This window comes from Salminus brasiliensis, chromosome 11 (genome assembly GCF_030463535.1).
Source record: "Salminus brasiliensis chromosome 11, fSalBra1.hap2, whole genome shotgun sequence".
In the NCBI taxonomy this organism is placed as follows: domain Eukaryota; kingdom Metazoa; phylum Chordata; class Actinopteri; order Characiformes; family Bryconidae; genus Salminus; species Salminus brasiliensis.
This window is the reverse complement of record NC_132888.1, coordinates 12,630,761-12,740,197: the sequence shown is the minus strand read 5'-3', so window position 1 is coordinate 12,740,197 and position 109,437 is coordinate 12,630,761. Positions and strand designations below refer to the sequence as shown.

The following is a 109,437-nucleotide window of genomic DNA, read 5'->3' as shown; positions in this document are numbered from 1 at the left end:
AGCTATCCACTCAAATGTCCTGCTTCATCTTGCATATACTTCCTTTAGCACACATGAGGGGAAAAAACAAAACCTAAGAGACTTGTGAATGAATCCTATTCCAAGGCATCACCTCACAGACTGCTTTAAAGCTTTCATTTTTTAAGTCCTTACCAAACATATTGTTCCGAGAGTGCAGCTGAAAATATTTATTCAGGCCAGTTCAAGGGCAAGAATGCCCTCATTTCTCATGGAACAGACAGGACAGTACTTCTTTGATCGAGACTCAAACAGTCACTTATGTGCAAATTCTCCCTTTCCTCACTCCAAAAACATGTAAGAAAGGTATAGATGCTGGAAAGCCCACATCACGGGCAGGCATTGGCTACTGATTAGCATAGCGGCAGCGTTGAAGTCATAAAAAGACATTTAAGAATTATAAATTTTTTTTTATTGTGCATGGATCTTTCTGTAGATATCATGACTTTACAGATACACTTTAGATACATATTTATGATTATACATTTCTGATCTCATAACGAACATTTTTAAGTGATATGTATGTGTAGTATAAATTTTTCATTTTGGAATGTACGGTGTATGAGGTAACTGCAAACATTAAAATTACATAAAATGGTCATGTTTTTGTGCATATTTTATTTATTTTAATTTTTGTCATTTTTTTCCCCTTCTCCCATGAACCAAATGTAGAAGCCTACTATGGTGGGGGAGATGTTAAAATGGCACACTTTGCAATTACAGTTGTTTTATCACTATCAAAAATAGGTATTTAGATTTCATTTTTTCAATCAGTGACAAAGAGAAGACTATCTAATAGACCAAATCATAGAATTCACCCAAGACTTCTTGCAAGGTACCTGTAGTTCTTAATGGTAGCGACAGCACCGTTGCCATAACCAAGCACGACACTAGACCCCACGGCCAGATTGTCACACTGCCATCATGCAGCGCTGGCAATCGGTCACAATGACTTAACACAGAGAAAAGGCAAATAATTTTGATTCACAGGAAGTACATGTAGAATAACCACATTGTGTCACTGCTTTTTGCGTTTTCTTTAACATGTTTTCTTACTTTCCCTGGAGATGGTTAACTCTGATGCTTTACTTAAAAAAATAAACTTACGAATATGCAATTTGATCAAGGAAATTAAAGATAAAAAAAACCCCCCCAAAAAAACAAACCAAAAAAAACCCCCAGTAAATTTTCAGTACTCATGATTAAGCAAATTTTCTAGGCGTCTAAATCAATATTGCTAAAAGTAAACACAATATCATTTGTTACCAAACCTAAAACAAACAAAACAATAATAAACTCAGAGAAATTAAGAAAATACTAGGCAGAACAAATTCAAATGATTCGAATCACAAGTCTGAAATCAGCATCATTTTGAAATAAAACGCTTTCAATAACACTAATTTTTGTGGTACTACAATTTAACATCCAAAACACAAGAAGGGCTTGCACAATCAGAGAATGTGTTCCATAAAACGTATCACAAGACGCATTCAGTATTGTTTTTTTTTCTTCTTCTCACTAAGGTGCAAAAATAACGACTCAAGGAAAGATTCAGATAAGCATACATTTTTTTTGTGCTGAACAATATTTTGGAGCAAAGCAGCTGTATGATTGTAAAATCAAGCTACAGTATACTTACATAATAGTAAAAATAACTTTTAAACTGTGTTAGGTTTCTGCTTTTTTTTTTTTTTTTTTTTTTAATACCCCCTCCCCCCAACCCCACAGTCACCGTCCTAACCCTATACCAATCCATACTTCAAATGAACAGGTCCTTGCATCATACTGTACAAAAATATACTACCATTTCTCTAGTCATTTTTGCATCCCTACACATTCTGCACATCAAAAAGGTTTTGATGAAAGTGCTAAATGAATGTTCTATAACGTGAACAAGCGTTTTCACCTCCCGCCTCCTCCTCCTCATAGACTAAACCTCCCAGGGAAAACTCGGTCCCTTTGGGGCTTCAAGGCTTCATGTGGCCCTTCAGCCTTCACCCATGTGCTCGTGGGAGAGGGTTGACCCAACCCACCCACCCACCCACCGTATTCACTGGCCTTCTGAGTCCCAGGCCCAAACCAGCAAACCAGTGAACACTGCCACCACAAAGCTAGCTTTGGAACACAGATCAAGTGTCGCATATCGGACAAATTATCATCAAACTGAAAATATAAATAAGAAAGACTTCAGCTACACATGTAATAAAGGGTAAAAGGGAGTATGTGATTAGCAGTAAGCTTCATTCCTAATCCTTCAATTATCACCTCACAGCTAACATAAGAGGAATACCGCTCTTTTCGGCAGCGCTGCAGAGAGAAAGAATGGATCGACAGCAGAGAAACAGAGAAGAGAGTCAGAAAGATCAGTCGGCAAAATAAAACCATCAGCCTCGGCTTCCTTTCATCATCAATTTTTCCCTCCAACACGTCTCCCTCAATCCACGCTGGTGCCAAGAAAGAAACTTAACGGAAACATACAGGAAAACAAATCGAACCAAAAATGTCAGGATCCTGCCTCGTGTTTTTAGGAGGCTCACTCAATGACAAAGTACTGGATGGCGACAGCGATGAGGATGGAAGTGACAGCCAGGAGGGCGATGATGAGAAAAGAGAACTGTTCGTCCGTCAGGCTTCGTCTGGGCCGTTGGGTCTCGGTCGCTTTGGGCCCCGTGGAGCTGGAGGCGCTGGGGGATTCGGTGCGAGGGGGCAGCAGAGTGACTGTGGAGCTGTAGGGCCCAATGATCTCTGGGGCATCCTGGCACTGGCGAATGCCGCAGACACGGAAGCGGTACTCAGCAGATGAGCTCAGACTGGGCAGCTGAAATACAGTGGCTGAGCCCTTATAGATCTAAAAGAACAGGGACAAGACTAATAAGCAAAATGACTCATAGGAGACGTGAACAAACAAATCTACATTTATGGGCTATTTTAAGCTAGAAAATTAAAACATTGGTGTTTTGTTTTTACTGTCGATATTCCAGTTACATTAATGTATATTTCTTAACATCTAAAAAAAAAATCTAAATGATTGTGAAATATGATTTTGCAGTATTCACTGAACAACTGAAGGGTCGTGAGATTAGAGATTAACACACTGGACAGACACTGAGGCAGTCTGGTACCTGTTTGAACTCAGAGTTTCCCTGCATGCACTGCAGGCAGTAGATAACTGGATCTCCCTTCATTGGTGGCAGGGTCTCCCAACTGATCTCACAGGACTCATCCAGTCGCTCCACACGTGGTGCTACAAAGCGATAGACACAAAGATGCAACACAAAATCAGACGAAATGAAAAAGAAGCCAGTAGTGATGACCAGTTGTATAAGGTTAGAGGCAGTACCTTTGAGTGGAGCTGGAGGTGAGCGAGGGGTGGTAAAGGTGTAAACAGAGGAAAAAGGCCCTTCGCCTGCTTCATTAAAGGCCTGGATGCGAAACGTGTATGAGGTAGACTCATTCAGCCTCTGCACTTTGTGAGTGTGGCAGGGTCCTTTATACAAGGATATAAATCTAGGAAATGAGGAAAAAGAGAGGACAAACTGCATCTGACATCTGTTGTCTTTCCTCAAATTATAGCACAAAGATAGGCCATGCTTCTTCATAGCTACAGAACATGAATGGTTTCCAGCAATTAATTATTACACAGAGCATTGGGCCTCCTTCACCAATATCTTCTTAAGAATTTTCGGAGAAAAGTCCTAACAAATACTTTACATCAGATTTATGACGTGTTATTAAACTACGGATTTTTTTGCAGCTGTGCTCTTATAATGAGGGATCCTTTGTCCTCATAAATTGAACAAATCCTAAATAACAAAACACTGGTCAATGTCAAAATCTTTGTAAACACTGCATAAGTGGGGTTTATGGAGACATTTCTTCCAAGAATGGTTAATTAAAAAGACCCAATGTTCTTTTTCCATGTGAGCATCTCAAACCCACGACCTAATAAAACTATTATAGCTGAAAATAACATGTTACAGAATGTAAATCAAACATAAGTGGTAATAATAGCCCAGTTACATATTTAGTATGTAACGACATTTAAACACTAAAGCAATATGATGACAATAAGGTTGGAGTAGCCACCTGTGCTACTGCCTTTTAGAGAAACCCCTATACCAACTCGGAGTAAGGAGGGTCTCACCTGCCATTCTTGTCCTCCATTTGGAGGTGGTACTGCAGAGAGTCAGTGGGGGTGCCCTTGGTTGGGCCCTCCCCCCACTTGAGCCTGAGGGTCTGGTGACTGAATGCAGTGCACTCCAGGCGTGGAGGCAGGGGGGGCAGGGGCTTGGTCTTCAGCTTAAAGGTGTGGCTAAAGGGGCCGGCACCCAGGCTGTTCAGGGCCTGAATTCTTATCCTGCAATGCAAGCCAGACATTAGATTTCACATTGCTTAGTTGATATTTAAACAGGCACCTACATATAGGTTGACATGGATGTGTCTGAAGATGGTAAATGATGCTTGGTCTACAGGTTCTACATATACCATTAACCCAGCCTAGCACTGTAATTCTTGAATGTTCATTTACCTGTAGCTGGTATCGGGCTGCAGGTTCTGTATAATGTATTTGGTTACGGGGCCTGTGAGAATCGGCTGTCTCTCTCCAATGTCGATCAGGTAAGATGTAATCTCTGCTCCGTGATCACACGGTGCCTCCCAGCGCAACCCTAGGCAGGTGGACGGAGAGTAGAGTAGAGGAGAGGGTGCGTCACCCTCTTCCTCACCGTCCTCTTCTTCCTCCTCCTCCTCCTCCTCTTCTTCTTCTTCTCCTCTGTCAGAGCTCCTGTCCTCCACCCGCATCTCAGACTCGCGGAGAGCGTGAACGCTGCTGACCGCAGCCGGAACAGAGCACGGCGTCTGGCACAGAACTACGTCACTGAAGGGTCCAACACCTGCTACGTTCACTGCCTGAGGACAGATCAGCAAATTAATGCACGTTAATACATAGACTGGAGCTCTTGTGACACTTATAAGAACAGAAAGCCTACAGATGACGTTCTGTGCATAACAATTAAGTGATAAGTTTTATGTTTATAGTTCTATGGCTTACAATGTATGCTAAAAGGGGTTTGGTTAGCCAGCTCTGATAATGCCAACATCCTTTTGCTAGATGCTGGTCCTTAGTTTGTCAAATGTCAAATTCAAAACAAAAACAAAACAATTAACTGTAGTAAGCTTATGTAACCACTTGGTGGAGCTAAGAGCATGATATTCACTTTTATTCAGCCATCATTTATTTATCACTTCCTCCAGAGGACAACAAATTTGATGACCAGTTGTAAACATCCAACAGTGGATGGTGGGTTGTGCCAACAGTGAAGCAAGCCTCGGGTGAGTTCTTATAAGTCTGATCAAAAGTAGTCTATGGCTCAGGTTAAATCTTGTGTAGATCTAAAAAATTTCACTTAATTGATTTTCTCTTCTATTTAATATAAGCACAGATACATACAAGTGTTCAACCTGAATGCTGTTTAGCTCAAATTTGGTTCTGGATAGAACCACAGTGATACCAGAAATACCTGGTCATTACCTACAATACCTGCAAACTCCAAAACATTTGTTGTGCAAGAGCAAGTCTGGTTTGCATTTTGGGATCCAACACTGCTTTCTTTTTCTCCTCCTCACCTGCACTCTGCAGAAGTAGTTGGTAGCAGGTAGCAAGCCCTTCAGGTCGTGGCTTGTTCCAGGTCCGGTGAAGCACACCTGCATGCTGCCCTCCGCTGCCCCCCACTCTAATCGGAACTCAGTCACTGCTGCTCCATTACATGGCGGAGCCTGAAGCGGAGCAGAGCAGAACAGGAGGGGTATTAGCGCATTAGCATTTGCACGAATGCAAGCTACGGCTATAAAATTTGTACTAATTACTGGAAATGCTTGATAAATAAAGCTTTTAAAACACGGTTATAATAAGAGTTTCATAATATGACGGTGCATAGGACCAAGAAAGCATAAGAAAAGAGCATAAGAAAAACTTACTTCCCAGCTGACCACAGCACATGAAGGCGATTTGCACACAATATGAGGAGGTCGACAAGGCTCTGGGGCTCCTGGTCCTGTGGTCACCTCGGTGCGCTCAGAGTATGGCCCATACTGTTAATCAAACCAATAACATAGCTTATGTGAGATTCAGCTTGAAATGAGATAAATCAAGTCAAATACAAGTACATAAAGCAATCTTCTCATTACAGCAGCATTATGTGGGAACTCTTATTTCTTACTCCCGCACTGCAGCAAGCAGAACAGGAGAATGTTTCACTTGCTTCATTAGCTTATGTCTTTTCTCCTTAATCAGGAGTCTGATGCTATGCTGCGGTCTCTTGCTCCCTGATCATGAACTTTATTCCTTTACAGCAAAACTGCAAACAAGGCTTGTTTTCAAAGAAACTAGAATGTGTTTTTTCCTCACTTAAGTAGCAAAACAATAACCATCAATACAAATAATCACATTTTATTTGAACTGAGTTATATATATATATATAAGCTACATCAACCTAACCATTAATCTTGTGTCTGCAAGAACACCAATCTAGCCACCAAACATATCTTGGCTGATAGACTACATTTGGGATAAGGTAATAATAATAAAAAAATTGTAACCATTTTTTAACCATTTTCGTCATAGTATAAATTTGATGAGTTTTTGATTTTAAAATCTCTCACTGTGGAGGGCTAAATTATTTTCTGGTGTGAGACTACTACATACCCCAGCTTTATTAGCTGCTCTTAAGCGGAAGCCATATGATCTGCCAGGCAGAAGACTACACACAGTGCAGTCAAGGTCAGAGCCTTGGTACACCTCCTTGGCCTCCTCAGCCTGGGGGGCAAACACCTCAACGCTGTAACTACATACAGCACTCCCGCCATCCACCTGCGGAGGAGCTAAGACAACAGAAGGAGAAGAGCAGGAGTTTGAATTATGAATGCAAAAAATAGGCACACTATTATTACCATAATCATCATCATGATCACTACTACTACTTCCAAAAATATATTAAATAAATAAATAAAAAACTGAAAATAAAGCTTTTTCCACTGTCTATATTCCAGAACTGCTTTAACTTGCTCAGGACACTTATACACATGTACTAACACATTGTAAGCTTACCCCAGCGAAGCTGAACTTCTCTGGCTTTGGGTTTGCCCACAACCCTAAGCGGCTGACAAGGGCCAGGAGGAACAGCCGGCATCTGGACCTGCAGGGTTTCAGACATCTGAAAGACACACAAACACAAAAATGTTAGTTAATTAAAACACACCTAAACAGGTTTCTAACTGCAGTAAGAATTCACATCTCTCTGACTAAAAGACTGTGCTGTTACTGTTGGATCAAAACCTTGTATCTCCAAAAAAGTAACTTTGAAGTCAATGGGAAAAAACAAACTAGCAGCTTTATGCGAGAATTGCTTTTTTATTTATTTTTTTTCTCGTTCCTGGGCTCCCTTTACTGTTGAAGAGGGTGCTTCACATTTATACCACCACTATAAAAACTAATTCCACTTTGAGCTCAAATATACACACGCATTTGTGGTCAAGCTAAAAGATACCGAACCAGTATCTGAAGTGAAAGAAGCCTATGGACTGACGCAGAGGCGTAATATTACAGGACTGCTCACAAATATTATGCAGCATTACGTAGTTCTCATGAGTGACGCTGAGCAGCTTCACCAAAGTTACTTAGCGCAGTAGCAGAGTACCAGACTGGAGTGGCAATGACAGAAACGACATTCTCACAATTACTCCCTGTTGCTCTGCTGTCATGACATTTTTTCCAGCTAAATTCTGACCATTTTATTGGTACAATCAATATGATATAATCAGATGATGTGAAGAGCGACTGCCGTACTCAAGCAGGAACAAAGAGACAAAATATGGACCTTTAGCTTAATGGCTATTGGTACATTTAACCAACAATGAGTTTTTTTAAAGGCCAACTACTACAGTACTCTTTCTCTAGAACATGATTAAACAAATACAAATAAATTCTGCATTGTATTAGCCTTTAAATATTTTAAATGCTCATTGCTTTATAGGCTCTCACCAATGTGTGGAAAATATACTTTCTGAGATCATCTTTTTAAAAGGACCAACAGTTCAAGAGTGAATGAAAATCAGAATGGAGAATGTCTGAATGAACTAATGAAAATATCCATGAACACAGCTCCTATTGATATAAAGCTGTGTGTACACCAGAACCAGTGACTGATATCTGAAGCCATGCTCACTTTCAGGGCTGTGGAAAACAACGCCTACCAGCATGAGTCACTGCTCAGTTCTGGCAAGCCCCACACATGGAGGGGTGAGGGGAGCCTCAGAGAAGCCTGGACAAAGCCATTACAGCTGGGATTAGGATATGAAGCTGAGAAATGAATATGGGCAGCACAGCAAAAGCTTTCAATTGACAAAGCCAACTGAGAAACCAGTTAAGTATATTATATAGAAAAAGGTATCTGAAAATGACACAGATTACATGTAGAGAAATAGTGGAAAATGTGAAACTGGAGATTTTGTAATGTTTTTGTTTGTTTCACGGATGCAATGAATGCTGGCTTCATCAAAATGTATGTGTGTGCATAATAAACATGTGTTTTACCAGGCTCTGGCCTCCTTCGCTGAAGCAGTGGACTCTAGCTTGGTATGACAAGCCTGGCTTCAACCCGTCACACACACACTCCGTCGCTGAACCTCTGTACATTTGCTCCCAAGAGGACCCTAAAATTTTAAACCCAAATACAGAATTGTTGCATTATCACCACATTTCCAGCTTAAAGCTGTAATGTAAACAACATTATTATAAGCAATCTCACTGGAACATACCACTTAGGACTTCAGACAGTTCCACCACATATTCAGTCACATCTGATCCACCATTATCTTTCGGGGGGTCTGTGAGGAAAACACATTTTGTGTAATTAGACAATACACAGCATACAGCATACACCCTAATACGGTCATCTGCAGCTAGTGTTTAAACTTACCCCAGGTCATGCGGAAGCTGGTGGGATGTGGTTTACCCTTGACGGAAGGTCTACATGGGCAACTGGGTCTGTCTGGGGCTGTAGTGAACTCAGATATGGGGCTGGGGTTACTCTTCCCTTCTGTATTGTATGCAGCAACCTGAAACAACACAGAACAGAACGTAAGCCACAGCTTGGCAGCTAATTTGGAAAGAAACAATTGGCATCATTTGTGATGCAGCGAAAACTTTAATTACTGTTCCTAACAACATGGCAGCAACCAAATAAATGGCATCATAACTTTCCCTGTTACATTTACGACATTTAGCAGATGCTCTTATCCAGAGGGACTTACAAAAGATTGTTTGTGGAAACCCCTTATAATGAATGCATTCAGCTACTTTAAGGTGCAAATGCGCGCACACACACACACACACACACACACACACACACACACACACACACACACACACACACACACACACAGCTTGTCAAGTCCATGTACTTGTCTAAGTACTGATTATAGAATAGGTCTCTCTGGAGCAGATAAACATGAACCTATTGGCAGGCGTAGGCTAGAGGGGTAGGGGAGCAGTTAAGAAGTAAAGTTTAAAAATGACAAGGAACTGAACAAGCACCTGGGTGGCCTCTCTAGCGATAAAGGGTCAAATTCTCGAAAGGAGAAATCTGCTTGAACAATTCAGATTTGAAACAGGAGTTGGGAACTATAAATGGTCATCCAAAACTATAAGGTTTCAGGTTTCTACAGCGGGAGTGACCTGTGAGTTCTCAAATGAGATTTTGGACAGGACCTGTAGTTCCAGGGACGCACAGCAGCTTGGTCTTGCTGGGGTTGAAGCTACCAGTATGATGGTAGCAGTCCTACCATCATTGTAATGCTGTAGCTGCATTGCATATGAACTGGCCAAGGCTACACCTGTATCCCACATGCATTTTCTTTCATGAATGCATTTAAAACAGTAAGCTCTTCTTTTTGGCCAATAGAGTTTGCTTAAGAACCCATCCAAAAAAGTGCAAACAGATTGTGACAAATCATCTATCTGCTCATGTTGCTTCATTAGTATAATCAGTCAGTGGAGCTCTTTGTTCATTTATGATGAAGGAATATAATGTATCTGTAAGAGGGCAAAGTTAACCCAGCAGGTGACAAGAGTCTCATCAGCTTCCACCCAGGAGCTCTGATCACATTAGTACGCTTTTGTTTTTGGAAACATAATTGCAATCAGGCCTTTCTCTGACACCTAAGGGTTGAGGCAGTGCTCCACCTTGTCTTCTGTCATCAACCAGCAACACAATATGGAGGGAGAAGGAAAGTAAGAAGAAGAAGGGGAGGGGAAAAAAACAAAATAAAAAATAAACAAAACGGATGCAGCAGCACAGCATCTGGTCTCTAAAGTGCTGATTCAATCCAGCAGTAGTGTTTAAGGAACACTTCTTCCAAAAACGCTAATGAAGCCAATAATGAATGGAAGCTCACTGAGGCCAGTTCTAGGCACAAGCTCCAATGGCAGTGTTGTGCTGGCCACTGGAGTCTAATGGCACCAGCTCAGCAGACAAATGTCTCACTTACACCCACATAAAATGTTAATCATTCACTGAGTATGCACAAAGCAAAGAGGAAGTCACTCTCACCCTGAACTTGTACTTGGTGCTCCTGTGTAGATTCCTCACTGTGCATGACAGCTCATCACCATCGAAGCTGGGCTGGAACCCGTAACCCTGCACATAAAAAAAAACAAACAAAAAAAAAAACGCACAGTCAATCAGCAGTTTGTAGCATATTACGCAGTCCTAATATGTGTAGGTGCATTCTGAGTGAGAGGCTAATATATTTCTTAAACACAACCGAGAAGAGGTGGGAAATATGATGTGCTATTCGTTAATGCAATAATTCAAGCTGTCAGTGTCAGAACTGCACCGACACTAATCTGTATGCATGGCAAAATAGATGTGGACCAATTGTAGAGAGTCTTTAAACAACAAGAACCAGTGTATAACTGCAGTGATCGCACAGTAATTCCAAAAATAGTCACTGAATTTCATCCTTTTAAAAGTGGTACTACTATTTTGATGGTGAATTCCAATTGCAAACCTAAGTCATTATGAAAGTGCCTTTAAGTACAAAGGCATTTTGCCAGGCTGCCCACCTATGAGTCTGTGTATGCCTCATATGTGTTTGTGTGTGTGTTGTGAGAGAACTCTGCAAATGTCTGACCGAGCCCTCTTCCTCCATTTCCAGCACATAGCCAATTTCGTCTTCTTTTGGTGATCCGACTGGCCTGTTCCATCGCAGACAGATCCAGGTGACTCCAGCCTGGACCAACTCTGGGCTCAGTGGGGGTGCAGGAACACTGCATGAGGTCATCATATCTACAGCTTCACTGAACTCACTACACAAACAGAGAGAGTGGACTGTATTAATAAACACAAACAAACCCTGTCCAAGCAACTACCTTATATAAAATATCCTAAAATGTGGACTAAACAAGACCTCCCACATGTAAAGGTATATCCAATGCAGATATCATTATATCATACCTGACACCCATATCATTTTTGGCTGCAAGGCGGAATGAGTATTTGGATGCTGGCGAGAGCTTGGTCACCCTGTACTGCTTCTGGGGGCCGTAATAGCACTGCTCAAACACTCCTGTGCCCTTGCCCTGTTCACAGAGGAGAACACACTGTCACAACTTTGCACAAAGCATGGATCAGATTCACAACAGGATAAAAGCAGAAAGAGGAGAAAAGTCAAATTCTAAAACATAATTCAGGAGGAGCAAATAGGGAGCAAAGATACATCCAAATCAGTCTGAACTTTAATGCAATCAACATTTGAGAAAACCATGATAAAACAACAACAACAATAATAATAATAATGATCAAGTGACCATTAGAGGAGATTGAAACAGTTTTATGAGGGTTATGAGGACTTACCTCGTCCCACTGTAGGATGTAGTTTTGAATTTTGGAACCGTTGTCACATGGAGCCTAGGAAGGAATAAAACAACCACAGCCAACAGTGTTTACTACAACTTTACCTATTAACCATTAAAAGAACAACAATGATGGTTAAAGTTAACATCAAGTGCATCATTCTTCAGTCAATTAGGATTCAAATATCTACATGTTATTAAACTCATATGGACAGAGTTCAACAAAAGTCTTTAGTCTACAATATTTGCCCAAAACCACAGACCACTGTCTTCATTTTGTAGTTGGTTCCATGTTGTTATGCCTATATTTGGCACTCCTGGTCTTTTAATGGCAGAAATAAATGGGGTTTTCAGAAAATTGCCTCCATCACGTTCTGTGGTAAATAAATGTGGTCAGAACCCTACATGTTTCTCTCCTGTTCCTCACTAGATCCTCTAATTTTTTTAAAGGGCTGTAATACAAATATTGCTACAGGCAAGCTAGTGCTGCTGCACAGCAGTTTGACGTCAATATGTGGGCTATAGCGGTCGTACCATATTGTGGTTTGTCATCTTTCTTCAAGAATGACCACAGAAGTATTAAAAGAAGTGAAAACTACAGTCTGGTCATGTTGAGCAGTGTAGCCTGAGTGCAGATCAACTTGTAGGGGCTGTCAAAGCAAGCTAAGAAGGGAAAGCTCTAGTGTTTCAGTGAGCTTTAGATGAAAAACAGAGAACTGCATTGCAACCTACATTACTGTGCTTCGAAAAATATTTTAAAACGGATTTTAGATGATCTACGCTGATCCTTGATAGTCAAGGTAGTTGAAAAACTGGTCATCCAAAGAAAAACTTAGCCTATGCTTGTTCACAAACGGTCTGAACAGCTCAGCTCTTGGCTAACACAGCATATGATTTCAATTGAGTTTAAGGGGTTTAGCTGGTCTATCAGTGTGACTAAGGTGGTTGTTTGATGGTGCAGTCGATGTCAATTCAGTGCGCAGTAGCATTTAGCTTACATATTTTGACTCTAACAACCTTGTTAATCAAAGAATCCAGTGATGTAGGAGAACAATGTACACAGAGCTAAACAGGCTAAGATGAGATTCTGAACATTCTGATTTATCAAAGAATGTAATGGATGATGCATAACTTCAGCGGCCTATTTCTGCAAAAAATTGAATGTCCAACTTGCATATTCATGTGTATGAGGGACTGAGGGGACAGTGTTTACAAAACAAATATGATACAGAATAACTCGGAGATAACTCTGTATTGTTGCCGACACAAAAAACTTCAAATTGGCAACTTTACCAGGGGGGACCGGGATTTCCTTTTCTATTGGCCCGTTCTTTATTAAATTTCTATGTAAAGAACAACTGCCAGTGTGAACCTGTGACAAAAAATGCAAGGTATTTCTGTGTGACAGCAAAGATCTGTGGAGCATATGTGGAAATGTGTATGCACGTAAATATTTTATTTCTTTTTGTATATTGCATATTTGCATCACATTTGAGAGAAGACAATATGTGTGTGTGTGTGTGTGTGTGTGTGTGTGTGTGTGTGTGTGTGTGTGTGTGTGTGTGTGTACCTTCCACTGCAGGACAAGGTTGCTTTTTGTGCCGCTGGCTTTGCGAGGTGGACTGGGTGTGTCAGGCTCACAGCTCAGAGTAGTGAAACTTGCAGGCTCAGAGGGGCTTCCGTGTAAACAGTTATACATGGCCTGAAGCCTGCAGGTGCAAGCATGCACGCATGAAGACACAAATGCACAGACAAACATGATTCAAATGCCCTTTCAGTCATCTGAACTATCATAAGTAAACTGAACTGCATTCAAGCTCTAATACAAACCTGACATGGTAGTCTGTTGCTGGTCTTAGGTCTTCTATGGTTGCACTCAGTTCCTTACCACTAAAAAAAAAAAGGAAAGAGAGAAATAAACATATTTCTGACTGAAGAATCTCCATTTTAAAAGAATGGTTTACAGAGAATCCAGGATCATACGTCTCCACATCATTGAAAGTAAATAATATTAGATAATATTAAACTGAAGACAAAAGAAGCCACAGACCAGACCACAAACTACATATTCATAGGTTTAGCTACGCTAAACACCACATGATTAAACCTGGGACCAGAGGAGGTCCATCTTGTCCTATCTTGCTCTACTGTACAATTTATGTCAAACAGTAACAGAAAACTGTGCTTTTCATTATGCTCTATCAAACAGCCATAACATTAAAAACACCTGCCTAATATTGTGTAGGTGCCCCTTGCTAAAGTCAATCTATTTATATACATCTATTTGGATTTATCTGCATCCAGATGTTAACACGCATGCAAAACTTTGAAACAGCTTATTGATCCCCTCCCTGTTTCCAGCTACCTGTAGGCAGTGTTATATTTCCCATCTTTGCCGCTGTAAGAGACAGACACTTCATAGATGAAGCAGGGATCTTCAGAATTCTCCTCTCCCTCCTTCGGCTCTTCATCCGTCACAGTCCTCACTGGGGCCACCCAGCACAGACACGCTCCTCTGGCCTGGATGTCCATCACCTAAAGAGGAAGGAAACATTAACAAACGCTACTGGGTGAATTTAGTTCCTTCTTTACAATTCTGATGGTCCTGAAGCACTGAATTCTGAATGGGTTGATATGGCCATAAACATATTGCTGTTTACAGCCATATTAACCCATTCCGAATTCAACAATGCCCAGTTGCTTAAGTGTCTCTGAAGCGTGTCATGTAAGAGCAGTTTAGGTAACTTACTACTCCCATAAAACCAAAGGCAACTCTTATTATGCAAGCAAGGGGGCGAAGGGGGAATATTCTTTATTTTTAGCCTTGTTCCACTTGAGAAGAACCTCTATCCCTTTAGTTACAGCTGCAAGCCTGTGGAGCTTTTCCTGATTCTTTGATAAAAATAACCAAAGGGACTGAGTATCAGCAGGGCACAGATGCACACTTAAAAGCCACAAGGAAACGAGTCTAATCCTGTTCTGTCTTTTTCAAGTTTCGTCTCGTTTCTTTGTTATTTGTCTTCTGCTTTCTCTACTCACTTCCCTGTGCTCATCATGGTGGAAATAATCCATTCATCCAAGAAGGCCTTCACCAGAGCCCTCGCTCCACTGCTCATTGAATTTCCTAGTGTTTTTATTTAGTCTCTCTGGACTCTTGAGAGGAGAATGACGACAAAGCTTGTCTCACTAGTCACTACACAAGGACAGTCAGATGATTGCTAATGAAAACCCATGTGGGAAAGCATTCAGACCATCAGGAATTCTCTAACTGACCAGGCCGAGGCTCATGAAGGAAGAAAGTCAACCTTAAGGCAAGGTATGATTTATGACTTGTCAAGCTGCGTTCCTTTGTGGATAGACTATTAACTTGGAAAAAACCTGTCTGAACTCTGTGATGGAGGAAAAAATCATCTGAATACTAATTTGACAATTTCCTTCATCTTCCATCCCAAGCTTTGAACACTAATAGAAGTGACACATGATCATTACTAAGCTATCTGTCAACTGTTTACACTTTAAATTCAAATCACTGGAGCAAAATACATTAGTAGTTATATGGTTGTTGTTATTCATTAAGTTACATACAGCTTCAATGATCCTCTACCGTCAGCTATTAAGTCAGATCCTTTGGGGACAGCACTCGTGCATGCATGCATAATTGTTCCAATGTGTAAACGGCAGACATTATGAAAGCACAGTCAAAGCTTATTTTGTCAGGTGTTCGTTATCGAGGACAATGTGAGATTTTCAGTTTCAGCAACATTTGAATGACCTCTTACATTCATGAAACTCCAACCCTGTTTATATGCTGCTTGAAGCTTGCAGATAAATCCACATACTCACCACAGGCTTGCTGATGTTGTTTAACCTTTCTTGAAGAGCCTGCATCTTTTCATTCATTTCTGAGAACAGAGACAATGTGGATTTTATGAAAATGAGAAGAAAATTTTTTTTTCCAAGATTTCCAATGCATTCCAGTGGATATAGCTTTTCTTTTAGTATATATATATTTTTTAATCTTGATTTCACCCGCACTCATACATCAATTGTGGTATTTTATTAAAAATAACTAAAAATAACTAAAAAAAAACAAAACACAGCAACAACGAAAATAACAGCTCTTGGCAGAATCCTGGCATTTATTATAATAATTATTCTAATATTCTATAACACCTATAAAAGGTACATAAGGTGTTTCCACATGTTTCCACTGCTCAGGCAGGAAAAAAAAGCTTATTCGTGAAATACATGCATCTAATGCACATAATATGCATAGATCATATATAAGGAGGTCTAATCAGTCTTGTTGCTGATAAATTTAGCCAAAGTAAGCAGCTACAACATCAGCAGAAAAACAATGAAATGTAACTTCCAAGGGTAACTCAAACTCAGCTCTGCTTGTATGTCACATTCATAGTCCTTCAGACTGAACTGTAGACTGGTTCTCTAGTATCATCTGGAAATTTCAGGTTTCAATGATTGGATACTACTTTGTCAAACATCAACTGTCATTTGCTAAGTAATGGCAGGTAACAGCCCTAGTTCACAGCATCCGGTAGGCGCTGTTTACATGAACAGTGTATAATTAAAAAAACACTGCAAAACAAACTGACTGAGCACTTTAGCAGGACCAGCATTTCATCCTCACAGGTAAACACACATCTCTGATGTGCTTGACTGTTACCCAAGTGTCTAAGTAGGTGACATTGGCCGCATTGCATTGTGGATTTGTGTAGTATCCTTAGAAAACAATGTGTTGAGGTCATTTAAAACACTTGGATTTCTTAAAAATTTAATATATTATAACTTCCCCTTTACACTGTGGCTGTATAATACAGTATGTGATTGCCTATATTGTGCAGGCCTGCTGTACTGTACATTAAAATGAGTAGCTCCACACACTACAGAGAAGCTTGTGTGGTAGGTTTGACATGGCTACAGGAGGCCACAAGTCAGTCAGTCAGTCTGGGTTAATTATGGCTGTTAGCTCCATTAGCTGTTGGAGCTAATGAGGCCACTGATGCACCACTCAGCCTGGCTACACTCAGGTCAGTGAGTGTGTCTGCTCCTAAAACCCATTCACACCACTCAGCAGCTCCAGCACTATTTTCCACGCTAGAGTGGAGATTTGACAGGACTATCATTTGTGCCATTTCGATAGCTTCAGGAATAGAAACAAAACTGTTCAAATGGATTACAGTTTAAAAGTAAAAAATGATCATACCTAGTGATCTCGACTCAAACTCAGGATGTATTGGTCGTGTAGAGTAACTAGCAAAGTAATTGGTAACAATCTACATACCAACAGTCTGGTGATGACCAGATTTTGATTCAACAGTTTTGAAGAGTGAAATGGTATTGATAATATTAACAGTAAACTACAGCAAACTAAATAACAATGATCCAAAACAGGTGCAGTTTCTCATCCATTAAAACATTACCAGAAGGAAACTTACAGTATATTATTACACTGTAAATATTACAGTGTAAAATCGCTTATAGGCTCAAGGCTGTTCCCTCCTCATATTGCATGTGTGAGTGTCTGCTGAATAAGACTTCTCAGTCACTAGGCTTTATACAGTTAGGAACTGTGTAGGCTTTTCCTGAAGGCCCTAGCAATTATTATTAAATTACAATTCATTTATTCTTCCTATTCCCTTATGTGTTATTATAGATGCTCAACCTCTTGTAATTGAATCGGTTTAAGAAAATAAAAGATCTTTTGTCATTTTTAGGGCAGACTAAAGGGACACCCTTGGTTAAATGCTATAACTATACAATATTAGCTTGTATCTTGATCAGTTTTTGGAAGACTGAAGAGCGCTGAAGTGATAATATGGGGCATAAAATGAAGCTATGGAAAATGTTCCTTTTTAACTATTGATACTAATTGTTTGCCATTTTCATGGATTAATCTTTGGTTTCCAGTGTTCTTTAGTAAGGTCTCTGGGTCCTCATTTCTTTTGCAGATGGTCTTTTAACATGAAGGGTTACATTTTTGTTATACTGTCGTTATCAAAGAACCAGTACTGTATTGAACCCTTTTGTTTTGCGTATACCTAAACAAGATATTTCAAATGTATTTTACTTAATCTAATATTGTACACCTCTGGCAACCAGTTAGTCATCTTGCAGAAATATAAGTTTCTTAATTATGTATAAAGATATTTTTACATTTTAAATGCAAACTGTTAAATAAGGATTAAAAAATGTCAAATAAGGATTTATATCTAATAGTTTTAGGTCTAAGACCTATATCTCATGTATGTTAATAAAGTCCAAGAAAGCTTGGTGAGACCAAGAAAGCTAGAATATCAGTCTAGTTTGGTTCATCTCCCAGTGATATTTTCATTCTTTCTTTATTTATTTACTATGTGAGGAACTGCATGGATATCATAGCAAGAAGCACTACTACGTCCAGAAAACATGCACACCAACAACAAAGCAGTCATACCCTCAGCATTTGCCTACCTCCAGGCTCCATATCTCTTCCTCTCCCTTGACTTTCCATGCCCAGGCTGGTGACTGCTGCACTGGCCTGGCCCTGCTCCTCCGCCCCCTTGAGCCCGAGGCCATTCTGCAGATCCCCTCCTGCTGGTGGGGTTCCACGGTTCTTTTGTGGGGAAAGAGGAGGACTATCTTTGGAAGGAACCAGACCGCCCCCTCCTCCTGCTTGCCCACCTTGCCGCTCTTTCAACTTCTTCTGCAGTCTCTCGTAGGTTTTGTTAGCCCTTTCATCCCTGTGAACAAACAGTGTTCGTCCATGTGGCGGGTGTGTGTCTGTTGAAACTGGAAACACACAAACGGCGAGATTTGAACATCGATGTGGAATAGATTACAAAAACAAAAATTTACGTAAAATCTACTTCACAAAGTTCTTTATAATGTTAATATTACACACACGGTCATTCCAACAATCTGCAGTACATTACAGAAGATGTTTAGTTGCTCCAGACAACAAGTGGACATAATTGATGTTGTACAGAGAGAACAATAGAGCTGGAAGGGTAGGGGAATGAGGAAAGCATTATTTAACAAGATACATAATAGTCAATAGCAATAACGGTTAGTTCTAATCAATTACAAAAATAATTGTTAACCACAGCCTCTAATCTGTGCAATTCTGAACATTCATCCTTTTGACAGTCAGATCAGGATGTATGCTGAGTGTGTGTATGTGTGCGTGACGGTATACTCACCCTGCTCTGAGTAAATGTGAGCTGGGTGGTACTGAGAGATGTACTGGGGATTCATGTCTCCCGTTCCGCCGGCCATGCCTGAGTACAGGTGAGGAGGAGGAGGCATGATGGGATGATGAGGGTGGGGGATGAAGGCCTGCAGGTGGGCGTGGGGGGGCGGAGGGGGCGGGTGGTGCAGCGGAGAATGGCCCCCCGGGTGGAACTCCGCCTGAGGTAAGACCAAAACCCGCCTCACTCCATTCTCCTCAATGATCTTGGCAAGAATGACGAACAGAAAAGAGCAGGAATTAAGAATACAGGCAGACAGAAACACAGCAAAGCTCTTCAAAGTAAAATCAAAAGAAAGAGGAGAAAAGCGTTAGAAAGAAGGCAAACGCTACAAAAGACTCTATGTGCACTCACTTGCTGAACGTATCCAGGAGGCACATAGATTGGAGGCACTGAACCATTTGGGGACATCATGGGAACCTGAGCAGGACCTGGAAACACATCATTATAACACGGTGAGATGTAACATACCATTACTATACTGGACTCTACTGGGTTCTGGAGCAGGTCACGGAGTTAAAAGTAATTCCAAAAACAACAAACTCACATCAATCAACATCACAGTGACGTCTTCAGTAGTCCACACAGTTGACGATGCCACAATATGCTTTTTTTTTTTTAAGAGCTCATCAAATGTTTAGGTCATTTGTACATAATATTTGATGGCGCTCCATTCAGAGCGTATGCAAGGAGTTGGAGAATTGGGGATGAGGTGTGGTGGTGATTATCCAACATGCTGACCTCGCTAAAGCTCTTGTTGCTAAATGCAACAGAAACCTCATATCAATGCTCCAAAATCCAGTAAAAGGCCTTCTCTGGACAAGGGAGACAGTTACTCAAAACAAGTGTCTTGTTTTTTTTCTGAAATCAAGGGTTTAAAAAAAAACTGATGAACAGGTGCACCAATACTTTAATCTATAATGTGTATCTCTGAAATATCATTCATCCCTATAAAGGTATTTATCCCAACATCTGATCATTAATTACTAGACAGAGCACAAAAATATAGGCTATATTTGATGCTGGTGATTCTTGAGTACTACTACTCGAGGCAAGAGTATTCTACTGAAATCACTATTACTCATTACGTTACATTATGTACAGCATGGAGCGTCAGATTACATGCAGACTACCAATTAAATACGATGAACTGTATGCTTTAGCAAGTCTTACTTATATTTGCAAGTACTTTAATTGTAATTGTACTACACTTCATTTTGGGCGTTTAATGAATTAGTTCATTCAAATTGGTCAGAATGGACATCACTAGTCTCTACAAGGACAAAGATCATCCTATATCACTCATGTATTTTGCCTTCAAATCTATAGATTCTAATCCATGCACTAAATGTTGAAATAAAGTGACACTATAGACCTGACATCATAATAATAAGATTTCAAATAACGTGAAAATCCGGCATCTTTGGTGTCATTTTCGGTTCGAGTAGGTATTCAGCTGCATATTTGTATAGACTATAACCATCCCTGTTCAGTAAATAGATGTGCTTTGCTGCAAACACCAACTACTGCTGACACTGCAGCCTTGCTGAGGGGGTGGGGGGAGACAACAGATGCTGTGTAGGATATTTCTGCTGTGTAAAATATCCTGTCACAGACAGAGGAAGTTCAGACATTACAGTCTGTAAAACTTGCCTGAGGCTGGATAGATTTCCTCCACACATACACACAGAGCCAAAGTTGACACTCTTATTTTCAGCACAGCGGAAGCTCCATGTTATCAAGAACACACACTTGTTCCTTCTTGCCAAATAGTACCACCACTCAGGATAGTGCAACAAATGACAAATTTGCAAGGTCCCACCTCTGCTCTCTCCTCAGGTGGTAGAGAATCAAACACTACCTGTCCACCTTAACACAACTGCCTGTGAACAGCCTCTAGGGTACAGCACTACAAACACAAAAGGATAATCCTTGTTATGTTACAGAAGAAGTACAAGGTCAGCAGAAGATACAGAAAAGGGGGAAAAGCTTTTACTGGAGCGAAAGGAAAGGATAAGGAGGGGATTGGAGACTAAATGTAAGAATTACTAGAATGTAAGCATTCTAGGCCTAAGTGTCAAAGCTCACTGATAAACCTTAGAAAAGGCATTGGCCCTCATTCACCAACCACTCGTAAGAAGAAATCTCTACTTAAAATCCCACACATGCAGTTTCCATGTATCTGACATTCACCAATGTTTTCTTATTTGGAATTTGTTAAAATTTTCAGGGGCAATGGGATCAGTCTTTCAATTCTAAAAATGTACCTGGTCACTTCATCCATCTTGGGTATCTGGATTATATCTGGACTTTTAGGCCAAGACCTTTTTAAAAACACATTTAAGGCCCCATTATAGCAGTGTATATGCAGCAGTCTCTCCAATATGCATCCAGCAACCAAAACCCCTCCCAGTACAACTGAAACACCAGTAATAATTGCTGCACCACAAATTGATTTGCATATTCTGTGCCACACATGAACTGAATTCCAGTCTAACCAACTGAAAACCCATTTGACCACAGAGTGTACATGCATGTGGCTAAAACCTTATCAGAATACCACCAAGATACTGGTCACATGAGGTTTAAATGACCAGGTTTAAACATGGTCTTTGTTAGGACATTTATAAAAAAAAAACTAATTGAAGATAATTATTAGGATTATTAAATTAAATTTTAGCAAAATCATTTTAAACTTACAGGGCAAATTAAAGTGGGACCTTTTTCTCACCACCAGCCTGCTGTTTGTGAACAATTCTGCTAAAAGCAGTGCAAAATGAAAACTTGCAAACCTCAGAGCAAGAACTAATTGTAACAGACAGGGGTTAGTTGTAACAGTTTCTTAAAAGTGTGTCAAATTCATGAGAACACAATTCAACAGATTTCAAAGCTGTTTAAACTAGATAGGATTTCCGCATGCATAACAGTATCCACTTCAAAGTAAATATGATTGGTCGCAAAAAGCCATCTCAATCATGGTAAATTAACTTTTAACAACAACAACAACATAGATCAATATCATAAAACGTGCTGCCCTATGAATACGGAACAGATATGGACTTCTCTCGATGTTTTGTTTGGGAAGCATAGATGTAACAAAGCATTTATTAACTGTACTTGGGTTTACAGGAGGATCAGAGTCCCCATTCTTCCATTACTAATGATACTCTCACATGTTGCCATGTTTTCCCATCAATGCACTACTCAATGCTAACATTATGGACAACTGGAGACGAGAACTAACTGCCATTGGCAATGAAGAACCAGTCACCCACTGTGCACTCAGAGCGTGACTGTGGGAAACCCATATTTTGCTCATCCACAGGTTTAAAATCATAAGTGAAAGAGCTCAGGCTCCACCAGAAATCTACACATGCATGTCATTTACAGCTGGAAGGTGGTATGACGTAAGCGATAGTGGCAGCACACTCACAAACATCAGAGCTCTCAGAACTGTAAAATCATTCAGGCCACTCTGCCTCTACAGATCGATGGGCTGAGTTACAACTGGCAGGCATGATTTAAAGACATGCTGTGACTCAAAAGATCAGTTAAAGGTTTTGAGACTTTCCATAATGAGTCCATAATGTATATATTTTGCAACATGCCTTGTATAGATCTGCCAGTGCAAGTGACTCCTGCGAGAGGAATTTCAGACCACCACCGATGTCGACTTTTGAGAAGGAGTTTTAAGAAAGGGTTTGTAGAAAACATGCCCTGTGATACCTAATGAGTCCGTAAAAAGTCTTTACCATTACATCTGACACACATCCAGAGGTTTGTAGACACCAGTTCATCTAAAGCGTCCTTTAAAACCAAACATGGAGTCTGCCCCCCATTGCTGCAGTACAGCCTCTTGGGGCAGTAGTGGCTCAGTGATTAGAGCACTGGACTATTGATGACCGTGTTGAGGGTTAGAAACCTAGGGTCATCAAGTTGTCACTGATGGGCCCTTGAGCTGGGCTCTTAACCCTCTTTGCCCCCTGGGCACGATGCAGCAAAGGCTGCCCACCACTCCTAGCACATATGCTTACAGTTCACTGTGTGTGTTTACTCACTGGTGTGTGTGTTCATTGCATGTCCAACAAAAATTCTCCAGGAAAATACTATCCTGGAAGGACTTTACACTTGATGTTTGAATACTGCGGTGATAATCTGGTTGCATTAAGCCAGTACAACAGAAGCCTTCAAATCTGGACCTTGAGTGCAGTTTCCAGATTTTTTTTTTCTCGCTGGAAGTTAAAGAAAGAGTTAGTGTAATTGATTGGACACACAGTCTCCCAACCTACCAAAGATTACAAAGTCCAGGACTGGATTCAAGGTCTGAATTTGATTTGATTAGTCATTGACCACAAACGTCAGGGGGAGGACGTTTGTGATATATATATATATATATATATATATATATATATATATATATATATATATATATATATATATATATATATATTTATTTATTTATTATTATTATTTTTTTTTATTTTACCAGAGGTCAATGATCCAACATGTCATTATATCAATGATGCATCCTGACAGACGTGCAACAGTGTGTATCAAGCAGAAAAAAAAAGTTAATTAAAAAAACACCCTGTGATGTGACTATTGCGACATATTGCGATGACTATGCTGGAATGATGTATTGCACAGCCCTAGTACATATGGAAATAGTTATTTATGGATCCATTTATGGATCAATCAAATCCCCTGCAAATTTTCTTTAAGTTTATTACTTTGATAAGTGCTTTTTTCCCCCCCACTTGTACTCGAGTGTGATGCAAAACACTGAACCATTTATGATGGTCTTCAGCAAAACAATGGCACACATCAGAGCTTATGCTTCTCTTGGTCCGACAAGTCTCGACTCTTGGTGGTTGGGTTTGTTGGTGGAAAGACATTTTTATGATGGTCTTCAGCAAAACAATGGCACTCATCAGAGCATATGCTTCTCTTAATGACAGTCGAGCAATAAAAGACTGGTAGGACAACGCATTTGGAGCCTGATTTACTCAATTTACAACTCAGTTCACCTTTTGGGAGTAATGGAGACAAACATGATAAAAAAAAAATGGGCGGTTGCATAACCATCAAATTACTGACCAATAAATAAACACCCACATGTTCAATACTCTTAAACCACTGCAGCGTGTAAAGAATTGTGCTAAATGAGCAAGACACACAGTGGTGAGTAACTGGATTTGAAATACCTGAATATAAAAATTAATAATAATAATAATAATAATAATAATAAAATAATAATACAAAATTGCATGCTTAATTACGAGCCTTGTAGTTCCCTCAAAAGTAAAGATTTTGCTCGCCTGTTAGAAACACTGACAAACCATTATCTCTTTACTTTGATGTGGATTGCTGTGGGACCTTTGAAGCCTGATTTGGAGAGACCGAAGCTGCTTAACTGATGTGCAATGAGTCAGCCTGATGTAACAGCTAAGTGGACCTGAAGAAAAGGCTGAATTAAAGACTTCTGTTTTTTGTCCCCTCAATCAGAGTACCTTAATGCTGAGTGCTGGCCGTTACTGATCTGATTTTAGCATTTTTAAAGAGAATACAGCCAAACAATTTGGGTAAGCTCAGCGGCTGGTTAATGCAGAAGCAAGTTTTTGTAGCAAACTTTAAGTGATCTTTTTAAAGTATGGTTAATCTTTTATAATACAGTCTGACTGACGTCTCTGATTATTTAGCGCAGAATTACTGATTTCAGATTTACAGCACTGCTCCATGTGGGAGATGGAGCAGCCGCAGCCCTGCCTGTCCGTTTATAGGGAAGTTAAACAGAGAGAGTCAACATGTGGTTCTATGAAGCTCTATTCGCAGGCAGTACGGAAAGAGGAATTTCAGCTGCGGCGAAGGGAAGGAAAGGCAGGGGAAAAGGTTGAGAGATGAACAGAAGCAAGAAGCAAGAGGTGTAGACACAAAAAGTCAGTCTAGGCCAAAGTTAAAAAATAAATAAATGAATGAATAAAAGGCATGAAGACAGGAGGCGAGGCAAGCAACAGTAAAAAGTCACATGAATTTGGCAGTGGGAAACAGAGAGGCAGACAGACAGACAGAAAGATGGACAGAGACATGGAACAGGGTGAGAATGAAAACAAAGGAAAGGAATAGTTTTTTATATAAATAAAGGGGAAAAAAAAACCCACCCACACTTTTACATCAGACTGACGCACGAGCGCTGACAGATCAGACATAAAAGGCCACATCCCCCTCCCTCCCTCTTCTCCCTCACACCCCTCCCCTCACACACACACACAGCCAGGCTGCTGCTCTGCTGACGTGGAGCACAGTGCCAGCCTTCCAGAGGAGGCATCAACAAACACAGAGCGAGACAAACACAAACACACACACCCTCTCTCTCCCAGACACACACAGTCACACAGACAAAAACAGCAGTAGAGCCAAGAATAAGCTCCAACTCCAAATAAACTCCAAAACAGCCAAGCTCTCACACACCGAGACAGAGAGAGAGATGGAGAGTAAGAGAGTGAGAGAGAGAAAGAAAGGGGGCAATGAAAATAGATAGAGGAGGAAAAAGGAGGAAAGGAAGAAAAAGAAAAAAAGACAAGCAATAGAGTGAGACTGAAACAATGAGCACAGATAAGAGAAAAAGAGAGAAAAAAAAAACAAAGAATAGAAGAAAAAAGGGGGGAAAGAAAAAAAGAAAACAAGAAGACAATAAACGAGAGGTAAACTAAGAGGAAAAAAAGAAAGTAAAAATTAAAAAAAAAATAAAGATTCAAAAATAAGAAAGAAAAAGAAATGGGGTGAGTAAGAGAAAGAGGAGAGAGAAGAGAAATGACAGGAGAGAAACAGAAAAAAGAGAAAGGGTATGAAGACGTGTTTAAGGGAGTGAGGGAGAATAAAAACAGTGAGGAGAGAAAGCAGGAAAGGAGAGAGAGAGAGAGAGAGAGAGAGAGAGAGAGAGAGAGAGAGAGAGAGAGATATGAAAGAACAAGCTCGCCTCTTGGAGACGTCGTTTGACTGTGTCCCTGGAAGCCGTCTGACACGGCTCTTAATTACAGCTAATCCAGAGTAAAACACTGCAGGAGAAGGCCCCCCTGTAGGACTCCAATTACAAATGCCCTCAAATCATTAAAGCAAACAATCTCACCAATCGCTCCTCTAGAGCAAATGCTAATACCACAACACCACCAACGCGCGACCACCTCCAACTTAACCCGTCTTCTAAACAGTCAGAAACGGAGTCTAGCATTCTTTTATTTTTAGGGGTCCAAGCACCTGCTGCCAGAACCACTTGACCTGTTCCTATTATTTCCTGAAGTGAGTCGTGTAGACCGAACTGCATGTAGAACATTTCAGAATCATGGTGAATTATAGGCAGCGCTTCCTCCTGCTATAAAGAGCAGGAGCAGCGGGCAGTCACCTTAGCACCCACGGGGGGACGGGGACATCTCAGCCATGAATGTTTAGAGAGGTGAAAGTGCTGTTCCTTCACTTCCTTCACTCCTTCACTTCCCCATTCCCACAACCTTCTGGTCCCAAAGCCCATTTCTGATTCCTGAATTACCACAGTATTCTTTCGGGCATGTGTGCTCACTGCCACTGTGTGCGTTTGATCGCTGCACAGATGGTTAAAAGGTGGAGGCCAAATTCCATCTGCGTCCAACACAAATGGTAAATATGGGCTGTCTTATCTTTTGTCTTTTAGGAGCGTATTGCTGACGATCCCTCCTAACACTGACCAGTTGCACAGGATTTACTGCAGAACTAAAACAATAAAAATCCCTGTGCTCTCTTTGATAGCTTTCGATAATAACACCTTCCACTCTTACCTGAAACTGACAACAGGATGATTAGAGCTCCAGAACAGCGTAACCAGCGTTCTGTGATGCAGCTAGCAGAAGAGATGGCCCCAATGAAGAACACTGTATGTTTATGCAATTTTGAACCTGGATGCTGAATAATTCATCGCATCCGCCGTAGCACCACGGCGAGTGCCCCGGTGACATCTCGCGAGTCCGGTGACGTCTGTCACTGACCCCAAGAGGAAGGGAAGGAAGGAGGGCACATGTTTACGAAACAAAGCCAAAACTACTTTACTTCTGGCCCTTTGTTTTCATGAAACCAAAAGATAAAAATAAAAGGGGGAAAATGAGGAAAACAGAAGGCAGAGACTCTTGAGGATAATTTATCCAATTCCCTGGACTGTATTCAACGGGGGAATGTGGTGAGGCTAATTCATTCATCGAGCCCATGCGGATTTATTAGTGATGTGCACAACACCCCCAAACCCCCCTCCAAGCAAGCAGTTACACAAAGCCAATCTACATAAAAGAGAGGTGATGTAACACATGGAATTGTCTTGGAAAGAAGCTTAGACACAAACTTCTCCTAGAAGTACTACCACCGCCACATAAACAACCGCCACATGGATCTACACCTCTCTCGCACTGTTCTAGTTCAGTCTCTTTCTTTCTTTTCCCCAATTCTCTCTCTCTCTCTCCCTCTCTCTCCCTCCCTCCTTCAATTCCTCCAGGCAGCAACAGCAGAGAGGGATGAGTCACCGACTAGTTTATTCTCAAAGCTACGGACTGCAGATGCTGTGAATGAACTCGGTGTGCGTGTGTGTATGTGTGTGTCTCTGAGATTTAAAGGGTACGGAGTCGAGTTAGCAGCGGCGCAAAAGGCTGAATGTAATCACAAGTCACATGGCCCTGATTTGACTACACACACACACACACACACACACACACACACCATTCTGATTTGCACACCACTGTGGCCCAGTCCATGTGTTCGTTTGTTTCAGCGACGGCTAATTTGTTAATCCACTGTTCTCAAACTGAGCTAAAGCAGAACCCCTGCACTCCGTCGTGTCAGTTATTGGTGTTCAGAGCAGGAGTGCGTGCACATTAGCCCCGTGGCTCAGGTCTAAAGCAAAAACTTCACTGCCGGTCTAGACGTGGTGACCTCTGCAAAGGACAGCGCAGATGGATGAGTGGCTAATGCTAGAGTGCTGAGAGCTGGACGCTTGCTTTAGTCATAACCAGAACACTCCAGTGAGAAGGCCTTATAAAAACACCCACATAGAGTCCACTCAAAGGGCATGCTCTGGCTTTGAGCCGGGAGTCGTGTATGCTTGCGTATACACGCAACCACACACACACACACACACGCACGCAACCACACACACACACACACACACACACACACACACACACACAAGCCAGTCAACAGTGCCCAACTTCAAAAACCTCTTATGTTCTTTCCAGCTTCTCATTTGCATAGCTCCTGCTGCGGCACACTAAACTAGTAGATGTCCAGACTTAATAAACATACTGGTGGAGGCCAGGTAAAGAACTTGCAAGTAGTCCAACATAAAAAAGAGCTTAATATGAAAAGTGCTTTACAGTATCACCCCTTCACGGTGACAGTACGGACTTTCAGCAGGATAATGTGCCCTACCACACCTCAAAGAACATTGAGATCGCTCATGTTCCTCAAGCCATTCCTAAAAGTGTTGACCAGGCCTCCACATTCCCCAGATCTCAATCTGACTGAGCATCTGTGAGCTGTGCTAACCCTGACCCAGTTCCACTTTTTCCTGCTCTTAAGAATGAATATTAAATGAAAAAACACAAATATACTGAACCTACACTAAATAGCTTTTTAAAACCTAATACCTAATCCATTAAAAGATCCACTAAATCATCCCTAGATGATGACAAATATCCTCCAAAAGCACATAAAGACAGAATAAGATGAAATGAATGGCTTTAATTCAAGATGATAATGTGCGAGGCACACATTATTCACCTGCATCAAGTACAAAAGTATGCAGATCACAGACGACTATAGTTTAACAGCAGAGATTTAGAGTTTGGTTTCTGGAATGCTTGATTTTACAGACAAATGGCTAACATCCACTCTGCATGTGTGTGGCTGCATCAGTATGAAAGCATTACAGCATGGCTGACCAAGCAAAACGTCCGCATGGTGCTTATTTCTACAGACAAATGAGAGGAAAGACGACTCCAGGGAGTGCCTACAGCAGATCATCCAGAAATTGTGGAATGCCGGCTCTTTTTATTGTGAATATATTTTTATTGTTTTTCAAAAACAAGACACTGAATAAGCAAATGAAGAACTCGTTCGTAATAAGGAACTCACCACCTGTTAATCACAAGTTGATGAAGGTCATTTTACTTGCGATGCTCCATTGTATTGTTTTTTTTCACATACCACTTAAAAAAAAAAAAATAAATAGTACTGTTGGGGGACTGAAGTAAAGTTTGATTCTTCTGTTCTTATAGACCTACAAAAATCTGACTATTAACTGATTAATTAAATCAGGAAAAATGACCAAACCAGAGATTTCTCCTAAAGACTTTAGCCTCTTTCTCCAGGGCTCCTGTAGCTAGTTTTAAGTTGTAACCACAGTTTAAACACACATTTTCCTAAACAGGCAAAATGATAAAAAAAATAAAAAAAAAAAAATAAAAAAAATATATATATATAAAATACCTTAAACCAACATTTTAAAAGCTGAGAGATCTGTCAAAACTGAAAAGTGAAGCAGAAGCATGTGGGCTGAGGTGGCAGAGTAATATTATACAATTGTACATTAATATCACTTGGATTAGGCACGATTATGCAGTTTCTGGCATGCCGAGCCTGAAGTAGCAACAACAGTGACGCTATAGATTAGTAAACTGATTAGTATAAAATGTTCTTCATATTCTCAAATCTTTCACAAACTTGGTTCTTTATGGAACTTAAAGTGGTTCCTCTACAATGTTGTTCAAATAACCCACTGTAGCATCTTTAATTTTAGTTTAATTAAAGTTATATTAATGTGAGAATTGGGGTTTCCTGTTCCTGGGCCTCCACTACAGTCTGGAAGTTTAAATTGGAGCTTTGTGATGCCTCTAAAGGACACACTTTTCACATTTTACAAGCTGAAAGATCCGTCAAAACTGGTATCTGAAAGAGAAACAGAAGCACGTGGACTGAGGTGGTCGAGTAATTTTATAGTATTGTACAGTAATATCACTCATGAGCATTACTTTGCAGTTTCTGGTGTAGATAGTGATTCAGATAGTGATGCTATTCTCCCTATTACAGGTCAGAATTTTAAACTGCCATTTTAAGGTAAAAATGTTGCTTTAATAAGATTGCAATGATTTTTTTCTCGCCCAGCGCAGCTCTGGATTACATTTACAAACTCTTGCTTTACCGGACATTGTGCCTGGTGGGAATTTGCCAGTCTCGCAGAGATTGTATCAGTCAAATACCGGTATTTACCGGCTAATGGAAACCCTGGTTTAATTTTTTTTTGGTGGTTAATGTGTGGTCAGTGTTGTGCTGGAAAGTCCTGTGAGTAAGCTTCCAGGCAAAGCTAAAAATCACAAGCAAGCAAAACATGCCGCCCCTGTAGGGTACACTTAGGGTGAGGCAGTGTTGAGCTGAATGTGATTGCTCTGTTTGGTTTGAGTGGTCCGTCGCTCACCAACCTGGTACAAAGGTTGCATTAAAAGCCACAGACCCCTCCACCTTTTTCCACCTTATCGTCTTTCCACAATCCCGCCTCTTCTTAATAAGCACAAAGATATGCAGCTTTTGGCCCGCACATGGCATTTACGCACTTCCCTCCACTTAAAATACATGAATGAATCCAAAAATAAACCTGGGATGGAAACGAGGGGGTGATGCAGATTTCACTGCTGCCTCTGGCTGATTCTGAGGTTAAGGGTTAAATACAACACACACCCCTCCCTCTGCTCTCCACACCATGAGCGGTGAGTCATCAATCCGCCGGCGTCACTGACAGACAAGCGCTCCCAACACCACGCCAGTTCGCACCAGCTCCACTCTTCTTCACTCTGCTCCTCGCCACTCGCTCCACCCCAAAAGGGCAAGGCACGTGGAGCACCCTCACCATTTTAGTCAGGAAAGGATGTGCTATCCACACTAAGTGCTTACTGGAAAAGTCAGAGGTTATCCGCCATGGGGAAGTGATCTCTCCACAAAACATTACACCACATCCTCATCTTTAGAGAGCCCTGCATGACAGCCTGCAAGTGTGAAAAAAGCCTGAGAAATATCTGAGGTATGCTTCTGGCGTTTCATCGTGAGTATGTGGTCAAGCCACAGAGTGCGTTAGGACAGAATCAGAATCAGATTTATTGGCCAAGTATGTTCAGCTACAGCTACTCAACATAAGTTACAGACAATACACAATATACACAGAACAATAGTATACACAATATACACAGACTGTATGAGGACATTTCTATACAGTGTGCTCAAGTAAAGTCAAAGCACAGACTTATCAGATCACAGGTTATGACATGCCATACTGGAGCACATTTGGTTGCAAAAAGCTGTAGCAGCCCTTTGTATTTTCAGTGGTGCAGTGGTGGCTCAGCGGTTACAGCACCAGGCTATCGATGAAAGGGTTGTGGGCTCGATACCCCGGGCTCAGCAAGCTGCCACTGTTCAGAGAGCCCTGCATGTCAGCCTGCAAGTGAGCCTGAGCAAGGCTGCTCATCGCTGAAGGCACGTGTGCTCACGGGTCGCTGTGCGCGTTTGCTCACTAGTGTTTGTGTGTGTGTGTTCACTGCACGGTAGGGGTGTGTGATATGTATTTGTAATTGTTGTTTTAACGATGTGCATGAAGACATTATCGAGTATGTCACTCACTCTGTGGAAAGCACTTAAAAACACGCCTTCACGTATTCACTGCGCCCTGTTGCCTAATAAAATGGACTACTGCCCAAGGACCAAGCCAAGGACCTGTTGGACCAAAATCGGTGACCATCGAATTCTGTGACCTCAGTGGGTAGTTTCTGAGATGTGTAACGGATGGGGTGCCTGCATCTGAAGGCGAACGCGGAGGCAGCTCTAGGTGGTTCCTTCTCTTTCTTTTCTTTTTGCTCTATGCATACAGACAACACCTTTCAGTGCTGCGATAAGTTTTTAGCAGCTGAAGTTTCTCTCTGTCTCTGGCAAAGCATTCATAAAACTTTCCAGAGTATGGAAGCCACAAGTACCAAAGAGCACAGAACCACAGCTGCATCGTATGAAGTTGAAATTGAATAAAAACAGGAAATTAATGAACGTTAACCAATAATGTTAAATATTAATAAAAGTTAATTATTTAGAAAAGACGATAGTTATTATATTATCTAATTATTATCCACATATATTATCTAATAGTTATTACATGAGTAGTGTTATTATTATTATTATAGAACGAATATTATAATTATTGGTCACCAGAAACTTCTGTGTACCGCTATAAGAAATAAGTGCAGTCAATTAATTTACAGTTTAAGTGAAATAGATTCTTAATTTGTTCAGATGTTTAAGCATACACAAAGTAAAAACTTACAACTTTTGAAAATGACATGCTTCGGTTTTAAGTAAATAAATAAGTAGAACAAGCTAGCGAGCTCCTTCAACACATTTGAAGAATGCAAAGTATCGTCCAATTACAATTATCGGCAGAATCCCAGAAAATATCGAGACATCATTGGTTTTGCACCTGCAACCATAGCTGATTTCCTAAGTCACCTCACTGTTATGGTAGAAACAGTTTTTGTTTAGAAATGTGAACTTGACAATTCCAATGAAATAACAGCTTCAACATCACTGTGCCGCTCTACTGAAAGTAATAGAGAGAAAAGAGTCTTTGTTGTTGCTACTCCTGGCTCGGCACCCTGCTAACTACGCTATGCAACTTTGGAGAAGCAGGCAGGACAACGCTTGCAGGAACTGCGTAATGTTACATAACTATATTCAAATCCGGTTATATTGCTATACCACATCAGTCCACATGATTCTTTCACTTTTAGTGCTGGTTCTCTTTCTCTCAGCTCAACCAAAAAAAAAAAAAAAAAAACGTGTCCCAGGGGTGTCTAAAAGTGTGAATTACACTTACCGACTGTAGGGGGGGCCTAGGAGCAAGAAATATTACTTTTACATAGTATTGCCTATAACACTTATTTGCCTGAAAGATCCCTGAAACATTATCATTATGTATATTCTGTGTACTTATCCAACTGTTCAACACCACAGAACTGAGAGAAAACTGAAGAGGGTAATGTAATATTACTTTGTAAAGGCTTACCAAATGATAAGAATTATATACTATTCTAATACTGACTGATATTTTACTACCTTTTACAGTTAAGACAGACGATTACTACAAGGCATTAATGAGCCATAACAGCTGTGGAGATCTGCCAGCGTCTCTGCAGGGCAGTGCAAACTCCGAGGTAAATTCTCAGCATTTTCTGCACGCAAGTGCCCAGACAGTTTTGTATGACAAATGGTTTTGCACCTGCAACCATAGCATTAGTTTTTGTTTAGAAATATATGTGAAATTCAACAAGTGGAAATTTACTACTCAGCAGTGCAGTACGTTTCTTCAACCATGTAAAGCAGCATGATGCAAATTGGTGTTTCTGTATCTCCTGGGCTCCCCCTATACATGAGGAGTGTAACTCCCTTCTACACCACTGCAGTAATTACAAATTACGCTACGAGCGCCCACCTATTGACTAGGTTGAGCAATATTAGGACACAAAAATGACTTGGGTTTAGGAGCTTTTTGCAGTTTTGGTGAAAGTTCTTGTGCAGCTCCACCCAAGTTCTACTCCAGCCTGGAGTAGCAATGACAGAGACACTATTCTCCCCATAAAGACGAGAAGTGGAGCATCAAAGTGGAGCATCAAAATGATTCTGAAGCTGTTTAAGATTAACATTACTACATAAGGTGGCAAAAAAATGATCAAGAGCCCAGAATAGGAAGGTGCCAGGTGCCAATTAACCAGATTGGCAATATTTTGGTTTCTGACATGGAGAACACCAAACATGGATGGTAACACGTGTGTGACGTTGACACTCATGGAATATATTTTTTCTTGGGAACTTATGAAAGGCTTTGTGATTGAAGGAGTTTGTGTCCAATACTTTTAATCAGTAACTACTGGGAATGTTTTGTGAATCAAAACCCTTTATTTTTAAACATATTTTATTTCCCTACAATTAACATTTGCTATCCTTGGTTCTCCCACTGAGAAACAGCCGATTAATAAAGTGGTGGCATGTCACGTGACTGTAACAATCACACAGGAAACTTCATAACTAAATCAGCATTGTGATATTGTTTATTCTGCAGATGATACACATCTCTCTACATTTGTTCTCGCTTGAATCTACCCCACCAATATACGATTTCAATGAACAACAATAAAGTTGTCTTCATATTTCCACTAAAGAGTTGTGCACAATAGAAGTCCCAACATCCCAGTCACTACAGCTGTAGGGTACGAATGGCTCTTAAGGAGCACAATAAGAGAAACCTGTTTTTTCCCCCTCCTCTCTAATCAATAGCTTTCCAGGGCACTGTAATCTTTCAATTACAGTCACACTACACTTCCTACTGTGGCTCCAACTGCCAATCAGAGACACTAGCAGAGCAAGTCTTCCTCGAGCTAGTCACAGTTCTCAGTGTTTTCACACGTCCCACACAATGGCTGAACACAAAAGAGCCGTTCAGAGGCAGGGAACGTGTAAGACATCTCATTGCAATCCCACAGAGACCCGACAACACTGTCTGACTGTTGTGACTGAGCTTCCAACACGTATAGCAATTAGGCCCAACAGTGACTGATGATGGGGTTCTTGATCAGAACGATCTGAAGGAACCAATGCCAAGTCATACAGTACCGGTGGCATGAGCATGTCCTCCTCAAAGCACTTAAAGAGGACGTTCTGAAGACATTCAGGTGGTGCAACAGTGTCACAAGAGAAACTACAGCAAACTTGCATTACTGTGAGAATAACCACAAGCTAACGCATCTGTTAGAACACTGGTGTAGAAGTAGAAGTTTCTCTTGAATGTATGAATGAATGAATGAATTCATCCAGAGAGAAGAATAAGGCAAAGACTTTGGGTATATCTTCTCTCAGTCTCTGCTTTCTGCCTTTATACAATACCCTTACTTCACTGATTAGGGAATATAAAAACTAATCACTTCAATTAATCAAACTACACTATGGACAAAAGTACTGGGACACCTTCATTCTCATCGTTTCTTCCAAAATCAAGGATATTGAGAAAAAAAGCATTTATCCTGCCTTCGTTGGTGTAGCAGTCTCTGGCTTTCTACTACATTCTGAAGCACTGCAATGAGAATTGATTGCATTCAGTAACAAGAGCGCAAGTGAGGTCAGGATGTTGGATGATCACCACCCAACCTCACCCCCAACTCATGCCAAAAGAATTGGATGGAGCACCATCACTCCAGAGTACAGAGTTCCACTGCTTCACAACTCAATGCTGAGGGGCTTTATACCCCTCTAGCTCACACACAGCATTAGGCATTGTGCCAACTGCTACAGAGAGTGCTATTCTATTGGTAATACTTCTATACAGGGACTAGACAAGCAGTGCTTGTGCATAGCAATGGGTACAACCTAAAGTAGCTGAATGCATTCATTAGAAGGGGCGTACACAAATGTACTACCACACAACATAACTGAAAGATTAGTGGGTTAATAATGAGCATGGATGAAAATCTAGCATTGGGTTTGATAGTCAATGGTCATTTGCAGCTTAAAAATCTCTTTTCGATGAGATCAGTCAATCTGTGTCAGGAAACAGATCTTACAAAGAGTAGAAAAAAATAAGATAACATTCACCACTGTTTGCTTTAGAAAAGGGCCCAATATAAAATAATTCCTGCATTGCTTGTAGCTGAAGAGAGCAGCTGAAATGCAGCAAGGCGACTAATGATTAGAGTTTAGATGTGGTTATCCCTGCAAAAAGATACTCTATAGACCTGACAATTTCCAACAGCAGATTCTCCTTTTCCTTTACAGTAGTACATCAAGTCAATACAACCCTGTGGCTCAAACCATTTTATTTAATAATTTGTTCTAAGTGTAAAAAAGAGTATTAGTTAGGTAGGTAGGATTAAAATATGTCTACCATCCATGGCAGGTCTTTTTTTTTTTTTTTTTTTACTGTTGACACAAATTAAATAGAAAGCTGTATAAAAGCACACAAACTATTTCTGCCTCTTTATTTAAAAAAAAGGCATGCTACACTGCAGCAGGATACAGACCAATCAATTTGGTGTCATATCAGTAATGGAAGTTGGCTCTACAGAGGACATAGTGAGCTAAACTCAGTTAACCGGTGCAAATATTAAATGCTGATGAAGACTCACCATTTTCGTTCACGGAGGACAAAAGATGAGTCAATGATGAGCAAGTTGAGAAAATACAATTGCTTAAATTCCTGGACCTAGATAACACCAGCTAGCACAGCTAGCAATGGAAGCACATAAATTGAAGTAGTCATGTTTTACTTGTTTGATCAAATTAAACATATACCTGAGTACTAATTTATAAATTTCAGTATCTGATTACCGACATACTGAATGCTTAAGAGCATGCCCTGGATTTCCCACCAAAAAAACCGTTAAATTGTGATCTTGTTTGAAGCATGTCCACTCAAACGTTTGACTATTACAGCTACAGCACAGACACATCCCAAAATATTCTTTCTCACCTACTGATCAAGCTCCAGACAAGTGACAATAGACATATTTTAAGGAACTACTGAATCTGTTCTTTAAAAAGCTTTGAAAGACTCACCTGTGATACACTGAAACTGACCATCCTCTCGCTGGATTGTGAAGGCCTCACCTGGGTTTACTTGCACCAAGATTACCTGAGAAGAGAAAAAGAGAAGACTCGTCACTTCAGATATGTTGTTACACATCAGCTTAAAAAGCCTTTTCATCCTCTCTATGCTATCCTCGCTTCAATACTCAGTTAGGTGGTTAAATCAGAGTAGAGATCACTAGGGCAGATATTTCAGTTGAATAACCTTGTCGTTCTTTTGTTCCAATAGTGCAATACTTCTGTACACTACACATCCTAATTTTAGTCAGAGCTAAACAGAATAATTATACATGGACAAGCTGTTACTCAGTCAGCCACAAACATTTTATTCTCCTCCACGCTACTATAAATACATGACTGATTCGCAAATAGATTAGAATCACTTTTGAAAAGTGCAGGAAATAGAATAATTTTTAGTTGACTAGATTTGACACACAGACTCTTTCTCTCAATCACAGACACACTCTTTTAAAAACAGGGAGAGAGAGTATTTGTTTTCAAAAGGCACTTAAAATCAATAAGAGGCGTGAAAAGGGTTAGCATTTGGCATTTTAAAACCCTTCCCATAGCAATCAATAAATGTGTTCCCCTGAACAATGTGGTTGTACGTGCGACACATACTAGCAAAGCATCAGAACCAAATCTATTTAATAGTAGTCTCAGCAAATCAAGGCGAGTAGCAGTTCCTGTTGAAAAAGGACATAGTTTTCAACAATCTAATATCAAATTATTTACATTACACATTAAATGAACAGCAGAAAGTTTTTGTTTCTTAACAGGATCAGCGTTTGTTGAAGAATTAAACATCTTGAGATCAAATGACTGTATTAGCACTGGGCTAAGCATTAGTGGCACCTTTTAACACCAAAGACAACCGTGGCTTTTACCAAAGTGATGCGAGAGTCAGGCCTGCAAGTACCTTCAAAGCTGGTTTTGGTAAAATATGGTAAAAAATGAATCAACATAATATTCACAGCAGATAAGCATGTCAGTTTTCAATTACTGACAATACATTTACATTTTACTGCTTTTAGCTGACGTTCTTATCCAGAGTGACTTACAAGGTTACTTGTATTACAGAAGTGTTAGGAGTCTGGCCGAAGAACTCTTATTGGTGTAGCGCAGCATAGCCACCCAGACCAGGAATCGAACCCCAGTCTTCACCCAGTGGTGTGGTAGCTCACTGGCAGGTTGTGGTTTTATCTGTTGCGCCACACAAACCACCAACACCAATACCCACAATGTGTTTTCACAATACTGGAAAAAACAAGCAACACTGTGTTTGCATGCCTGCTGACCGCAGTGATTGGTCACCATCATATGCCAGTCGTTTTTCCAGTGAGACCGCAGCTAAGTGAAGAGCAATTCTAGATCAGAAGCAGTACCCACAGCGCTTCTTCTGTACAACATCAGCCATGCTGGGCAAGATTTCTCCAGTGCTCTTCAGTGTGGCGCCAATAGAGACAGCTTTTCAAACTTATCCATGATCTGCATGCTCAAATATTGCTATATAAGGAACTTGTAGACTTTTTTCCAAGCTAATGAACAGGAACTGGAATAGGAAATGAATCACAAACGACCATAGAGGGGAGGCTCGAAATGATACAGCAAAAATAAGGAGTCAAAATAAGGAGTCAAAATCTTAGCCCTGACCTTTACCACTGGTAAAGTACTGCTTGTATTTGAGTATTGAATGTAGAGGTACACTGCAAACACCACATGTGGTCATGCTGGTACACTTTGTACCAGATTATGAAGACAACAACTGTCACTCATCTATCCATGTATCTTTAAAGCCCATGTGCAGGTGAGCGGACATTGCTGCAGGGTTGATTCTGACTAAATGGAGTCGGAATACTTACACAACGGTGAATGAGAGAGTCAGTCAAAATCCAAACTGTACTGTGGTGTTGGGAGCTGTAGCCAGCTAGTTAAGCTTAGGTTTGTTAGCAGGCCCAAAGCACCACACACACACACACACACACACACTCACACACTCACACACTCACACACTCACACACTCACACACTCTGGACAGTTCCAGCTAAATGATGTTCAAAATAGCAATGGCACACTACAACCTGCACTTACTGTACAGCCTGTGGCTCATACTCCAACTTCAACTCCCTGAAGCTGATCAAATTAAATTCTTGGTTCTCATTCACAAATGATTCTTTGTGCAAGTCCACTGTGTTTGCTGAATAGTACTCTGTTCGTTTCTGGCTAATTACAGGTCGTTTAGTTGTTCTGCTGTCACAGCTGCCTGACGAAAAGCTTGATTAGGAACCAGGGTGGGTTTGAAATCCAGCGTGGACCTGTTGTCATACCCTTCAACAGAATCTGACCAAATCAGCTGGAGGTCAAATGAAATCTTAAAAGCCATTTTTTGTTTGTGTGCAAAGTAAGTTAGAAATAGAAACTTGAAAATGGTTTGCTTCAGCGTCAAGCTATGCTGTTGCTTAGCAATGGTTCCCAGCAGGGTGATGCAGCTAATACAGTGAAAAAACCCCTCTTCAATCAGTTTGCGTGGCCGGAACTAACTGTTGTAAAATGGCAAATAAAGCTTAATCAAAAACTGTTCAGCCTATTCCACAAAAAAATAAAAACAACTAAACCTCACATACCGCTCCTTTAACAAAGCATCCCCCTCCCCCCTTTTCCAATAAACCTGGAGCCCTGGGCTGCCATTAGATCATTCTGGAATGGCAGATGTGGTGAAGTAGAAGGCAACGTTGCTGGCTATGACGTCCGAACTCGCGTCACTTGCGCCAGCTTGAAACGAGATTGAGAAACAATAACTGTGCTCATCATTGGGCCACTTGTTCCATGAAATCAGTCAGATGAATCAGTCAGTCTTCACTGAGCCTTTGTTGAGGAGCATTCACGACACATCTGCCTTAGCAGAAAGCAGGGGCAGTGATCTATTTCAGCAAAGCAGGGGTCCTGATCCAAGGGCCTTCATCGGGAGTCTTTTCATTCAGGGGTGGGGGGGTGACCGGAGCCGCTGACACTGGGAGAAGAGATCTTTACGCATGGGGGGAAAAAAAGAGCATTAAGGCTGTAACGCTACATCAAAGGCTGAGATGAACCCATGGTGAATGAAATGCAGTGCAGCTAAAGCATTATTAGCCTGTCGTGGCTGCTCACGTTTTTCCACATTTGTCACAGCAGATAAGAGGCAGTCACGGATCTGTTTAGCGAGCCCGGATTCTGGACAGCCACTCGAACAGGAACTAATTCTGACCTCCGTTTTATGACTGATTTACTGTATTGTCATATATAAGGAGAAGCTCTTGTAGATGGTTCTTTATAAATATATTTATTAAGGGTTCCTCTATAAGCAAAAAAAAATCTTCAGTATTAGACAGTCCAAAACATGTACAAACGTGTTATATAAATTAACAATGAAGCACAACCAGCCACCATAAAAAGACAAACTAGATGGCCTATTCTGCACTGAACTCCAAAAACATCTAACCTGATTGTCTAGCAATAAGCAGCAATAAGCAGATGGCAAGGACAGAACTGAAGCGTGTTCAGAGGCTAAGAACGAGCCCTTGTGAGGTTTTACACACAAGACCCCAAGATTTCCCCCTGCTGCAGTGCAAAGAACCACTGACCACACCAGAAGAAACATATAGTGCAAAGTAAACCACATGCACAGCTGCTCCAGCATATCTTCAAACACACAGTCTCAGTTTTATTACTACAACGACAGCACGAGTAGAAAAAGCACCAGCCAATCAAATTCTCAATTTCTGTAACTCAACTACCACGTCTAGATAAGAAAAACTGAATGAATATACACACACACACACACACACACGCACGCACGCACGCACGCACGCACGCACGCACGCACGCACGCACGCACGCACGCACGCACAAACACACGCCAAGCACACATTCTCAGCCTACCTCAGTCTTGTTGCTCTCATACTGCCTGTACTCCCACGGCATGGGGGTCCGGCTGCGGGTCTCCCCCAGCACAGCCATCCTCTGCACTTCCTTCTCACTGCCCGTTCCCATTCATGAATGCCACGGAGACACGGGCGCGCGCACACACACACACCAGCTCCTACATCTACACACACGCACGTACACACGCACGCACACGAACGAGCGAGCGCGCACGCACACACATAAAGCATGTTCTCACACACCCACACACGCAGCAGTAAACAGTGATGCATGAGCGAGACCATGCTACGGGGGGTGGTGGAGGGAGGTCTTATTGAATTAGAGTCAAGGCACTACATGTTCGTATTTGGCTGCGCACACAGGAGCGTGTGTGTGTGTGTGTGTGTGTGTGTGTGTGTATGTGTGTGTATATGTGTGTGGATTTCACTTGCTTTCATGTCTCCTTTGTTCTTGCAAACAGCTGGCAATCCTTCTCTTATTCATTCGTCAATCCAACACGGAGAGCATGTCACGATTCGCTCTGGCTCTTCCTTTCTGCCGTTACTGACACAGCAACGTCTGTATGAGCGCATGTGTGTGTGTGTGCGTACACAAGTCTCAGTCAGTGTGTGTGTGTGGCAGAAAAAGAATGAACTGTCACTTACTGTTGCCCGCATCTCTCCCTTTCATTCAGAGGCGGTAGCTTCAGCAGGGCTGGCCACGAAGTTAAAAAGAAAAAGAAAAAAAAAAAATAATAAATAAATAAAATATATATATATATATATATATATATATCTTGTAAAAAACCCCAACCCCCCCCCCCACACCACTGTGCTCTGGGGGGCTGGAGTCACCTTCTCTCGCTTTTACCCGCCGCTCATGAGACTGGATGGACAGTTGCGGTGCGTTCGACACATTGGGCGGGTGGGGGGCCCTACTGAACTCCTAACCCCCCCCGAGCTCCACCCCCCAAGCTTGCCACATACCGATATAAAGGAGGACGGAGAGCTCTCGCCTCTGGCTCGTAGCTGGAAGCTGTTTACTAGACACAGGGAGCATAGCCCATACTTGCTCTCCCTCACTCTCTCGGCTTTATCGCCTTGCCTGTGCTCTCTGCAGCAGATGGATGGCTCGGTCTCTCTGTCTGTCTCTGTCTCTCTCTCTCTCTCTCTCCCTCTCCCTCTCCCTCTCTTTCTCTCCCTCTCTCGTTTCTCCCTGGCTCCGGCTCTGCTTCGCTGCCACCGCCAGTCTCCACAGCAACCCCTTCAACAAATAAGCCGTGGCGATGTCCGCACCGCGCCGAGCCGGGAGAGGGGAGGACAGCTAATCACCTGCGCTCTGCTCACAAGAGGAAGAAGGGAGGGAGGGAGGGGAGCGACGGAAGTGAGACGGGAAGGCCACGGATGAGTGAACACCGTTATCTGTCTTTTTTTTTTTTATTCTTCCGATTCCAAAGGAAAAAGCTCATAATTCTCACCTATGGTTTGGTCTCTTAGCTGCACTGAGTCAGGATTGTATGACAGCTGTGTGCAGAACGTATGTGTGTGTGAATCACATGGACACTACAGACACCGATCCTTAACAAATACTCAAATACTGATATACAATGTGTGTGTGTATATATATATATATATATATATATATATATATATATATATATATATATATACACACATATATATATCAGTATTTACAGGAGATGTTTCTGAAGCGGTACTGACCTAATGCAACAGAGGTCCAGGCACTTGGTGCTAGTATTCTCACAGTCACTGAAATGAAGATCACCTGAGTGCAGTGAAGTCAAGTGATTGTAGTTTAAAAGACAATCACTGGTTAATCAGTATTCCTGGTCACAAATGCATGGTATGAAGAGCTTCTCCCATCTCAACTGCTAAAGCTTCTCTGCTAAACTCCTTCAGAGTTGTGAGACTACTAGCACCAAATGACTGGACCGCTGTTGATTTGGGTCAGTCATTATAAAGTTGGTGAATATTTCTGCAGTCACTTTTTGTATCCTTTTGATTTTTATTTAATTGACATTACTTTGAATCCGTTTCCACTTTGACATTGATTTGTTTTGTCAAATTCTTGTTAAAAAGACAAATTAAACAGACCACGAATTCCATGTATTATAAAAATATAAGGGTAAAAAAAACATCCAAGGGGGTAAACATTTTTTATGAGCACTATACATACACAGCATACATACATACAGAGTATATTTTAGCAATTCTGGAGCATTTCTATTGATCTATTCATCATTATTTATCAATCTGGACATGATGTAAACAACTACCAGATTCAACTGATGTCAAAAAGTGAAAAACAGAAAAGAAAAGAAAAAATAGAAAAACCCACAATGCACACTCTCACAGAGAGAGAGAGAGCGAGAGAGAGCAAGAGAGGGCGAGAGAGAAAGCGAGCGAGAGAGCGAGAGCGAGATAGATAGATAGGTAACAACCCTAACCCTCCCCCACCCCCTCTCCATTTGCAGAGGGACATGCTACACAGCTTCTATTAATACTATGATCGATGTGTAAGAAGATTAGGTCGGGGGCTTCTCTGGCTTCTCTGTTAAAGGCCCACCTACGCCTTCACCTCTCCTACTAGCTGTGTTTCCAAGAGAGTATTTAGGTACACTACAAGTAATTCGAGAACAATGTTTCTTTTTGCTTAAAACGGACCATGGAAGCCCTGTAGTCAAGCAAAAAAAAAGAAAAAAAAAAAAAAAAGCTTGGAAGGACAATGCTAAAGGAAGCCACCGCTCCTCTGCAGTTTCTAACCATACACTATTTCTGCATACACAAACCAGGTCAGAAGCTTACAGTTCTTTTCAGAACGATTAGATCACTGAAATGATGAGTGGCAAGTTCAAAACCATGAAACCTTTTCTGACAGTAAAGCCTGGAGGCATCAGGCAATCACACTGCAATTCGCGAAGCAGTAATGCTCAGCCTTCAACAATACACTGACTAAAGACCCTGATTAACTCCAGAACAATAAAAGCAATACTTGGCAATTTTATAAGAAGATTTGCTTTGCTCAAAGGCACATCCACTACTTAAAGAAGTCATCTACTTCTCCGAGGAGGAGCATAAAAGAGGCAAAAAATTACAGTCTAATTACCGTAATAACTTTAGAGTGTATAAATTGTGGAACTAAAATGTCAAAGATAAGAGCTTCAGCATCCAGTGGTTGTGACTGACAAATGATTTGCACACAGAGATTAGAGACAGGGACATGTAATTCCTTCTGTGGCGTCATGGACACGGTGAACTTGCTGGGGGAAAAAAAGCACAAGGCTGTTGGTGGGGAAGAGGTGGGGGGCGGCGGGGGGAGGAGAGTGATTAGCAAACACTGCTACAGCAGTTAGCGCTGGCTTTATCACCCTGGAGATGGGCCAGTGCTGGTGTTGTGTTCATGACTGTTAGCGACTGACGTCTCTCTCTCTCTCTCTCTCTCTCTCTCTCTCTCTCTCTCTCTCTCTCTCTCTCTCTCTCTCTCTCTCTCTCTCTCTCTCTCTCTCTCTCTCTCTCTCTCTCTCTCTCTCTCTCGCTCCCTCTCTCTCTCTCTCTCTCTCGCTCGCCCCCCCCCCTTCTGTGAGTCAGGGCTCAGGTTCCTCAGTATTTGTTCCTCTTTAATTGTTTACCATGTAGCGACGTGGCATTGCAGTGAAACAGCAGCATGTGGCGGTGGAGAGGAAGAGGGTGGTCTTTCGCGTAGAGCAGGTACTACAATACAGAAAGCTGTGACGGCAGAGATGATGAGCTGACCTGCACAGCAGGAAACTGACAAGTCTTTTATGAGAGCCGTACCTGCAGTTCTTTAGCCATATTTAGGCCATAGCTGTCCTCAAAAGACTTCACCCGAATCATTTGCATAAACAGCAGGCAAGGGAACACTCACGCTACAAGCACACGGATAAACTCACAGTAGGGCTCCCAAACATGAACAAAACACAGTCAGGTCCACAAGTATTTGGGCAGTGGCAATTTTCATAATTTTGCCTCTGTAAGCTACCTCAGTAAATCTCAAATGAAGCAATCAAGATGTTATTGAACTGCTTTAATTAAAGAGGGTTAACAAAAATACTGCATCAAGCATTTAGGAATTACAGGCACTTTTTAAGCAGTCACACTAGAGCTGGGCAATATGACGATATTTTATCGTATCGTGATAAAAAAAAGGATACTGTTAGTGCTTAATAAACACTGGTCAGCTGCAGATTTCATTACTAACAGTGTAATTAGACTGGTTTAATTAGATGAAGTGCAGCTGATGTTAAATAAAAATTACTCTATTCAGTTCAGGAGATTATCTGAATAGTAGTTCATAAGAATCTGTCACTACTGATGTTTTTAGTCTGTGATTACATGCATCATGATACATATTGTGTATCGCAAAAAAAGTCTTTAAATACCGTGATATAGTATTTTTACCATATCGCCCAGCCCTAAGTTACAGCGTTTCACGATTCTACAAACGAACATCTGTACATATATGGATGATTCTTTTTTATCATTTTTAGACGCAAATCACTAGCAGGTAATGATAGCCTGAAGTCTGGAACCCATGGACATCAATAAACGCTGAGTTTCCTCCCTCACGGTGCTTTGCCAGGACTCAACCACAGCTGCTGTCAGTTGCTGCTTGTTTTATACAAACTTTCTGCCTCCAGTTTTGTCTTCAGTAAGTGAAAAGCTGTTCAACTGAGCTGAGGTCAGGTGAATGACCAGACTATTTAAGATTTGTTTCTCTGCATTGAGATGATGTTAGTTTCTTTCATCTCCTTTAGGTCATTATCCATCTGTACTGTGAAGCACTATCCTATCAGTTTGCAGCATTTGACTTAATCAGTGCAGACGTTATATTTCATTTAACTGATAAAGCATAGAATTATATTTCTGTATAAATTAATTTTACAGAGTTTTACCCATTGTTTTCTTACCAATCCCCATTCATGTGAACTCCCCAATCACTAACACTAAGAGGGTAAAGATTAGCACGTCGTCTCTGATACATGTGAACCCAGCCACCGTCTCTTTTCTAACTGCCACTGATGCAGCGTCATTAGGCAGCTCGGCTCCCCCCCTCTGAAACAACAGCTAACAAACGCTTGTGCTGACCAACAGCACACTGGGAGTGCCATCAACCCACTCCAACATGATTGTGTTTTATAATTATACTGGTCACAGACATTTAGACGGTCCCAGAAACAACAACAGCAGGGGTGTGTGTTCACTAAAGAAATCTTTGTATATTTTCTTCACTGCAACCTATGAAAGCTAAGCCTTGTACTAAATACAGGACAAATAAGTGAAAAATCTATTGGGTTTCACAAGATGCCTAAAGGATGCAAGTTTCTGCAGGTTTTGGGCTTTTATTATGGCATAATCGAAAAGAACAGTGCATTGAGTAAATTGGGAAACATTACGCCCTGTTACACTTAACAAAATATTTGGCAGGTCATGAAACAAGCACTGCCTCTCGACAAGTTTGGAAGCCTTTGCTGAAAGGCACCCATTAAAAAACTGTAATTAAGTAAAATGATTTATTTAATTGAATGTATTATTTATATAACTTGTTTTACGTGTTGGTGTGGCAAAGGCGTTCATTTATGAAAACCTTCTCAGGACACAGGTGGTTTCGTGGAGTACTCACTAAACAGTGTACTAAAACTGAAACTTTGTGAGTCTAACTGTGTCTTCACACTTGGCAGGCTTCATTCGATTAAAACAAACCCAGGGGGGTATTTCACAAGACAGAATTTCTCTGTTTAGGAGAAGAACTGAGAAACATTCCTTTTGGACGGTCCTGAACTTTGGGCTTAGGTTATCTGGCCAACTGCTCTGTTTGTACAGTTTGTTAGAACAAGTTTGAAGGCTGGCAGGCAAACAACAGCACGCACCAAACCCCATGAACAGGTCGGCCTCTGTCTGCTTCTTCACAAACTCTGATGCAGTTGGTCACCTGCATAGCTCTCTAGTGTTTTTGGTTCTGACCTGGCAGTGGTGGCTCTGCGGTTAGAGTGCCGGGCTATCGATTCCCAGGCTCGGCAAGCTGTCACTGTTAGGCCCTTGAGTTCACTAGTGTGTGTGTTCACTATCACAGATGGGTTAAATGCGGAGGACACAAATACGTGCCCCTTTACCTTTACCGTTACCTAAAAGCCAAAAATGCCTAATTTTCTGCCTTAGTCTGGAGCAAAGAACCAGCATACAAGTATAAACACACCTCAAGAGTCCAGCAATGGGAACTTGAGATGCCCACAATCAGCACTGCACAAACTGTGGAAAAGCATGATTTCAGACAATAAACAGGTCTAAGCTGACGCACTACATCTGTGTATAGAGGAAAACTGTCTAAATTGGAGTCAGTATAGAAACTGTTACACCACTGCTTAGTCAGAACCCTTTTGCGATTAACAGCAATTAATAAGGCGTCCAACGCCTAATGATGCACACTTCATCTGACTTCAAACTTAAATAGCCTATAGTTTGTTTACATTTCCTTATTACAAACTTGATGAGGCTGCAAATCAGATGTTAAGTGAGTTTTAATAGACATGTTTGATTGTAAATAAGGATGGTGCTTTTCTCAGAGCTTACTTAAATCAGTACTACACTGGTAACATAAATAGAGCGGTCATTAAATTTAAATCAGTGGTCATTTGAATCAGCTGCTTTAATGGTCATTAAAACAGCTTGAGTTTAGGGGGAACGTTGTACAATACTTTTAAATCTGCTGCTACTGGTGCATTTTGCCCGTTTGTCAACATAACAGGATACACAGTAATTGTGAAAATATTGTGATTAGGGTCGGTATCCACTTTGGTTTTTTTTTTATAGTCATACAGTCTCAAAATATTACAGCAATATACTGTATAGCATTACCACGGGTGGGGAATGGCACAAACTGCATAAGTAGCATGGACGGGTTTACGTAGCTTCTGTACAATCTCAAAGTGTAAAAAAAAAAAAAAAAAAAAAAAAAAAAAAAAAATATTTAAAAAAAAGAGAGAGAGAAGCAATGTTGAGAATTAATAATTAATTATAGGTTAAGCTGCCAGTCTGACAAATACAAATATTAAATTGATCTGAACCATGAGAGAGGGTGGTTAGCCTAGCTTTGCTTAGTAAGCATCTTAAAACCACTACCTCTACTCATTACTGAGTCGTATTTATTGTATTTATTGAATTGTCTTTTTAGTTTATTGTGGTCACCCATGTCTGCACGTTGCACTTTCGCAGTCTGTCCTGTACTGTATTGTTTTTCTTGTATATATCAAAGAGTCCAGAGCAGCTGTCACTGAATAAGTGACATGAGATTTGACTTATAGAAAAACATGTCTGGGAGAGAGAAGTCGAGCAACTGGTGTTGGAGAGACAGAAAGGCGAAATGTGACGCGTTCTGCTATGTTCGGACTCCCAGACGGATTTCAAGGCTCAGGTAAGTTAGCTAGCGAATTAAACACCACAGCATAGACAGTATTCTACCTAAGTGAGGTTCAAATCGCACACACTTGGAGGATAAAGTGTCATATCTGAGAGCACAAAGTCGAGGGAATGGTCTTAGGGGTGTTTTTGACTGTTATCAGGCACATTTAGTAGACTGGTTCCTCTAGGTTTACTTGCTTATCCTTTCATTCCAACTTAGCATGTCACTAAACTCGCAACTCTGGCAGGCCTGCCCCCCTCCCCCCAACTGTGAAGCACTATCCTATCAGTTTGCAGCATTTGACTTAATCAGTGCAGACGTTATATTTCATTTAACTGATAAAGCATAGAATTATATTACTGTATAAATTAATTTTACAGAGTTTTACCCAATTTTCTACCCATTGTTTTCTTACCAATCCCCATTACCCAACACTAAGAGGGTAAAGATTAGCACGTCGTCTCTGATACATGTGAACCCAGCCACCGTCTCTTTTCTAACTGCCACTGATGCAGCGTCATTAGGCAGCTCGGCCCCCCCCCTCTAAAACAACAGCTAACAGACGCTTGTGCTGACCAACAGCACACTGGGAGTGCCATCAACCCACTCCAACATGATTGTGTTTTATAATTATACTGGTCACAGACATTTAGACGGTCCCAGAAACGACAACAGCAGGGGTGTGTGGTCACTAAAGAAATCTTTGTATATTTTTGTTCACTGCAACCTATGAAAGCTACAGACTTTTTTTTTTTTTTTTTTTTAACTGCAAACCCTAATCGTGACATCGCTCACCCTTAACACAGTGCTCTGTATTGCATACAAACCCAATGCTTTTATACTGTCAAACAAACAGCCAGAAAACTGCTTTCGGTCACCCAGGTAAACTACATTTACACTGCCTGTAAATTTTCTACTCTTGGTTTTGGGCTGGACCCAGTATAGCCGCATAAACGGCAGCCATGTGCAACAAACAGTGCCATTGTACAAACACCGCAATAAGCAACACAGCCCACTGGGTGCCAGTGGCGAGAAGCGAGGTGAGGGAGTTAAGCAGTGAAGGCAGGGCTCAGGCAGGAGAGTATCAGAGCGTCACTGTGGGGTGTATTGACTTACACAGTGAAGCGACCATGAAATCAATCTGACTGGTGGCAACCGGGGATGACTGTTCTCTAAACAGGCCTCTCTGCTGTGCTAAGGCTGAGACATGGGTGGGTGGTGGTGTAGGGCCAATAAAGCCTTATGCATTTAGTGGCTGCGTCTTCAGCGTGAGTCACTGTTCAAACAGTCCAGCTCTTCACCCAGTTGCTCCTTGTCCATGCGGACAGCTCACAGACAGTTGTTGAAAAACAGTGGGCAAGGGAAAAAATAATACTTGTGTAGAGCTGTGAATAGTACAAAGCCGTCATCTGCCCCAAAACTGAGGTCACTACTGTAAAGAAAGCAAGGCTTGAACCCCAGAAAATAGTGGACAACTAAAACGAGCTGTGTGAAATGCACATCCTGAGTCTAGGCCTGCTAAACGCAAGAGAAACAGCCCAGTGACGATTAAGATCTTACTTGGATCCGAATCCACATGTGAACAACAAAGACACACTATAGCGCCTCAATCACGTCACAGCAAGCACAAAAGCTGACTTTCAGAAGCAGTTTGCATTTTTGTAGCATGTTATAAGAGAATAATAGAATCAGGCCAGGTCTACTGAAAGCCATTATGTGAGTGCAACCATATCCTTTCGGTGTTATCAGCGTGCTCTTGGTGACGAGTGAGAGCCTGGCATAAAGAATAGGAAGTACTGAGACATTTCTACCCTTGCAAAGAATCTATTCAGCCATTTTCTCTTTTATTAGTCATTGCATACACCAAAAGAGAACCAGGGGAAAAGAGGACATAATGCTATGGAAACAGCAGTGACCAGGAGAAGGTGTAGCAAAGGTGTGAGGGGGTGGGGTGGGGGCAAGAGGACAAGATTAATGTCAGGATCTGTCATTTTATGATTTGAGCAGGCACAGGTCTGACTGAGCATCCATAACTCAGGTGCTGCTGTAGGACGCAACACATGAATTTTCTCTGGTCTCGAACTGGCAGTGGCTACTCTATCAGTTCACAGCAGCAGTGGTGGTGCAGTCTCAGGCCCAGGACGACGAGAGAAACAGGAAGGAAAAATATATATAAATAATCTGAAGTCATAAAACTTCTAACCAATTTTTTTTTTAAATACCCTGAAATTTGAATTATATATCACACACACACACACACTACACCCAGGTCCGCTTGCCCTGCGAGTGTGGTATGTTTGGTCAAGTGTAAAAGCTTTTTGAGCCAAGGAGAGGTCCAGAGCTCTGATCTCTGGTCCTCCTGAAATCGGTGGTCTGGGGTTCACTGGTTTAGTGAACTCCGGTGCGGCCCACTGCAAGTCCCGGCACGGTGTGTGGGCTTGCATGATCTGTTCATTTTTTCTTTATTTTTTTTTTCCACAGGACTCCTTCGATTTATTGCTTGCATGGTTACAAAACCTTTTCCTACAAGAATGGCTCCTTTTTGGCAGCCGTTCCTGCACAGTGAAATGCCATGCCTATAGAAAGCACGGTTGTTTTGCCTTTGTATTCAAGAAAATAAATAAAATGGATGACCCTAGGCCCTATTACTTTGCAAATACGTGCACAGAAAAGTGACGTGAGCCGCTCCCCCCAAAACAAGGCCAGAATCGGTACTAGGTACTTGTGTACTCAGGACGAGTGTGAAATTGCCTTTAGTATGTTCATTAAACATCTGTGTTACTCAATGCAGCTGTACGTAGTCTTTCTTTGCACTCAAGGTTCAAGGTGGTACAAAGGATCACTTTATCGATGCCAGAGAGAAACCACTTTTAGATAAAAATAATAATAATAATAATTTTGACCTGTACAAAGAACCTTATCTGTGACTTCTTTAAACCATTAAAAGGGCTTTTCAAATCTCATTTACTAAAATGTTTTTTTAATGAAATCGAAAATGGTCCTTTTAGGGCATTGATCAAACGACACTTAGTAGCATCTTTATTTTGAAGGGTGTGTGATCTTATCTATATTAATCTTAATAAAGATAATACTGTGCTATATGTACATTTTTCATTGCAACCAATGACTTGCCACATAACCTGATTATCAGGCAAGTACCACCTTTACTAATGCAAATGTTGAACAGATTTTAAAACTCTCACAAAAAGATTGATATAGCAAATCATTTGACACCACATTAGCCACTAACACACAGGTCAGAGCAAAGGTCACAGTGCCCTGCAACCTTAATGTATGGTAGTCACAATCTTTCCTGCAAGGATTACCTAAGAAGTGACATGACTGGATGACCTGCTTCCTAAATGGAGATCTAAGGCTTTTTGACTTAATATGGATTTAGTTTTCCTTCGTAAACGTAATAAATTTAGCATAGCAGCATATTTGCTACATTGTACAAGCAGTCTGCTTAAACATTACATTGAACTCTCGATTGCTTCCCATTTCTGCTAGCTCTAGTATTTATTTGCTTTCACCAGTCTTTCATACCTACGTTTGGCTGCTAGGACAAACTACAACGTTCTTTCTTCCATTTGCTTCATTTGATGTGTCAGTTTGTGTCTCAATACCTGTCGGATACCTGTAGATACCTGTAGATACTTGAACAGCTAAACCATTTAAGTTATATAAAAATATTTCAGGTTATTGGGAGCTTCGGTTTGACATTACATGCAAGTCTAGCCTTGCTAAACAGTGTCAGGGCAAAGAGCTAGCAGCGTTCACACTCCGCTTTATATGTATAAGGTTTGGCAGACTAAAGCTTTTACTGAACCCTGAATCTTGCAAACACTGCAGTTCAAGGGCTGAACTACGGATCTAAAGTTGATCCAGGTTTCTCTCCTTCCCATTCTGTGAAGGTGAGCCTTAAAAAGAAGCTGCATGGCTTCAGAGTAAAGCAACCATGCAAACCCAAGCGTTACCTGCATCGTCGAAAGAACCCAAGTCTGATTCCCAGTGATGGCACAGCTGCACATGGCTGGAAGTTTCTCTTCCCAATCAATGTGGGCGTCTGTTAGCTGACGTAACAGAATTTGCAGCCATCACTCAGCTGTCCAAGGACGTTGCATTAGCAGTAGTTTGGGGGAATGAAGGAAAAAAAAAAAAAAAAAAAAAAAACAGCCAGTGGCTGGATTCACCCGGCTCTGAGAAAGCATGAGAGAGTGCTCACCCTCCCAGCTCCTTGATTTTATTAAGGAAAGTGTGCCAAGGCCTGGCTCAAGAGTTCTCTTGGGTAGCCAGGATGTAGAACAAGACCTGTTTGATTGAAAAGGAATTCTCAAAACGCAGGCCTAACGAGATTCATGCAGTCACAGTTACACAAAGAAATGGGTGAATGCAGTGCTGCAATGTCATTTCACTGCAACAAAGAGACGGATAGCCACATTCTGCAATTACAACGAATCACTTAGGAAATGTCGTTTATTAGGCTTAAATTCAATGCATTTATCCAATGCGTTAATCATGATAAATGACATGATTCATGTGAGAAAATCTCTATTAATAATCAGCTAATTTATCTTTTACAGAGAACACAAACCTAGGAACAGCAGAAAGCAAGCTAAACTATTAAATATTAAATAAACAAATAAACCTGCATTCGTTATATTGATCAAGTCCAACTCAAGTGAAAAAGGGTCCTATATAGTGCTGAAAAAGGGTTTATTTTTTTAAGGGTTCTACAAGAGGTTTTGCCATTTAAAGAACACATTCAAGGGTTTCCAAATACCCTTAAAGAACCATTTTTACAGAGCATAGATCAACATGCTATTAATGCATTTATTATCATGCACTAAAAATTGTCAAGGCTCATTAGATTTCATTGGCGTGTTCACAAGTGCAACCAGACCCTCAAACCATGTTGTTATCATGCATTGGATGAACTTGCTATTTGATACATTTGTTGTGACATTTAAAGGGGGGGGAAGCATGGAGATGGCAATAGCAAAATGTCAGGCTACATTTAAATAAAAATGATTCTTGTGCTGCTGGGCCACAATAGATTGCAGGCTGGAACACCAAAGACCTAAAACAGGCAACATTTGGTCTATTTAGACCTTGTGGTTTGCAACAAAACCTGCCCCGGAGCAGACTGCTACAGTGACTGAGCTGCCTAGATAATGAGCTACTGCTGTGATTTTGTTGTGACAAGCTTCAATTTTCGCTGCAAGTTGTAGCAGCAACAACCATGTGTCAACAAATAAAATGCTCATCAACCCAGACAAATGTGTCTTTTTAAAATCTATTTGAGACACTGTTCCATTTCTCAACTCTTTACTGGTCCTGTTAAATTTCAATCCTGCCCCCTCTCAATTCTGTGTGAAGCTAGATGCTGCTTTAAACAGCCCACAAAGCTGCAGACACATAAAATCCAAACGGTTTCAAAGCTGCATATAAACCAGGAACCACTGGAGGCTGTGAGAAGAAGGCAAATAAATAAAAAGGTATAAAAGGGCAGCTGTCAGAACCTACAGGTAGGGCCCTGCAAAATAAAGAAGGGGGGAAATGGTTCTGGCAGACCTTTACAATCGGGAGAACAGCTGGGTACCTGGACTATTAGGTAAGTATTGATAAACAGGAGTCTGATTCATCTGAGTCCAGCTCTACTACACACAAACAAGCTCGCAGAGAAGAGCACACGATGAGAAGAACAGGGGAAAGGGGGGGGGGCAAAGAAATGGAAAACGTGAATCACACCTTGCATATTCCACTTTGTTTTTCGTAAAAGAGCGGTGATGATGCTGGTAGGCTGCGACTCCTGCGCAACACTGATATTTAGCCTCTCTGGTTTCCGCTCTGATCTGTCTGGAGACTAACACACCAGTGGTGCGTTAATACCAAGCAGCACACTGGGTGACGGGCGTGGGGGGGTGGATTGGGTGGATGTGTGAGAGTCTAGCAAGAAAGGTCTGGGATAGTGGGGTCAGCTATCGCGGTACATTCTCATCACTGTGCTCACCCAGCTGCATCACTCTGTCAGGGCCATAACCCCCTCCCCCCTCAGTGCAGCATCACAGCTTCTTTAACTCTGCTGAGATCTGCTACCATAAGGCGTGCCTTCTCACACATTCTGCAGTGACTGTCACGACTCAAGCAACCTTCTGCATTTTGCCTTTCACTGTCAATTTTGTAGTGACTCAAAATAAAAAATCCTGGTCGAATTTAAAATTACAATAGAGGGTTTGCATTGACGTCACGTCCCCAATAGAACACGCCCCCTTTAGTCACGGCTGCATTTATTAGGAGGAAAATAAACGGCCAAACCGGGAATGAAACAAGCAATTATCTGCTCATGTTAACACTCTTAAGTTGGACTCAACAGTGATCCAGCCAAATTACCAAGTAGAAGAACCAATCATCCATAGACAGCGAGGTGTAGCCAGGAATGTCCAGCTAGGCTAAAATCTCACCCGCTTACAGGGTAAAGCCTTCTATCTGAGCACACAGAGTGAAATGTCTTAAGAGTGTTTTTTTAACTGTTTATACCCTCTATTTGAGACACTCCAGAACCGAATAAATCATTTTCTACAATTGTATTTATACTTTAATTTAAACTACAAAAGAATAAAGAAATTACATTTTTATTATACATTTAATTTGTCTGCTTTCAAAGCAGACAAATCCCATCCAACCATCCATCTTCCTTCAGTCAGGGTCAGGGTGGGCCTGTACCACTCACATTCAGTCACTCACACACTCGCTCGCACCTAGTAGCAATTTAGCATGGCCAATTCACTAATCATGCATGTTTTAGCTATGTGGAAGGAAACCAGAGTGCCCAGAGGAAACCCACACAGTTACGGGGAGAACTTCTCACAGACGAGGACCACAACGAGGATCAGACCCACAATCCCAAGCCTCTCTAGCTGTATGGCACACACACATGCTACCTGCTGCACCAGAAAGCAGGTCCACAACCAGTAACAGTCTGCATTAAATAAACAGGAATTAATACAGTAAGTAGCTACAGGATGTGCATATAAAATCTAATATCCTTGTCAAGGGCTGATCCTTAAAGAGAAATAAATTCCACTAGTTTTTATAGTCCTACTTTGCATTTAGGTTCTGTTGTCCAATTTTTTTTTCTCTATTTTAAAACTTGTGGCAACAGATGGCACTGGTGTGTTGACCGTCTCTGCACTTCACTGTGTTCTGCAGATCATGCTGGATAGTAGTGAAAATCTGTAGTGTTTTACGGTCTAGCTATCCACGCGTTAAATCTGAAGGAGCACACATGCTGCATCTTGCAGTATTCCTACAATATGCGACATTCCCCACAATGCAGTTCAGGTTCACAGTGAATTAGTTCTATAAATTGGATTATATGCAGATAATGAGGTTCCAGTTTTAGCTTAAATAAGGTTCTTCCCTGCTGTTTTACATCATCCTTCTTTACCTTAATAAAAAAGCAACCTTTAATTAGTGGTCTAATCCTCCTGTGAAGGTATAACCTGCAGAATCTTCATACTGCCACCACAAACACACACACACACACAACACAGTTATTTCACCTAAAGGCAATCTCACTGATTAACTCAGCTAAAAAGAAGAATATAGATATTATGGGCTGCCAGGGAGCTTTCCATGATTTTACCAAGCTATGCATTTAAAACCCCACAGGTTTTATGAATGAGCCAAGCAGGAGGTGATCAAATTAACAGTGGAGAAGGGAGATGATGAGACAAAAGTAACAAGAATGGAAAGAGTGCTGGCATGAATGCATTTGCATTTTCCAGCTCTTTAAATGCCCAGTGAACCATAGGGCTGTCTGACCATGACCGCAGGGGGGTTATGAAGGTAACTGAACACCCAGAAAACTGCCAACATATGCGCTGACCAAGCTTTAAATATACACCGTTGGGAGATGTTCTTTCAACAGTAATCATGGCCAGATCAGAACGAACCCACTTTATGTCTATAGGATGGACAGCTCTAACATCAGCCCGATCATGAACACTCACTCTCCAAATAACAGCCCTAAGGTCAAAAAGGAAGAGCTCTCACCTGGAGGTTTTTATTCATGCCAGAACACACCTCAATGCCAGGCCTTGGCTATGATGCACTGCCTGGCTGGGACCATGACCCTTTTTATACAGCCTGTTACAGCAGGACACAGTGCGAGACACAACACCACGTACACGTTCAGTCGCAATATCTGAATTAGTTCAATGCAAGATTCTGACACATTAAGTGTTGGAATGATTAGGCCATCCACTTGATCCAACAAATAATTGTCTTGAAATGCCTGATGTGTGTAAGATCTGTGATTTTATTTTACAGGTGCATGATTTTGCGAAGTATGTAAAGTATATGTGATTTGAAAGGCAGCATGGCAGCATAGGACTGGTCAATCTCCAGGACCTACACAGTACTTTCTGGATAATGATCTTGAGTTTAAGGGGATAATATCTGCCTTACTTTATCAACTCAAACCATAACCACTATTTCTCAAAAACATCTCGATCAGATGGCATCCTACCTGTTGGGCTCCTTCTCCATTGACCATGCTGGGTGGTGGTGGGGAGGTGAGAAGCGGGAGATCGGAGCTGAGTAACTGGCCGGACTCCAGTGGAGGGGTGTGGTCAGCCATGACTCCCTCATTCACACTAGAGGAGAAAAAAAAAATGGGTAGACTGTCAGTCAATAAGAAAAATTATAGTATAAAGATTATTATTATTATTACAGCAAAAAATTACACTCCAACTTCCAAAAACACCCAACCTTTCCACTGTTTAAAAGAAAAGCACATTCTTGGAATTGGACAGATATTTAGATTTGACCAACATTTCAAACCAACATTGGAGGATATCTTTACTGCACTCCAAAGGAGCTGGATGTAAAGGTCTGTCTCTATGGAAACAGTAATATAAACACTTCAGATGTATATTAACCTGTACATTTGAACAGTGTAATTATGTATGCATAGAGTATGTATAGTGTAAGTTAATGTGTATATATTCTGCATTTCTATTTTGTATCTTATCTTGTGTTTTTACCACTGTGGGGAACTATGCAACTATGCAGGGTTTTCACTCACCTTCACTTCACTCACCTGTGATGTGATTTAAATAATGGCATTTGTTCAGTAACTGCATATGTATCAGTACTGGCTGATGAGTACATACAAAATATTGGATATCGGAATCAGTCAGGTTTGATGTTGCTGCATTCTAACTTTATTATGCGAATTGACTTTCATTTAGTGCATTTATAGAATATCTTAAACATTTTTTCCTATCATGAGATAAATCATTCTTTTAGATATCTGGAAATAAAGCAGGCCTGCTACATTTTCTGCATTTATGTGGCAAGTTAAACTGTAACCTTACCATTGACTCTTTCTATGTCAAACATACCACTGGTTTTAGCTTATCTGATCACAGAACCCAGTTCTGTAAGTTCTAGTGCTGTTTAACAAAATCTAAGCACTCATGTTTGTGGTTTGATGACCGCAGTTGACTATATAGTGACTTAAGAGTATGTCTTAAACTTGAAAACCTGCACAGTGTTGTGATAATCAATTTGGAGGGGCTTTTAAAAAAAAACAACTGCCCCAATAATCAGTCACATAATACAAATGTGTCCCTTTGTTGTTGTTTTTTTGTTTGTTTTTTTTGCTGGATGAATGATAAATTATAAGCATGTGGATTCACTGCGTCGGAGTAGCATACTTGCACGTTTCATAATTTAACTCCTAGAGCAAGTACACATGTACAGTGCAGTTCAAACTCCTGTGCAACACATTTACAGCTTCCTAACCGAGTCCAGGTGCATTATCTAAGGACCAGAACAGAGTATGTAAATGCACATACTCATCCAGCTCTAGGGCACATAGTTCATTCACCTTCCCGAGGACAGCTCAGGTACTATACTGAGTGGGAAGTCAAATGGCAGTTAGTTATTCTCGAGTCAGTGGGTAACTTGGTGCCTACCTGTTCTTTTTACAGAGTTGTGCATAACAGGGTGTTTATTTTTAGCCACACTTGTTGCATTTACGTGCTGAGAACTTCAGGTGCCATGCAACAGCGCAATGTCATTTATTTTCCACTAATGCATCTGCACAACCAACCAACCACACCCAATGTACCCATCCAAAAATGCAAATGAAATAACACCTGCCATTCAGAGCAGGGAAGAGTTGACCACAGGGCAGCACTTTTCCCCTCAAACATTCATCATTCTCATTCTCTCCCCATAATGCATCAGACTTCCAGTGAGTCACAGGCAGGGCACGTGTCCTTGAAACTAATTAGTATCTGGCATATGCGTGGCCTGGACCAATGGTGATCGGCTTAATCAGTCAGCCAGCCCCCTGCTTAAGCTCATACATCAAGTCAAGGGTGATGCTTGCTAGGATTAATCCCGCCAAGATTTAGTTTTAACTAACCGCTCACCACAAGCTTTAGAGCTTTCACTGAAACTCTACAATGTCCACCATTTGACTGAATTATCAAAAGTCTGAACTGCTGTTTGAATGAATTACAAATGACCCATCACTGCTCTGCCCACAAATTTCCATAGCTACAGCTGCAGCTACAGGTTTATCAAACTCTACAGAATGTTGACCAAGGCAATGGTTTGTTAAAATACCTAGATTTTTTAACATTTGTGTTTTTAATCAACAGAGCTAAACTTAGGATGGAAAATTGTAACAGAGGTGAAATTAAGGTTGGTAGCAAACTCACTGTTTTCAGTTTACCCAGTTTCAGTTTAGTAACAACTAAATTTCATGGTGCATTAACTCTAAACTGATCCAGATAAAAAAATGTCTTCAGCCAATAAACCGGCTGTCCACTGTGAAGGGAGATTTTATTAAATATTGTTTCTTTATCTGCAAATAAGTCAAACACTGTACTTTTATAGCTGTGACTACAGAACACCCGTCAAATGAAACTGCAAACTGGGACATCCGGGATCAATCAGTGTGCCACCAGCAGTGTAATTTGAAGTCAACAAATACCAGTCAGATCACCTTTCAGCAGACAAGATGCTTTCAGCTACGGCTGGAACATTAAACCAAGAGTCCTGAGAGGTAGCCAGCTTGATATGTTCAGTGTGACACCATTCTAAAAGTACCTGAACTACTTTTCTCACCTAAAAACTGAAATAATAAACCACAACAATAACAATAGCATTTAGTATTTACTTTGGTGTCAATTCACAATATTTACACCAATTTATGATAGTCCATGTACTTGTAAATATTCATTCATTCATTCAATTACTCATTTACTCATCCATCCACAAAATGGAAACACGATTGATGGCTATCCCACATAAATCTGTCCAATTAATTTCATCCTGCAGTACAGAATCAGAAAAACTATAAAGTATATTATCCAACAACACTATGTCCAAATGTTTGTGGACATCACTTAGAATTAATGCCTTTAGAAACTTCTCTTTTTAAATACATTATATGGAAGTCCCATTCAAATGCTTCACTGGAAAACCACTAATAAGATCCATCTATAGTTTTTCGGGGGGGGGGGGGGGGGGGGGTGTATATTGATCAGGTTTTCAGTTTTTGTATAAGAAAAACACATTGCAGGACTGTGTATTGTACATGGTTGAGGAATGAAAGAGCTGCTGGTCAGTCGTGCTAAAGGTTTGAACTATTTAACAGGGCTTAAAGGCAAATGGGAACATATGAATTCCAGTATAACAACACATAAAAATCACAGCTGTTTTTTTTATTCCAGCCCTGAACATTAGTGGAGAAGTTTCGTGTGGAGCAACGTTTTGTGTTCAGAGTGTGCAAAGGGAAAATACAAACAGAGAATAAGCTAATAATCACAACTATTTGCAAATGTTCATCTTCAAACAAAGCTATCTGGTTAGTTCATTAACATTAGAGAATGTTATGACTGCTATAAAGAGAGAAGCCTCTATATAGAAAAATTCAAGGAGGTAGTTTTCAAATTATGTGCCATCTCTTAATATCAGCACAGCAAAACACTTCAGCTGAGTATAAACCAGCACTGGTTTGGTGCAATCAACTTTGCAGTCAGCTCAAAGCACTTAAACTGAACTAAATTGCAGCCAAACAAGGACAAGCAGCATTAGACTTATATGTGGAGATACAGAACTCAGGGTACAGGATCTCCAATTCACAAAAATGAGCTCACATACCTAGAAAGCAACCTTTTGCTCAATTACTATTAAGCTAGTCACAATATTTACATTATATCGTACTTAGGTGCACTGTTCTGTTATCTGTACATCAACTCTCAATTGGAGGAATGGAAAATTACTATCTTTTTCGTGTAGAAAAAGAGGAGTGCAGCGCATGCATCAATAATTGCACTTTCAAACTCAAGCTGGGCAATATGATGATATTTTAATGAATTGTGATACACAATATGCTTTTCTAAGCACATCGAGGGTATAGTCAGCACTTAAAGAACACTAATCAACTGCAGGTTTAGACTGCAGTGTATTTAGACTGGTTTAATTAGATGAAGTGCAGCTGATGTTGAGTAAAAATCACTGTACTCTGTATAGGAGACTGAATCTGAATAGTAGTTGTTAAGAATCAGTCACTACTGATGTATTTAGTCTACATGTCTTACATGTATTGCGATAAATATTGTTTATCATGCGAAATGTTGTGATCTAGTATTTATCATATTGCCCAGCCCAATCCAAACGTACAAAGAGCTGACTGCGACAGGTAGTGGTTTAACGTGTAACAACATTCGAATAAAGGTGTGGACGTTGTTTAAAAACAATGGTTTTATCTAATTTGCTTTATTTATGTAGGGCATTGAAACATTTTCCAATGTCTGAATATTCTGAATAATCAAAAGTTCACTGCTCTTTAAAAGGGTGTAACTGTATTATGATATTATATCATCAGTGGCATCAAACGGTCATAAAATGACAATATTATAATATATAAAATATTTTAAAAAAATAATAATAAAAATAAAAATATTCCACAACACACAACGTGACAAGCATAGTTACTATGCAAGAACCAACCCATGCAACATGAGAACAGAATCCACTAAGGTTTGAGACTGCACAAAGCTTTCAAGGCCTATCTGATTTCACCAGCAACTATCTACCCTAGCATTTTGGAAACACACTAAGGGTTGGTTTCCCAGAATACGGATTATTAAGGCTAGTCTTTGACTACCATTTCCTTTTATTGGAATCTTTCCACTTAGAAAGCTGTGTAGTCCAAGGCCAGGGTATAAATCCAAATCAATAGGTTTATCAATCGTATTATACGGAATACAAACACATTTTTGTACAGAGCTGAACAGGATGTTTGTCATTGCACAAGTACAATTAAACTGGGCAGTGGACTCCTTACTAGATGCTATATGAGAAATAATCTATAAGAAACAACAAAAAGAGAACCATGTGCGCAACTTTAGCAACCTTGACCATATAACAGTATAAATGGTGTCTTTCAATAGTGCAACAGTTTAAATATCCTAAGCAACACTGAAACCAGCACAGTACAGGAATGCAGATGCGAGTCTTCATAAATAACACCATGTGGATAATGTATTATACCCTGAGAACTGAGGTTATTACTTATAGCAGCTGTCATCACGCAGTAATGCAACACCTTGTGCAAAGTGACAGTAACAAGGAACAGCTCTTGTCCAGATGGGAGATTTAAGTGTGGAGTGCAGAGGTAAACAGTGTATGATGGCGATACTGACCTGTACAGAATAGAGATTAGAGTAGACATGCAGTAGATATTGTTATATATCATGCATAGTTCAACACAGACACCACTGATGGCAGCAATATCCAGACAGTAACACACAATGAAAGCAGTGGACCCTGTTTGTTAGGGGGTATGGCTTATTTGGGGTCATACTGCAAGCGTGTGTGAGCAATTGAGGGTTGTCACTGGTCGCCTCTGCTACTGCAATGTTGTTGCAATCAACTGCACATCGCTGGTTTGCGTTCAATCATGAACAGCCCAGTTTTCAGTACTAGTGTATTGGACTTGATTTTGGGTGGTGGAAGATGGTCATGGAGTGTCCACAAAAAAAAAAAAGAGCAAGAATGCAAAAATGTCTGAAAAAAAAAGGGGGAGGGGGGGGGGGGGGTTCTTAATTTATAACCTCTTCTAATAAAGACGGATGGCCATTTATCAAAAGCTATAATACGCGTAATTTATACAGAATGGAGGCCACAGTGAGAACAAAGCTGTTTTAGGCAAGATTGTGAGAAATGAACCTTCTCTGTGTGCTATACTACTCTAGGCGTCCCTCTTAGGCTGGGGTAGAGGTAGACACAAGCAGTGGAGCACTGCCTGAATATCCAAATCTGCTCAACGAGGGGCAAGAGGCCATAGAATGAACATGACTTCTTATTAGGACCTGTGAAAAGAAGAGGAGAGGCAATGACATCCCCTCGTTGAGGAAGCCAGCTCATGTGCTGCGTCTCTGAGTCAGCTGCAATTATTTCAAGTGGCAATGACATGAACGCTCTCTCCAACCCCTGTTTGGTCACACACGCAAGGGTTCTCATCGCAACCTTATAGTACCCTTACCCCACAACTCCTACACGACACTGCAATTACAATGAGATAAGGACACATCTGGGGAGCAGAAAAGCAGAAAGAAAAGCGCAGAGAAGAAATGAAAAACCTAAGACTGTGTGTGCAAGTGTTACAAAGGGAGTGTGGCAATGGTTATCGTGTGTAATGTGTACCTGGGTTTGTATAAAGCTGCAAAATTGCTAACAGAGCTGGGCTACTTCAAAGTGTAGCATGAGCATTGCCTTTAGTGCTGACATACAGCAGCTTTAGCCCACCCAGGCCGGGACTGTTAGCATTTACCAGGGGAGAAACAGTCTACAGCGGTAAGTACGTACAACCCCCTGTTTTTAAACCTGGATATTTAACTGTTTTGTTTGTTTTTACCTAAAAACAAAAGTGCTCTAATCATCTAATCATCAAGGTAAAGCCAAGGTCTGCTGGTTTTAAATATCAAAACATTGCTTGAATACTAAAGATATGCCACAGAATAAGCATTTACCAATGTTATGTTTACATTTATTTACATGATTTAATTTGCCTTACATGGCATTGCACGTTCTGCGTTGTGACTGTTGCACATTCACAGACTGCAATATTGATGCTTCATCAGACAAATTTAACAACACTATAGTTGTGTGGTGCTTTTTACCAAGCTTGTTTAAATCAGCACTATACTGGTAACACACATGCGTGCACACACATATACATATATGTACATATATGTACATACATACACATTATATATATATATATATATATATATATATATATATATATATATATATATATATATATATAACTACTAAGTAATAGTATTAAAAAAAGAATATCTATAAATATAAATATATAAACAATAAACAAAAAAGTTTCATAGGGGAAAATCCATGTTCTGTTTTGGACTTTCCAAGGGTTTACTCTGTTCCTTTACTGGGAATTCCATGCATGTTTGCTTTCTCAGTTAATTCATTTTTTAAACTCTCCTACTTCATCAAACCTCAACCTTTAGATTGAACGTTGTGGTTTTCAATTTAATATGACCTACACGTCATCATTTTTAGTTTCAACTGAACTTACACTGTGCAAATCTCATTATCCATGACCACATCTGTCCTTCAAATGACATAAAAAAAATACCAAAAACTCCCACTGAAGAAAAAGTATCTTTATCACTTACGTAAATATATTGTTCTCCTTTGGTTCCTCTTTCTGTGCAAGCGTGACATAACCAGGAATACCACTTACCCACCACCCAACATCCTTTCTAAAAAAATCTAACACTACTTTAAAGAGGCCATTTAAGAGTTACTTAATACACACAGGCAAATCTGCAACTTCCAAACACACTAAACTGCATTGCAATATCTGAACCCCTGATAAGAATGACTTCTCATCATTAACAGACATAGCTAACCATTTAATGTTTTAGATTTGCTAAGATAAAGCTCCACAGTATTCTTCAACATGGGAACCACGGCATACTAAAAGTGCTGTGCTCATCACCTCAAGTCTAACTAAACTAATCTCGGCTTTGCCTGAACATCTTTAGGTTTCAGTGGTTAAAACTAAGGTGCTTTTCTGTTTTGCAGCGCTCAGTTTCAGTAGCCTTTTTAGTCATTTTCTTTTGTACATCTGGACAAACCTTGCACCTAAATAAGCACAACCTCTCAAAGGAACTTTCGTATGATAAGGAAAAATACCACTTAAATTCTGAAACGTACTAACTGATATTGATTGTGCAGGACTTTCGTAATGTTTCGAGCAGTGTCCCTCGAGATGAAATGTACTTTGCTCTTTAGAATTCACCACATTAAAAACACAGTCAAACTCAAAGTACTCGCTGAGAGCCTATGAACTCCTGTACATGCAGAACCGCACTGTGGATCTCAAAGCGTGGTTAATTGTCCTCGCCAGCTCTGCTGTGTTCTGATTCATGATCACTGTACTGGACTGAGTGATGGATTCAACTCATTCAACACCAGCATTAAGAGGTTTATGCAGCCACGTGCAAGGTCCTTTAAATCATCTAGCGGCAGAAACGAGGAAACACTGTGTCCTGTGCCCTCACAAAATACTGCAGCAACTTGCAAAATATGTTGTTATGACTCTTCCCAGGTGGTGTGAAACTAATTAGCGCTGATCTCCCCCATTTGCACATGTATTATTAAGGAACTTTGAAAGTATGACACATGCATCATATGATCCGACCAGCTCTCAGGATCAGCTAAAATTATTGCCCAATTGCTGATCACATTTTCTCTACTTTTAATATCTGTGTACTTTGCAGCATTTATTTTAATCTAATATATTTCAGAGTTTAATTATTTCACAGATCACCGATTTTTGCTCAGACAAACTCCAAAAACATATGGCCCAAAGAAAATGGAAGTCAGTTTAAGCGCATGTAAGTGAAACAGAGGGGTGTGATTAATAGGCTGTCACCACCACCTCCACCACCACGACATGACATAACCTAAAACAGTCCATACTTGCGGTTTGTGATGCTCAATTGCGTCAGATCAGCCCAAATTCTGCAGCAGTAGGCCAGCACATTACTCACAGCCATGTCTGGTCACAAGCAGTCCTTCTGATAAACTGCAGGAAACTGCACTGCTCAGTCTCACACACTTCATGATTTATGATTCTGAGGTCAAGATTAGAATTGATCATCAATACTTCTTGTGTTAAATGTGTTCTTAAATATACAAACACAATAAACAGCTTTATTCAGCTCTAATAGGATGCACATAGGTTTTATTATGGACTTGTGTATTACTGATACAGCTTTTTCTGATTCCCTATTTTGCATCAACAAGGAAATACTGTAACAATACAGATATTTGCATGTTCACATTCATCTAGAAAGTGTACAAGCTGGGACTACATCCACATAAAATGCATGAATGTGGATTCCCAGAGCCAACCGAATATTCTTCAATTCTGAAGTTCATTCAAAATATCAGCCCCCTCTAAACATGTCCAGTGATGACTTTGTAAGCAATTATCTGCTGATACAGATACTATTGCAAATCAATCATCCCTAAATGATTGATTTGCAAATTGACAATAAATAATACACAACATGTCCACACAGAGGCTGCTTGTAATTCTAAGTAAAACCAGACCAGGCTGCACTTTCTGTCACTATTCCTAGTTAGTTTGACTTTTCTACAAAGCTCAAGCCCCAACAAAGCACATCGGCGCAGGCCCCATCTGAGCTTGTGTATCATTAATCTCACTTCTGCAGACGTGGCGGTGCAACTGAAGTTTTCATCACATTCCGGCAACAGGCCAAATCTCGGCCCACTGATATTCAGAAGGATTAAATGCAACCTAATCTGCTGTGGAAACACAAAAGCCTGCTACTCTACACACAAGGTGCACCTTTACAAGAAACAAATGGACCCTGTGTTGCACAAGTATGTGGCAAAACGGTGAGGCATTACACTGGCAATACAGACAGGTACAAAGAGCTGCAATGTCTACAGCAGGGATCACCAATTCTGGCAGGTCAGATCCAAAACAGTTTGGTGATTTTGCTGCTCAAACACATCTGATTCAACCGGTCAGTTAATTACCAGGTTTAGTAGGAGTGCTGGAGCAGGGAAATCACCAGACTCACGAACTGATGACCTGCGCTCTACAGCAAGTTTCACTCCTGAAAAGATCTGAACCGTGAAACCAACAGAAATTGTTAGGGCACTTCCCAGACTACAGCTTTGCAACGAGTCACACCTGTGGTCGCCCATATTTAAGCATAGATTATCAAGGAATTCTGAAAGTATATACGGTGGGAATTGTCCATTCCAGCCTCACATTGTCTGATGTTTGCTTTTATTTATATACACACACACACACATACATATATAACCATTTTAATATGTAAACACAAAACAAGACAAATGCAATAGCTCCAACACCCCAAACATGAAGGAATCATGATTTTCACCGATGCTTTTGATAGAAATAAGGCCTAATGGGCTTTGAAGCAAGGCGTGTGTTCTCCACCATTATCTTGCTGATTTCTTACAATCTATTTCACTGCAATTTCTTCAGTTATGAGAAGTAACATCTTAAAAACCTTAGGACACAAACATGCAGGTCATCTGACAGTTCAAAAGCAACACTTACTGGATTACACCCTTTAAGTATACGAGCAGAATCCTTTGGAGAGCCAGGCAAGTCTGCAAATCACTCGCCACCCAGCTTTGATGGATAAGAGCTTAAAATCGGTTGGATAATCAGTCTATTTAGCTTAACAGTTAAGTTTGCAACGCAGACGCTTCCACATCCACATGGGACAGAAATGTGTCCATCTGGCAGGCTTGGTACATAGCTACACTCTTATCTGATCATTCAACAGGCTGATTCTCACATTTCCCCTCTCCAAAACGTTAGGCTATGAATCAAACTGAAATGAACAAAGCTTCTCAAAGGCTAAGACCTTTAGATAGATCATCAGCGAGCTAGTTACCTTTCACAGTCAGTTATCCAGCGAGCGAAGTGCTTGCACCCAGATAATGTTGACGTGTGCATTTCAGGTCCTCTTTAGTTCAGATAGCTAGCTAGCTACCAAATTCACACCAGATCACTTATCTAGCTAAAGTGGTACAGATATGCTGACAGGCAGAAATCCTAGCTAGCTACATGCCATTTAAAGGTAGCTAGGTGTGTATCTATATTCCAGCTTAGTTGAAACCAATGCCAGGCAGAAGCTGCGCTAGCTAGCTAACGTTATTTGCTCGCTGCGGTTTTGCAGTGCGTGTAAACAAACGAGCTCGTTGGTAAGCTAGTTAGCCAGCCAGCTAGCTAGCTCGCTAACTGGCTAACACACAGCTAATGGTAAAGCATCATGCTACTCACTCACCGCAGTTGTTCCTCGTTCCGCTTCTTCGGCGATGGATAGTTGAATCCAGAGGGGGGCAATATCACAAAAATATGCTCGTAGCCCCCTGGTCTTCGGACTTGGGAACCCTAGCTAGCTAGCAGACGAGCTACCAAGCCAGCTAGCTATAGCTGTGCGGCTAAATATAAGCTACGTGGCTCGCTGCTGTTAGCTAGCTATCTCTAGCTAACCCCCCACGGTGCAAATTACGCCTGGCTAGCTAGCTAGCTAGCTGTTAGCGCTAGCTCGACGAGCTTTAACACTGCAACAACTCGCAAATAAAACATCGTCGACTCGCTTTTCCGAGTAGAAACGGTCGGGCTTTAAGGGAACAGCGCGTCCTCTCCGAAATACACCGATGTTTCCCACTGTTTTTGTCACTTCTCACACTCAGCCTCCATCTGAACCTAAGCTGGACTCTTTAACCATTTGGACAACCGCCATCATTTTCCCGTTCAAGAATGTACACAATCTCGTCGCGCATGCGCATCGCGAGCAGAAAAACAGACCGCATGCAAGCCCTCAATATTGCATATCCCCACTGTCCTGCAAAACGCTTGTAGTGCTATCTATCCTTTTTTGGTTGTTTTTTAATTATTATTACTTTTTATATTTATTTTATATTTATTTTATATTTATATATTTTATATCTGGCACTTGTTCTGCATATTGTGTAGAAATGCTCCAAAATTACTTGGGAATAAAATTGATTTAAATTCCAATAAAGATTAAGGGATTTTTCCTTCTTCTGTAAAGCTGACATTTGGAAGATACAAGATCATGGCAGCGAGAATATGCAGCTTTGTTAATGCATGCTCTTATTCACAGAGACTTACAAAGGGGTTCACTGTCCACTTAGAAGATATCCCTAGCTAGCGTGAATAGACCACATAGTCCATGGTCTGGATAGTCTGGATAGTCCTCAGGCAGATACCTCAAGCTGAGATACTGCTAAATACAAAAGTCAATATGCTATCAGGATGCCTAGCTAGAAACATGCACCGCTAAACCACAGACCTGTACGAAGTGCAAGATTAGTCTTGCTCTAAGCACGCTTGAAAGAGATGGGTTTTCAGTCTGCATTTGAAGACCGCAAGTGTCTCTTCTGGTTAGACACCCTAGTCTTCCATCCGTCTTGAGAGATGGTGGTTCGAGCCGAGCCGCACTTGAAGCCTGAAGGGCTCTTGGTATGGATCAGGCTTTGACCATTGCTACAAGGTACGGAAGTGCCTGTAGGCCTGTTGTTGGCTTTGTAGGCCGGTGTCAGGGTTTTGACGTGTGCAGCTATAGGAAGTCAGTGAAGAGAATACAGCAGAGGAGTTACACAGCTGGAGTCCAAAAGTGTCCAGGAAGACCCACCTATAAGACACATGCATTGCTCAGTGGCACTCACTGCACGCACTTCTTGTATAGTCTCCATAGAAAAGCATTGCCAAAAGAATGGGACAAAGGGGTCTGAAACACAGGAACCAGGGTCACCATGCCCAGTTCTCAGCTAGAGGAGTGTACAGTACCCTGACGCTGGGTTATGGAGCAGTGGAACTGGGGTCTCTGCAGTAACGAAGCTCCAGTAGCTCAGAGATCAGTTGGAGTGGCGTTTGTGATCCAGAGCTAATCACCGAACATCAGTGCCTGACCTTGTTAATGCTCTTGTGGCTGAATGCAATCAAATCCTTACTGTTACAGTGTTCCAATATCGATTGTAAAACCCTTACCAGAGTAGAGGCTGTTTCTGCAGCAAAGAGAAGACAAGCTCCTGAAACCTTAGATTCTAAAGAACAGGTGCAGACCAACGTATGGACAGATAGTAGATATAGCTTCGTTAGGAAACTAATCAGGAGATATAACTGAGCTCACATATTAAATAGACCGTTTTCAACTTATCTCAGTTCAGTTGTTTGCTCTGTGGTGCATTCAAGTCTGTTCTACTATGGAAAGAATATCAACGCTGAATGGTCAGTACATGGAGGTGGGGGGATGTAGGCTATTGCAGTTCTCTCACTTCACTCTGCTTTAAAGGAAAGGGTGTAGTCCAGTGTGTAGCTGATATAAATGCTACTGAAATAAAAGAAGAAGTGACCCTTATCATTTCTGCTCAGGTTGCTTGTTTTAAATCTGCAAAGTATGAAAAGGTTCATACGCCAGTGCCTGATATACAGACCTGTGCAAAAGGTCAGAAACCTCTTTATTTGTTTACTTTCCAGTAAAAATGGCCATTAAGTGCATGTTATTTATTTTTCAGGTATTTCTAACCAGATCAGAAGATAATCCACTTACATAAGAAAGGGGAAGGAGTTAATAAGGATAAGGAAAAGGAAACTGCTAACAACCTTTTCAAAGAAAAAAAAATCTTCCTATATTTGCTAATAATAATAATTGCTTCCATCAAATAAACAACACTTAAAGAGAGATGAGAATATCAAGCTGCACTTTTGCTTTAGAAGATCTGAATAAACACGTTTCTGTCCATCTTCCTGCTGTGAGAAGACGTCTCAAGCCACTCAAGTGTGTGTGTGAAAGGATGTGAAGTGGATCAAGAAGCTCTTACTGAGAAAAGGAACGATGAGAAAGAATAAATGGCTGACTGCCCCAGAATCCAGGCCTCAGCATCTGTCAGTGTGTTTGGGATGACTTGGTTTGTAAGAGGCAGAGGATTCTGCTTTTAACTTTTCAGAGATGTGAAAGAGGTCTCCTGAAAAGAATGGGAGCTGTATTACAGATGCAGGGAATATTTAGATCAGCATGTTTAGATGCTTTTGTGTACATTTCTGTGTAATATATAATATAATATTTTTTCCTGATGCTGAGAAATGAATAACTTGTACTTAATAACTTTGTTTAGACTAAATCAAAGCCCATGCACTTGACTACCTGCCATTAAATTACTGCAGACTGGTTCACCACCATCATCATTAGAAATGGCCTCTGACTCTGTTGTTACCCCACAACATACAAATAAATCCCTTAAATACTTTTCTCCGAAGGCTGAGACTCTTTCATGTAAAGTATAAGCAGCTTTGCCAGCTTAGACTGAAATTAATATGCAGTGCATTGAGAAACTGTAAATATAATGGAGGCTGTTGAAAGTATGCAGTAATAGAAATAGGCAGAAAAAGTGAATGAGCAATGTGAGTGTGAATGTCTATTATGTGGCTGCCAGAAACAGTAGGCCTGCAGAGCCATGCAAAATTCTGCTAATGTTGCCCCAGAATAGCTTAAATGTTCACTGACAGATTCCCATTTCTACCACACAGTTCACAGCCTATGTGTTTATGGGAACTACACCTGTTACAGAGACAGACCAGCAGGTGGAGCTGCAAGTAAATACTTTGAGGAAAGGGACTTAATACATCTGTATTGGCAAATTCCACAAGCACCACAAGCACCAACCAACATGTCTTCTGGTAATTCTGAATTGCTGTGATGACATTTAAAATTGCTGTACTTATCATTAATTAAAATATTGCCCAAACTTTCCCAAGCAACACATTAGCCATTATGACTAAGGTGCTTTGTGTGTGATCCAGTAAAGATTTACATTTACATTAATGGCATTTAGCTGACACTCTTATCCAGAGTGACTTACAAGGTTACTTGTATTACAGAAGTGGGCCAATGTAGTGTTGGGAGTCTTGCCCAGGGACTCTTATTGGTGTAGTGCAGCACAGTCACCCAGACTGGGAATTGAACCCCAGTCTCCAATGTGGTGTGGTAGCTCACTGGCAGGTACAGGTGTTTTCTGTTGCGTCACACCAACCGATTCTTTTAATAATCTGCATCTTTCTCTGCTTTGCATCAGTACACAATCTCTAGGCATCAGGCCATCACTTAGACAGTGGTGCCGCTTGAGAGCACTAGATTTTAAATGTTGTATGTATGTCTTTTGGACTTTCACTCAAGCATACATTATATGGCCAACAAGTACTGAGACACCCGCTCATTCACTATTTATTCCTAAACCAAGGGAATTAAAAGAGAGCTTATCTTGCTTTAAGGGATGTCCAGGGAAGTCCAGGGAAGACTTTTTACTAGATTTTGAAGCATTGCTATGAGGATAGGAGGATATGGCATTCAGCGACAAGAGCAATTGTCAGGATGTTGGATGATCACCACCCCACCTCACCCCCAACTCCCCCAACTGGGGGCTTTATACCCCTCTAACCCACACCTATCATTAAACATGGTGCCAATATGTTTATATTTATCTACTCCAGAGAATATTAATATCTGTCATGTACATTCAGTACTGTAAATAAGCATCTGGCAATTTAATACCTCAGTGTATGTTACCTCTCCACCGACTATTCCACAGCAGTGTTCTGGTCAGTGTTATCTGACTACTGCTCTTTGTTTCCAAAACCGCTGTCATAACAGACAGCCCCTTTGACTGAATTTCTGCTGCATAAACTGTGCAAATGTATAAATAAGGAAAAGTATCTCAGTATACTAAAATAAAACCTGACTCAACTTCACCAAGCTGACTGAGTTGGTTTCGTCTTAGTTACTTTGTATTACATTTCAGATGCTGATACCAGCTATTTTACAATGGCAGTCATTATCACTAGATTTATAAGGCTAACTGCTCAACATTTGTAATGTTACCTTACACTGTTAAAAATTTAAGTGGAAAATAAATATGGGGTGCCTCTAAAAAAGAGGTAATTATCTGGCAATAGGGGTTTTACATATATTTTCTGTCTGTCAAAAAGCAAAAAAAATACTGTTAGATTTAAAAGCCTGTGTTTAAATGAAATATCAGAAAGGTTGCAAAAAGACTTTTTTATTCAAATACATGAATAACCTGGTAAAATAAAAGCATTTACTTTCTCCACATGTAGGTTAACTGTTCATTTCAAAATACAAAAATGCAAATGGCAAAAAAGTTTAGGATAGGATGCCAACACTTAAAGACCTTTGCTCAATTACACACAGTTATAACTGCAAAAGTATAAACAACACAGCTCTTTCAGAAAAAAGGACAGGGTGTTAGTTTAAGAACTCTAGATAATAGAGATAGCCTGCACTCACCCCCCCCCCAAAAAAAAAAATTAAAACCTCAGCTTAGTTGCCATTATTTTGATGATTACTGATAATTAATGTATTCCATTTATACATGTTTTTTTGTAAAATCACATAAAATCACACAACACATCAAAACACATAAATAAAAACGCGTATTCTTGTCATTTTAATAAGACTCTCCAGAAAAAAGTCAAATTTATTGGTGAAAACTGTACTGTGCCAAAGTAGATCTGACTTGATTTGGAAAATTAAGATAGAAAAGTTAGACAAACACAGATGTCTCTGTGAACTCCATCCACTGTGGATAAGTTGATTTTCACCATAATCTAATTTAATTTAATGAAAGATTGATTAGATTTACTAGGCACTGGATGGTAACTATGAATACTTGGGTTCATTAAGGAGAGATTAGGAATTAGTAATGCATCAGTTATGCATAAGATTTTATACACAATACAGTACACAGAATATTTGAACAGAAACGTTAAATCAGTTCCATGATTGCACACGTGCATGACAAGGCATGGTTTAGTAGTTGTGGTATTTTTTTTTATTTGTGTGAAAACCTTCACTCAATCACTCGTCTTCTGATATGGCTGAAAAACTGTCACAGGTTCTCTGTAAACTTAGTGAGCATCTCCAAATATCATGCAATGCTAGGCTTGCATTAGAGTGTTGTGACTCCCCTAAAGCCAGTAACATTTGACCTGCAGATTAAATAAAAAAAAAATAAAATTAGGGATAGAGTAATTTTAAAATGAATATACTTTGATGGAATTTGAAACTTTTATTCATCATGTCTGGTGAATAAACTACAAATTCTAAATATGAGATTCATTTAATCAAAGGTCTGTCAAATACTACTCAGAAATATTAACTTTTAATCCTCAACTTCAGAGTTTACATATTACTTTATGTAACAATTATCAGTTTACTGAACCCCTTAAACCATTTAAACCATGTTTAAACAGATGCTCAGTTTATTATTATTATTATTATAATTTACATCACTTTAATATGCCCTAAAATAGAACCCTGTGGCACTCCGCAAAATCTGGTACACTATAAGCACTATAGAATAGTTTTTACTTGAATATTAATAACTGTATCATTAACTTATGGTTTAAGGGGTTAAGTTATAATCAATTTATAGACTTACATTTAAATAAATTAGTTAGTTTGTTTAGAAAAAGTGAGGCAATCTGTGTACCTTTTTTTAAGGTAGTCCCAGTGATAATTTAAAATTGTTTTTTTTATTAACAATTAACCTCTCAGTTTACCTCTCCCATTAAACTCTTTAAATCCTGTATGTAGGCCCACACTTCATTAACAATTTAATTTGCATTACTTTAATATAGATAGAACAACTATACAATAATAACTGAATCATAGGGTTTAAGGGGCTGTTACAATCAATGTGTTTCCTTAAATTTAAATACATTCATTAATTGCAACAATTAACAAAATGCAACAAATTTTACAAAGCAATTAGAAATAGTACAAAGTGCTGTCAAACTCTAGACTGATTCAATATTTTGCATAAACTGATGCTGTTTTTACATTTTACAAAGAGAAACAGACAGGTTGCAGATGTACCTTTATATAGTATACTGTTCAGTTTGTTATTATTACAGTTATTAAGTCCTTTTCTTGTGGGCTGCCAGGATATTGGTCACAAAAAGCAGTATGTACACATACAGTGTTATAACCAAGAAGCTTTCACAGAGAAAACCTGACTTCACTTTCTAGTTCAGAAAATATTTTGAACTTGAAAATATGCACAAATATTGACACAGGGCCCAGACCTCATATTTCACTAAGCAAGTCCAGGCACATCTTGATCACTTTCACCTGTGCTTTTTCATCTGTCACTCTGAGTGTGGGCATCTTGCAATTCTGCCCTTGCAGTCTTTTGTGTCTGCTTGTTCCTGTGGAGTCTTTTGCTATGGGTCCTCCTTCTCTTCTTCTGCCAGTAGCTCCAGAAGTTTTCTCCAACAAAGAAGTAGAGCAGAGGGTCCAAGCAGCTGTTGCACGCAGCCAGGCAGAGCGTGATCACTGCAGCCTTTCTTATGGACGCAATACGCTGGCAGGAATCCCCATAACCTTTCTCGTTGAACTCTCGTTCAGCATCCAGGAAGACAGTGCGCACTACATGGTAAGGCAAGAAGCATACCAGAAAGATGAGGAGAACAATGATCACCAGTGCGCAGGACTTCTTGTAGTGCCTTGCCTTTTTCCCTTGCACCTTCTTAAGCTGGAATAGTTTCCCAGCCACAATTATGTAAGAGAAAGAGATGACAATAAAGGGTAGGACAAAGCCCACACACAAAGCGCCTTTGTTCAGGGTGATGATGGTCTTCACCAATGACAGGTCCAGCTCCAGACATTTGATGTTGCCAGAAGAATCCTGAGACGTCCCTGCATCTAAAAGAGGAATCGAGGCCAAAGACACAAACAGCCAAACGAAGACACATACCAGCACAGCTCCTCGGCTATTCTGTAGGTACATATAGCTGTAGGGTCTGATGATGGCCACAAAGCGAACCACACTGAGCACCATTAGGAAGTAAACGCTGCCATACAAGTTAATGTAGAACACAAAACCCATGATGCGACAAAGAACGTCTCCAAAGACCCAGTGGGAGTCCATGAGGTAGTAGGCCGCTCGGAATGGCAGCGAACACACCAACATCAGGTCAGAAATCAGGAGGTTCAGCATGAAGAGGTTGACCGGGGTGAAGGCCTTCATTGTCCTCCTCACACCGATGAAGAAACATAGCGAGATGAGGTTGGCAGTCAGACCAAGGAGGAAGATAGATAGGTAGGCTGCGGGATAGACACTGTGTTTGAAGGCACTGATCGAGCAGTTGCACTCGACAGTAATGTTTGCACACTGATGGGTCATCATGGGTTACAGTAGATTAGAAACAAGCTGAGATATCTGAAAGAAATATCAGGCAAAGAGACGATTAAGATAAGCACAAAAAACATTTTCTACGAAATGCATATTAAGAAGGAGGTACAGGACTGTCTGTAGACAGGTTGCAGGTCCTGATGTGATAACGCACCATGGGCCTGTTTACACCTGCTATTAACATGTGTTTTATATTCGGATATTATCTGGATCGACTTTGACCGGATGCTTTTTACATTTGTCATTAAAATGCGTCCCCAGCGTGACTAGATGAGATCCGATTTTACTTTCTGTAAACATCAGTTTCTCATTAAAATAGTCCTGCTCTGGAAGAATGTGTACAGCTATGAGTATGTTTAGGGGTTCTACAGTGCTGTGGAACAATAGATAGTTCTCACACTCCTGTAACGGCGTTCCCATAAAGAAAGAGAGCAAGAGGGAAAGAGAAAATTTAAGATCCACATTATTACATTATATGTATTGTTTTTTGTTTTTTTTAGACAGATGTATTTCTGCTTGCCTGATGGAATCCGATCACAGAAAACGCTCCGTGTTTGCACTTGGGGTGCTTACACCTGGCTTTTCATGCAATTTAGTTAAAACCTGAAAAGCACATCTAGGCTTAGCACATGGTTAGGCTAACCATAACATGTAAATATTCCAGTATTTTGTAGCTATAAACTCTCAAAGTAAACTGAAATTCTGGAAAATCGATTAAGGAAATGTCTACAGAGTTTGTATTTCTGTTTACTTGAGTTGATGTAAACCATTGATTTTGATAATCTAACCTCAATATTTGCTAAGTTTAATTGCTTGTCAACCTGTTTTAAGGTCAAACCGACAAACTATTTTTGGATTGTTTATTGATTAATCTTAATATTTATTTATATAACTGCAGGGGCAGAGGACACTTCACATTTTTTGGTGTTTTCCAAATGCACCTTTTACTATAGGGTGTAATGTTTTAGGCTGAACAAACAAACATGTTGTTAACTTTTGATGTTTTTGAACTGAAAGCTTTGAAGCAATTGGCTGAAAGATTAGGTTAAAAACACCAACCCTCAACCTACATGTGCTAACAAAGAATTTAGCTGGTTCTATTAAGTCTAGTACATAAAGAAGTGTTTCTTAATTACAAATAAAAGATAAACAAGACAACAAAGGACAAACCGACCTACATGAAAGAGTCAACTTGTAAAGAGTGTGTTTTATATATATTACATGTTATACTATATACCATACATTATTGTGTTATATTACTTTTTTATGTATATATTTTAGTATTGCAATATTCATGCAAAAATGTGAGCAGGATTTAAAATTCTACTACAATGACAGTAGAAAACGCACTTACCTGCCAAGTTCTGCCAAAGCCTGTTGCTTACATTGAGATCTGTGAGGATCCTAAAGACCATTTAGTTGGAGTAAAAAGAAAGGAAAGTAACCACAAGCGGCTTCTTCTCTCTGTGTTGTCCGAGGCTTTGTTGCATGTTCATAGTCAGAAGCTCCACCCCATCAAGTGCACCACTCCGAACACTACTTATTATTGTTCACAGGCTGATTACGTAATTACAAACTGATTCAATTGATTCATACAGAGAATCAATGTAGTTATTGTAAACATCAGCTAAACATATAGCTAAAAATATTCATAACTGTCTAAACAGTCTCAACACATCTCCAAAAGAAGACAATCTCATCTGATGCCAAGTTGAGGCCTTTGCCTATAAAAGGTGCTCGGATCACTCATGTTCTGGCTTGCATAAGAATGCTGCATAGCTTTTTTTTAAACTGTTTAAAGCTGCGAGACTGGATATGTTTATCTTACTTCCCTCTTATCTCTAAACAATATTTACAAGTACCTAATCTAGAATCAGATTTTTCTCGTTTGTGATGACCTTGCTGACTGGCTCAGAACCCATGACCATAGATGAGCACGTTTTGGCTGTGAATGAAAGCCTACAGAGGTGGAAATAAAGTATACACACATGAATGTGTTGTGAAAATATCCCACAGCTATAAATACATTATTAATGTTTTCTGGATTGCAAATGGTTTGTGAGCACCATAACCAAATTTTACAAGTCTAGATAAGTTAATTTAATGAAATGTTTGATAACTGTGAAAAAATAAAAGATGCTGCTAGCATTAGTATCCAAACTGATATACAAAACAAGTATTCAAGTTTAAACAGGGACACGATTTCTCCTCTTTTTTAATTAAAAAAAAACTTCTTAAAAATCACTGATTACTAAACTGTTGAAAACAGGTGCAAGGAACAAAGGTGCACAAAAAGTGACGCCTTGTAGACGCTCAACTAACATGCAACTGAACTATAAGTTGAATGCACATGACTGCCTATTGAATGTAGCCCCACACCTAACCCTAACCCTAAGTTTAACTTTAACCATACCCTTTTAAGGTTAGATTTAAGGTTTAGATTAAGGTTAGGATTTAAGCTTAATTCAAGGGTATGGTTATAGTTAGGGCTACATTCAATACAGCCACTTACATTCACCTTAAGAGTACAGTTGCATTTAACAGATATTCAGTTGAATGTCAGGTGAACAGCTATAAGAGGCATCCTTAATGAACCATCCAAGTAAAGTGATACTCACATAACACTACTAATGCCAAAAAAACAAAAATTGAGAGAATCTTTTTATCAGCAAGGATGATGTTCAGTTTAGTTTACTGCAAGCTGACCTGCTTTACTGCCAGAAACTGAAGTAGGAACAATGTTTCACCTCTCAGCACACAAACATTTGGAATTTGAAAAATTGGTGCTAAACTCAGTCATTAAGAATCTGTGGCACTATTTGACAACTGCAATCTACAAGTGTCATCCAGTCAACCACAAAAACAGAACTTGGTCCAAAAAGAAAATCTGGCTTGAGAGTAACTGTGTGGGCCTTATTTTGGCTTTAAAAATGTAGCTTAAGAGCAGTTAAGCTCTTAAAACAGTCTTAAAACAGTGAGGGGTTTAAAGCCCCCCAGCATTGAGCAGTGGAACTGTGTTCTCTGGGAATGATGGTGCTCCATCAAATACTTTTGGGATGTTTGGGGAGTTAGGGATGAGGTGGGATGGTATACATCCCACATCCTGATTTCACTAACGCTCTTGTTTCTGTATGCAACCAAATTCTCATAGCAGTGCTATAAAATCCGGTAGAAAGCCTTCTCTGGACATTAGAGACAGTTGCTCAAATAAAAGCAGGTTAAACCCTTTTCAAAACTCTTGATTTAAGAAGAAACAATGATATGAGCAGGTGTCCCAATACTTTTGTCCATATAGTGCATATAAGGCACAGATAGAATCGCAGATTTACTGAGGTTGGATTGATTTTGGTAATAATCTGGATTGATTTTGGTAATGGCCATGAATCTTGGCCCTCTTCCTCTAGTCACTCAGCGTGATGATAGCCTGCATAGGCGTATGTCAGCTGAGAGTATTAGCAGCACAGAGGCTATTCTGAATGTTCTGACTTCCCATAAAAGCATTTCTCCATGCTCCCGTAAAGTGTGGCACTGAACTACTAATATAATCCTAACAATAACACTAATTAGCAAACAGTTTTTAGCTATCTGTCACAGGCCATTTATCTCATTAAAGCAGCATTGTGTGAGCACTGGTAGTTTTTGCAGCCATTGTGGATTTTGAGGTGTTCAGGATTATTGTCCTGCTGTAGAAACCATCCTCATTTCATCTTCAGCTTGTTTACAAATGTACGATGTTTGCCTCCAGGATCTGCTGGTACTTCATTAATATTTCATTGAAACCATTCTTCCCTCCTCCAGTGAAATGTTCCCTGTGCCACTGGCTGCAACACAAACCCAAAGCAGTTGGAGAGGGATTCTTTTCATAAAAGTCTGCATGTTCATTGTGACTGTTCAAAATGACTTGTTTCCTATAAGTCTCAGGCTTAAATAAAGGCTTGTTTTTGGTGTAGAGGTATGCAGGGTTGTCCTCTGACGACTCTTCTATTAAGGTCATATCAGATTCAAAACCCTGACGCTGGCCTACAAAGCCAAGACTGGACCAGCCCCTCCGTGCTTGATGGCAATGGTCAAAAGCCGGTCTGCACCAAGAGCCCTTCGAGCTTCAAGTATGGCTCGGCTTGACCCGCCATCCCTCAAAATCCACGGAAGACAAGCGTCCAGGCTTTTTTCTGTCCTGCTCCAAAGTGGTGGAACGAGCTTCCCCTGGGTGTCTGAATGGCCGAGTCACTCGCTGTATTCAAACGCAGACTGAAGACCCACCTCTTCCGAGAGTACTTGGACGAATAGAGTACTATGGTCGCCTTATTGTATTGTGTTTAGTAATGTCTAAGCTTAGAGGTATCTTTGAACTATTAGTTCTATTCTAACTAGCTAAGGTTTCTTTCTTGGGTAAATAGCAAAGCACTGCTAAATGCCGTAAATGTAAATGTAAATTTGTGCAGGCATCGCTGCACAGTAGAACAGTGCCTCACCACCCCAGAGTCTGTCTGACATCTTCCTGAAGATTTGTAGGCATCAGCTGCTGCTTAAAGGAGCCCATGGCTTCTCATTGTTTGGAGAAGGTTGGAGGAGTCAGAGTATTTACAAAGCCTTTACATTTGCATCACCCGGCCTTTCCTAGCGATTACTGTGAACGAGTTATAGCCCTAACAACATAATTCAGGTCCGAGACCTTGGTAACATTTATCTCAGAGCTCAAATCTTTTGAGGCGCAAACTTTTGCTCAGTGCTCCTTCCCTTTTGTGTTGTAAACAACAAAATACTGGAATGGACCAATCTTGCTTAGAAAGTTATTGAGAATGAGGGTCCAGTGGACTAAAGCGCTGAAACTATTCAGCGACTCGAGGATTCCCAGGTCATGCTGCATGCCATCAGCAGCCAGAGTCTGAGAGAGCACAATTCTCTCTCCCCCATCACTTCTGTGAGATACAGGCCGGCGTGGACGTCCACCAGCTGATGCACCAGAGCAGGGTAACCAGCGTTTTCCTCTGAGAGCGTCGGTTTGTTGCGCGTGTGTCAGTCCTCACCCACCCAGTGTTGGGAGCAGAGTGCTTTGAGCTGACGGAGAGGCTTTGGTGACTCAGATAACCACTCTGTACATAGGTGGTGAGCAGAAAAGCATCTCTCAATGGACAACACGCTGAACCTGGGCTACAAACTGCCATCACCCAAGAACAGAAAGCTGAGGCTGCTGAGAGTTAACACAGGAAATTACAGCCTGGTGGACAGGGGCAGTGGTGGCTCAGCGGTTAGAGCTCCGGGATATCGATAACAGGGTTGTGGGTTCGATTCCCGGGCTCGGCAAGCTGCCACTGTTGGGCCCTTGAGCAAGGCCCTTTACCCTCTCTGCTCCCCGGGCGCTGGAGTTGGCTGCCCACCGCTCTGGGTGTGTGTGTGTGTACTCACTGCCCCTAACACATGTGTGTGTGTGAGTGTGTGTTCACTACCAGATGGGTTAAATGCGGAGGACACATTTCGCTGTACAGTGACAAATACGTGCATCTTTATCCTTTATCTTCTGCAGAGGCACACCAATTATAGGTTCAGAGTTCGGCACCAACAGCATGAATCAGTGGACATAGCCTATCTTGTCAAGAGTCCAGGCTGGTAGGCTGGCACACTTTGGGCTCATTCATACCATGCCATGAAAAACTGGGGCTGTTTTTGAGACCAAAGAGACCAAAAGAGGCCTCACCCAGGATTAGCATGGTGGTGCTGATACAGTGAGATTCAGTGAGATCTCATAGAAGATTCAAGCAGAATTTTAAAGCAAAGGAACATAGCTGGAGTCTCGACCATCCTTGCCAATGAAGGCGTGGTGTTTCTGCGAGGGAAAGTGACCCACAAGACTTGCACAGCTGTTAGGAAGAAGGCGAGGCTACCGGTCATGTAGGGTACAGGGAGTCTCAGCGAGTCTCAGCGAGTCCTGCTGCTGGTTCGTTGCATTGGACGCTTTATTAACGAAGACCTGGTCATTTCTCCCCAGAAGCAAAAGTGGAGCTAATCCTTCTCTCCCTGCCCCTGGCATGAGCCCAGCGGTGTGAGAAAACATGCCTCTCCTCTCCTCTCCTCTCCTCTCCTCCTCCGCCGTGTGATGAAGGACTCAGCAGGCAGGAAAATGACAGCAGGCGACTAGGAGGAAAGTCCCTGGACCATCGGACCTCTTTCTTTTAGACGAGCCTGTTTTTGTGAATGGAAACGACCCTGAGAAAAGGAACTAACGTAGCTAGACGAGCTCTCGATGAAGGCACTGGCGTTATTTTAGGAACACGAGGTAATGTTTACTTGCTGTCTGAGGTTTAGCTAGCCTATAGTCTAGTAAGCTAGCGCCAGCTACTGTTGTCCACGCTAGCTAGTGCTATGCAGCTAATGCTAGCTAGCTAGCTAACAGCCAGCTGGTAAGTCCTCTACCCTGCTGACATCCACATTAGCACTAGTAGATATATTCCGATCATAATAATAATAATAATAATAATAATAATAATAATAATGGATGCTCCAGCTAGACGCTAGCACTAGCAAACTTAGCTAGCATAGCTAGTTGGCCTATCTCTATAGCTAGCTAGATAATTGGCGAGCTAAAGTTAGCTAGCTAGCTTATAGCTAAGTCTGCTAGATAATAAGCTAGCTACAGCGGTGAGTTGCCAACAACTGTGTTTTGTGGGGTTTTTTTGGCCTGGCTACCCACATTATTCCTGTTACAGATAGCAAATGGAGTAGCTAGCACTATCTAGTACCACTAGAATGCTTTAGTTAGCTAGCAAGTGCTAGCTAAGTCTCTTAGCTAATCAGCTAGCTAGTTAGCTATCTACCAAGAATAGCTGCAGTCTGTAGCTAGTGCCAGCTAGCTGACTTCATTCCTGTCTGCCGGCTTTGGCTAAATGAACCCCCTGTCTATTATATATTGATTTTTCTAAAACACAACTTTTACACTAAGCCAGAGACATACCCACTAAAATCAAGCCCTGCTCTCGCACTAAAACAACCCTCTACCTGTAGATGTTCACCTAAAGCACCTGTTTCTGTGTGCTCCTCTTGTTGATTAGATGCTATCTAGCAGGTCTTCATTGCCTTTAGTACTGTGCACCTAGTTATTCCTGCAGTGCACTTAACTGAACCTCTCTGGAAGGGAAAAGGCTCCAGGACTGAATAAGGGCACAAGTCTGTTTATGGAGCCTATAAAGCAGGGGTGAGGAAACAGGGGCTGGAGTCCTGCACAGTTTGCTGAGTTTCCCTGCTCTAACAGACCTACTAAACCTGGTAGATAACCGGTAAGTTGATTCATCAGGTTTGCTTAAGCAGGAAAAGTGCAAAGCTGTGCAGGAATCCAGTCATCCAGGACCAGAATTGCCCATCCCGGCCCCCCAAGTTTAAGGGAGAAGAATAATATTTAGAGAAATAAATATTCCCTTGATTTAATACAAGGGGGAATATGTTGTTAAATTGAGGGATTGGTATATAAATGAATTTTTTACGTTGATACTTACTGTAAATAAACAAATCAATTTGACATCTTATTACCAGGTGCAGATGTGGTTTTCAAAAATGTACCATTTTATTCCTTTTGTCACTTTTTTCTTATTGAGATCTTTAGTCATTCAGGCTCCCAGGGAACTTGTAAGGGATAATAAGAGTAAACCGAGGATTTCACTTTTAATGGGTCAACTTGCTCCAAAACCTTTTGTGTCTGTTGTATATTATTTTGCAGGTTGTAGACGAGACTAAAACAGCAAGTTAATGTGTTTAAAAGGCCTCAATGCCCAAAGCTGTTTCAGCCCAGGTCCAATATACGATGACTTGACGTGTGTTAAATCTGCTGTATTTCCCGGTGGCTGTACATCCTGTTCACTGTGCTCGAGGAAAAACGTGTCTGTCTGTTTATCCTGTTGGCTGCAGAGTAGCATGCTAGACGTGGGAAAGTGGCCAGTGTTTGCACTCCTGCCTCCTGAGGAACTGCGACTCATCCGCCAGGCTTGTGTGTTTGGCAGTGCTGCTAATGAGGCGCTGTACGTTACTGTCAATGATGAGGTATGTTTTGCTCATGAAAGGACTGTGCTGGTGTGCAGTAGAAACCCATCCACACAAACTAAAGAAATCACAATAGTAAAAATTTACAGAAACTGTAATTCCAATATAAACACAAGGGGTAAGATATTAACTGTGCATTCAGGGGCGGGGAGGAGGGAAAGTTGCCATGCGCACGCACGCACGCACACACACACACACACACACACAAAATCTAGGAGAGTGATTAAGCAGGTAGAGCTAAGCTATATATAGGCCTGTAATACACCACAAGCCTTGTTTGTATCCTGAGTAGTTTGTGTCACTGAAGTCAAGCTGTTTCCACTATAACTTTTTGAGGCTCTCTTTGTTGTTGGACCAATATCTACATTAATGTGAGAAAATTAAGACACCTCTTGAAAACCTTTTGGTGTTTCTAACATATTTAAACATCCAGACACTTGAACATCATTTAAACAACATGAGAGATTGAGATAATAAAACTGAACACATGAAATTAATGAAATATCTTTTAAAAATCAGTAAAATCAATTAGTAAAATGTTAGTAACAGAAGTACAGTTTCCATGTGAGGAAAAAGTTAGGACTCCCTACATTAATTGCTACATAAACATTTGAAACAGCTGCAGATGATTACAACATGGTTAGAGCAGATGTAGATTTAGAGAACCTGTCTTATTTAAACGTCAGACGTTTAGGTTACGTTCACATTAACCTTAGTTTTAGGTTTTCTCTTGATTGGTGAATGGTCCATTGTGAGATCCTGAAAGTTCTCTGAGCCTTTTGAGTCTGGGAAGGGCTTTTAAAAGGTCTCAGTACTGTTGGACGTCAGCCGTTCCACTGTCCAGAAAATAATTAACGAGTAAAACATCTGCCAGCATTTCTTAAGTTCCATTTATGTAGTTTTATATTGCCTCCATCTCTCAACCAGTCTCAAGACTGTGATTTCTGCCACTGCTGGTAGACCCGTATGACGATACACCTGCAGATTCAGCTGCTTCCTTGATGCTGTGGCCTTTTGCAACCCTAAATGCAACCATTCCTATTTGTCATTACATCTGCTTTGCCACCCATTTTCCAACCAACGAACAAGACATTAACTGCACTTTACATCTCTTTTATATCTATGAATTCTGTTGCACACCTCACAGGTATTTATAGTCCAATCATTCACATGCAGCATAATCTGCAGGAACTTGAAGGTTATACCACCTTAAACATGCAAGGCTTGTTTTTGTCTGGGTGGATTAGAATATTATTAAATTAAAAATCAAATGTCCATTTGTTGAAATACATCAAATGCAGAGGTTTTAATGGTGTGTCCTAATTTTTCCATGTGGTTGTCTATGCATAATCTCAGCTAAGGATTCCAGATGTCTCTGTTGTATGCATTTGTATCATGCAATATGTTAGATGGATGGCTGCATGTTGGGACTATGCAGTTGATTAGGTTACGTCAGTTTTCATCTTAATGGGATTCATTTATGTCTCCCAAAGCTTAAGTTAGAGCTTGCACAAAGGCTTTAGATGATGCCAACCTGGTTTTAAATGGTTTCCATTTCTGATATTTGAAATTTGTTCACACTGAGGTTCATCATTTCATGTCCCTGTGATGTCACCACACTTACATCTGCTTAAGAGTATCTAAAGTAATGATCCAGTACTCTTATCTGTGCTTGTTTACTCAACTTTTTAATCTTCTAGGCCTTAGACACCAGCTTTCCTTGACTGGGCATGATATGACCTGAACAGCACAAAGAGCCATTATATCTGCTGTTTATCTACAGCATAAAGGTTAAGGCTATTTACCCACCTTAACACAAATGGTTTGAGTGCTTTTACTGGTACTGCCAACACATTTGACATCTGTGTACATACCTTGGCTGTGACGTACTAAGCTCTCATCAGCTGAACTATTGTAGTGTAAAGGCTGGTTTATAGACCCTTAGAACATTTTCGATTGTCATTGAGTAGCGGATGTGTTTTTGATGTAGTCCAGCTCAGGCATGCCCAAAAGTGAAATTGTCATTTGCTGTAAAGAGCAGTTGGGCTTAGCTGTCACTAAACTGGTGCAATTTGAAATTTAGCAACCAGTATTACCTTAAATATTCATGCACTATGCAAGATGGAATCAATATAAACCAGAAAAGAAAAAAGGGTATTTATTTTCTCTCTAAATTTGAATGACAATTATTGTGTAAAAATGACAGACCTATTTTTGCTTATTTTGATTATTTTATTTTCATAAAATAAGAAAAGCATTGGTAATCTAGTGTAATATTGGACCTTTTGTGTGTATATAATAAATAAATAATGTAGTACATCACTGCTCTCTAGTGGTCAGAGTTTAAACACAACACAAAATGAACCACAATCTTGTGGCTGACAGGTAAGCTATTAATTAAAAAATCCTGTGCTTTTGAGAATTGACACAGTATTGCAAAACATATCACAGTACCTTTCTATAGTTATACTTTCTTCCACCCCTACTTTGTATGTAACTTGAGCCCTACTGGAAAAAATTAATTCTGCTCGATGAGATTCTCTGTTATAAAAAGCCAATGAAGCCGAATCCTGTTAAATGCTTTCTCTGGGTGCTTTCACAGGTGTTCGCTCTGGGGACGAACTGTAGCGGCTGTTTGGGTCTGGGGGACATGCAAAGCACCATCGAGGCCAGGCGGATAGACGTCTTGTGTGGGAAGAAGATTGTATCTCTCAGCTATGGCACAGGACCACATGTGGTCATTGCAACTGCAGGTGTGAGACCCGTTTACTTTTATTTAATTAAATATTAGCTTTACATATAATTTGCAGATATTTATATATTTTGCATCCTATGTAGAAGGTGAGGTCTATGCCTGGGGCCACAACGGCTACAGCCAGTTGGGGAATGGCACTACTAACCATGGCCTAACCCCTGCTCTGGTCTCCACCAACCTTATTAACAAGAGAGTGACGGAAGTGGCTTGTGGCTCCCATCACACCATCGCTCTCACCACCGAAGGAGAGGTCTGTGAGATGTCGCACTTATTCTCTTTAAAATGTTTTGATTGATATATCAGAATATTATGACCAGCCCTGGTTTGAAATGTACTTCAAACCTTCAATCACTGACCATATAGGAGTATGTTGTAGTTCTATCATTCCTTTAACTGTAGTCAGTCTTAATCTGTTTCTCTGCATTTTTTGTTAATGTCTCTGCCCCCCTTTTCTTCAGTGGTCAACACCCCACAAGACGACCACCACAGAGCAGGTATTATTTGGGTGGTGAGTCATTCTCAGCACTGCAGTGACACTGATGTTGTGGTGGCGTATGAGTGGATCAAACACAGTAGTGCCGCTGGAGTTATTAAACGCTTAACCGTATTTTACTGCTGGACTGAGAACAGTACACTAACTAGAAATATCCAGCCAACAGAATCTTCTGGGCAGCATCCTATGAGCACTGATGAAGGACTAGAGGATGACCAACACAAACTGTGCAGCAACAGATGAGCTTCTGTCTCTGATTTTACATCTACAAGGTGGACCAACTAGGTGGGAGTGTCTAATAGAGTGGACAATGAGTGGACAGACACAGTGTTTAAACACTCCAGCAGCACTGCTGTGTCTGATCCATTTGAACCAGTGCAACACACAATAACCACACCACCACCATGTCAGTGTCATTGCAGTGCTGAAAATTACCCACTACCCACATGGTAGCTGTTCTGTGGTTGTCCTGTGGGGTCCTGACCATTGAAGTACGGGGTGAAAGAAGGCTGACTTCCAGCAGTCTGGAATTATAGAACTACACAGTGCTTCTATTTGGAAATAGGCTGTACATATAAACGTGCTACTAGCCCTGATTTTCCTGATGTAGACATGGTTTTTACATCCGCGCCAACCCCCCTGCTCAGTGACCGCAGTGTGAATGGTTCAGCAGTGTGGTTTTGCCAGTTTGCGAGCTGTCGCAGACAAATGTCTAGTGTGAGGTCTTCCACGACACCCAAAAAGGAGCTGCGATGAGTGAGAGACAGGAGCGTGAGACAAAACTCTTGTAGAGCGTGACATGAGACAACAAAGCAATAACAAACATGGCAAAGGGGTTTTCCCTCTTTACTTTCTCACATTTGTTCTGTGAGACAGCGGGAGTTTGTGATTGGGGTGTTCTATGTTAAAGATCTCTGGGCTAAAGACTGTGTGGTGTGCACACCACTACCTCCCCATAACAGGTTATAGGTGAACGTCATTTAGTGTGAGCAGTAGATCAGTTTTGAGATTTGAAAGTCATGTAGTTCTAACCTATCTAAAGGTTATTTAAAAGAATCTTAAATTGAATTTTGGTACATATTTCAGTATGTTTTTTTATATAGTGACTATAAGTGAATGTATTCAGTTATTCTATAAAATGTGGAAATCCTGCTGCAGTAAGTGTGTCTTACACTTTTTTCTAGTAGTGTACTGGACTGGTAGCTCTCTTGCCTTTTTTTTCTTCATTGTATTGTTTGCCTACTACTCTGATAATCACCGCAACACTACTACTTTTCCCATGTTCAGGTATATGCTTGGGGCTACAACAACTCTGGACAGGTGGGCTCCGGCTCCACTGCCAATCAGCCAACCCCAAGGAGAGTCAGCAGCTGCCTGCAGAACAAGGTGGTCGTCAACATAGCCTGCGGACAGCTCTGCTCCATGGCTGTCCTGGACAACGGAGAGGTGACCTTTCTATCCTCTTCTGTTGGTTTATATCAGTCTGATTGATTGTATGCTAGTGTGTAGGATCTTGTTAGAGCTTTTTTTGCCACCTGAATTTAGGATGTATGGTATATGTATATCTTATGTTTGTGGACAACCCTTATTAATACTGAACACATTCAGCTACTTGAAGTTGCACCCATTGCTGACACAGATGTGCAAATGCACACACACAAACAACTTGTCTAGTCCCTGTAGAGAAGTATTGGCAAAAATGTAGGTGGGACACCATGAACCTATTGGCACTATACCTAATGCCAGGTGTGGGCTAGAGGGGTATACAGCCCCCAGAATTTAGCTGTGAAGCAGTGACACTGTGTTGTCTGGAATGATTGTGCTCCATCTAATTTTTGGGGAAGCTTGGGAAGTGGGGTTGTATGTCATTCAACATCCTGATCTGATCTTTACTAATGCTCTTGGTGCTGTGAGGCAATCAAATCCCCACAGCAATGCTTCAAAGTCTAGTAGAAGACCTTTCCTGGACCATAGAGACAGTTACTTTAACAAAAGCAGAATAGACTCTTTTAAAAACCCTCGACTTTTTAAGAAACCATGAATGAGCAGTTGTCCCAATATTTTTGTCCATGTAGTGTTAATAAGTCAAACATCCACAATTGCGCACAATGAAATAAGCTATATACAATGTGCCATTTTGCATCTACCATATCTGCTAATCAAAGGTCATATAGGGTGTCGTCCCTCTCAGTGATTCTGGATAGCTGCCATGTATTCTGACTGAGTACTGTGTTGACAGACCTACGGCTGGGGCTATAATTGTAACGGACAGCTGGGTTTGGGCAATAATGGCAACCAGCAAACACCCTGCCGTATCGCAGCTCTGCAGGGAGTCAACATTGTACAGGTGAGGAAACAAGCAGGTTTGCAAGGTTTGTCAAGCTCTGTGACTCTTTTGTTTGTGCAGTTTCACTGGTTTAAGCTGTTAAAAGACTCTCCACATGGACATGACCTACACAATGGTCTTCTGCTGAACCAAAAGGGTGTATTTCTAGTTTTGCTTTGCAAAAATGTAAATAATAAAAGCAATAAAGAAGAAAACATTAAAGCGTTAAAAAAGCTAATATACTCTATGTCCAAATGCTTTTTCGACACCCCTTCTAATGAATGCATTTAGCTATTTTAAGTTGTACCCATTGCTGACACAGATGTGCAAATGTAGACATAACAAATGTACAGAATGGGACTCTAGAGCCGATAAACATGAACCAATTGGCATGGTGCCTAATGCAAGAAGTGGGCTAGAGGGGTATAAATCCATCGAGTTATAAACTGCAGTAGAACTGTGTTCTCTGAAAAGATTGAGTACTTCCATCCAGTACTTTTGGGATGACCTGGTGAGTTTGAGATGAGGTGGGGTGGTCCTCATCCATCCATCATCCTTTTTTATATTCTTGATTTCAGAAGAAACAATGAATGGCAAAACATTTCATGTAACAGTTATGAGTTTTTCAGTAAAAGCCTGTTTATCTGGTTAACATCTAACATTATTGCAAACGTAAATGTATCCAGGTGGCCTGTGGCTATGCACACACACTGGCACTAACGGATGAGGGATTTGTTTACGCCTGGGGTGCCAACTCTTATGGACAACTTGGTACTGGAAACAAGAGCAACCAAGCATTACCCACACTCATCAACATGGACAAAGAGAGGTAAAAAAAAACAGCATGCACTGTTAGAGACTTATCATACATGTACATCAGCACTCGCTCACTCACTGCACCATTAAGAGGTTCAGGACTTAACCCAATACATGCAAAGTCAGCCACCACCTCTTTTCAAATGGCCCCTTCTGCAGCATTTACCCACCCAGAGAGAGCATAGCCAATTGTGCTCTCTTGGACACCGGCCATCGATGGCAAAGCAGCATGGCTCAGGATTCATTGAGGAACTCATGACCCTCAGGCTGTAATGGTAGCACATTAGTTCAGCATTTTGCCTGCTGTTCCAAACTTTTGTGACCTTGCTGGTCATTCAAAGTACCCCAGTGTTATGTTAAGCTTTGATTTAAAGCCCAGTTTGCAGAATATTGGGCTAAATGTGGCTAGACATGATGCAGGTCATTTTTATTTATTTAGTGGGGAGCTTAAGTATGTTAAAATATATGTAACTAGACTGTAATGGAAAATCTGTGTTGATTCGTTTTTCACAAGTTTACCAAAAACCTGACTGATTCAGGATGTTACTGAGAAGGTCAGTGTTTAAAGGTTAATGCATGTTTGCATCCAAACAATGTTTTATCCGGATTTAAACCAGAATGACCCTGTTATTAATCTCAGAGCTGCTGCTGTTCTATTAAAGGGTTAAGGTGTCTGTGGCTAGTAAGATGATTCAGTTTGAAGCCCCTCTCCCCTCCAGGATGGTGGAGGTAGCCGCATGTCACACCAGCCACACGTCAGCCGCCAAGACGCAGAGCGGCCAGGTTCTGATGTGGGGTCAGTGTCGTGGTCAGGCTGTTCCCTACCCACACATCACACACTTCTCCAGCACTGACGATGTGTTTGCCTGCTTTGCCACTCCTGCCGTCACCTGGCGTCTTCTCACTGTGGGTAAGAAGGTTTGCAGACAACAGCATGATTGATAGTTTGTCTCGAATTGTATCTAAATTGTTCAACTTTTCTACAACTTTGCAGTTTGTGTTGACTTGCCATTGAAAGTGTATGACAGCTATGCTGAAAATTCTGTTTGTTAGATGGAGATGACTATCTGACTGTGGCCCAGTCCCTCAAAAGAGAGTTTGACAGCCCAGAAATCTCAGACCTCAAGTTCCTTGTTGATGGGAAATGCATCCATGTTCACAAAGCCCTGCTCAAAATCAGGTATCTCCAGCTTTTCTCCAGGCGATATGGAGTCTTGTGGGGAAAGTTTCTAAAATAGTTTTCCAGCTGTTGCTTGCCTTTAGTCCACTGAGGCAATTTTCCTTGTCATAAAAGCATGCATATTAAATTTAGATTGCACCAAGAAATGTCCTCTTCTGGTGCACTTAAGAGGAATTATTAAGCTGCTTCTCATAATGAGCACAACACCTGCATATAGCTTCACCAAAACAATGCATGATATTTTTGTTACTGTTGAAAATGAAGGGGAGAATGGTTGGTTGAAAACTGGTGTGTTGCTGCAAGCAAGGCAGAACAAGAAAACACAATGAACAGGTATGGGCTGCAACATGGTGATTAGGCAGAAACATGCCATAACCTGCTCAAGGAAGTAAAACCTAAGGTCACTTTCAAAACAGACTTTCCAATTAGGAAAGAATAACAGGCATTCACAGTCTATTCAGTCAGTGTTGTAAGTCACGTTAAATATTTAGTGCATGACAAATTGTTTTCACAGCTTTCTAGTACCTCATGAGCATGTGGACAGTGTTAAGTCACCTAACTTGATGAAAAAGTTCAGAAGGTGTTTTGCACAATGTGTACAATTTTTACCCGTTTGAACAGAAATGAGACAATTTCTGGAATTTGATTATTAATGAATGTACTGTAAGTAGTTTTTTACATGGGGAGGTTGTGTAATGTCATTTTACTATAGGATGTCTGTAAACTTTGACAGATTAGCACAGGATAAGAAACCTCCGCCTGAATTTACAGGAACAGAAAAATAACAGGTTATTTTTACGGCTCATTTTACAGACGGTAAAAGGTGCCTAAATCTTTACTAATGCTGGAGCACGCAGTCCGTAAAATTGCTGACAAGGCGTATTTGAACGGGACTGAATCACTGAGGAACTCTGCCGCGATAATTACGTTATCGACTTATCGTACGATAAATGGATGTGTCCACGATAAGTTTAGCAGACGCAGATAATAGGCAATTGGTTTTCGCGCGGGTTTGTTTACATTAGAAAAAAACACAGCAAGATTTCTGCAAGGCACATGGTGCTGCTCTCTCATCGGCTCCCTGTCTAAGGCGAAGACATGTCTGCGCCAGACAGCGACATCTATCTGTTAGGAAACGCGTGCGTTGCACACAGAGGAGACAGTGGAGGCAGATGCAGGTGGAGGCGTGTTGGCTGGCGAACATATTCGAGGCTAATAGGATCCAGAAAGAAAGTTTGGAGAAGTAATTCAAGATGGACTTGGTTTCAAAGCCACATTGCACTGCTCCAGTGTGGGAACACTTTGGCTTTAAGCCAAATGAGCGTGGAGAGCCCATCAGCTTTAACGAGGCGGTATGTCGTCTTTGTCTAAAAACAGTGGCAACAAAAGGTGGTAATACAACTAACCTAAGAGCCCATTTAAAGCACAACCATCCAGTTCAATTTACCGAGCTGGAAACAAAGAACCTGGTTGGAGAGGGGGCGTCCAAGCAGGTGACCATCACGGATGCCTTTGCTCGACAGTGTAAATATATAAGTGATGGCGTGAAACGGCGCACGATTACAAACAGTGTAACTCACTATATAGCCAAAGAGATGCTGCCGTTAAATACGGTGGAAAAACCAGCATTCAAAAACATGCTGAAAACGTTTGACAGGCAGTACGAATTATCAAAGAAAACATGCATCTCTCAAACTCGTTCCAGCTTTATATAATGAAGTGAAAGACAGCATTCTGAAGGAGATAAAAGACATGGCATTTTACTCTGCATGTTACAATATTATCGTTTATCGCGATAATTTAGGAGATGATTAATCGTCCAGGAAATTTTGTTATCGTGACAGGCCTAAACTCTGGTAATAATTACTTTACTCCACCTCCCCCATGTCTGAATAGGACTTAAGTGTAGGTGTGTTTATTTTTGTGTTTTTTCACTTTTTGACATAATGTTTTTAATGTTTTACATTGTTACCTAATTTCATGATGAATGGACCAATACAAAAGCTCCTAAATAACTTGGATAAAATCTTTGCATTGACTTCCATTGAAAGTGAAGCATTTTTTTTTCTTTCTTCTCTTTAAAGTTGCCATTTTGGAGATTCACCATTTCTTGTCTGCTTAATATTTCTTTGATGTTCCCTTTCTTGTGCTAACTGTATGCTCCGTTAAAAGGTGTGAGCATTTCCGAGCACTGTTGAATGAGACTGATGAGGAGGCCATAGAGATCCATCAGTTCTCCTACCTGGTGTACCGCGCCTTTCTGGAGTACCTCTATACAGACGCTATCAACTTGCCACCTGAGGATGCCATTGGTAAATTGAGTTTAAAATTTATGGATCTATTATGTGCTTACATTTATACAGATTCACTGTTCCAATGTTGGTTGCAAACAACTGCTCTAGACGTGATCACTAGTTCTCATTTACTGTGTAAAACAATGTATCATGATTGGAGAAAGCTAATGAAAATAATACCTGCTACCTAGTCCATTCACTGACTCTCAGTTCTCTCATGTGAAGGTCTTCTGGATCTTGCTACCTACTATAGAGAAACCCGCCTAAAGAGGCTGTGCCAGGAGACCATCAAGAGAGGCATTTCAGAAGAGAATGCAATCACATTGCTGTCTGCTGCTGTGAAGTATGAAGCACGGGTAGGCACACGCACACACTCCTGCCAAACTCCCTTGGCTGCACTCTCCTCTATGGAGAGACATGTCCAAGGGAAAGCGCGATCAGAATTCTTGGCAAATTGTGAACAGCCTCAGTTCCTTTGTTGATTCCTTTGAGATTCTGGTCCAAGTTGGCGTCATTTTATCATGCAATTCCTGAAGACATTTTTCAGAAGTGCTTTCATGGACCGGACTTATAACCCACTCCTTCACGAGTAGCAAACTAAAGATTGTCCACATGTTAGTCCACTGTTAGTACTTCAGTTGCTTTTAGTGTTTTGCACCAGTGACTGTGTCCTTGTTATATAAAAGAAAATGCACATTTTCCAAATTGTTTCTTTTTTTTTTTTTTCACCTTATATGCATTTGTGCTTTTCTAACAAGGCAGCTAATTTGTCATTGAAACACACAATCGTTTTTCTGTGCTGTAACACTTGCTCATGTTACTGTCCTTTCTTTACTTGCAGGACCTGGAAGAGTTTTGCTTCAAGTTCTGCGTCAACCACCTGACCGCTGTCACTCAGACCCAGGCCTTCGCTGACATGGACCATGATCTGCTGAAGAACTTCATTAGCAAAGCCAGCCGCTATGGGGCCTTCAAAAACTGAGAGAGTGGGTCCAGGTCCGAGGGAAATCTACAGAACAACACTGGACTGGCTTTTAGGAGTATGTGGAAAAATATGGGCCAAACATCCCTGGTTTGAACGTGAAGACCATGAAAAATCACAACACTGGGTGTCCTGTAGGACCTAGTGCTTTCAAGCTACATTCCCAAAATGACTCCAAAATGAGTCAAAGAAAGGAAAAAGGGTTAGGAGATGAAAGCTTCTCAGTTAGGGAAGCCATTAATAGCACAAAAGGGACTTGGAATTTGGTGTGATATGTGAGGACCACTGTACCCAAAGGTATCTCATGGTCCTTATGAAAGGGATTAATGCAATTTAATAAGGGATCAACATTCCACTAGTGCAGAGGAGCATAAAGATGCTACTGTGACTACTTTTATGAGTACCTTCAAGAAAACGTCACTGGATAGGTGCTTTCTCCAAAACCAGAGAAAGGTAACTGGAGAGAATGCACACCTGTTTGAGTAGTAAAGTTTTTTACTCCATAGAAATGTTAAGTATAATATATTTACTGTAGTATTGAATGAATTATACTGTACCAAGACTGGTATACTCTAATAATCCAAATAATTAGAGAATAATACTTTGGTTAAACACACTCAGACTGTTTTACTGATTACGGTTTAAGGTTGGCCATTGCTTTTATGAAAGAACACGTTACTTTCATGTTCGTAACGTCTTCTGCCATTGCTAACTTTTGGGCTTCTGGATGGCTTTACCATAATGAGATACATGATGCAAACCTCTGAAATAACTCCTGTGTTATAACCAATATAGGGTCTTATTGTTTACTTTGAGTTAGTAAAGATTTAACCAACACTAAAAATGACATTGAAGCTTAGTGCTGATATAATTGAGTTACATTTATTATTATTTTTTTTTTTTACTTTAAGATCCGCCATGATTTTCAGAGCTTGCAGTTATTCTGCCACTGTGCATTCATTTACAGCTCATTCTTTCCTATCAGTAACATGGTTATTCTTTGCTAAATTGTACTTTTTATGTTTTGCATCATTTTGTTGTTTCTAATGCCAGAAAGATCAGTATTTGAGGCTTGTGTATCATCATGTTTTGCACCTGTTATTATTTTATATGCACTATCATCCTTCCTTCATAATAGTCTAGAATATGGAGATAAGATATGGATCTGTAGGTAGTGTTTACATAGGAAGGTGATAAAAGCTTCTTTTGGTTACTTATTAACTGTTTGGGAGCAGCTGAAAGCTGCACTCACCACCTGGTATAAATTAACTATTGAGTGACTGGATGGACGTTTTTAGTCTTCCAAGTTATCAAGACCACCGTAGCACACCCAGTTACCTTGTAATAGTACCACATCATGTAATCGACATAATTGTAAATAAGATTATATTTTTCAAGCTTACAGTAGCACCTTGAACTGGCTCATCCTAACTGATTAAATTGAAAGGTTTAACTGCACAGATATAAATTGTCAGGTCCAGGTCCAGTATTTGGGTGGTGGCCCAGTTTTGGAATTTTGCTTCTGTAGACCAACTCAAATGATTAGAAATGAAGCAATTTAGAGGTGATTCAGGAGATTTAACATAAATATTGCATATATTAACAGTTTAGGAATTACAGCCTTTTCTTTTGACACACAATAAAAAAAATTTATAAAAAAAAGTGAATAGTCCGTAGTTCCTAAAAGGTTAATGCAGTATTTTTGGTAACCCCTGGAATCAAAGCTAAAAGTCTACACTTTAATCAGCCCCTTGATTGTGTCGTATTAAAGTCATTGTGTTCATGTACTTTTAAATAGCCACTGTCCACATACTTATGGACCTGACTGTAGGTTCCGTTAAGCTCTCAGCTGTCTTGTTTACAGTAAAGGTCTTACCGCCACCTTGAGGGAAAACATGGTTACATAACCCCCTTGAGGTGGATACAGTTGTTTTTGCCCCACTACTGATGAGTCAACAGGATGTTGACTCTGTTATCAGTCAATTGCCAAAACTCAAATTCTTACTGACAGCAGCTTCTCTCTTTATATCATGCTTACGGTTTTACTGTTACACTCAATGTTGAAATAAACGTTCCACAATAGCTGGATTTATTTTTATTTTTGTAAGGTTTTGTATGTTGCAGATTATAACCACTTCATCATCTAAACTTCAGCAAAACATTCCTTCTCCAGGATGCATGGAGGGAAAAAAAAGGAAGAGCAGGGGTGTGTAATCCTGGACCGGTCTAGCTAATTAAGATTCTAAATTTAAGCTCTATCTCAAACAATCGTAAATCAAATATATGTATATTATGCCGCGTAATGTCAGGTTGCAGGACAGATGACTGATATGCAAACACGTCTCACCATCCCAGAGTCTGTTTCTCAAACAGAGTTGGCAGATGGGGTGGTTTTCTGATAAATTGGATGGATTTTGTTTGAAAATAGCAGGGGAGAGGCGCTTTAGTGTGGGTTTATTTATTTATTTATTTATTTTTTTAATACATTTTTATTTTATTTTAATTTATTTAGCTTAGAATGACATTAAATCTGAAATTATCTGGCTCATTATGTCAGTGATGTTGATCAAAACATACATTGAGAATGTAATGACTTGTTTTAAGTGAGGGTAATAAGAACTGGGGTTACACATCCCCTTCCCTCATATTCCAATCACCCACTACATCTTAAGCTCTATCAGGTAGGCACCTCCCTTCCTGTGCCTCTGTGGCCGTGTAAGATCCAATCAGCAACATGGGCCATCATTAACCACTCAGCTTTCTGAAGTAAAATAGCACACAAAAATGATCCTGAAAATGAAGAAGTGATCCTGTAGGAGCCCCCCTCGTTACTGTTTCCCTGAATTGCCCATGATTCGTCCTGAAAGGCTCAACTGTGAGGTCTGGTGTCTCAGACCCACTCTGCCCTTCCCCACCTGACCTCAACCCCTTTTTATTCGCAACCACTGACTAGATCTCTCAGCTGCTTATGACAGTTCCTTTGTGTTTACCCTCGGCACATGGCCTACTTCGCCTACCTCTACCTCCACTGGTTGGTCTTGGTTGGTCTGTTCTTGATTTTAATTGGCTGATCTAAACCCTTCTGTTTGATGTTTAGGGTCACTTCATGTTTTCCCCCCTAATTCTTATCACTCTTTTTGTTAAATTACCTTTGCAAGGCAGTGTCAACCAGAGGAGGATGGCTTTAGCTTACAAGCCTTGCTTTAGTGTTTTTCTGCAACTTACTGCCTCAGCTGGATTTCTGAAAAGCTGCTTCATAGAAGTAGAAAATATATACAAATAAATTTGTTTGATTGTTGATGTAGAACCGGCCCTGAACATGTAAGATCTCAGTACCACCTCCAGATGGCAGTATCTTAATAGTGCATGTGCACAGTTAATCCTCCACATGCTCTCACTGAATCATCTCAGAGCTTCTACCATTTGTACGCTGATTAAGATTGGCCATATTTCTTCGGGTTAAACTGGTTTCGCTGGTTCTGACAGACTAACAGCTAAATACATAGCAGTCTAGTGCAGAAGCAGTCACCAGTCAGAGTGGTTGGGTTGGACTGCGTGATTTGCTAAATGGTACATGGATTTTAGGTTAAGCCGGTGTCATCACTGGCCTTTCTCTGAGCTCATTCGTTGTGAGGAATCATGAAAAACTTTTTGACTGCATCTCGCCAGCAGTGGTGAGAACCCTCTCTCTGCGCAATGACCACAGTCTTCCTTTCTCAGCACTCCACTAAATAGAGGCATTGATTAGCTCATGCCAGTGAAGGCCATGTCTGAAACCTTTGCTTTATAAAACTTCCTCAGCGTAGTCTATTCTGTCTCTAGTTTTCACACCTCAACACCACCCCATCTCCTCTCTGTTCCTCTGTCCAATCTCTCAAGTTCTACATTGTGGGGGTAGTCCTCTGGTATTACACAGAAGCCACCAGGAACATCAGCACGACTTCTCAGAATTCTTTCTACTCCTACAGTAATACAGATGAGCTCACTGATGCTCTCTGTGCTGAATGCAATCTATAAAATCTATACAGCAATGCGACAAATGTAGTAAAAAGCCCTCCCTAGTCAGCAGAGACAGTTACTCCAACAAATGCAGGATAAAATTGTTTTTATTGTACCCTTGATTTCAGAAAAAACAATGAATGAGAAGGTGTCCCAATATTTTTGTCAATATTGTGTGAGTCTGCTATATGACTAAATCACAGGTTTGCTCATTTCAACGAATGAAGGGAGTCAGGCTACATGTTGAGATAGTGTTGGGGTAGCCCACCCTATAGGTGTTTGGAAGTGTATTTCGTCCTTCTGTGGCACTGTTTCTGCTTGCTATTGAAAAGAGAGGCTACATGTCATTTTAAGCATCAGCTTTGTTTATTTGTGTATCCATCATCTGTTTAACCTTTAAAGCTGAGAAAGTGAGAAATCCTAATCATATTCAGTTCATAATTCACAAATATGTCAGCACAGATTCATAAACCATAAGTCCTCAAGAAACTAACAAAAATGAGGCGTGCTACAGCCCCGATGTAAAAGCCACGAAGCAGTGCTAGAGGCTTTCACTATTGCTCATGAAGCTGCTCATAAAAGTCCCCTTTTGTCACTAATCCTCTTGCTTACCATGCAAATACCTTTTCTGTTATCACCACAAACAGAAGTCAAGTGGATGCTGGAAAACAATAAACTGAGCAGCTTATTAAAGGATTTATTGAAAGGCTCATAAGTAAATAAAGGCAGACAGGCATGTTCAGATGATGAGAGGAGAAGATGATGCCCCACTGAACTTGTAGAGAGAAAATAGCAGCAGTGCTGTTAGGAGTCATGTGGTAAAGTGGCGGCCTTGTCTATTTTTTGAGAACTCAAAAAGGCTGTTTGAGGGTAGTGTTTGCACATCGCATCAGACCGCTACCTAAAATATACTCTTGCGAATGTTCCAGTTCACCTCTCAATGCAGCAGGGTTTATTATACACCATGGTCAGTAACTGCAGGGACTTCAGTGGGGCTGTTCTTTGGTAATAGTTTGTAAGAACACTTTCGGCCTGCTGGTGGCCCACAGGCTGTTTAAGGGGTTAATTCTCTTATTGCAAGTGAAATGTGCATACATCAGATCCTCGCTATGTTGCCATAGTTTTATCCTTAATCCCAGACCCTTACAGAGTTTATGTACAGAGGTAAGTCCCACCTGTGTGCAGACATCACACTTTGGGGTCTGTATGCAAAAAACTATTGTTTTTGTAACATCTATACTCTGTATGCTGGCACAGATGTGCAAATGCACACACACACACACACACACACACACAGCTTGTCTAAAGACATAAAGACATATTGCCAATAGAATAGGACTATTAGGAGCAGATAAGCATAAATCTATTGGCACCTGTTTAGTTTATATGTTTAGTTTAGCTTTTGGTAATTAATGTTTCTTAGATAAGGGCTGCAGGTCCAGGGGTTCGCGGACCCAGGGAATTGTAGTACACTGAGATGCTGGAGCTGTCGTCTCGCTGCTTACACGCGATCACTCAGGTTTGTTGACGGTGGAGCAGATAGATGCTGGTGTTCTCAGGGTACGCCCGTGTCCGTGTTACCTTCTGGCTCTCTCCTTTTAATTATGCTGTGATAATCAGACCTGCCGGAGTCGTCAGACATACCCAGATGCTGATTCTCAACATTCTCTGCACTCCATAAAATTCCTCTTAGAACTAACTTCTCTCTCTTTACCTTCCCCGAGTAAATGGCCACCCAGCCCGATCTGCAGGAAGATTGCCCGCTGAGGTCCCCTCTACATCCTGCCAGTAGTTGATGTCCATCAACTTTAAGCATAAAGAAAGAAAACACTCGGAGAGAGTTCTCAGGCAGTTGAGGCAGAAACAAGAGAGGGAAATAGAGGGAAAAAGGCCCATTGTGGATTGCAGTGGGAATGTTCTTACGTTGATGACAGTGATAAGAAAGCGGCAGTGATAAAGCAAAATTCAGAATTACTCTACTGGACATTCTGGAGTAAACACACCCCATCCATTATTTGGCTACTGAGAAGGGAACTCCTCCTGGTATAGTGTGTCAGTACTGTCACTACATCTAAATCACTTGCTTTGTCATGTCTAACACTGGGAAGTTACATAATGCTGTATTGTTAGATTGAGCTGACAGTAAAATTCACAGTTATTTAAAAGTTGCAAAAATCAGTCATTATGATCTTATTTCCAGTTCCTGTGTTACAAGTTCCGCTGTTGAACTTTCCCCCAATTTCACTATCGTTGCATGCAATCCACGTTGAGCAACATCATTTTTTGTCTGATCATAGAGCTCCTTGTCAGTCACACTTTTATTTCCTGCATAGCAAATTCAGCACTCTTATGAACACACTGTCACTTGTTTCACACAATTTCACACCAATGACTGATGGGTAGCTATAGCTATATAATTAATTAGCATGTCCTAGTTTAACTATCAAACAAAATAAAAGCAAATAATTGTTGTTTCAGTAATTGTAACCCTATAGGATCATCACTGTTACATCAGTGTGGCAGGAAATAATGTATTGCAATATACAATACACACGCAGTACATGAAGCAACGCCGAAGTTTAGTTACATCAACAGTGCAACACTTTGAAGCAAGATGTTCTGAAAAGATGTTTGTTCCTTTCCTGGACTGTTTAAGCGTTGGGTGACTTTACTTTTTGTGTATCGGCTACATTTGATCTGGTGGAAGAAGCAATTCTTTTGTGTTGTGTGTGACCTGCAGATTGGAAAATGCTCATTACTGATCATGATGAGGCTTGTTTACTGGGTTAATGGCATTCAGCAGAGTTTATGCTTTAACCGTACAGTATTTCCCATTGCTTACCCACAAAGTGGGTAATGATGTGTAGCGATGAGATCAGTCGAGTCATTTGACTGTGGTCATTTACAGTAGCTACAGGCTCCAAATCTTTTGATGTCACATTGTTCTTCTGAAGTCACCTCAAAGTGTGTTGTCTCCACACAAGTGGGACCCTCTTGTGAGGCCCTGAGATTAAAGATAAGACTATGGCAACATAGCGTGGATGTCATGTATGCACATTTGACTTGCAAATAGAGAATTAACTGAAATGTTGGCAAGCAGGATTGCAGTTGATGGCTTTCACATTACTGTGGTTGTACTTGCAAAAGATCAACTGTCAGATCAAGGATATGCAGACTCATGCAGACTCATGGTCGCTAAGCGAATCATGGTTGCTAAACCTTGCTTGGTGTTTTTACTATACCTTTTCATATAGCAGATGTGGCCCAATGTAGTGCTCAAGGACTCCTATCAGTGTAGCACAGCATAGTCACCCAGACCAGTAATCAAATCCCAGTTTCCCACATGGTGTGGTAGCTCACTGGCAGGTAATGGTGTTGGTCCAGTGCACCACACCAACCACTTATGTAGTATTACTGCTTGTGAGATTGTTATGAGAAGATCACTCAGCTTACTTGTTGAACCTTTTGGGGTGGATTTGCTCATTAACACCTTACACCTAAGTGAAATGCCTACTTAGGATCTGAAGCTTTTCTTGCACAGCACTGACATGCATTCTTGTGTCCAAATCAGAATAATGTTGTCCCTTACAGTAAATTCCACACATTCTAGCCTCCCAGGCACTTGCTGACTTACCTGACCTTAGCGATATACGCAAAACAATCCCAGATCTGAGTAAAGTTTCACTGAGTTTAATGAATACTTTGACATTAAACATGACGGATATTTGAATCACTTCTTTGGAAAAAATTCTACATTCAATTAAATGTAACTTTATTGTCATTATACTAGTACAAGGTTGGACAGTACAACAAAACACTGTTAGGGTAAGTCTCTGGTGCGGTAATAGTTAAGGACATGGTGAAGGAACAGAAGTGCAAAGTCTACAGATGAGACATGAGATAGGGTTGTAAGCAGCATCTTTATGCACAGTGCAGTATAACAGTGTATAGCAGTTCCAGTATAACATTCCCTAAAGGTACTAAGCACAGTTTCTCGGTTCCAGCAAGGTCATCACAGAGTAAATTAGTGGCCTGAGCTGGTGTCTTGGCCTTGGCGTTTCCTGCTATTGTAGGTGGTTTAACTGATTTGGAACTTCAGCCACATGTGTTTCATTTAGCGGTCATGCTCAGGTCTGCTATAGGATTTAGGGGCGACATCTCCTTGACCCCGATGGTATGTGTTGCACGGAAAACCGCAGGAGAAAAGGAACAATGGCTATAAACATCTTGCATGTTTTACATTGTCAGCAAAGACTTCAAAACAGCTGTTATTCTGATTTATGGTGTCACCACTTCATACGCTGGTAACCGCAGCATGTAAGCAACCCCCTCTGACAAGAAAACAGAAACATCTGGCATGTACACATTTTTTTGGATTACTTTGAACCCAGAAGCTACTTGGTCAGGTCTAGGGTGGGAAATAATTAATAAATAATAAATAATTTTATTATATAAATGTAATACATTTAATATGTTTTTTTCTTTTAACTCCTAAACTAAAAGACACAATTACACAAAGTATATTTTCTATTTTATTGGGAAAAATACATTGTCGTATTAAAAAGGGTGATTTTTTTTTTAAGAAGACACTGGTGACACACAAGCATCCACTGTGGTTAGGATGTTGTGGCTGAGGGGGCTTTTAACTCAGAGTAGACTATACCTCAAAAAGAGTTTGAGGGACTGCAATACCTTTTAAAACATGCTACAATAGTACATTGCCATTTAATTTAGCAAGACCCATACACACCTCAATAGCCTATATGGGCAAATATTCACCTGTCAATATTATTTATTTATTTATTTTCATTGTTTAATTTAAATTAGTTTAATTGAAGTCAGCTACCTTAACAAGACAGGCGACAACTCTATGTGACATTTATCTGATTATTGATTTGGACATTTTAGCATAATTGGTTCACTTGATTTTACGATTGGTTAAAACCTTCTTATTTCATATTTTTTTATTCATTTGATTTTTGGTTGGTTTGTTTGTTTGTTTGTTATTCTTGACAGAAATCATTCCTTACATTTATTCAGTATTTAGATATATTCTTATTTTTATTATTATTTATTATTTATTGATTTGCCTGAGGTTCATTCTGACGTTGAGTGTCTGTCAACTAATTTTCCAAACAAACACAACAGGCTAGAGAGACGGAGGCCCAGACTGTCTGTCTCGTTTGAGTTGATCCTGCCACAGGTTCAAACTCTGCTGAAAGTGAATCTATCTAGAACAGGTATTGACACACCCTTAACATCTGCGAGGGCAAGTCAGAGCAGAACACTGAGCTTACACTAGTCACTGCACTGTTAACCCGCACACTAATACCACACAGTATTACAGCTTCTACGTGTCCTGTGGGACTACCTGATGATTAGCCGCATAACAATCAGCTGGTGAAATAACCAGAGTGTATGATTCATGAGGGAGGGGTCTTAAATCCAAAGATGGATGTAAACCACTAGATTTTGATGACGTTTGCACTTGCTGTTCCCCTTCTTGCTTCTGGACATGGTGTTCACACACAAGTGTATATGCGTGTGTGTATATACACATTGGAGCGTCTGTGGGGGATTGTTGGGAGTTTTTCTTGCTTTGTGTGTTCTTGTCTATTTCATGGGAAAAGGGCAAAGGCAAAGTGCTTTTTTTCTTTCTTTAAAGTGAACAAGGGTTTTCGGAAGAGGTGTGGTGGTAGGATTAAGGTTCTGTTTACAGGCAGGCTTAGGGATAAATTTAGAGGTTCAGGGTAGTGGTCATGATTCGCATAGGATTAGGCAGCTGACGATTTCCCAAAAGGGATTTAAAAAAAAAAAGGATTCGTGTCTGTTTGTAAATCTGTTTTTCGGAATATGTGTGTATGCAGGTTAGTACTTGCACAAGCTGCACCTTGTCATAAAGTGTGTGTAATAAGTACAGAGGCTAGATGCCATGGTGTTGTTTTTTCCCCACTATTAGTCAGACATATTAGCGTTTAGGGTTGAATGGCTTCACAATTTAAAGAGACAGTCCACTGATTTTGTATTTTTTGTTATTTACATATATAACCATTTACTTATCAGGAAATTGATCTCTGAGTGAAATGCTGAAGTTATTTAGCTTGGTTAGTCTAGTGAATGTATGTTAATGGGTTCTGCCAGCAAGCTCCTCTCCACAAACAATGAACTGAACTGAACTGGGCTCAGTCAGTTAATTAAATTAAATTAAATGTAATTAAATCCATGGATCTGTTTGGTTGAAAATAGCTCTGAAAACCAGCAATTATTTAAACTAAGTCGCAGCTTTATCTGTTAACCAACTAACCAACAACAGATACTGAAGAAGCTATTGGCAAAAAACGTTTTTTCACACGGTCCCTCTCCTAAAGTCATTAATAACAAAGGGAGGAACGGGGATGGAAGACCATTAAAGAAAGACTCTAAGCTGCACTTCAGCAAAGTTCAGTAAGGCGCAGTGACAAAAGCAAGACAAAAGACAAAAGCCTGCAAACACAGCAAGTTCTGAATTTGTCTTTCAGAAAGCTCAGCCCAAGACCAAAACCCAAATGAAGCACTTTCTGTCCAAGTAACGCTTTTCAGTTTCTGGTCTAAGAGGAAAAGAGAAAAATGTGAACTTTGCCCACTCTGAAAGTCCTGTTTCTGGTCTAAGAGGAGAAGAGAAAAATGTGAACTTTGCCCACTCTACCACACGTTTGAAACCTTCAATCTGATCTTTCAATATCTGGTTCTTCTCCAAACACCAACAGAGAGAGCAGTATGAAGGTGGTGGGAGGGGCTGTGACGAAACTCAAAAGCACTTCATGTGATAAAGCTTCAGCTAATGAACCCCCCTCCCCAGCACACTTTCAACGTATGAACAACAGAATGTCCCTGAGGCTGTTGAAGGCGGAGATACCAAGTCAGACAGACAGAGAGAGAGAGAGAAAGAGAGAGAGAGAGAGAGAGAGGGAGAGAGAGAAAGAAAGGAGGGGGCAGGAAACAGTCTCTGAAGAGAAGCTGCACCTTCCTTCACATTGTCACACACTCAGGGAACAGAACTGAGGCAGCGTGTTAGATCCATGCTGTGGTTACACGGAGGAGGGAGAGTCAGACTCCACAGGTGCTACGAGCATATGTGTGCTTAAATAGGACCAGCTGTGTGATTCCAAATACATAAAGGCCTGCCTTCAAGTGTTGGAATATTTGAAAAGCCCACTGAGGAGGGACAACTGCTTGACCACTTGGGATTACTTTCTTTGGTGACTTTTAACAACTTTGATGTCCTTCTTCATGGGGACTCTCCACAAGTGGATTTTAACTCAGTCGACTGTCTTTGACCTCAGGGACTTGCGGATCTGCTTGGTTCTCAAAGGCAAAATGATTCGGCACGGACAAGTTGTCCGTGTTGGAGTTTCTGAGTGAGTACGGAGCTCCTTACCTTTGGGCTGGGGGTCCTGCGGGGTGGCTGGGGAAAGGGCAGAGGAAGGGGGAGGGGAGGAGGAAGCTAGAGCTTGTCCCCTGTCTCTGGGGAGGACTCCTTTCACCATGAGCTAACCCCCCCAGTGGTTCATCTGAGGAATCCAAAAGGGAAGCATTTGAATGCTCGCAGCCTCATAGACTCCCCCAGAACACATGAAAGAGGCCTCTGTGTCCCTGGCTACAGGACTATTTTGTGAGAGACACTTTAAAGGAATGTCTCCGTTGCCTTGGGCTTTTTGTTTCTCTGACCATTCCTGTTGGATCCAGGATCGAGGGAAAACCTTCCATTGTATGACACTCGCATAAGTCCTGCTCAGCTCTTGTTTCCTGGAAAGATGCACCTTGAAAACATCACCTTGCAAATGGACAGCAACTTCAGCCACTGGAGCAGTAATGCCAGCTTTCAGTTGAACGGGGTGAATCCCATGAATGGGGGGGACTGCCCTAAGAATGATGGATTCAAGTATCAGCTCTACAGCACAGTGTTCAGCATTGTCTTCGTGGTGGGGCTCATAATGAATGTAGCAGCCATGTACATCTTTACCTGCACGCTGAAACTCCGCAATGAAACTACCACCTACATGATGAACCTGGTGGTGTCAGACCTTCTCTTTGTGCTCACGTTACCATTGCGAGTCTTCTATTTCCTGCGGCAGGACTGGCCGTTCGGTGGCTTGCTGTGCAAGCTTTCAGTCTCCCTCTTCTACACGAATATGTACGGCAGCATCCTGTTCCTCACCTGCATCAGCGTGGACCGCTTCCTGGCCATCGTTTACCCTTTCCGTTCACGGCAACTTCGGACCAAGCGCAATGCAAAGATTGTGTGCGCAGCCGTGTGGGTGCTGGTGCTGTCTGGAAGTCTGCCCACCGGCTTCTTGCTGGACTCCACCACCCCGCATACCAACTCCTCCGCCAAGTTCTGCTTCGAGAACTTCTCCTCCAAGCAGTGGAAGGCACATCTCTCCAAAGTGGTGATCTTCATCGAGACCGTTGGCTTCCTCATACCACTAATGCTCAATGTGATCTGTTCTGCCATGGTTCTCCAGACACTGAGGAGGCCTCAGTCAGTTGCTCGAGGAGGGAAACTGAACAGGACTAAGATCTTGCGCATGATAGTGGTGCACCTTTTGATCTTCTGCTTCTGCTTCATCCCTTTTAACGTCAACCTAGTGTTCTACTCACTGGTGCGCACCAAAATGTTGGGAGGCTGTGCAGCAGAGTCTGTGGTCAGGACCATCTATCCAATCTCTTTGTGCATAGCTGTATCCAACTGTTGCTTCGACCCTGTTGTCTACTATTTCACATCAGAGACTATACAAAACTCCATAAGGAGAAAGTCGCAGGTTGACCGAAACTACACAGCAAAGTTCTCAGAGGCCTTGCAATCAGAGACAAACTCAAGCCTCAGTTTTAACCTGAGGTCCTTTAAAAACAAGTTCTTCCTAAATGAGTCCAGTGTATAAGGGGAGAATGGCTTGGAGAACGACAATATACTTGCAGAACCAATAACATAGGGGGCACTCACAGTCAACACTGCATGCTAAAGCAGGTGCTGTAATTTTGCTGCAAGCATGCTGTATTTTGGCTTCAACATGCCACAGAAATGAATGAATAGAAAAAGAGCCTCCCTTCTGTTGGCTGTAAGTGCAAACCCCAGTACACTGATTTTGAAGATCTGAGCTTTTGGACATCACTGGATATTTGGTGCAGGAGCCACTTGGGTTAATGGATATTTCACATTTTACTACAGTGTTCAGTGTGGATCTGTGAGCTCTCCTGATAAAGCACAGAGCAACTAATGGACTATGCCTAGTGGCCGGTGTTTGTACACCACTGTACAACATATGCTTGAGGTCAATACAGGATGGCTTTGTTCTCATTAATGGATTCATGGCTAAACATCTCCCTCTATAATAAAGGATACATTTAGCTGTTGAAAAACCTTTCTTCCATCCAGATACATGCAACTGCAATTAACTGACTGTGAATAGCACAGACTATCATTTCTTACAGCATAAAAGTCTTACATTGCACTTAACGTATTTACATAATGAACATATCAGTAGCATATCACAAATATTTAATGAAACTCATACCAAGTGTTTAAAAGTGCCGCCACAAATTCTTTTAAATGACAAGGACAAATTCCACGAAACACTGAAATGGCACTGATTCAGAACCACAATGTTCAAAAGTGCCACAGCGTTAATTCATGAAAAGATGTTTATTGGCACTTTATACTACATTATAAACTTTGTGTATATACATATACACAAAGTTTGCACTGACCACTGAAATTGACTTTACATTATGCACTGTGTTTCTGTTACAAAACCACATTTGAAAATAAAATGTAAAAATGTGAATACAGAAGTATTCGTTTCTTTTTTAGACTTCCTCCTATTCATGCTAGAAGTTCGGTGTGAAACTGATCACAAAGTTCCTTATGTTTATTCTTGTTATGCTGTAATTATCATAAAACAATGACAGTTGATGTTGTGACCACATTGTGTTTTCATATACACTCAAAAACCAGTGTAAAAAATATATAATTTTGGAGTATTTTTATTGGTCAGTTTATCACTTTGACAAAATATAATAAATGACTGTCAGATTGTCATTATATTATAAAGTTAGTTATAAAACTGCAAAAAAATTGATCTATAAGCTTTTTATGTCATTGCATTGGTATTGTCGCTGACAGAAAAAAAACATGTGTAAAAAGAGATTGTGACACAGTGTTCAGACTTAACATCATCAAGAAGTGAAAAAGGCAAGAATGTAGATGCGGTTTGTGTGACATCTATATATATATATATATATATATATGGGACATTGCTGTGACAATTTCATTCATATATATATATTATATAAGTATATATAAGTTATGTTGAAGAGGGTAGATAACGATTGGTAAACCACACATTTTTTTAATTACTAACAGCAGTCTTTGACCACAACCAAAAGAAAAACATTAACAGTTCTCTAGTAGTGTTAATTTATTATAGTAGTATTAATAGTTAATTTATTATAGCAGTATAATAGTATTTCATTCATTGTCGTTAACTTAATGTTTTTGCCTATGAAATCAGAGGTCTGTGCTTAAGTGAGGGAAAGTGATGCATGTTTATATTTCCAGGGGAGTAGTTCACAAGATGACAGCTGGGTGCTACTTATCACACCATTTTTACAAGGGAGTGTCCTCACAGGCAGACTCCTTCACTGGCCAACTTATCTATCTATATATATATATATATATATATATATATATGGGACATTGCTGTGACAATTTCATTCATGGTCAGAATGATCACATCCCCAACTCATCCTAAAGGTACTGAATACTGACCACCACCATAATTCCAGAGAACACAGTTCCACAGCTCAATGTTGGGACTTTATAACCCTCTATCCCATGCTTGGCATTAAGCATGGTGTCAATAGGTTAATTTTTATCTGCTCCAGAGAGTCCTTTTCTATTGGCAATACTTCTCTACAGGGACTGTAAGTTGTGTTACATTTGCATATCTGTTTCA

At 40.7% G+C, this 109,437-nt stretch overlaps 4 protein-coding genes across 9 annotated transcripts; 2 read left to right on the top strand and 2 right to left on the bottom strand.

Annotated features, from left to right (window-relative positions):
- Positions 1-407: 407 nt before the first annotated feature.
- fndc3a (fibronectin type III domain containing 3A) lies at positions 408-68,093 on the bottom strand. 5 transcript variants are annotated; one of them, XM_072691801.1, is made up of 26 exons: positions 67,613-68,093; positions 56,723-56,849; positions 36,823-36,898; positions 19,531-19,607; positions 19,129-19,381; positions 18,401-18,718; positions 15,773-15,831; positions 14,295-14,464; positions 13,760-13,819; positions 13,500-13,638; positions 11,931-11,984; positions 11,532-11,656; positions 11,209-11,383; positions 10,626-10,712; positions 8,994-9,132; positions 8,833-8,901; positions 8,609-8,727; positions 7,124-7,229; positions 6,722-6,897; positions 5,995-6,108; positions 5,644-5,793; positions 4,547-4,926; positions 4,163-4,375; positions 3,359-3,525; positions 3,141-3,262; positions 408-2,866 (listed from the first exon to the last, which is right to left on the bottom strand). In XM_072691801.1, the coding sequence occupies exons 2-26, from the start codon at positions 56,831-56,833 to the stop codon at positions 2,552-2,554; spliced, it is 3,774 nt and encodes a 1,257-aa protein (XP_072547902.1). In that variant the 5' UTR covers positions 56,834-56,849; positions 67,613-68,093; the 3' UTR covers positions 408-2,551. The 5 variants fall into 5 exon arrangements, with proteins under 5 accessions (XP_072547902.1, XP_072547901.1, XP_072547903.1 ...); XM_072691800.1 differs by having other exon boundaries at positions 67,617-68,093; XM_072691802.1 differs by lacking the exon at positions 67,613-68,093 and adding an exon at positions 66,881-66,969.
- Positions 68,094-74,492: 6,399 nt separating this feature from the next.
- cysltr2b (cysteinyl leukotriene receptor 2b) lies at positions 74,493-75,782 on the bottom strand. The gene has a single exon (XM_072691291.1). The coding sequence runs from the start codon at positions 75,562-75,564 to the stop codon at positions 74,518-74,520; it is 1,047 nt and encodes a 348-aa protein (XP_072547392.1). The 5' UTR covers positions 75,565-75,782; the 3' UTR covers positions 74,493-74,517.
- Positions 75,783-81,232: 5,450 nt separating this feature from the next.
- rcbtb2 (regulator of chromosome condensation (RCC1) and BTB (POZ) domain containing protein 2) lies at positions 81,233-96,542 on the top strand. 2 transcript variants are annotated; one of them, XM_072691796.1, is made up of 12 exons: positions 81,233-81,844; positions 83,472-83,598; positions 86,201-86,351; positions 86,437-86,603; positions 88,134-88,292; positions 89,086-89,193; positions 89,859-90,001; positions 90,708-90,898; positions 91,042-91,168; positions 93,341-93,480; positions 93,688-93,818; positions 94,304-96,542. In XM_072691796.1, exons 2-12 carry the CDS (start codon positions 83,473-83,475, stop codon positions 94,442-94,444), a joined length of 1,584 nt encoding a protein of 527 aa, XP_072547897.1. In that variant the 5' UTR covers positions 81,233-81,844; position 83,472; the 3' UTR covers positions 94,445-96,542. The 2 variants fall into 2 exon arrangements, with proteins under 2 accessions (XP_072547897.1, XP_072547896.1); XM_072691795.1 differs by having other exon boundaries at positions 83,467-83,598.
- Positions 96,543-105,302: 8,760 nt separating this feature from the next.
- On the top strand, positions 105,303-108,331 carry lpar6a (lysophosphatidic acid receptor 6a). Its single transcript, XM_072691033.1, has one exon. It carries the CDS (start codon positions 106,237-106,239, stop codon positions 107,362-107,364), a length of 1,128 nt encoding a protein of 375 aa, XP_072547134.1. The 5' UTR covers positions 105,303-106,236; the 3' UTR covers positions 107,365-108,331.
- Positions 108,332-109,437: the final 1,106 nt, after the last annotated feature.

Excerpts from the sequence above, each read along its gene's own strand:
- rcbtb2 (XM_072691796.1), top strand. The coding sequence starts at position 83,473 with ATGCTAGACGTGGGAAAGTGGCCAGTGTTTGCACTCCTGCCTCCTGAG. Across the intron at positions 86,352-86,436 it reads TGTGGTCATTGCAACTGCAG|AAGGTGAGGTCTATGCCTGG; the intron begins GTGTGAGACCCG and ends CATCCTATGTAG. Across the intron at positions 86,604-88,133 it reads CTCTCACCACCGAAGGAGAG|GTATATGCTTGGGGCTACAA; the intron begins GTCTGTGAGATG and ends TCCCATGTTCAG.
- fndc3a (XM_072691801.1), bottom strand. The coding sequence starts at position 56,833 with ATGGCTGACCACACCCCTCCACTGGAGTCCGGCCAGTTACTCAGCTCC. Across the intron at positions 13,639-13,759 it reads GCAACAGACTACCATGTCAG|GCTTCAGGCCATGTATAACT; the intron begins GTTTGTATTAGA and ends TTGCACCTGCAG. Across the intron at positions 8,728-8,832 it reads ACTGTCTGAAGTCCTAAGTG|GGTCCTCTTGGGAGCAAATG; the intron begins GTATGTTCCAGT and ends TTAAAATTTTAG.
- cysltr2b (XM_072691291.1), bottom strand. The coding sequence starts at position 75,564 with ATGATGACCCATCAGTGTGCAAACATTACTGTCGAGTGCAACTGCTCG.
- lpar6a (XM_072691033.1), top strand. The coding sequence starts at position 106,237 with ATGCACCTTGAAAACATCACCTTGCAAATGGACAGCAACTTCAGCCAC.